At 38.6% G+C, this 144,099-nt stretch overlaps 1 protein-coding gene across 1 annotated transcript; it reads right to left on the reverse strand.

Annotated features, from left to right (window-relative positions):
• Positions 1–20,560: 20,560 nt before the first annotated feature.
• On the reverse strand, positions 20,561–84,780 carry slc8a4b (solute carrier family 8 member 4b; the record flags this gene model as incomplete). Its single annotated transcript, XM_079257701.1, has 16 exons — positions 20,561–20,940; positions 26,666–26,938; positions 27,266–27,365; positions 28,128–28,163; positions 28,827–28,951; positions 32,467–32,573; positions 74,008–74,200; positions 75,031–75,222; positions 75,907–76,003; positions 77,949–78,101; positions 78,198–78,308; positions 80,577–80,987; positions 81,112–81,339; positions 81,433–81,585; positions 81,694–81,833; positions 84,603–84,780. The coding sequence occupies 16 exons, from the start codon at positions 84,778–84,780 to the stop codon at positions 20,561–20,563; spliced, it is 2,877 nt and encodes a 958-aa protein (XP_079113827.1).
• Between the last annotated feature and the right edge of the window lie 59,319 nt (positions 84,781–144,099).

Consider the following 144,099-nt stretch of genomic DNA (forward strand, 5'->3'; position numbering starts at 1 on the left):
GTGTGTGTGTGTGTGTGTGTGTGTGTGTGTGTGTGTGTGTGTGTGTGTGTGTGTGTGTGTGTGTGTGTGTGTGTGTGTGTGTGTGTGTGTAGGTTTGCAGATGAAGGTCTGCATGACAGAAAATTCACTTTCTAAAACAAAGAGGCTCTGTCCTAACACTAAGACACACACATAAACACTGTGTGGTTTAGTTTAAAAAATCTTCATTCCATCAAGTCGATTTCGTGTAGATAGCAGGAAGCACACACACTCATTTACACACTTTGGAGAAAAACCTCAGTAATTTCAGAAATATCTGAGATTACTGAACTCCAAGAGGAGATGCATTTGTGTGCATGTGTGTGTGACCAGAAGATAATCTCTTGATGGGGCATCTGCTTTGAGGAAGAGTAATACTTCCTTCTAAATGGAAAGATCTGTTTTATACAAGTGCGTGTGTGTGCTTGTCCTACTTGTGCTGGTGCAGTTACTTTGCCACTTTGGCAGCCTTGAGGACATTTGCTAAATTAGCAAGTCATCTGATGATGACTTAAAGCTGCACTATGACATCTTAACATAAAAACTGAGAGCTAGGGAGCCGTTTGCTGCTGCTTTAACATCACTTAAGCCTCTGAATACCATTACCCTGGTGTTTCAATTTTTCTAAGTGGACATAGGAAATAGCTTTATGTGAGTTTTTTTTTTTTTTTTAAAAATCAACGTGCCCTTTTAGATATCCCACACATTTCACTCTGTTAGATACTCCTGTCCAGCTAGATATTGAATGTGGGATTGTGGCAAACATGATAAATAGTACATCAATTTGAATTCCTGCTTTGTCTCTGCCAAATCTACCTGTTTCGCCTCTATTTATTTTGCTATTTTTCTCTGTCATAGCAGCAACTTGCATCTGTCCTGTTTTGTCCACTTTGAAGAGTAAAGTTATGGTACTATGTATATATTCTATGTAGATGTTTAGTTGTACATGGATTTTACTACTGACTACTAAGGCTCATGAGTAATTGAGGTCTGAGAGGTTAAACAGGGCAGAAGGAACAAACAAAAGTCTGCATGTTAATGTTTTGTCAAAGAAACTGTTAAGACGTCCGCTCCCACCTGTCTCCTTCTGATATGCACTGGTTGCTTGTCTGTAATTACCCCAGTTATACTTCACTGTCATAGAAACAATCGTCTGTATCAGTCATATCTACCACACACATACTTTTTCTAGTATGGTCATACAAGTCCTTACTGATGGAAAAAACAGCTGAAAACTCAAAATATTTTATATCAGTTTCCCCTCCCAGATTCAGCGTGTAATTTTTTTAATCGTTTAATGATTTTCATGTGCCTGAAATCCATCCGGAGCTCTAAATTTGTCCTTCAACAGGGCATTTTTTTAAGCCGATGTCTTTTTTTAATATATTTACTGAGCTGCTTTAGAAAATCTGCAACCCCATTTCAGGGGGGAAGCACTTTCTTTAAATAAAACCTCTGACCTTGTGAGCTTTGATAGATCAACAGAAGAGGATTGTTAACCCTATCACCTCTGTGCTGGACTGCACATATGTATATAGTTTCAGAGATGAACCTTACAGTGCACTCCAGAGGTGCAACTCTCACCAGTCTTCTCAGATACTCAGCTTTACCATAAATCTTGACACACTCCTTCCCAGTAATGTGCTGTGGCAAGTGTGTCAAATTAACATCATCCTTTCCTTTAGTCTTATTTGTACAGGATTTTCAGGTAGTTTTACATTACTTTTGTGCAAAACAAACATGCCCTTTTTTAGCGCTCAAACCTTGTTAAAATGCACTTTTACCACTGTATTCGGGATGTTTGTGAAATATCTTGTACCTGTAATGTAGACATAAATACAAACACCTTTCAGTGACATTTCCTTCTTGTGTAAATCATCAGTTGTTGCGTATTAGGTCTCATGAGCAAAGGATGTATGAATCTGGGAGGGGACATTATCAGGATGTATTTTAAAGATTTTTTTTTTTCTTCCCTCTTTTTGCACTTTTAACTTGGATTTATTTGGTACTATTACATCCACATTGCACATATTTCTAAACAAAAGAAACTCTAATCAGAACTGGCAGTCAGAGTTTTGCGTGACCAGGCAAGAGCCACCTTTCTGAAGAAAAGTGAGACTGTATTTGCCCGTCTGCTATCTAACACTGTGATAAATACTTAAAAATATGGCCAATATTGTTAAATAGACAATGGATGGCTGTAGTGCAACATGTAGGTTAATATATGCATAGTAGCAACAGGTATTTTGAATAATTAAGCCATTACAACCAGGGGATTCAATTTAAATTGAGTCAAAATGTAGATGGGAAAACCAAAAGATCATTGATCGGAAAGATAAAATCAAACACGCTACAGATGCAGCTAAAAGATCAATGTCCATTTATTGTGCCTGATGCAGCTAAAAGATCAATGTTCTTTAATAGGTATTGTAAGATCCCACTGACATTAGGAAGGGTCATTTCTTGTTAGTCCAATGAAGGTTTCATGTAAAACTTTATGGACATTTTGGTAGAATTGCATGTAGTGCACGACAATAAGTAGATCTGGTGGCTTTGGATTTAGTATAAAAATGTACTTTTAAAAAAAGGTGAAGCCCTAACAAAGATAATACTTGCTGTTTGTTATTGCAGTAATTTTCAGTGCCGTATCTGAGCACAAGTCATTTTCAGTTGTTTGACTTGCACTTGAGTCAGCTAGCAGTGGTCCAGAGTTGATGAACCAACTTGTAATGAAATAGCGTGAAATGTGGCGCACCAGTCTATGTATGTTGTCTCATTCATTTTAACTCCTGTGATATGTCATCCAGTACCACTATCTTTTAATTTTACTCATTTACATGTTTACATCTGTATATAAATGGAAGTAATCTTTGTGAGATGTTGCGTAAATTGCTAAATAGCGCATATTTAACATGCTAAGTTGCTAAACTTAGCCGGCAGTAATTTAGGCATTACTTAACAAAATTGTAACTCAAAACACAAATGTCCTTAGACATTTAGTTTAGACATTTTCAGGATTTTTCAGACATTTTCAGTCCAGAAAGTGGACTAGTGCTTTTAGTTGGTTATTCTGGGGGAGCTTTATGCTAAAGGGTTAGCATATGCACTGTAGCTGCCAATTACTGACAGATTTAATATAAATGCAACACAGACTAAATCTCGAGAGCAGGGGTATTCAACTTGGTTCTACGGGGTCCTCAGTCCAGCAGGTTTCCCATGTATTTCTGCTTCAGCCCACCTGAATCAAATTAAACGTATTTAGCAGCCTATCAGGTTCTGCACTGCACAAGACTCAATTTGAATCAGCTGTGTTGGAGCGGGGATACATGGAAAACCTGCTTGAATGTCGACCTTGTAGACAGAGTTGAACACCCCTGATCTAGAATATTGTCCATTCTTAGCTTTGCGACTGTTTTGGTTAAGCAAACACGTGCAGATGAAGTGTTCTGTGCTTTTTTGGTGCATGGAAAGACCCAGTCTGTGTGCTAACACCTTTAGCTGCTTCCAACCAGAATTCAGCTTTAGGTCGTTCCACGGCAAATGTAAGCTCTGATTTCTGTCCTGTTTATGGTGAAACTCTGATGAATTCAAAACAATTCCCTGACACAAACACTGCAGTGTAGCATTAAGCACTATGCTCCCTTCAGCATCACACACAAACACTCCCTGACTTTCTTCCTTATTAGACATTTGGTGACTAGAATCCCTCAGGCTAACCCTGAGGCCTCTGGCTGTCATGTCTTCTCTCTCTCTCTCTCTCTCTCTTCCTCTCTCGGCCTCACTGTCCCAATTCCTCGCCTCTAGTTTTTACCCAGTAATGACACCATATTTTACTTCAGGACTTGTTGAACTAATTACAATCAGCAAAGTGTACACTTTACATAGCGAAAGACGGCATGCAATATATATTAGACATTTGACACTGTATATGAAGTGTATATGATTGTCAGATATAAAGGGAAGACTATACATTGATCTGGTTGTAATATTTTATTGTTCCTTCATATTAATATAAAATAGAACGAACATTCAGTAATAAACAGCTAATTTCCTGTTTCTCTGCTGTCTCCTGAATGTTTTTGTAAAGTTTGTGTGTTGATTGTAGCATAAAGTTGTAGCAACCATTGAAGATGTTTAACTGTTAATCCACAAAGGTTTCTTCAGTTCTTCATGTGAAGCTTGTCGGATGAGAGGTGAATTATCTTAAAGAATCAAGAAGAAGAAGTCCAGTTGCCTTTATTCAAGCTCATATGACCTGGATGACTGAGAATCTACACCAACTAATAGACGGTGCTATTTTTTATTGGCCCTTATGGCATTACATCTAATTAATTTATAAATGCGTTTTATCTTTATAATTTATTTTCTATTCATAAGTATCTTTTTTCATTTACTCTGCAGTCCTTTGACTGAAATAAATTAGGCTGAGACAGAAGTAATTCCACTCACACTTTTTTAACTTACAGACTGAACTATCAAGAAAAAGTTTGAAACTACCCTGTTGTCCTTCTTGATTAAATACTTAGACTACGAGAAGGAAACCTAAACTTAGGCTGGACAACAGACTGGACTAGCAAAACAACATGCAGGCCATTGAAAAGAAGGGACGGAAGAGACTCTACTTCTTAAGGAAGCTAAAATCATTTAATCTCTGCACCAATGTGTTTGATATCTTCTATCAGGGTTTTGTGGGAAGAGCAATCAGCTTTGCAGCTGATGGGGCAGCAGCATCAGAGCCAGAGACTGAACAAACGCATCAAGAAGGCCGGTTCTGTGCTGGGATAACTCTGGAGCCGATTGTTCAGACAGAATGCTGACGCTGCTGAAATAAGTGGAAGATGAATCACATCTCCAACATAACTAAGTGAAGAAACAACTAAGTGTGTTTGCTGTGAGGCTTTAAGTCCAGTGCAAAACAGAAAAGTACCAGACATCATTCCTGTTCGAAGTCATCACCTCTCAAATAAGGCAATCTTCTAATTAATTATTAGCCTTTTATTTTGATTAAATTTTTAAAAGTTCTACTACATCATTCCCTTTTCTCTTTGGAGTTAAAGCATTTTTCATATGTCTATATACACACATATATATATATATATATATATATATATATATATATATATATATATATAATAATTATTATTATTATTATTTTTTTTTATTAATATAGAAGCGGGTACTATGACTTCTAGCCTGCTTTATATATTTTGTGTATAAAAGCTGGTACCAAAAATTTGATGTAGCCTACCAAAAAATGTATTACAGTGGTCACTGAATAGACATAAACATATAGCTTCAGAAGTCAATCTACCAAACTTGACCATTTAATAAAAAAAGAAACAACTTGTTCAAAAGGATTAAATTACAATGTTAAAACCACGGTAACAATGAGATCAAAGAGCAGTAAGAGTGTTTTCTTTGGTAAAATGAGGCAGAGGAGGCCTGTCTTTCTTGGATCAGCTCGTAAAAAGCCTAGTGACAGAAAATATCGTAATAGCTACAGAAATGCCCGTTTGACTGACGGTGACACGTTTTACTGTGATGTATCATTGTGAGAGAGCCGCCCAAAGCCTCTTTTCTAATGGAAACCAATTTATGTATGAAGGAGCACATAGCAGCACCAGATTGCTCACAGGAGTCAGCAGTGTTTGTGTTGTACAGTGTGTGTGGCCTCAATCTTTACAAAAATTACATAAAGACATATGAAGGCACTGAGGATGATTCTTGCTGCTTTATTCTCATGTTCTTTTTCTCCTTTTTTCATTGACTCCTCTCTCATCCTGTGCTTTTCTTGCTGGGTAGAGTTGGGAAGGTTATATAGAAAATATAATCCATCGTTGATTACCTGCAGCAAATCCACAGTAATCAGTCACACAACCAACCATCAGTGCAGGCAATCGTTTTGTGGGATTATGTGCATTTTATCAAGAGTCTCAATTCTGATCATCATCTGTCAGTTCAACATGTCCATAAAATCATGGTCACATCATTTCATCTGTAAAATGCCTCAGAACTGGTCAGAACTAGTTCTGTCTACATCTATCTGAATCAGCTTCATTTTCTCACTGCATTGTTTTTTTTTGTTTTTTTATCTGGGATTTTTGGCCAGTGTGTTGTGGTTACAAGATTTTCTGTTCAGAGAAAAATATTAAAGAAAAAAAAAAAGTGTTTATCTAAAACACAACAATACCAAAAGTGAAATATGATGTCTTTTCTTTGTAACCCTTTATAGGACACTCAATGAAACACCTTGAAATTAGAAATTGTTACCTAAAATTGTCCTTCTGGTATGTACCAAGACCTCCATTACATTTAAAAATGTGTATATAGCCATATAACTGTGAAAATTCAAGACTGTAAATAAGGAGTAGGATTTAAATAAGCCTTGGGCTTCCTTCTGCTCCTTCTCAAACAATGTATAATGTTACACAAATGTGCATCCTTGTTTTGTGTCATACATGTGTTTGAGATAAATTAATAAATAAATAATAAAAAAAAAAGATTCATGCTGAAAATGAAAGAAAACAAAGTGATCAAAAATGGTCACTTGCCTGATAAAGGGTTAACTATTAAAATGGAAATAATAAAAACTTGAAAATAACTAATTTAATTTTTCATACTTTTCAGTACAAAGAATAAAATCCCTCCAAATACAAACATGAGAAACAACTTATATATTTTCTAGTATTTTTATCGTGCTTTCTAGTAATATCCCTGCTGAAAGTGCTGCAGACGACAGGCTGTGCAGGAAAACTGTAGGATTACAGAGACTTTCTACTAGCTATGAAACATTAGTTCTCATAAAATAATTACTTACATAAGGTGCTTTGCCTGACCCAAACCATACTGTAGAGCATGTAGAGCAGTCCTGCCAGTGTTCCCAGTTTCCCTGCTGCAACACACATGAGTCACATTCAGGTCACTGAAGAACTGTGATTGGTGGAACATATACCAGCAGTGATCTGTACTTTTGCATAAACCACTGCATGGCTCCAAACATGTTCATTTTGCTTCTACAAACTTAATTCTGTCTTTGAGTTGTTTGGAAAAATTGAGTTTTGAGAATTGGATTGACGGCGATGTCTGCATTCTTCGAGTGTTTTTTTTACCAGAGAAAACATTCAGTGGAGCTTCTACTCGTAGTGCTGCGTAGTCTAGTTGTAGTTCTAACCTGAAATGTACTAGAACTTTGTAAACTGGTGGAAATGCAGACTATACAGATTACCAGGAATTTTCATTATTCAGAAATTATTTTCCAGGAATTCATTTCCAGAAATTTCCAGAAATGTCGGAAAACCCCAACCTGTTGACTCTCTGTGGGTTACCCAAGTAAACCATCACTTCCAATCTGAAAGTACAGTAAAACAGGATTTTTTATGTTTGTATTGTCGAGAATTTATTTTTGTTCTGAGAAATGTAAAACCAAAATACCGCATTTTTTTTGTTTTTGTTTATTTCATTTTAACAGTCAAATAGAAAATGCCATCCATGTTTCTATTTTCTCAACCGCTTCGTCTAATTCAGGGAAGCTGAAGCTTCTCCCGGAAATCCCAGAAATCATTGTACAAGAGGCAGGACACACCCCGGACAGGTCAACAGAAAATGCCTTGTATTATATTTTTGATTTTTTTATTATTATTGTAAAACAAAAATGAAATAGATGCTATTTTTTATTTTTAATATGTACCTCTAGACTGAAAATCCTCGAAACATAAAATCCAATGATCAAAATATTCTCGCATCTTTATTCTTCCTCTTGCTTTCTCACTCCTCTTAAAGTCATTCAATAGTTTTCTTTTTGTACTTTTCACACCCATCTTTCTATTTCACCCTTGTTGGTCTCTTTATGTTGCTGTCAAATTTTTCCTTTCTGTTTTTCTGAAGACTCTTTATCTTTTCTCAGTTGCAGACACAACTGTCTGCTCCATTTTTTTTTTATTCTAGCTGTTTATTCTCATCCCTCCCTCTGTCATTCTCATCCTCTTCCTCCTCTTCATCCTTTTATCCCACTTTGTCTGCCTCTCTTTTTATGCTTCTCTGATTCTCAGTAAAGTTACAGTGAGATTTTATCCTTTTACAAACTGCATCAGACATCCAGTGTCTTTTGTCTAAAATATGATTGTCTCAGTGAATATATTAGTTGTGTGTTTTTTTTTCTTTTTTCTTTTTGTCCACCACCCTTTTTTCTTTTACTACAATTTAATTTTTTTTTTATCATCCTGCTATTTTATCATTCCTCCTTTTTTAAAATTTACATCACAGAAATAAATGAGTGTATATAATTTGATTAACAATTCTTTAGTTTCTTTATACACATTAACTGCATTTGAAAGGTTAGGAAATCACTTTTTGTCCAAGTCAGTCAGTCAGTCTGCATGTTCGTCCATCCATCCATATCTAAATCTAAAACATTTTTTTTTAAACATTGTTCTGGATTTATGCCAACAGTTTTAAAATGTTGCAAATAATTTGTTTTTTGTCAGCCGGACAAATACTTTCTAAATTGGAAGTATTATTTCCATTTTTAAAAAAGAAAAATTAAGCATCTTTATATGTCAACAATAAAATGATCTTGTCAGTGCACTGCCAGATTTTTTATTTGTAACTGGAAAAAACATATTTAAAAAAAAAAAAAAAAGTATAAATTTTCAGATTGAGTCCAACATTATTATTTATTGCTGATAGCAGTTGTTAGTTCTGGTAAAAAAAAAAAAAGTTCTGGTATATTATTTTTAAAAAATATCTATTTGTACTTGTTTTGCTTTATTTTACTTGAGCCTAGCCGGACAATAAATTAAAAATGAAAACATTGCACGTCTCCTTGTAAAATGAAAGTGGACCAAAAACTACAGGGGGAATTTTAAATCTTCTTTCTGAATCCAGTCACATAACTGTTAATGTTCCTGATTAATAAATAAACATTTGTCATAACTGTCACAACTATATCACACCATAATATGTCAGCATGTTTACAGCTTGTTGCACCAGGTGATTAAAAAAAAAAAAAGCATCTACATTTTAAATGATCTCCTCAGATATCTTCTGGTGACAAGTTACTGATTTACATCCAGTCTTTGATCATCACAACATGAGTAAAGTATAGCAGGTGGTTTATAGCACAATGACTTACACCTCTCAGGCATCAAGCTGCATTAACGAAACACACGAGCTGAAGCTGAAAATAGAAAGGATCTTTGACTCGACAGTAAATGTAATGGTCCTGAACTAAACTCAGTGGGGTATATTTGGATATTAACAACTTCTTTCAACAACAGTAATGTGACTTTTGCTACAGTTTGTTTATTTGTTAGTCTTTCTTTTTTTTTTTTTTTTTTTTTTTTTGCCAGATTGTTGAAAATGGATTGCTTTTAAATCAGAAATGCCTTTTTAATGCACCTTGAGTAGACGTTTGTAGTCTTGGGTTATTCTTGTTTTTACTACCATTAAAATAGCTGAAATAGAAAAGTGTAAAATGTGCAAGACCGGAAAGAAGAGTTAGTTTTGTTGTTTATCAAATCTCATATTAAAGTTTAAAAATGTGTCACTTTATTTTGTGACAGATGCATCTCACCAAAATAAGAAAAAACTTTCTGTTTTTAATCCTTTTCACCAGACTAAAGAAATTCATCAGGTAGTTTATCTGTCAGTGTTTATCCATGTTTCATCATCATCAGAGCTCATCCTCACTTCTTCCTATAGTGCCTTCTCTTCATAAATGGCTGAGACAAAGCACCTTTTTTTCCCAGCGAAAAAACTCTTTTTGAAAATATTTTGTACCAAGAAGTTGTTGTTTGCTAGCTAATTAACCAACTAAGAAGCATTAAAAACAGTTCATGCATTAAGGCAAACGTTTGGCCCCATGAGAAAAGAGACTGTAACTGCAGCGTGTCACTTCCTGTCTTCTTTCCCATCCCACAGGATACATTTATGTCAGAACCAAATCCATCACTTCTTCTCATGCTTCAGTTTGTTTTCAGGTTTTTTTCTTTGTCCCAAATTTCTCTTTTCTTTTTTTACAGTCCTGATCCTCTGTTTTATTTTGCATTGCCCCTTTCATACTTTGAGTCTCTCCATTTTATATTTTCTCTCTGTTTTTTTTGCCTCAGTTTTCACCTTTCTTCTGCTGTTCCTGCTATGTCCCCCACAGGACTTTTGTGTTTACTTTTCGTCTCGTTCTCCTCCAGCGGAGGATGGAGACGTGTCTCACCGTTGTGGTTACCGGCGGGTATCTGAGGGAATAACAGCTGCCACTTTATTCTTGATAAACTGACAGAGAAGAGCGAGAATAGGCAGAAATGCAGCAGTCACGCAAAACATATGCACAGTTTTAAGCCTCAAAGTCTGAGTATTCTCTGCTTTAATTGTCTTTTACATAAAAGGTGCAAACTTGCCTTTAATTAGGTCAGTTTCAGTGAGAGAATGGAAATGAAGCGGACATGCTCATACACAATATTGCAGACAGACTGCACTCTCATCTAGCTTTCCCCAAAGTGCCTCAGAGCAAGTCAGGGAACCACACAGTAGGCCTGTTTATTGGCCAACAGAGCAGCAAAACTGTTGTACTGGTCAGGTCCCAGGTGTCCCTGCGTGTTTATATGCGTGAATGTGTAAACTTCAAGCAAGCTGCCCCTCAAGCTGGGCTAAAAATACGCTGCTCTTTCCCAGCCGTGGCTCAAATCAGTAGATGTTTACCTGGATTTACACACACTTCTCATCCAACACAAACATTCAGGTGCTAAACCCTGACATTTACTCCATAGGGTTATTAGAATCCCAACAAACCAAAAGAAATTGTGTAAAAACATTTTTTCCAACCTAAAAAGAAAATGCCATTTGTAGATCTGTTTATTATTATTCCCATCTAATTTTTATTAATAGGATTATTATTTAAATGACTTATGGGGCTCTATAGTAGCCTGTGTTTAACAGTGAACTGAGGAAAGTGGATAGAGGGGGATGACATGCAGTAAATAGCTCAGGTTGGGACTTGAACCTGTGGCAACTGGAGCTGAAGCTTTTTGTATGTGTGCCAAATGTTCAACCAGCAAATTTTCATCTGCCTCTGGTATTTCGTCATGCAAAATTGTCATAATAATCCATATAGCCTCAATTTGCAACTTCATAATCTGATTTTTTTTGGGTCTCTACTAGAAAAGAATTTCATCCTTTATTGTTTTAAAGAAACATTATTTTTCTCACACTGCAGACTACTGCTGCATTTTATTGCCTCCTGCCTCAAACACTTGGCAAATTAGATGGCTGACTGTAGTTCTATTTGAATCTGATAATATTAGCTAAGTTACTTGTTGATAAAGTTTCATCAAAATCTTCATATACTTTTGAAATATATGACAACGTTCCTGTGAGTGGCAATAAGAGGCTATTTAAAGTGGTGCTCTGGAGTTGAAACGTTTTACTCACAATGTGCTCCCAACACAGAAAATCATTTCACATCATGCATTCATTTGTATTTCACATGATCCTTAATGTTTATGATTAGCGCCCTTATAAAAGTAAACAGAAAAAAACAACAACAAAAGTAGTTTTCAGGAGACAGTTATGTTCATGTAAACAACCTACTTAAGATGAATGAGAACATGTTATTCTGACTAATCCCAAGTCTAAATCTGAAATGGATTAGTTTTTATTAAGTGTGTGTTTGTGTTTCTCTACTTCTTTATTTGGTTTATTTTAGTGGGCTGGAACATCTTGTCACAGTTTAAAATGAAAAAAAGGATTATTATAAATCTGGCCTGCTCCTGAGATGCTTCGTAGGCTTTTCTCCTCATTCATTTGTTTGTTTTGCAAACTGTGGTGGAAACTGACAGTGTATCAAGGAAAGGCAACTATATGAATATATATATATGTGTTTGGATGGTGGGAGGAAGCCAAGGATCGAACCAGTGACCTTCTGGCTGTGAGGCCACAGTGCTAACGCTGGTTTGGTCAGTGGCCTTTCTGCATGAGTTTGCATGTTCTCCCCGTGTATGCGAGGGTTCTCTCTGGGTACTCCAGCTTCCTCCCACCATCCAAACACATGCATGATAGGTTAATTGGTTACTCTAAATTTCCCCTAGGAATGAGTGTGAGCGTACGTGGTTGTTCGTCTCTCTATATGGCCCTGCGATGGACTGGCGAGCTGTCCAGGGTGTACCCTGCCTGTTGCCCAAAGCCAGCTGGGATAGGCTCCAGCTTCCCCGCTACCCTGAATTGGAATAAGCGGTTTGGAAAATGAATGAATGAATGTGGCAAATGTATCTTAACTATTTTATTCCAGTGAAGCAATTTTCATAAAATAATCTGCTCAAGGATGAAGCAAAATAGAAAGTTTAAGAGTGACCTTGCTTTTCGTGGTCGAGAATTGACTCATTAGCAACCAGCTCCGAGCATCTTTCTGAGCTGCTCACTCTTTGCTGCTCTGTGAGCTGCTCTGCTCACAGTTTGACATACAGTCTTGGCAATTGACATACTGTTTTTAGCGCGCACTACGGCTGATTCACCAAAGACAATATTATTAGAGGAAGCAAAGAAAAAGGAGAAAGTGACTGTGCAAAAGGCAGTGGGACAACAAATTTGTTAGTGAGCACCAGAGGGTTAGTACAGCCTTACATCAGTATGCAGAAGAATGTTGTAGGAACCAATGTTGAATAAAAACACACTTATAAATACACTATTTGGGCTTTTGAAGCCAGATTTTACAACTGCATCTAAAACTGCAAGGCAGGACGTGATGAAGGAAAACATTGGTTCCTATAATAATTTCCTACATACTGATTTAAGGGAGGTTCTAATCTGCAACATGCTCTTTAAGGGGTCAAAATCAATGTTCTCAATAAAAGCTTGATGGGATATGCATTAATAACAACATTTGTGTCATGATCTTATAATCTTGTTATTTTTATTCCTTAGCGACTACAAGAAGTTATGAGCTTTAAACTGAAATAAACAACCATTTTTTTTTCTTTTCTTCCATCACTGAAGCATCTCTCATCCCTTTCTGTCAGGTTTACTTTGTTTTGTCTTCGTCTCTTTAAGTCACCCCTCCTGAAAATCCCATTCAGCTTCAATTGGTCAATAAAGATGGAAAGACACTTTGATGCTTCTTCTTTGTATGAAATGTTCCAAGCAAGTCATGAGGACCGTGTGTGTGAAAAATCCTGGACTACTGAGGAGGTGTGTTATTTATTGACTTTGTCCTGACTAGTCAAATGTGTGGGAAGTAACATTAAGCTAGTGGTTATAATGTCATGTCTGCTTGGTGTATTTTAAACAGAGACTCAACTGCTAGACACAAATATTACAATTAATACTTGAAAATACAGCCAACTGGTCACTTTGGATTAAATGTTAGCACATGTTGCAGCATCATCTCATATATATCCCTCAATCTCAATTTCTATTCAAAAAAAAAAAAAAAAAAAAGGACAGAAACGTTTGTACATTTGCCAGTCAAGTTTTATTTCACCTTTGAGAAAAAAAAAGAGAAAAGAAAAGTTTGGTCTTTGTAAACATCTATATCCTTTTTCGTATCATATCATTTTCAGCATTTAAAAATACTTTAATCTTTACTACAACATTTCCAACATCAATACTTTATGCAGAATGAATTTACTCCATGCATCAACACACTCATGGACAGTATGATGTGAATAAACACACGCATCCACACACACACACGCATCCACACACACACACACACACACACACACACACACACACACACACACACACACACACACACACACACACACACACACACACACACTCAATAAAAGGGATGACAGTACACTCATTGTTTGTGTCTATGTTAAGTTGGTGTTCTACTCGCTGAAGGTTTCTTCTCTTTTTCAAAACATATGACCAAAAACCACATAAAACTAAATAAAAGCAACAAAATGGACATTAAGATAATATTAACATAAACTGAAAAAAACATGAATTTATATTAAAAGCACTTTGTGACCTCATAAATAGGACTGCATGAATACAGAATGGAAAAAAATAAAATAAATAATATAGCAAGAGCAACAAAGTGGCTAAAAATCGAGAGAAGTTGGGGTGAAAAAAAAGAAAAGATAAGCTTTATTGTCTGAGAATCTTTAAAATGTGAAGTGACACTACAGTATGTAGGTCTGAAATCTTCATTATTAAAGTAATAAGTGAGACAATATGAAACAAACGCCAGCATGAACATTACCGCAACCATTATAAGACAGTTATCAAAGAATCCAAATAAAACGACATTCAGCTCATTAACACACGTTTCACTCCCTTGCTTTTATTCTTTTCAACCCATTTAATCTTAACTGTACCACAAGCAATGAAGATCAGCAACAGAGAGACGGGGTATGATTGGCTTCTCACCACTACAGGTGGACATAACAGCCAATCAAAACATGGTTGGAGAGTGGCAGGAGCTTTAATGATCTCAGTTGTTATCTTGATATTATACTTTAATAGTTTAGATCATGATTCACTCAGAAAGATCATTTAAATTCTAAATGAAATGTCATGTTCATAGATTATTTTATGATTTAAATATGCCTTATTCCTCTATATATTAATGTCTTCACTCTTCTGAGCAGCTTTGCATTCAGTTAAAGTAAATGTAAAATGTTCATGTAAATATCACAGCAGCTACTTGCATGAACAATACCACCATCCAGGTTTACCCAAATACAAATACTGTAATATAAATCTCCCATTTTAAACCCAGATTAAATTCCTCTCCCATTAAATCCCTGAACACAAACACACAATCGCACACACGCAGCAAACCATGTAGTGCTATCAGACTGATATTTAGTTCCAGTTAAAGTGTTACGTTTGCTGCACACATTTTAGGGCTATCACTTTTTCCAGCGGTGATGTACAAAATAATTATAAAGTAATATGCCATCTGTCATGTTAACATGTCTGATGTCCACCCTTGAACAGAGTGCAATGAGTGTGACCTGGAACATTATATAATAGTCCCTTAACCCCTCCATGGACCCTCCAAAATAAGATCCATTGCTTCACTTAGTGGAAAGTTAGCAGAGTCCACATTTGTATCTGTCGTAAAGACAATTGCATTGTATAATCTATTAACAGCTCTATTTTTGTTGTTATACAAAATCTGAAATACTTCCGAACACCGCTGTTAGCGTCACAATTACCACCTTATAATGTCTTTGCTACTCTCCTTCATTTTTGTAGCAGTGTATAAAACAATTTTTTCCTTTTTGCTCTCTTCTTTTTTTTGCCTGTATTACGTTGAGCCGATACTGGAGTGCCCTTGGCTGGATCTTAAAGCAAATTGCTCCTTTACTGTTGTAGTATCATAAAAAAAGCCTAAATAAATGTTCAGGGACCTTCTCATTACTTTGTCCATCTGGTTAAGTTTCTCTATGTGACGCTGTAGATGTCTGGCATCTTCATGGCTACATGCAAACTCAACTACATTTGACTTAAACTGCATGCAGTGTGCCGTCTACTTTACAGAGGTTCCTGTTAAAGATCCTTCTCACAATATAGTTCTAAACTTCATTTTTTATTTCTTTCACTTTGACCAGCTAATTGATGCACTGCAGCTGATGTCACAGAGGCGCTTCACCACACTAACTCTAACTGCCGCCATATTGAGTACCTGGTACCTGCATCGCCTCATTCAGGTTGTCTGAGATGCGGGCCATAAGAAGTGCAGTTGTGTGTGACAACCAGAAGGGAGACCCTGATATTTATCTCTATTGATTACCAAAAGAAGAAGCATGTTGTCGGACAGCTTTCAGCGAACAGGAGCATCTGTGCTTTTAAAAAAAAACCCTTCAGACTTTCTCCTGAGTATTAATACGAGTTATGCATTGTGTAGATGTAAATGTCATGGAGGGAAAATCTGGTCACTTGTTAGTCGATGTTAGTTGTTGGAAAACTTCTGCAGGAAATCCATACAGATCGCATCCAAAAACTGCTTTTTTTTTTTTTTTGTCTGTTGATCAGGATTAAAATGAGCCGTATCCATAAGCCTTTCATTACTTCAGCCTCACTGTAGCTGGAATAAAGCACGCATTCTGGTCAGAGAGGGTCAGTGTTCGGTACTCACAATGGCGGCAGGAAAGCAGAACGCGTAACGACGAGATGTTCCTGCAAGGCATCAATAGTTTCAGGTTTAAGCTTAAACAACCCACTCTACTCAGCATGTTACAACAGCATCAGGATACGCTGCTTGTGTTGTAGATTTGAACAAACATTTCTTTCAACTGTTTCCTGGTAGGACTAGTCCATTTCCATTAACTAACTAACCAGTCTAATTTGTGTGTGTGGCTTTTAATGTCAGATCGCACGTGCACTGCATGTGTATGCCAGCTTGTAAGCATGTCTGTCTCAAGCCATACAAAGAAGAGTCAGTGACCTCAGTGTAGGACAGCTACTGACAAATAGTTACACACACACACACACACACACACACACACACAAAAATTCAAGCCAAATGCCGGCATCAATTTCCCGTCTTGATCAAAAGCCAGATCTATTGTTAATCAAATATTATTTGACAGATTCACATGTACACACACACACACACACACACACACACACACACACACACACACACACACACACACACACACACACACAGACAGGTAATCCAATTTTTAGGCATTTTTAGAGTAGGTCAGGTTGGCAATCAAATTCATTAATCTAGCATATGGGACTCCGCCAGGGACACACAGGGCAAGCCCTTGTAAGGAGATTACAACACTAACTGACACACACTCACACACAAAGGCACAAATACACGTGGATGCATACACACAATCAAACATGCACACAAGGAGAGGCACAAGGAAAAGAAAGACATGTTGAGCATATTACGGGTCATATGCTGAGGAACTACGCAGTCATGTTTGTTAGAGAAAAAGCAAACACACAAAGTGAGACGTATTAAAAGAGAATGACACCCAAGCACAATGTCTCACATACACTGGCGTCAAGAAGACAACAGCAAGCAGATAGATGGTCGCTAAGCAACAGCCAAAAGACTAAAAATATGGTTGCATTTCTTCACACACTTCGGAAGCACGCACACGCGCGTACACGCCGAGCTGTCCTCCAGCAAAGCTTATCACCCTCTAAAAGCCGACATTTCTAAATCAGTCCCAGTATTTGTCTGTTCATGTGGCGTCAGCAGCACTATTATCTCACTCCTTCGTTCTGCAACTGGTTATGGAAGCTTAAGTCATTGAGAAAAAGAGTTTGGCCCGACAGATGTCCCGGCATCCCAGCGTGCCGTGCCAGCCAGCAAGTCATGTCGAAACTGGAGACGTTTACAGTCACAGAAAAGACTGCAGACGCAGAATAATGAAAATGATCATGTCTTTAAGCATCCAGGCTTGTTGCTATGGATTCTGTAGCTGGGGGCAACATCATTCTACTACTACAACTTCATACCCCGACAACTATATTGCTCATTTTGCTGTATTTTAGTCATGCTGGCAGTATGGCTCAGGCTCAAAGTTTGGTCCAACTAAAGACAGAAAAATGGCCATGAAGGTTTCATGCAGCAGTAAGACTCATCATTTGATTGTTTTCTCTGGTAACAATGGCTAATTACTTTAAGTTCCACTTCTTAATATCCTCAACAGCTGAATCTGCATAAATATCTATCAACCTTACTGCTGCATTAAAAAAAAACATCAGATATGGACTTAAAATGAGGACTTACGAGCGTAGTACGAGTACGGGCCAAATGCTTTATGGGATAGCCGAGCCTTGACATGACCTTGTTTATGCTTTGTTTTGTTTTAAAGCTTGCAAATGCCTAACATGTTAAAGCCTTCCAAGCCCTATAAGCTCCAGGGCGGCTTTTATGAGGCATTTACACTCACCGTGCCATTATGTGCGAAATCTAAACACAAAATGGCTCAATATTTTCATGAGTGAGATAATTCTTTGAAAAGGATAAAAAGCTACTCTGCAGATGACCAAACTCTTTGTATCAATGACCGTGCCTGACTGGTGAACAGCTGTTCACCACTGCAGCATGTGATAGAACATAAAGGGAGGCGGTGCAGTGAAAAGACTCACACATCCAGGCAAGCTTCCATTATTATAACCAAGTTTTGCAGGTTTTTGTCTAAAATGCACAGATTCTTTTTAAGCCTGAATTTCCACAGGGTTGATAGTAGTGGTTAACCAGTCCATACTTAACAACGAAGATGGCGAGCATGTAAATAGTTGCTTTCAATTCCATTTTAGTGCACAGGAGGATAACAAAAAGCTTGATTGTTGTTTTCTCTAAGAAGGGTTTTTCCTTGAAGTTTGCATTTAGCATGGCGTGGGGTTTAACTGCTCTTTCTATGAAGTTAACAAGAGGAATGTATTTAATAATAATCTACACTGACAAGCCATATGCCATCCCTTCTGTCTAGCTTGAGTCCAGCCTCGAGGCAAGACCAGAGCATTAACACACAGCATCATGTAAACCTCAGCTTCGACACTTTCTCAGACATATATTAATCACATATGTTTTGTCAAAACCTTCTTTCACATATGTAGCATACGATTCTCCTTTTCAACTTTTTTCATATCTTGGGTACACTGTGATGCATGAACCATGCCTGAGTCGACACGTTTTCACAAAAAACCAAAAGAAAATTGCACAGATTTAGCCACTGAATGTATCAAATCATTTAGCAGTACTGTGAACACTTTCAGGTGTACCAACAGCTGCCAGCTCATGAGATTTGTCATAAGCCTGCAAAATAAAACTGCACACTTCAAAATGAATGGTTAGTCATCAATGATGATGTTGGTCTATCAAATCCACCCCTTGGTGGTGCAAAACAGTCGCATGATGTTTAAGAGCTGCCACACATTTCCTTCAAAGTTTGCATTTTAAGGTTATTCTTAACAATGTGTCCTTTTTTTCTCTTTGTTGCAATGAAAAAAACAAAACAAAACGGCGTCTGGGTCTTTCTCACCAACTTCCAGGAGTTTTCTTTACAAAGAGAGTTAAATGAAAGAGCATTGATTTCTCACACACATCAAGAAAAGTTCCTTATAATATCATGTACAATTAGAAACATTGGGTGCCGTCATATTCTTGATTATTCAACAACACCGCTGTTGCCTTCATAGTCGTTGTCACGGTCACAGTCGGTACAATCCTTCGTTATGATTGGTCCTTCTTGAGATGCGTTTGCTAATGTCACTTGGCCTTCTGTAAATCCCTTCAGCTCGTTGTATTTCAAGGTGTAAACAGTGCGCCGTACCATGTGTAGCGCACAAAGTCTGTTCTTTCACATGCTCATTGACTTTACACTAGATCTGTCTCTTGAAATTTCTTGGTCTTTCAAGGCGTATCCCGTCTTGACATCCATCTTTATCCTCGTCCTACTGTTTTTAATATATCTTTTGTTGGTGTTTTTACAATTGCACGGCAACAACAACAACACATGACACCACTGAAAAGTGTAGAAAATAAGTGGGGAGTGGGGGTCGGCGTTAAAGGAGAAGGGCTTGAGACTGGCTCGATTAAAAAGAGGGTTTTGTTGTTGGTGACCACAGCAGTTCATTATCACAACTTCAAACTGTTTGTACAGGACACATAAAGTAAGGCAGGGCAGAGGGGGAGGCAGTCAGAGGAGTGTGTACCAGGTGTGGAGTGTTTCTAGAGGGGGAATGGAGAATGTGTGTGTGAAATGAAGAACAGATTAATGGTTCTGCACAGTGTAGTGGATTCAATTTTTTTTTTTTAAAAAGGACAGAAAAGATGCCTCTTATCTGCTTGCAAGATGGTTGCAGGATCACCTGAGGGCTCCAAAATGTGTGTCTGTATGTGTATATTTAGAGAGAAAGAAGTTAAATGTCATCATTTATAGTTTCTGGTAAAAGTTCAAGGGTTATGACAGGAGGGTCTACTGTTCCTATGAAAACCATGAAGAAGGAGGGTGTGAGATGAGAGATTTTGCAGTGGTCTTCCTCTTCCTACTTTGTCCTTTCCAGCAAGCATGTCCATTGCAGAGCCTTTGTTTTCTTTCTGGTTTTCTTGCGGGCAACCTTTTCTTTCTTTTGTCTCCATGTTTGTCTCTGAACCTTATCCTTTTTTCTTAGCTTTTCTCTTAGGAGACCAGATGATTATCTTCCTTGCTGCTGGTTTGGCAGTATTCTTCAACAATATCAGTCGTTTAGTAACTATCAGACTGTTTTGTCCACTATTGAGGCCAAAGACGGCACTGATTTTTAAAAATTTTTTATTTAATGCTTTACGCTGAAGAATTTGTAAATTGGTTTTGTGTGTCCCATGAGTTTCCCTATCACATGAGAGTCTTTGAAAGTAAAAGAGCTGCTCTTGCAGAGAAGAGCAATCATTGGAGACATCACTGGGGAGTTATATTTTCCGAGGATTTACTCTCATCTTTTTAGGAAAGAAATTAAGAACGTAAAATCGATTTTGGACAAAGTTTAAAGATTCATCCATATCAATCCAGATCTACACTCCATTTAACTTGCCCCCATCCCATTCATGTTGGCAGTGGGTCTCTCCCTCTGCTCTCATCTCCATTTAAAACCCCTCTATATGGCAGTAGGCCTCCATCGAAGCCAGCAGGATGTAAATCAGCCACAGCGCGATGAACAGCAGCGACGTTATCACCTTGCAAGTCCGTGGGCCGCCAAGTTCACCGCCCGCCACTGATGCCCGTCGCCGGTACAGCAGTATGATCACACACACCACAGCCAGGATGGTGAAGAGTGTGACGGAGAAGGCCAGGTTTCCGGGGTCCACCTTGAAAGGTTTGCCCTTGGAGCGCCAGGCAACAGCTGCGATGGTCCACGCCACTCCAATGCCAAGGAAGACATTAACAGCATTGGAACCGGTGACGTTGCCGATGGATGCATCAGCATACTGGTCCTGGATGGCAGCAACTTTGCTGGCAAAAGTGTCTGATGAGAAAGAGACAGATATTGAATATTTAAAGCAAACTTTGTTTCCTTAAGCGTCAGAAAACTGTAGCATTAAAGTTTTTTTTTATTTCATCTTTTAAAAGAAAACAATTGACAGTGCTTGAAAAAGAAATCAATGTACAACATAAACCAAAGGTAATGAAGTGAATCTTCGACCTCCAAATAACAAAAACAATGTCATCTTTTTTCTTATAACAGTTGCTCAAAATATAGAAACAAAGTCACAGTTAAACACAATTGTATAAGACACATTTTTGCAGAGAAAAACAAAAATACAGACAGACAGAAGTCAGAGTTAAACAAATAAAATCTGGTCATCTACGTACGGCTGACACAAACTGTATAGTATTGTATTGATCAGGGGGATCAATACAAACGTACAACAGAATCAATACCCCACAATAATGAAGAGATTAATGCACCTCAGAAAAGCAACAACTTAAGGCATTAAAATAAAAAGATATCAGACAACATACAAGAGGAAAAGAGAGACTAAACAGATCAGGTTTTTACTAGGGGTGGGAAATCAAATCCAAAAATCAAATATTGGGATTTTTGGCTTTACAATTTTAAAATAGATTTTTTTGTTACAAAACAGATTTTTTAAAAAATAAATAAAAATAATCCATTATGAAATTTTTGTCATTTTGATCGATCTTTTAACTTGTCTTCTTGGGCATTGTAGCAACAGAATGATGGTCTGGCTACTATGTGGTTTTTTACTAATTGAAATGAAGAAAAATGACTCACAAAATAAGTTTTGTACATTTTTTTGTTTGTTTTTAGTCTACAGAAATAAGCAATATCAAAGAACCATTATAATTGATATTTAAATCAGATCGGCGTCCAAAAAAATCGGAATCGAATTGGGACAAAAGCACATCGTCACAACCCCTAGTTTTTACTACTAGAGCAAAAAAAAAAAAAAACCTATCAACAAAATTCAGGCAGTTTTTAGAAATATATATGAAACACTTTTTAGAAAGAGATATGAAACACTCTAACTTTGGCTCCAGCAGTAAAGTCAGACTGGGATCAGACAGTTGTCCCAAGACAGAACCTTGGAAGTGCAGAGAAAACTCTGAATATGTGAACATTTCTAATACTATAGTTAATAGATTCAGGTGACATTACTCTATTAAATGTCTGGCTCCTTTTTGAACAGTTGATATGTTTTTTGTGTGTGTGTGTCTGTTGTGAGTGAGATAGTATAAGAGATTTGCAAATTACATTGTGTTTTTTATTATTTATGTTCTTGTTCACATTCATTCCTTTAAAGACAATATGAATAATTAGGGAGATTAATCTACACGTTTCCTTTGGGTCAACTGAAATGAGGATGCAGACAGACCTCTGTTACAAACATGGACGAATGTTGTTTCACCAAAGAGCTTGAATAGTATTTTACATGTATTACCAGCAGGAGTAGACAAAAATGATCAGCATTAGTCTTGCTGTAATCAATAGTTGTATTCTGTGCAAAACCATAGTAAAAAATGCTCCAGAATGATGTAGGCGTTTACAAGCAAGCGTTTTAGTGCTGAATATATGAACAGAAATTGGATCAAATGCGTGAGAGTCTACAACTGGGTAAGCAGGAAACACCAGGGAAGCAGCTGCCAGTTACACTATGCATGTCTCAGCTTATTTCTATTTTTAGTCAAGCCGCTGAGATAAGTCTCAGTTCTCATTTAAATATCAGCGAGATTAGTTGAAATTCATATCCCAACATGAGAAATATCCTCCAAACTATTTAATAGGGCCAAATGAATTATAATTATCTTGCTAAATTTGAAGCTGCACTATGAAACTTAACATATTTGTCTTCCAAATACACAAGGTGTACACAAACTGTACCAATGCTGCATTGCAGACAGGGATCTGGTGCTAAGAAAACCTCCTACTCCATCAAAAACTGGCCATTTAAAAAAAATGTTATTAGTCTTTATGAATGCAATCTCCATATGTAGGACATAAGCAAACACAGGTTCAATGGAAAACACTAAGTCAGAAACTATATTCTGGACTCATTCTGTTGGCAGTTCAGACATGAAGCTGGCTGTTTTCTCCTTGTCGCAGATCATGTGACTACCGGCTGTCACCACAGCAACCACCACGTGTACTCCCAAATCCAATCCAAACTTGTGTGAAGATATTTTATTTTTCTATATTGTTTTTTATTCTCTTTATTTCATATTTATTCAACAAATAAGGATATAAAATGAAGAATCTATAGTTTCCCTGTGATGGATTGATGACTTCCTTTTTTACCTCTTTTTACTTGTGTCACTTGTGCCACTTTTGAGCTTCTGCCTGAAATGCACTGTGGTCTATACTGACCCGTCTAGTGACCATCGGTGCTCACTACTTTTCAAGATGCATTGTGGGTCATTTTGAGGGCACTACTTTTTTCTCCCTGGACATTTGGACACCCCTAGAAAATGACGCTATTCCCTACTATGTAGGAAATAGTGTGGACATTTGGACACAGCCAATGTCTTTCCACCTTGGCTTAACATTGTGTTTACACAAAACCCTCCAGACCAGCAAGATGCCAAAACTTCCACTTTTATAGGTGCTCCTTCTGATAATGACCATTTTCTCAAGTGCATTTGATGAGCATCACCTGGCTGCCATCAAAACACTTATAAAGTTGATACGAACACAGGAAGTTATATATTGTACACAACACTACAGCAATATTTAAAACCTTGCTGTCACAGTAACCTCAAACCAAATTTTAAAGTTGATATCATTTAAAGTAAAAAAAATATGCTATTTGAGACCATCAAAGACTAAAAGGTTAAACTTACAATTAAAGTAAATCAATATGTTTAATTTGACACTGAATACAAATGTATGCTTCTGCAGTGACTATTTTTTTTATCACTTTGTTTTCTTTTATTTTCAGCATAAAACAAATTTATTTTTAAAAAAAAGTAACAACAGAATGGAGGTCTTGGTATATACCAGAAGAACAATTTTAGGTTCAAATTTTTCAATTTCAAAGTGTTTCATTGAGTGCCCTATAAGGGTTAACTAGTCTGTGAGATGTAGACTTTTAACCAGTGCCACTACACTGAGGATAAATTTGTGATCTCTACTCCACTTGACCATCATATATTACATATATTACATGCCACTTATAGTTTAAATGCTTCAGATGGTTTAAAATGAAGTTCAGTAGACCTCACAGAGCCGTCAAACCAAGCTCCGATCAGCATCTGCCCCCCTAATTGCCTGAATGTGCACATTGACGGTAAATTGGCCCTATAATCCTTGAGTGTGTCTCAGATGTAATAATGCAAAAATGCTTTTATGAGCCTAGAGGATGGCAGGGGGAGGGGAGGAGGGGGAGACTGGGAATGAGAGAAGATGAGTGTTTCTAATGAGAAGATTACAATTACAAAAACACACGCACATACAGCAGCAAACAAATCCCAAGGGAAGTTAGAGTCACCTGCTGAACCTGTACACATTTTCACCCAAACACACAGCTGGAGTTCACAGCACACACAAGTCAGGATGATGGATGAACCAATAGCAAAAAACACAACATTCAGTAGAAGGAGGAAAGAAAGCAGGGGCTGAGGCAACACCATGTCAGAATAATAAATTGATGGGGATGGTGTGAGAAAGAAAACAGAACAGGTAAACAAGGCAGGGATCTGGTGAAGCGAAGGAAGAAAAGATAGAAATTTAAATAAGAATTTAAGACAAAGCAAAGTGGAAAATTTGGAGATTCAGAGTGGAGCCAAGAAATTAACAGCCAAGTGTTTCGTAAGAGAAGAGACACTGTTGGTGGATATCAAATTCAAGTTTACAATGTCTAGTTTTAATCCACACAACAGTATAGTTGTTGAAGGAATTGATTCAAATATTACTTTCTAGAGACTTTGCTGCAAGCCAAGTTACCACCTGGAAGAGCAGCAAAGCAGCCATTTCTATAAATCACACAAAGAAGTAACAATAAACTCGCTGGCGAGAGGAATGGGGTAGGGAACTGAATTACATCTCGGGGACGACACGTCCTCTCCAGGCAGAGACTGAAGGCAGTGATAGAGCCCAGTTTTTACAACTCAAATGTATTTCTGGCCTGGGCATGGGGACAGCTGCTACTAAAATAAGATGTAAGAAACAGGTTCACTTCTTCTTCTATTTGTTAATATGCTGGTCTGTCACAGCTGAACTTTGGAGAAATTTATAGGTCATTACATGTTTTATTTTCTGTTTTAAGATTTTTTGTTCATAAATTTAGCTGCAAAGAAAATCCCACGTGCAGGTATTAAGTCAAAACAAATAGGAAATATCAAGTCAAAATAAACTTTAAAAACAAAACAGTAAAAAAACCTAAAGAAGAGCTGTGCAGATGAGTGAAAATGAGTATTGAAAATAAAGCAGAGTTTTGGCAAGGTGAGAATCATACATAAATCTTTGACATACGGTTTGATTAATAGAAAGAATATTTTGCTGTATGTTGTATCATCATCCATCTATCGGATGGATTTATAACTACATTATTTGCACTTCTGTACTAATTCTGTACAGCTCATTAATGTACATTACTGTGCTTATAAACTGCAAACTGTACAACGCTTTAGCTATTAGCTCTCCTTGTTTGCAGTGAACAAACACCACTGAATGGATTATCTCTGAGACCAAAGAGACCAAACATGCAGGGAACATCTGCTTTCTCTTTCTTCACAACAGACATATATATTTTATCAACGAACATCCTTTCACAAGAGTTAGGACTAAGAAAGCATTGAGTCATTTCTGTGGAACTGGAACATGTGGTGCAAATTTAAACATGTCAGGGCACATTCACATCAGCCTTTTTGATTCGAATCCTGAAAGTCTGCTTCATTTGGGGGAATGTGAATGCGCCAAACAAATTCTGATTTGGACCAAAGAAGCTGTCCAAAGACTCGATCCGTCTACAAACACAGGTTGCGGTTCATTCATTCATTTATTCATTATCCTAACCGCTTAATCCAATGAAGGGTTGCAGGAAGCTGGAGCCTATCCCAACAGTCTTTGGGCGAAAGGCAGGGTACATCCTGGACAGCTTGCCAGTCCATCGCAGGGCGGTCACAGTTCATTTATTTGTAAAAATGTATTTATTTATTATTATTATTATTATTTTTATTATTTCTTCAGTATACTTGCATATGACAAAATAAAAACAAAAAACAAAACAGCGATCGTTTAACTCCCAAATTAAACATGTAGTACAAGTTAAGTTTTCTTCTTTATGCGGGTCTTTCCCTCTCTTTTGCTAGATACTAGTGCAGCGCCACCTTTGGTGGGATTGAGAATATATTATTCAAATAGTTTGGCTCGTTTGAGCAAAATGCAGCATGAAACTCGGTCGGCATGGATACAGCTCCCTATAACTGAGCCGAGTCCCAAATTGGACCAAGTCTAGCGGACTATCCCAATATGAATGAACCTTCAGATTTTATTTGAACAATGGCAATTTGCTAAATGAGACGCTAACATCAAGTAATGATCCATCTGTTGTTGGTATTAGGAGATCAGCACCCTACTAATTGTATTCCACATTTTACTGGAAAATTTAGGCTTAAATGAGACAATGAGGCTTAAATTTAGACTTAAATGAGACTGTGGGAACCATTGTGACTTTTGAGCTAAATTCTATCAACAAAAATCAAAAATGGTCACAGACAGTACACAGCCTCACCTGGTACTGATGTTCCCAGTGCAACAAAAACCACAGCTGTCACAGAGTCCTTTAATCCTATCGTGCAGCCGAAGTGTGAGGCCAGATCGCCAGTGACTGCAGTGAGGACACCGATCAAAGATATGGATACGATGAAACAAGCCCAGCCATTCCAGTACTCCGTTGGTGGGACGAAAGCAAACAGGACCTTCCAGAAGACCGTGAGGAAGTGCATAATGTAATCAAAGCAGGAAGGCAGCCGCTCCTCACCGCTCTCCTCCTCATCATCATCTCCTACAGGTGCAGAATATTTTGGGTGAAGAGAGTGAGAGAATGAGAGTTTATGTAAATTCACAGAGATTGACAAAGGGAAGGACATGATCACCATATTTGTCTCAATGCTACAAGGCTAGCAGTTAGCTTACTTTAGCATTTTGACAACAACATGGGAAAATATTGGCTTTACAGGGCCCTAAAGTACAAACATTTATTATCAATGAATTAAAAATAATAAAAATGGCTAAATAAGCACCACTACAACGTTTAGAGAAATCTACCTTCAACTATGCTAATTTTAAAGCATGAAAACAATCCCATATGTGTTACGTGAGTGTGTCTAACCTGCGCTGACAGTAACAGCACTGACAAACTGCTCCCTCCAGCTGCTACTTCCCACGACCAAGGCCAGGTTTGTCTTCTTAATCAGCTTATCTACAGTATTCTAAACGCGCGCACACACACACACACATACAAAAGCAAGCGTGCAAATGCATACAGACCAGGCAGAGTAGGAAAGACACAACTTCAAGTTGTTGATTTACCCACAATCCAAGAGAGAGAGAAAAATACAGAAAATCAGAAAAATCCCCAGTACAGAGATATTCTTAAAGAATGAGAACCAGAAGTGTAGGATGTGCTGAGACTTTTTGTAAAATTGGCTGTAATGGCATGTTTTAGTGATGTTATTAAAAAAAAAAAAACTGCGGTAAAACCTTCAGACAGGCTGGTAGACTTCTGTTTAAAGCAGGCAGGGAGAGGAATAATTCAATATGCAAAACAGCTCAGAGCAGCTATGGAGCATCACAGCAGCAGTCATTATCTTAAGTCAGCTGACAGGGCTATAAGAAAATCCTGCATGGTTTATTGTTTACAGTATTAATGGCTGCACGAGGAGGAAAACACATTTATTGGAACAGTCTCAATAAGAGAAACCACAAATTAATCCCAGTGTGTGTGTGTTTGTGTAATTAAGGATTTATAGATTGGATTTAGGCACCAGTATTGTATAGTAATAGAGTGAAGAACAAGAATTGCATGCATAGGAAGAATAACCTTTTCAGCCCGTCTAAAAAGAGTACTTACTGCTTTCTGCACACATGCACACAAAGGACATGGCAAAAATGGATTTATAGATTGGACCTACACCCTAGTCATACATAGTAATAAAGTGAAAAACAAGAATTGCATGCATAGGAAGAATAACCTTTTCAGCCCGTCTAGCAAGAGTATCCACTGCTCTCTGCACACATGCACACAGATGACACGACAAAAATGGACAAATGAACAAATGAGCTCTGTAAAAAATGACATACACATGATTAGTTCTGTTCAAAATGAAATTAATGGATGGGGTGATGGATGGATGGAAGTACAAATTGATGGATGGATGAATGGATGGATGGAAGTACGAATGGTTGGATGGGTGGATGGATGGATGGATGGACAATGGGCTGACAATGCACAAAGTAATGAAGGCTAAACATGAAACAAACATCTTGATTTTGCTCATTTACTGTTTTGCTGCACACAGAAAATCTCAAGTAATTTTTAATGATCTGTTGCAAAATTACAAAACTAATTATCAATGGCTGAACTGATTACATCTAAAAAGGCACCTCACCCACTGTAAGACATGCAAGCATACAGAGTTTAATGACTTTAATTTTCTGAATGAAGGATCGATTGGCAACGTTTGTGTAAAGAAAAATTGGAAAAAGACAGCTTATTCTAAATAAATATTTTGTAATCTTCTACAAGACTGATCCCAGCAGAACACACCATTATACCCATTACATGCCAATAATATCAATATTTACAGGAATTAATAGGACATGTCACATGCACCTCTACTGGTCATGAGAGTATGGATACAGTTAACACACATGCACACACACTCATTTACCTTAAACTCGTAAGACTCCTCTATGACCACTTCCAGTTGTGTGTGTTCCCCCAGACTGGGGCAGCCCATCTTGGCCACCTCTTCCTCCTCTGCTCCCACCAATGGCTTGTTCTCATTGGAGTCACCTAGGCAACCATAGAGATTTACAGAGCAACAGTAAACCCCTCAAAGAAATTCAGTAAAAGGAATCTGAACGTTTTTGTTTTTTTTTTTGCTCCAGTAAAAATCATGTTTGAATCCAGTGAGCCTTTTTGTATTTGGTAACATTTTACAAAAATACAGTCAAGATGCGACCTAAAAACTCTTTGTCTGAAAATGACACAAATGAGTTTCCTACCGTGGAATAAAATATTATGTGGATATAAATTTTTCTAGTAATACAACACCATTTATGCAAAATGAGATGTGACAGCAATGAATAAGGATATAGTTAAATAATTATGCTTTTTGGAAAATTAAGGAACAAATCTCGGTTGTTTTTATAACGGTGCTCATATTTATTTGTACCCTTTCATTAAATAAAGAAAAAAAACAGCTGCCTGTAAAATAAGCTGAAGTTGACTAAAGTAATAACAAATTTTTTTTTTTTTATAAAAATCGTTACATTATTTTCTAATTCTAGTTCAATAGAAATATTTTTTTTAAAAATCAAACAAATAAGATAATTAATTACATATTACATCACTCATAAACTAACATTTTGTTGAACAATCCTTTAATGTTTCCGCTACAGTCAGGTGTTTTCTGTTCCTCCCAGTCAGACTTCTGCACCTGTTGACAGGTATTTTGTCCCCCCCCCCTTTTTGTTTTTGTTTCTTTCTTCAACTCAATTAAATGAAAAACAGTGTCTTATATTACTAAATTATATTTTTGCAAATTTATAGTTATTGTTTCTTTTTTAAGTCTCCAGTTATTTGAGTGACTGTTGTAAATTCAGCCTTTTCTTTAATGAATGGGTATGAATACATACGAGCACAACTGTATGTAAAATGTATGTGTTTACATTTTATACTGTATCGTCTTTTTTGTAAACACAAGGACACAATGACACAAATGTGTGTGTGTGTGTATGTATATATTGTCTGTATGTAGTGGCATGTTTTCCCCAGAAAGTAACCCATATAGAGCCATGTCTGTTGTAGGTGCATTTGGCAGTGGACCAAGGTGGGTATGAGCACCCTGACCAGTCTGTGACTAAACACACTCACATACAACAAACTGTGGTTAATTGGGTGATTTGTACCTCTCTATTGCAACTTTTTTTTTTTTTTTTTTTAGCTCTTCACTGTTCTCAACAATGGTAGTGTTTCTGTTTCATGAAAAAAAAAAAGCACTGGCCTTTTATCACCATACAGCCAACGAGCCTTCACAACTCATATCCCAGTTCAAGACTGGTTCCTGATTATTTCCATTTTTGGACCACTTTGGTAGGTCCAAATCACAGCAGAAGCCAAAAATCCTGCTGTTAGATGTGCTGACAACATTACCATGGACACACTGCACACTGCTAATACAACTTTGATAGTATTACAATGTCAAAACCAAGGACTTGAGGACAATGTCCTCAAGTTCATTAATATAATTATGACAAAAAATAATGTAAGCTGACAGAATTTACACACCAGCTGATTTATTTAATCATCTTTACTCAGGCCTCAGCAGCCTGAATTGTTACTGTGAAATCTCCTGTGAGAGAAAAAAAATGTTAATGCTAATATTCACATAGTCAGATGCCACATGGGAAATCTTAGCTGTCAACTATTTCTTGCTATTACAAATGTGAATACACACATGGAGAGTCTTTTTTCCTGACATTTCTATCTTCCCATTACATATGTTGCATCATCAACCTACCCATTCGTCCATAAAGTGAGTGTTTTCACTCACTCTTTATAATCATTCTTTGAACCGCTATCACTGTCGAGCTGCTGTTATTGAAAAGCGCAGCATGTGTTACAGTATGTGTGTGGCTGAGTGTGTGCAAATGTCATTCTGCTTGCTCTTTGACAGTGTTATAAAACCAATTATATTCCTCTGTAATGAAACACGCCCCAGGCTGCTGCCTCTTCATGTCTGACATCTAGACTGTGGACCCATGCTCCACCAGGAGATTCAGCGAACGTGTTGAGAGCAAGATAAAAGAGACTGAGGTTTCACTCTCTGACTGGGGTTTGTCTAATTTGGCAGCATGCTCCATGAGGCTCAAGTGTCATAAGAAGCTCATTTGGGGATTGTATCACCTGCATTTTTTGAGTCACTTATAACAAAGAGATGAGGGTAAAAGCTTGTAGCTGATGTGCTAATCGAAGTGCCCCCATTATGAAATTGTTCAAAATTACCCTTTAACTCTCAGCTCTTGTCTGACTTAAGGCCCTAAATACAGATAGAAGTCTGATCATTGAAGCTTTCAGCTAACTGTCAAGCTGGGAGAAAGGACACAAAAGTAAGATAGATCACATGCACTGCAAGAGTGATGTTGCACCTGTCATTCCTGTTATTATGCTGCAGAGCTTCAGACTAAATACCTGGAAAAACATGTTATATCCAAAGGCATGAGAATTTGCAAAGGGATGTTCATATTTCCCCATGCAAAAGCCATCTGAGTAACTTTTGCAAAAATAATAATAATTTTGGGATTAGTTACTTTTTCAAAGGCAGTGATCTTATCATCCAATTGGTCACATTTGAAATATTGATTACTAATGACATGAAAGTGAGGATTACTTGCTGGGGCAAGCTGAAAGTTTTGCTTCATAATCACACAAGACGTAATTCAGTGCATTTTTTAGGGAGCAAAAGAAAGTCTTTGAAATTTCATGATAATTTATTCAGCATGGCTGTAAACCATAGAAACATGCCAATAATAAGACAGTTTTTACGGGTATCTTACTGTATACAGATTAGATTGCACTGTATATAACTGTTCATTGAAGAAATTACTGACGTGTTGTTGAGTAAATTTGACTAAGATCAGGTTAAATGGCTTTAAAATCTGACTAAAATAGGCTAAAAAAAAAAAAAGTGCATCAAACTGAGCCTTTTTTAGCTAAAGCTTTCATTCTGTTCCCACAGAGAGTAAAATGGCTTAAAACTTTTAGATTCTTGGATTTCTGAGCTTTCTGCTACCTCTGTGGATACAGAGAGTAGGAAATGACAGGTGGGACTTAACTGCAAATGTGTGACCCCAGAGAACAAATACAGAAGCTCTTTAGCTCTTCATTTTCTGTTCCTACTAAACCTCTTTATATTTGTGGTTATGAAACAAAGCAAACGCTGATTGGGAGAAGTTATTATTTCTGCCCAGTCTGTGACATGGACGGCATTATTCTAATATCACCCTGCAGCTCCGGTGGTAGTGTTTTTTAATCCTGTCCAGGCTGCGTCCTCAGTACTTCAGTACAGTGTTTCTGCAGATAATCTGACTTTAGTCTGAAGGCTTCAGGTAATCAATGCAGGTCTCATCCTGTTTCTAAGCGGTAAATGTGCACTAGGTCTGAGAGTCAGTTAAATAAATACTTCATCACTATGACTGGCAATTCTTGCCTTGTTGCTAGTCACAGCTTCTTTCAACAGCCTTTTAACACCCAAACACATGAAGAGCAAAAACGTAGACAGATAGTCGACAGGAAAGCAGACCCACCATGTTTCTGTCCAATCTCCAGTAGAACCGGCTCCCCCAGCTCAATGGTGAAGGTCTTGTTCTTCTCATACTCTTCATCATCAATTATTTTCACCTCAATGATCTTCCTGTTGAAAAGAGACAAGAAAAATGAGGCTCTGTGAGGGCATGCCATATAAACTTATGGTTTAATTCTCTGGAGGAGTCTAGCTAAAGTTATTCACACCGTGCGAGACTGAAACCACAAAAAAAATCAGCAAAGGTGCCAACAAATCTTTTTCTAACTGCTCAGCAGGGTGATGCAACACACAGCTCAGCCACATCTGAGGCATTTTTTAGTGAGATCCACCTGGAGGGCAAACCTAAAACGCAGCTGAAGGAGTTTTGAAGATGTGTGTGCAGAAATCACACCTTAACAGGTAAATTAAAAAAAGTGGAAAGTAATAAAAAATGTGGGGAGAACAATATCAGGTAAGGTGTATATTTTATCACTTCTTTACTCACGGTAAGACAGAGGTTAAAGTTGAACTTAGGACTGTCTAGAAACACATTTGTTTTAAACTGACATTTTAATATTTGCATGAACAAAATCCATTTAGTCATAATCTATACTGCACTGTACTTCCAAAATCTCTAAAAGTGGAGGCAATTTGCACATTGTGGTTTATAATAAACAATTCTGCCTCCTTTAATTGTTTAGCTTTGCAGTTCAGAACCAATGAAAGAGGTGATTACATTTATTTATTATAACATATTGAACAGGGCTGTGGCGATAATCTTTTGTCCCGATTTGATTCCGATTTTTTGGGTGCCGATTCAATTTAAATTGCGATTCTCACAATTCATTGATATTGCTGATTTTTGTAAATAAAAACAAAATAAATGTAAAAAACTTATTTTTTTGCTCGTAATATTTCTTGATTTCAATTAGAAAAAACGACACAGTAGCCAGATCATCATTCTGCTGCTATAACGCCCCAGAAGACAAGTAAAAAGATCAATAAATACAATAAAAATGACAAAATTTTTATAATGGATTATTTTCATTAGTTTGAAAAAAAAATTGATTTTTTTTAAACAAAAAATCGATTTTAAAATTGTGAAGCAAAAAAAATCCTGATTTTGGTTTTTCGATTAGATTTTCCCACCCCTGATATTGAGCCCAATAAAACTAACTTTACTAGCTCTCTGCTGATGTCTAATAAGAGCAGAAGCACAACCTGCTTTTCTAACCAGCTAAGATGATCCAGAAGTAACGTCTCACATTTTCCACAACTAGGACACTGCGTTTTATAACTGAGTTATTTAATTATTGAGTGAATTATTAAATAAGTATATTATAATCCCCTGCCCCCTGGATGCACATTCACCCAGTAATGTTTGTAAGCAAACAAACTGTTTACAGAGATTCATTGTACAATAACAAAAGGTACCGTTGTTGTCTCTAAACCACATGAACACCAATATACAACTTATTTAACTATCTACAATATTAAGGCTCTAATGTCCTTTCACTGTTGCTGCTAAGACTAAGGCCTATAAGCTAAATAAGTATTCATTATTCTCATGTCCTTTTGAATTCGGACTGTAAAAGCTTTTATAAATGATGGTACAAGACATCTTCAATTATTTTATTCCAAAATAACTTAACAATTATGCAAGTGTCAGATGAAAATTTAAAGATTTCTGAGCTGGGATAGGTCCCAAAGTTAAAAAAAAAAATCCCCAAAACACACCTCATGCATATAGATCTCATAAATTTAAAGTGTTACATAATGATTTTGGAAAGGTGTTAAAATATAAATGTATGGTAACTTAACCCAGCGTTATTTATATAGTACTCTATAGCTTTGAAGTGCTTCTGCAACCAGCAACAAACTTTTTAAATAACTCTTGTGAGTTATTCCTGTCTATTTCTGACACACCAGCATATGACATCAGTTCTGAGTCTCCTTCCCTTTTCCGGGTGATGGAGCATAAAGGAAAGAAAGGGTAAAAAGTTGGAAAATGGGCTCAGCCTGGAAAAGAAGGCAGTGAAATCACAGAGGCCACCTTGGCTCCACTGCCACAGGCTGCCACTGCAGTCCATTTGAGTGAAAGTGTGTTTATGTCACACCAACTAAAGTAGGAACCCTCAAATAGAAAAAATTCTTCTCCCTATACGCACATTTTCTGCTTGTTCTTTGTGGTTCATATTCTAATTTATGTTGTATGCTGAGTAAGAGCTAAATCAATCTCTTGTATGTATCTTAAGTGTTTGACATGCGAGGTTTCCTTATGCGATACTGTGGTCAATTCAAATTCTAACATCTAAGCAGTGCTAAGACACTGACGCATGCGAACAGCAGTTTTAAGAGTTTCCTGAGTGAAATGTGTATTTATACTTTTATAAAATACTTATTTTTGCTACTACACCATGCTGGAAAGCTAAAGAAGGCCGGTTATTAATTTTTTTTTTGTCAGCAGAAGCAAAGAAAAAAACATTTTAATTGAAAATCTGCAACCAGTTGAAAACTGATTTTGGGGAAGAAAATTGAGAAAAAGATAAAGAAGTGGATAAAAAACAAGCTAAATATATGGGATATCCACATCGTGCAAAAGATTAGCTGGTATGCATGTACAATTTGTTACAGTCTGAGCACCTGCAGCACACATCGCTGTTTAAAATATCTTGTATTTGTGTTGCAGTTTGGTGCTTCTGGAAAAATTTCATCCATTTCTATCTGCTTGACAGACTGAGGAGAGTGTGGTCACCTCCACCTGAGGTGTTTCAGAATGTCCTTTACTGCTGCAAATAGGCTTCAGATGAACATGGGAAAAAGGAGTGACAAGGTTACGAGGAAAAAAAATCTGGAATGATGTAGAGAGGAATGTAAAGAAGTGGTAGAGGAAGTGGGAGCAACGTTTTTTCATTAGTTAGCGGTCACAGCAGCAGTGGATACAATTCGATGGATTTGCTTTTGCATCACATCAGCTTCAGAGGGCGACTTCCATCAAAAGAGGAAAAGAAATTAAAACATTTTGGGTTTATATTGTAGTGAGAAATAAATTTTAAAAGCACCAGCAACTACAGGGCTATAAGGATTAAAAGAAGGAAAGAAAAAGAACAGAGCTTTTATATTCTGTTTTACAGCTCATGTCTTATATCATTTTGAGTAATGCGGCTTTGATATGATCTCAATTCATCTCACATGACTACAAAACTATTGAAGTAACCATAAGTTTTTGCCCATAAAAGGATCTTAATCAGGAATAGCATGACTATTAACTTGGCGTTTTTAATACACTGCTGCAGTGAGAGTAACACTGGAGTTATGTGGTTTCTAGCAAAGCTTTTCTACATAAGCACTAAAGCAAAAGTAAGAGGATTAAATAAAACGCTGGGTTTATCTGCTTCAACATCTGCTGCAAACATTAGTGTGTATGGCTATATGTATAAGTTTCAATGCCAAGGAGCATTTCTTTAACTAACTGCACTGGTTCGCTGAGTTAAAGGTTAATGTTAAATATGTTCATTATTAGCACAGCCACAACATCCACCACTGTTGTACGTAAAGGTTACTTGTACTTCATGAAAGGTGAGGGAATTACACTGTATCAAGTGATAATAGTAAGATCAAGGATGAAAATACACACAAATAACTTAAAAAAACATAATAATTATTTTTAAAAAAAAAAAACTTGTTTTAAGGAAATGTCCCACATATGTGCAAGTAATTATATTCAGTGCTCTCTGTTCTGCTTTGGTAGTCTGGTTTACAATAAACAGTTTATACACTGTGAGCCACATTCATACATTTACACACCTCATTTATACAGTGTTACAGGCTATACAGTGCTAATTTTCTTCCATCACATATATTCACACTTCAGTGTTATTTCTACATGTAGTGATGGGAAGCCGGGTTCACAACTTCAACCTTCTCACAATTCCTCTTCCAGAATACAACCATCCCATAAATAGCTTTCTTGTAACATATTGCAACCAAAACATATGTTAGTAAGTATACATAATTTAACAAGACGTGTGTACAACCTCTGCTTACACAAATCTATATGACAGATTAAGACTAGCCCCACTTAATAAAACAGAAAACATCTGGTTCAAACTGGTTAAAAATGTCTTCTTTAAAGGTCAGCTCAAAAGCACCAAGTCCCTTATTTTGACAAGTGCATTTTTGGGGCTTTTAAGTACCACACATACACATACACTATACCATACTTGAGTCATGCTACGTGACTTGAAAAGGAGTAAATTCATGATCCCAAAAAGATTTAATATACTAACGGTATTTTCACCAAGCATATCACAGGTGGTCAGAATATTATGTCAGCTTGTCAAAAAGGGTATGTCTCTTTAAAAGCTATGGCTTCAGCTTGTTGTTAGCTCATTGCTAGTTAGCTGGATTGGTTTTACTCCGCTTCCAGTTGTCAAATTATCAGAGTCAACTCTGATGTTGACTGTTTCCCTTTTCAGGAAACATGAAGTCATTATTGAATGATTACCAACAATTCTGCCAATGAAACTGTGACTGTCATCACAGTGAACTCCGTGCACTAAGTGCTCGGTGAACAGGGACGAATGGCAAGCATAACAATGGTAGAAGACGCAACATGAGCCATTAAATGAAAAAGAAATCGGATGATAGACACAAAGAAGAAGAAGAATTGCAAAGAGAACAGTAAAATAAAGGGTACTTAAACAATGTAGAACCGGATGGAAGACGCAAGCCGGATGTTTCCTTCCTGTTAAAAGGGAGTTTTTTCCTTCCCACTGTCGCCAGTGTGCTTGCACAGGATGGGAGATTGAGTTGGATCATCCAACTCAATCTCTTGGTTTCCTTCTATAGGCTATTATGAATTGGCTTACATTATATTTTTTTCTCTGTCTGTAAAGCGTCTTGAGATGGCATTGCCGTGATTTGATGCTCTATATAAATAAAGTTGAATTGAATTGAAAAAAAAGAGACAAGAAGGGAAGAAAAACACAACAGCCAGAACGAAAGAGGCTGGAGGAGGAATATGAGTAATGCACAGTGTCCGTTGTGATGTTAGGGGTTACGACTCAGTACACATTCAGTTCACTTGAGGGGGAGGTAAAACATACATACATAGACACAGACACATGTTGCCTTAAGGACATTTAAGGATGTTAAGGACATTTATTGATATAAGTAAAGCTGTCACAACTTGCTGCCTAGATCCAAACCTTGACTATTACCCAAAAATGTAACCTTATACCCCCAAACTGCTCTTTGAAGGGGTGTGAGATGGCAGGAACCAGCCAAACATACCCTCCCTTTACACATCATGCAATGATCTAGCTGACCTGGTCCTCACTACAACAGCACACAGTTAAACAGGAACACACACTGACACAGTTTACTCTGCAAATACAAATAAACAGAATCACAATACATAATACAACATGCATGCACACACACACACACACACACACACACACACACACACACACATAGTGACTACACAAATTCTACATGTTTTACATGGTATGCACTGCATAGATTGTTGTTTGTATAAACAGACAGTCACCTCTGCATCACTTCATGCTTTACCAGTGATATGAAATCTACACAGGCATCTTAGCACAAGCACACAAACTATTCAGCCCAATGCACACAAGCATGATATATATGAACACATGTTCCCACTTAACACCTGGAGGGCTCGTAGAAGTGGTATGCACCACTAACTCAGCCGAATTATATATCGCGTGCAACATGCAGAAAAAGATACGGGCAAACACTCTAGCGGTAGAGTTTTCATTATTCATAATTATCAGTGACAGTTCTCACATGTGTGCCTTTGTCAGTCCATCTGTATCCTGCCACTGCTGCTTTAGCCCCTACCTAACCTCCTCCCTTCCTTTTCCCCAGTTTCTCTGTAAGGATGGAGTAAGTAGGGAGTTTCCCTGCCGCAACACACCTGATGCACATCAGACTTCTGTAAAGTTTGATGTCAAGCTCTGCACAAGTCTGCTAATTACCCAATATTTCAGTCTGGTGTGTTGCAGCACAGAAACCACTAACAAGTGCAGGATGGCGGCTCTCGAGGACCGGAGTTGACCAATTCAGGGTTGCGGGGAAGCTGAAGCCTATCACAGCAATGATTGGACAAGAGGTAGGGTACACCCTGGCCATGATGCATCATGTGCCACACAGGGGGACAAACAACCGTTCAAATTTACACCTAGGGACAATTTAGAGTAACCAATTAACCGAACATGTATGTCTTTGGACGGTAGGAGGAAGCCGGAGTAACCAGAGAGAACTCACGCATACACAGGGAGAACATGCAAACCAAACTCAGAAAGTCCGCTGTTCAAACCTCCACCTAGATAAGGCTGAAAACCAGCTCCCTATTTGCTGTGAAGCCACAGTGCCTCCCACTACGGCACCGTGCAGCCCTTTTATCCTGATTACTGAAAATATACTTTTGTCTTCTCAAGTAACCCAAACACTCCGCTTTCCTCCCACCCTCACCCCCGCCTCTCTCTCTGTCTCATCTTTTCTCTGCATTTCTACCTTCTTACTTTTTGACACCTTCTCCCCAGAAAGTTTCTCTGTCAAAAAGGCACATCAGCACCCCGGTCTGTCAATGAACTGACACAAAACACACACACACACCAACACACACACACACAAATACTGTAGCAGGTTCACTGAACACATGGCTTTGCTCTGCCAGAACTGGAGTGAAAAACAATGATGGAGTAAAAAAGGTCAAGAAAAAAGGTACTGTTGATTAAAAAGCTCCAAAGAAAATCTTTAAATCAAGTTAATGGAGAAGTTTAATATCATCACTGTGTGGGTGTGTGTTTGGGTGTTTGCATGTGGCTCTGAAGTTCTTAGAGAAATGAATGAATGAGTGACAGCTTGATTTGATTAGTTGAGACCTCACTGCATTACTTAATGGATAAAACCTCTCTTTATATATTTGTCTCCATCTCTTTCCAATCTCTCATGGCTCCAGTGCAAGTTTTGATTCGCAGCCACTGAACAAGTTGTGTTTGTGTGTGTGTGTCTCTTGCGCAAAATTGCGTGTGGTTTCAGGGAATAAAAGACAGGACAAGATATTTTAAGATAAGAACTGCAGCAGCTAACAAGTCATTGTCTTGAGTGAGGTTGTTTTATGTACACGATCCACTTTTATCCTCTTTCCTTCAGGTGGAACCTCTAAATGTGTCTTTTATGGATGCATGCACACACTTACACACACACACACACACACACACACACACACACACACACACACACACACACACACACACACACACACACACACATATGGCAAAACAGCTACAACGCTGTATAGTCAAGATGTTAGGAATATATCCTGATGTGTAAAACTTAAAAAAACAATGTAAAGGAAATAGGATCTATCTTAACTAGACCTTCAGGCAGTCAACCGGACTGTAATAAACATCAATATCAACAAACAGGATTACCAAAGAAAACTTTAGTGTGTCCCAAAAGGGAAGAAGTCTCATAAAGGCCTTCAGAGTTAACTCAGGGTATTCACACACTTAATTTTAAAGGTTTGCCATTTTATAATTTTATAATCGTACATAGGGAAACTGAGGAAATGAGCCACAATTTTATCTTCGTTTAGTTACTTCATCCTCTTTGGTAAAATAAGCTGAGTTTAAATGCATCCAAAAGGCATTTGGAAATAAAACTCCAGTTAAAAGCACCTCTGCATTCTGGCTCCCTCCCACATGGCACTAACATGCTCCGTTGCTATCATATTAATGTTATTAATTAACAGTTGCAGTTGTATGTTTACATTTACACCTTTTCAGCCACAGGTAGGGTACTTGACTCCCACAGTCCAAAAACATGTATGTTTGCGTAATTCTAGTTCCTAGGAATGAGTGTTAGCATGAGTGGTTGTCTGCCTCTCTGTGTTCACCTTGTGATGGACTGGCAGCCTGTTCAGGGTGTAACCCTGCCTATTGCCTCTCAGCTGCTGAGATGGGCTCCATAACCCCCTGTACCCTGTATCGAAACAAGTGATTGTAGACAACGGCCTGTTCGAAATGCTCAAACATGAAAGTTTTAGCTGCTTATATACAATACCAGTGTTATTTACACACATATATATATATATATATATATATATATATATATATATATATATATATATATATATATATATATATATATATATATATATATATATATATATTGCTGGAACCAACTGCATCAGTCCATTACAGGGCCAAGATATTACATTTAGGAAAAACGGCAAACACACACACACACACTGGGACTATGAGAACACTAATCATTAATTATTCAGTCTTACACAATGGTGTGTTTTTGTTTTGTGTGTGTGTGTGTGTGTGTGTGTGTGTGTTGCTTTCACTGGTTTGTCTGAATGAAGGATGAGGAAGATCATCAGTGTGTGAATGATTGAATGCTGTTCCCCTGACCGACAGACAAAGTCATTAATGTTACTTACTGTGTGTTAAAAAACCTTTAAATTATATTGAAATTAACCATACTTTCTTTTTGTCACTTTAGATTGAGAAAAATAACGTCCCTGTTGCTGTTTTACTGTAGGAAAGTAGGTTATGGCCGACAACTAAGAAGACACAGGAGAACATAAACCAATGAAGAACAAAAGGTATTTCTGTTGTTGACTAATAGTTTGCTGTTGGACATGGCACTCCAACACCATGTCATGTTAAACCTAATCTTAAAAATGTGTGAACAACAGAGATAGTAGCTTTTCAGATTTATGTAGAGACCGCAGTCACAACTGTAGAGCTGTCTGCCATCAAATTATAAGAGCATGTCTAAATATTTCCAAAGTTTTCATTCAGATTTTGTCATTTAAGTGAAAGCAGCATGAACGCAGCAGGTAAGGATGGGGGGGGCAATAGAGATATGAAAGAGATTAAAAGCCTTAAAGAGAGAAATATGCCCCTCTTAATGGTATCATAGGATACATAATGAGGACTCGAACAACACACATGCTCCGTGTCACACACATACGCATTGCTACTAAGTGGTCTCAAGCTGTGGTGAGTAATAAAGTTGCACCTGTGAAACATGTGGGAGGGCAGAGATGGATAGTTGGCCGAGATGATTTGAGGGTGAGGAAGAGAAATGAAGGAAATTATGGACACAAGAAGATTAGAAAAGGTGAGAAAGGAAGGATAAGAAGATGAGGAAGTGACCTATTTATGAAGAGAGAGGGAATAAAAACAATATAAACTTGGCAAAAACAAGAGAAATACATAAAACTGAGTTCCCACTGCTTCTCACTGGAAATTTAATACAATCTGGGAACAAGTGGCTCTCAGCAGCATGTGTTAAAATAAAAATACATGGCTGGTAAAATAATAACACAAAATGAGGTGGAATACTGTTATAAAGTATGCTGATTTCTTTAGTGATTAATTTTCAACAGTATGGTGCTTCTTTACTTGGAGAAGATCTACAGATGCTAGTTTTGGGTCAATTACAAGCTAATGGATAAGTATACTGGTGACCACCAAAATCCATGATCATAATTCATGCAGATTCATGGATATAATGCTTAAAAATCATGGACACATGAAGAGTAACCCCTTACCCCCCTTTACTGTGAAGCACATTGGCTTATACACCTCACATACAGTAGATGCTTGTAGATCTGTTTTAGATAAACCTGAAAAATGCACATGTTGTGTATGTGCATGCTAATGCAGCCCACTACCACATAAAAGACAGGATTAAACTGTGTCACAAATCACATTGTGCACACATTTCTGTTAACAAACAAGATCTCTGGCGAGTGCACTATAATCCAGTAGGAGCTAGTTCTCCTCTGTGCTCCTGTGGAAATAAAAGGAAAAAGGGGGGATGAAGAAAGATGATGGAAGAAAAGGGTGAGAGAAAATAACAAGTGCATAAAGCTTAGGCAGCAGAAAGAAGATGAGAGAGCATCATTGATCGAATTATGAAGGAAGAGGAAAGTGGAGAGAAGCGAGTACGAGGAAGAAAAATAGGGAAAGTTGAGAAGAATATAGACAAAGGAAGGATGGAAAATAAAAGGGGAGAGTGGTGAGGTTTGATCTCAAATGTCGCCCATATGAAGTTTGCAAAAGAAAGCGAACAGAGCAGACAGCATCTGGCACAAACATGCAGTAAGCATGCACACTAGTGAAGTGACAGCAGTATAGCATAAATCCTGCACACTTGAATGACATTAAACACGCTAACACTTGCATTTCTCCTCTGATCATCATCCACCCTCACACTTCCTCTCGTCTTCACTTTCAGTAAATATCATTTGCATGAATATCTTCGATATTCAGCTGCCTCAAAGGGAAGCCTGACATGTGACAGTCTGCTGGGGTTACACTAGAAGGATGCAGCTTGCAAATGTGTTTCTGTTCCAATTTAGCTAAAAAATTTAGGTGGAAAGAGAAAAGGAAAGAAATGCTGCTTGCCTGAGTGGTTATGTGTCCCTTGCACATTTTTTTCTACCTCTGTTGTGCGCAATAAGACACTTGAAGATGGGCCTATGAGGGCAAGAATGCACTAAATAGTATTCAAAGGGTAGCAACTAAAAAGAAGCGTAGAGAGAGAGAAAATGTTTAAATATTTAAAGGAAATACAGTTAAAGAGAGTGATTGAGAGGAAATTAATTGGCATTTATTTATGAGATTGCTGAGGCTCAGTCTCATGATGCCATTGATGGAAGACACAGATTCACATTCGTGCTTTTTAAACGTAACATTTTGTCCACCTTTGCATGTGCCCATTTAGAAAATAATATGACAGACCTACAGCCTCACAAAAGAAAAAAAAAAAGCGAATCACCCTTCCTCCGAGGAATGTTTGAATCAGCTAAGAGGTTTTTGATGTGACTCATTCATTGTGGGTCAGGGGGTTTGACCAAATATTTAGACTTTATATAATAGCTTACATAATGCCTTGCTTCGCTGTGAAGAAGTGGCGTGCACAGTTCAGCTCTGGGTAACCGTACATTGTGACAAAGGAACAAGGATGACTTTCCAGTTCAGCAGCAATGATGTTTAAATTATGATATTCATAAGCTGGTATGGTCTGTGCATGCAGGTTTAGAGCACTAACCCACCTGAGGGGCAAGTTAGTGATTTTTTACTTAGAAAAAACAGCCAAAAGTACAGCAAGTACCGTACATGTCAGAAGCTCAGATAATGCACGCAATCTGCAGCCAAACCTTGATAAATATTTTTAAAAAATAATATACTGCATTAAATTTGAGGGGAAGTGCCGCCTTGAGAACAAACATGAACTACTGTCACAGCTCATGGATCTAATATAGAGTCAATGATGGTTTTTTTGTAGAATAGTTACTTTCGGGTTTTAATACTAGTAAAAAATAATTCCATACAATTGACAGTAAATAATCCAAGAAGCCTAATTTAATTCAATTCATAAAGCACTTTCCATGTATTAAAACATAGCACAAAGTGGTTTAGACATTTAAAAAGATTAGCATGAATCTCGGTCCACTTCAAGTGGACCAAATAAAGGAAGCAGACTGAAAGACAAAGTGCATTGTGGGTTCAGTGCATGGCATTGTGAATATATACAGCAAAAATACATGAGTGTGGGACAATAGGCGATCCTGACTGAGAGAACAGACTTATGGTAACATGTAGAAGAAAATATAAATATATATTCAGGAGCACTGATGTCTGATGTAACGCCATCAAGTTGTACTCCATTGACTAATAGATGAGTTTTCTTCCTAATTGTGTGTCCTGCTTTCTCCTTCAGTAATTCTCGACGCAGCTGCTTGCCTGGTAGAGGGTGGAATTTGTCATTTCAAAGGTGTGATTTGTTTTAGTAGTGCAATGTGAACATAAAGGGATAATGTTGGAGCCTCCAACTGAACTGCCTCAACTGCACAGAGTCTAGCAAACTATCTTGGTGTGAAAGCCCCATTCCAGATGGTTCTTTAGTTTTTTTGGAATTCATCTAAACATTGTGTCCAGACCAGACAACAGAAAAATCTGTAATTGTAAAAATGTCAAATCTAATAAAAGATCAACAAAAACGCAAAAAGGTTTAAAAAAAAAAAAAAAAAAAAAAAAAAGGCATCTTAAAAAATGTAGAAATCAGTAGATTAAAAAAAAAAATTGGACTCAAAGCTTTGGCAATAATTCATTTATAATCATGCGTGACCTTTAATTTAGGTTACACTAAAGCTCAAGGCTGTTGTTAAGGGGTTGCCATGGTAAAATGTCAAGCTGTCTTTGTTGATGTGTTTTGGAAAATGTTTTTTAAATGTAGAGTCTGATAGTTCAATGTCATTTCTACCTCTAATGCAAAACCTTTTACTAACCATATATTATACATTGTCGTATTTTTTTCACACAGCAGAAAGATGGATGGAAACATAGATGGGTAGAAATAGAAGATGTTTGTAAAGATTATGTAGGGAAAAAGACATTTAAAACAATAAGTAATTGTAATCTAAAATGAGGAAAAAAATGATTAGCAAATGAATCTAAGAATGAAGGATATATCATTTAATAATGGCCAAAGACAAAAATGAAGGAAGTAAAATGGAAGATGTAAAATTATCTTCAAGGACAACTGAATAAACAAGAAATAATTGAAAGATCCAAAACTGTGTCAGTAAAACCAGAAAACCATTGCAATTATTTTTTTTTATTGGCTTTGCAATTTTAACCTCATTGCAAATAAAAAATTTTAAAAAAAATCACAAATGACACAAATTTGAAGAGTAAATGAGCACAATGCACTTATTTATCCTCATCTGTTGTCATCCAATTTTCTTTTATCTCCCTCCCCTTCTACGTTTCCCCTCTCGTCTGTTCTCATGTATGTTTTAATGCATCTCATTTTATATTTATGCTCTGGTCAAAAAAGGAGTTGCCTTGGAGAAGCAAGCTGTTTGAAGAATCTCAAAGCACAAAAGAAAAATCTGCTTCAAAAGCTTCTTGCTGTATGCAGCTTGCATTGAACATTTGGTTTAGTTGGTTCATTTTCGCCAATTTCCCCTGTTGGTTTTTCCTTATGTTGCTTGCAGTTGTTCACCTACTTTCCACTCTGACACCATCTTTCTGTACATATTATCTATTTGTTTGTTGCTGTGTTTCACTGTATCACATCTGAATTAAAAGTGCAAACTTTACATGAATTATTTTATAATGTTATTTAATCAGATATTATTAGTTTTTTTTTTTATATGTCTTGATAGAGACATATTATAGACGCAATTGTCCGACTGTCAGCAGGATGACAGAAAACGAACAAAAATCGTTGCTCCTTATAATTCTGCATTTTATGGAACTGTAATAAACTGGTAGTGATGACATACATAGTTAAGTAGTCTGGGAACTGCTATTGAGTAATTTGGTTAGCTTTGCAATTTTTAAAAAAAATTGTTTTAGATTAAGCAAGCATTTACCTGCATACACATATAAATGATCATTTCTGTGGCCATTGACATATGCAACTGCCTGCCTTCCTAACCCTGCAGCTCATAGCACGACCCTGGTGGTGTGGTTGTTCGCACTGCAGCCTCACAGCAAGACGGTTGCTTGTTCAAGCCTTGTCTGGGGGAACGTTCAAACAGTGGCCTTTCTGTGTGGAGTTTTCATGCTCTCCCTATGTGTGCATGGATTCTCTCTGGGTACTCTCTGTGTATGTGTGAGTTCTCTCCAGGTACTCTGGCTTCCTCCCTCCGTCCAAAACATGCTTGTCAGGTTAATGTGTCACTCTAAAGTCATATGAGTGAATGTGCCTCTTGCTTGCTAATTGCTGGGGAAGACTCCAGCTTTGATGACAACTTAGCTGTATTGTAAATGGATGGTATTGTTTGATTAAAAGTATTGGCATGTTTGATGAAATGTAACTTTCATGTAACATTTAAGCTAATTTACAGAGCTAAGATGAGGTAAGTAGCACGCTGCTTGGATTGGCGGCTATAGTAGAAAAGATTTGGTGCCCTAACACACAATATTTCAGACAGGTAAGCAGGAACATTTGAGCTAATATTCAGTAGCCATGCTAGCAGCTCTGTTAGCCAGGACAAGTGCTGTGGTGCTTTGAGCTAAATGCTAATGTTAGCATTCCTGCTTATAGCATGGAATAGTCCAACAATACGAGTATTTAGCTTTGCTATCATGAAAAAAAAAAAACTCCTATAATCACGTAACGTGTAGGTGGAAGGTCTCCTAAAGGCAAGAGGATTAACCTACAATAGAGCAATGAGCTGTTCAGACTTTACAGGGTTTACTCAGGTGGCGGAACAGCTGACCATTATGAATGTGACACTCAAAGGTAACAAACATTACATTTCTGTTCAAATAAAGGAATATATATTTTCAATATGTTTAATTGTCCTTACAATGGTAGAAAATGCCGTGTTTGGTACATGCAATGGAACATTGCATTGATTGACTGCCATTAACAGCTCAAGGTGACAACTTTTACCCACTGGGATATATAAATTACCATGCCAGCCAGTGCCAGGCCTGTATTTAGCTGCCAGCCAAAGGTTTTCACTCACAAACACTCCTCGTATTTCTCTCTCTCTTCCCCTGGCACAGGAAAATATGCCAACCCTTTCTTCTTTCCCCTCAATCTCCTTCACTCACTCCTCTTCCTCTCTTCTCATCCCTCTATTACTACCCAGGGTGCCAACAGTTGGCCTTACCAAATGTGCCCCCTCATTTTTTTTCCCTCCAGTCCTATTTGTTTTCCTCTCCACCCTCTAGCTGTTATTTGCCCCCATTTTCTCTTCTTCCCACCTGCATGTGCCCTTTCTTCTCCTTCTTGTCTTTTCTCCCAGCGACTCATCTGTCTCTTTCCTCTTCCATCCCGGCATCGCTTCAACGTTCTCGCTCTGGTCCTCTCTCCTGTGTTCCCATTTACTGCCAGGCCAAGAAACCTATTCATCTTCCTCTGACACTTCCACTCTCCTTCTGCTTCCCCTTCATCCACCTATCCAGCTTTTACGTATCACTCACAATACCTGCACAAGTGTGTTTATGACCAGGTCATAAGAGGTTCTCATCTTTGTCTATCAGGGGAAATAAGACTGAGGAAAGTGAATGAGCTGTAAAGAATATAACTGTCCATCACTGTAATATATATAAATTCTACATCTTAATGGAAATATGGTAATATTTCACAGTTGCAATATTTAATAATCCAATAACACTTTAAAACCCACACAGAAAAGCAGTATGACTCTTCACCTGATTCAGAAGACTACATTCATCCATTCATCATCATCAACATCATCACTTAAGATCACAAATTTGGCATTACCGGCTCAGGTCATTGGATATGACAGCAAAAGACTTGTGTAGTTGTGTAAATAACAACAGGCTAAACACTGAGGTGCAGAATCACTGACTCTTAACACCATGGACAAATGGCATCTTCTATGCAGAAGAAGAGGTTTAAATAGAGATGATTACAATTTTAGAAACATACGCTCTCCATTGAGGTGGCATCTGCCTGTTTTGGGAAAAAAAAAACCTTGCTATCCATAAGGTGGAATGAAAACAAATGCTTTGCCTTGTTGAGTGCCTTGTTTCATTAGTGAATCAGCATAAAAAGTAACAAGGGGAATGCATTTTCTGATGAACTAGTTCATTATAATAACCAAATCAAAAACTCAAAGGTCACTGACAAGGACTTTTTACTTTTTCTTATTTTAGTGTGTTTGTGAGCACAAAAATAACGTTACTTGTATATGAAGTACAGTATGAAGCTAAAATCAGCCTACTAAGGTTGATTCTTGTGCTGTACGATTGACTCAGTTTCTTTGTGTGTATACCAGATGTTAACTCTTCATTCTGTTATTTTCCATGAAAGATTAGCCTACATAATACACCTCTGCCAGTTTCAGCTTCAGCTTCCTCAATTATACACAAAATAGCATGGATATCCAACACTAAAGTTTCCTACAGTTCTTTATTCAGTGAATAAAATGTGGCCCTTAAACTTGCTTCATACAATGAATAATAGATGTGTGCCTTTGCTAGCAATGCTTTCTGCAGGTCTGTCCATGTTTTATCTCTTATTCTCTTTGCACCAAGTCATTGCCACCTTGTGGATATTTCTAAATGTATCTTTCCTGCTTTTAGGTTTTGGCACTTTCCTCTGCATCCAGATTTCATTCAATCCTGTTTAACCTTCATCTCTGATTCGCCATTTTCTGAGAATTGAAAACTGAAGATGGTCTCTTCACTGGGTATAACAAGCCATACATCTCTTACAGTAAAACAACAGAAACCACAAGTTTTGCAGTAATATATTGTTTAAAAAGAGAATTTAGGTGCAAAGGGGCATGTATGTGTGTCTCTATTAAAGTGTGACTCTGGATAATACACATTATTTACGCTTTACCTTTCGTTCTATTGGGACATGGAGATAAGAAAAGAAAACTTAAGGGGAGAGGCACGGAGAAATTTGATAAAAATGAAGAGCAATAAAGCTGAAGGGCAAATTTTTATGTATTAAGAAGGAGCGTATGGAAGAGAGGTGAGAGAGAACGGATGGATGAACAATAAAACGAAGGCATGGTGATATATCATCCTGTAAAATGAAGAGAGAGACAGAGAGGATGTGTGTGATGGGACAAATAAAAAATATGGGATGGCAGGGAGGGAGGATGGCTTGAGCAGAGGCTGGAGGGCAAAAAGAAAAAAAAGAAGATTAATACAAGTCAACAAAAGGACGAGTGATAGATGTACTGTTAGGCTTGGAAATAGTATCAGAGTACAACTATTTTTATGATTTGAGCTCTGCATGCCTAAAAATTGGGTTAGAAATAAAACAACTGAGATGTATGTGAAGTGCAGACTTTCAGGTTTGATTGAAAAATAAAATCTATAAAGCTTTTAGGAATATCAATAATATCAATTTTATGTGAAATCTTCTCATTTCAGGGGTTCAATATTAATTGGAGAGTCACCATCACTGTAAAAGATGTTCATTTTAAATACTCTATTGAGAATCCTTTGCAGACAGTGTGTAAAGTCTGGAACCCATGAATATCACCTAACAGTGTGATCCCTCCTTTGTATTCCTTTGCCTGACCAATACTGCAACTGCATACAGTTATTACCTGTTTGCGGGTCTTTCTGCTTTAAGTTTTGTCTTTAGCAAAATAACTTTACATTTACGTAACACTAGCATTTATGTTTCTTCTGGACATGAAGTTGGGGCGGGGGTTGGTGATGTGACCAGTTAATTCCCAGTAAAGATGGCGAAGTATGGAACAAACAACAAATTTCAGTCTTCGAAATGTAAATGAGGCAAATTCTCTGCAGCAAGTAGAAAACACCAAAATAAAGCTACATGGTTACCTTTCATAAGCTGAAATTCTCAATAAATCTCATCCGGCTGACGAGATTTTACAAAAAAAAAAAAAAAAAAAGAAGAGGCTTATGTGACAAACGCTTATCAATGGAAACACCTGCAAACTGCAGTTTTTGTTTGGTAAAATGTACAAATATGGCTTTTATTTTGTTAACATTTGTAATGGAAAGACATCTTGTGTCTAAACACTGTATATAAACACCTGACTGGATGAGTCTAGAGTTCTGGCTAAAGAAAGTTGTCAGAAAAAGAAAGAAGGAAAAGGAAGAAGGTGAAAGGGAAATGGGTGGGCATGATGATGGAGCAGACAATGAGTTAAAAGGAGTCACAAAGAGGGAAGAAGAACTGGAGAAGGAGGGTGGGAGATGTGGGTGGAGATAGAGAGCCTGTGTGAGTCACAACGTCTCCTCCACAAGCTATTAGTGATTTAATCACTCTGACATCACTCTGTGTGTGTCTGTGTGTGTGTGTATCATACCAGATAACCCTGAGGTGGTGCAGTCAGGAACTGGCTCATCACTCTTCCACAACAGCGTTCATTCATCATGTCAGAGCAGAGTTTCTCAAGCTCTGGACCGAGACCCAGAACAGGTCAGATGTTTCACCAGGTGAATGTCACCATAATCATGTATGTTGTTATTAATTTACTGTTTATCCTCAGTGAGGCTAACAATAGTTCATGCCAAGCGACAAGCTGCAAATCTGTGCATCGAACATGATTTCTTCTAAATAAGCAAGTCAGCCAGAAGTCCATTCATTTCCAATGAAGGCTCTGGGATTTCTGCTGTGCTTGTGAAACTTCTCGGGCAGTTCTTGTCATTATGTTGAGCTTCAAAATACATTAACTAAGTGAATTCCAAGCTTAAGACAAACGCTGCAAACTGAAAAATAAAAAACAAAACAAAAACAGATCACTGTGGAGCAAACTCGCCCTAAATCACAGAAGCACAGTTCTGGTGGCCCTTAAGAAGTTTTGAGTGCTTCTGGGGTTTCTGATGATCAAAACTCTGCATTTGTTTTTCTTGAATAACAATTAAAACAATATTGTATTTCAGAGTTAAGTTTACCTTTTTAAAAAAAGATCATTATCAGCTCCAATTATCTGCTGAAAGGGTTTTTGTTTGATGAACTTATTGCAGCTGTTTATGAAATATTGCTGCTAACAGCGAAGACACTGTCCCCCGAGAAACACTTATGTTGTCATCTGAGCCATTCGCAGTGTCTCTGAGCTTGCATCTTGTGTGGGTTTTCTCTGCATATTTGTGTATATGTGTAATTGAGGAAAGTATTTACTTAAGTTGGACTGTAGTTGCTTGCATGTTTTTTTCCTTTGCAGTGTGTCTGCCCACCTATGACACTCTGCAGACACACTCTGCATTTGCACTGAAGTGAAATGAATTTGTGAGCATCCAAACTAGCAATTCAGTCCCCATGCAGGTTTTATTTAAACAAACTGGTGGTCAAAAACAAGAAAAACAGAAAAATGTGAGGTTTCTCTGCATTTGCATTGAACAACAATAGGATAAGTGTATATTTATGTTGAAACATAAACAAAAGGCTCCATCTATCTGTTGAACCATCTGCATTTGGATGAGATGCATAGTCCCTGCACAGATCACCAGTCCATGACAGAAATAACGACTAACCATGCACACACACATCCAAACTCTTACGGTCAATTTAGGATGCAGCAAATATTTGCAAAATAATTGAATATAATTGGAACAATCAAAATTAGCATAATTTTGCAATGATGGATGTCTCAACTGTGTAAAAACCTCTCTTGTCTTCACTGACAAAAGGTGCAAGTCATAATGTCTGCTATGGCCACATGGCTTGTATTATTTCCCTTTCGGATTGTTTGGTCTGAGCAATAGCGTCATGTTTTGATGGTTTTTCCTTTCTTTTTGTTGTCCCTAAAGGGAATTGTGCAACATATTTATGATTTCTGCTGTGTGGAGTGTGGACAGTTGTATGTAGATATTTTTTATTGTGTTTCTACTCATTGATTTAGTTAGGGAACTAATGTAATAGCACTTAAAAGTAAGACAAATTTTTCTATAGAGACAAAAAGAAAGAGTATTACATCATATTGTATTGTTAAATAAAACTTATACTTTAAAAGCTATGAAGCATTCAAAGCACAAACGTTGCTACAAAAAACCAAATTAGAGCAGAACGTGATGATTTTTTTTTTTATCAAGCACCACTCTAAATGAAGAAAATAATTGATTTAATCAAACAACCTTGTATTATAATCCCCTTGAGAAACAAATCTCATCATTGTTGCACTTTCCAATCAGAAAATCTCTGTTCTACAATAGCATCTATTTTTGTTGCTCCCAAATAGTTTCAGGCTGATTATCATTTCTGCTCAATTCATTAACTTTTTACTGTCCCCAGAGCAGCATCCAGCCATGCACAAAACAGAGTCACTACCCACACTGAAGCCATCAGAATATCACTCACCATGAAAACAACCTGAGGGGAAACTGCTGGAAGCTTTGAGGCTACGCCTTCAGTATATCAGCAAGATGAGCAGAAAAAGAAGCAGAAAGTAAAGTTTCTTGTATTTAAACGGACTGAAGTCAAAATGTGCATACAAAACAGTTTGAAAGTCCAAAACTATTGTTCTAAGCTAGTTTTTTGCTCCATCTGTCCACTTAAAGAAATGCAAATGCCTTTTGTTAGAGATTTTTTTTTTGTAGTACACTACAATTTCCGTTTCAGATTCATACCTCTGTTTATGTTGGCCTGCGCCAAGGCATTGGGTGAGCCACTCATCCTTCTTTAAAAATCAGCAGTTCTAAAAAACAATGCAACATTTTAAAGCCCAACCCATGAAAAAAATGGTAAGAAAAAGTCCAATTTTTTTAAAAAAAAAAGGGGTCTTTATTTGGCCTAATAACAAAATGTAAGAAACAATGTTTTGCTTCTGCTTCCTGGTATCTACCATAGGGCAGAAGACCAATATCAGATTGTGTTCAACATGATTATGAGCAAAGTTTTATCCATAAAGTAATGCAAAATGTCTCAGACTGTACGTATAGAAAACTGACACATTTTATTTGTAGGGTTAAGTGTATTCTTGCCCAGCCTACAGTACTACATCCCAAACTGAAATGGGCAACTATTACTGATGTCCTTTATCTTTTTTATTCTCATTGTGACTCATGTAGCCTGGGTTGTTAAAAAAGAGAAGAAAACTGTACCACAAAACATAATGAGCAGCTTGCAGGTTTATATTCTAGTCATCACACACATAAAAACAAAGAACGGAAAATCCTCTGTCACGTGCAGTGCTGGCTGTATGAATCCTGGGCTTCACTGATGGCAGATGTTGGTATAAAAAACAAGAGTTGAAGAGAATTGACAGAAAAATCCCTGTGAAATGTTGTTAATCTGATTCATTTTATATTCCACATTTAAACCATGACATATGGGGAGTTTTAAAAACTGCAAGAAAACTTGCAGTGGACATAAATGATAAAAGTAGAACACCATCTGACACACCCTGGAGACTCGACAGCAGTGCTGAGGTCTCTGAACCTGCTATTGAGGTCTTTAATGTGGCGTCTACTGCAGGGTGGGGGCCAGTTTTAAAAGTGGGGCCTGATGCAGATGTAAAAGGGCGGCAGTGACCACGAGGGGGCAGGGAAACCAGCAGCTTGTTACCACAGCTGCCGGTAGGTCTCTGAGCCGTGATTACAGGGTGAGTGTGGTCCACAGAGGTTTGTTCTCAGGGCTTCATTGGCAGGGTTAGGGCGTATATGCACTCTTAATGTACGTGCATGTGTGCCACAGTGTGTGTTTGTGAGTACGTACATATTCCCCAGACTAAAATGCTGGGAGAGCAGGTTTGCAAAAAACAGCCACGGGAGGAATATGCAAGGTGAGGAAAAAGAGAATAAGGGATGGCAGAAAAAAAGAGTGACAGGGTTGCTAAAAGATAGTAGTAGATAAAAATAGATTGATGAGAAGAAGAGGAGGAGAAAAAAAGCACAGCAAGGTGGAAAAGTAGCCCAAACAGAGGCACCATTTTGCTTTGTTTGTATTTTGGCATCACAATATCCCACCTTTCACTGTTTGTGTCAAAAACACTAAAACCATTAACAGCAACTTTACTTGTCAAGTTTCAGCTTCAATCGATTCCTTTACTGTGTAAAAACAATACTACGACACACTGAAGGATTTGGAGGAGTAAGAAGAGCCTGAGGTGAGGATTAAAATGGGTTAAAAATGATGTTTGAAGGAAACTGCGGGTTCTTTATGTCGGTGTGTGAGTATGTGTGTGTGTGTGTGTGTGTGTGTGTGTGTGTGTGTGAAGCACTGCAAGCCATATTACAGTTGTATAGATACAAAAAATATCAAAAGGCAAACAACAGACAGTCCCTGCCACATTGATTTTTCTACAAAGCTGACACTTCATGTACGAGAACGAGTGCAAGCACGCTGAAACATACACAGAAAGCTTAAAAACTTATTAAAAATGTTGACTTAAGCTACTTAACTTTGACTGCTCTGACATTAGAGGAGATGAAGAGGAAGAGGAATATGGGAGGGAGGGTAGAAGGAGCGACTAAGAGTCAAAAGGCTTGAAGAGGAAGGAGACAAAAGAGGGAAAGGGGAGGAAAGACAGAATAAAGGCCCGTGTGCTTTTTCTATCCTCTTTTTAAATTCTTTTTCATCTTTATTTTAGCCCTGTGACTGCCACTCAGCTGTCTGTCTGGTGTCTTTCTCTTTGTGAGGCAGACCATGACAGCACCGAAATGTGATTTGCTTCATAATCCACTTGGCCAATGAATGTTTTGCTTTATTAATTAAAGACCAAACAATAGTTTGGAGACGTAATCACCGTGGCTGATGTTTTAGACTGACAAGAAATTCTCAAGGCATGGAATACGTTTTTAAAGGGGAGGAAACTAATAATTAGCGATGTAAGCACAACTTTCCATTCAGCTACGTAACAGCAGGAAAACATCCTAAAAAAACAAAGGTTCAAATAAAAAAAAATTTACAGTGGTTCCCTTTCCTGTTCTCATAATTTCTCAGCTGATTTCTTTGTCTTTCCTTTTTTTTTTTTTTTTAAATCTCATGACGTTTTGTCTTTGTTGCGCTTTCAAGGATCAAAAGTTGCTAAGGCAACAAACACAGTTGTAGAGAAAAGAAAAAAACATATTCTCATGGAGACGAAAGAAATGTCATGTTTCTCAGCAGACAGAGAAGAAGTGGGAAGGTGGAAGAGAAACAGAGGGTAGAGTGGGTGGGAGTATTTTTCTATCCATTTAGCAGGCTGTTATTTGAACCTAAGGATAAGGGATAACAGAAAGACATCAGAGGATGAAAAAACTGTGAAAAAGTACAAAAAAATTGCATACTTGCTTTAAGGTGTTTTGTAACTTTGGGAATTTTCTATCATAAAGTTGGTTTTATTGTATGAAAAAAAACATTTTATTCATCCTCTTGCTCCACATTGCAGCGGACCCCCCTTATCTCAGATGCTCAGTTTTAGTTAACGTCTCTCTAAAGCGCCCTTCTCATCTTCAGCATGTGTGATATGAATATGAGAAACTGGACATAAGTTTCTGGAAGTGAAAGTCCTTCAAGGACAAGCAACATGGATTTCTTACTGTTATTAAAACAAAAGCATGCAGGGCTTAAAATTAAAAACTCATGGCAGTGTCAAAATACTTTTTTCAATGCACAAAGCACAGTTTATATCAAGCGAAATGAAAAGAAACTGTATTTCAAACTTCTTGTTACTGCAAAATAGCTGTAAAAGGCTTTTGCTTAATGAAGGTCACAGAAAACTAGCTGAAAATGACCAAAGACCAGACGCTGGCATCTTAGCAGAAGTAGATGTAGAGCTGAGAAGGCTTGAAGGCATTGGTGCGAAAGCATACATGCAAGAGCTAATAAGGTTAAAGGTTTGTGACAAACAATCCTAAATACTGTGATTATGAAAGCCCATCACTTAAGTACAGCGGTGTTGTAAGTGAAATGACATAATAACTTGAGAAAGTAATAAGCTCTTATAATACTCAGTCAGTGAGCTCTCATGTTAGAAATAAGGAGTCTTAAACTTGTTTTTCATAACATTAGTTGGGTTTGCTTCTGAATCATTCAGCCTCAAGTCATGGTGCAACATGAGCTCTACCAATACATCATAGCTTCTAATTTTCAGTGTTTCTAACATTTTAAATAACATACCTTATAGTCTAATATGTTTAGCAGGTAGAAGTACAAAAGGTCATTGCTCTAAATGAGCTGAGACAAACAGGATAAAATAAAACAAATCAATGTGGTTCAAAAGTTTTTTTGGGAAGTGTTTGGTAAGTGAGTAGTGACACATGCACCCTCAGTCAGGTAGAACTACCAGGTATCTCATCGAGATAAGTTGATGAGCAGAGGCTGAAGTTCAGTGATGAAGTGGGTCAGGAATTCAAGTTGCAGCACGGGAACTTTGCTGAGTTGCTTTATTAATTTTAAAAGGGGGTAGTATAAATATATTTAAAGGGATAAAAGTATCACAAAAGCCCAATCTGCTTCATGGTCACCAAACACACACCCTCTCTCTATGTGAAAACAAGTCTATATATATATATATACATATATACATACATATATATATATATATATATATATATATATATATATATATATATATATATATATATATATATATATACATATATATATATACATACATATATATATATATATATATATACATATATATATTGTAGCCTCCAAGGCTCTTCCAGGAGGAATAAAACAACTTTTATTTTCCTTTCTTTTTCTCCTTGACAGGATTAAATTATGGGCTCTTGATCTCCTCTTGCAGTCAGGGGGGTGTCATCCTAGAGGACTGGAGAAAATGACCTTTTGTGACCCGAAAGAGGAGGACGGCTTTGGGTGTATTAGTTTTCTTTTCTTTTTCCCCCCAGATAAACACACAATTCACATTTACCTCCAGATTTCTCTTTCAGGACCTCCTGCAGACCCCAAACCAGATGGTCTGAACAAAACCTCTAACACAATTTACAGTCCCTTAGGTCAATAGATACAGAATGTCACATCGAACTAAGCAACTGGCTCTTGTCAAAATGACACCTTTACACCTCCAGATAAGACTCAACGGCGCCAAGAGAGAGACCCGGCAACTCTGCTTTGATCCTCCCCGAATATACATTCTGGGTGACAGATCCAGGCCCCTCTTCCCACAGGAAGAAACTCCAGATGCACTTCTTTGTGTCTTAAATCTCCTTTCACTAACTGGTTTAATGTAGCCTACATGATTTTTGTTGATAGGTTTGACTGAAGTTTCCCTTTTTACTCATTCTCATATGTGATTTAAATCCTTGAACTGATCACACATCAGAATCAATCATGAACACTTTACTACATAATGTTGGATATATCTTTCCAAGTTTGGAACCCCTGTTAAGCAAATAATAGGAATGGATAAGAATGTAACACTCTTTCAGGATTCATCGGCTGAGGAAGACAAGTCATGCCAATGGATTAATCCACACTTGATAAGAAATATGTGAAATATACAACAATTGGGTTTCATGTGTAAAAGTATTACTATTGGTAAATGTTCCCTTTTCAAGCAAACAAAACATCTGCATGAGTCCCCAGAATGTTGATTGCCATGCTTAAAGCTAAGAAACAAAGTTAATAATTTGATTATCATGATCATGTTAATGAAATGGGAGAAAGGAACCAGGGCCCGCAGTGAAATAAGACCTGAATCACTCCTACCCTCTTGGTTAACAATCAAAGCTGACCTGATTGGGTAAGACTGACCAGCCTTCTGACTATTAGTGGTTTGCGATTGGTCAGGACCTAGGAGGAAGGGTCCAGTTAAATGGACCCGCGCTCTGGACTTAGCTTCTTGCTTCTTCTTCTCTTCTTTTTGTTTTGTCCTCCCTTGTTCTTCTGTCTCGGCCCTTGACTCTCGATCGCCGTGATTCTTGTACTTTGACTTAATTTCGTTGCCCTCTCGCAACTTTCCGCTGTACGCAGCTGTTTCTTTGTTCTCATAAGTTTACTCCATCTCTCTTCTTTTGTGCGCGTAAGATCTTAACGAGATAAGTTCGAACAGAAAAGTAATATTTGTGTTGAAGGCGAAACAAGCCTTGTTTAAGCTTACCCAGCGAACATTTTTATTTTTCCTTTTTGAGATCAGTAATTCACCAGAACCGCAGTTCCACTAATTTTTGCGTCTGTACAAGTACTGCCTACCCTCAGACAGTACGCGTGGAACACACCCTTTGGAATAATTTGAGTACGAGAAACACCGCCCTTGGTTCTGGGATTCTGCTGGACAGAGATCCCAACCCGTTCATCAGAGCAGCTCCAGACCTACTTCTCCCGACGCCAGAAGGTCCATTTCCCGGAGACTTGCAGTCCAGGACAGAACCACCCGGTCCGCCGGCTCCATCAACTGACCCAGCGGGAAAAAGTAGGATCTTCATAGTGCTTTGATATCACTTGTGGTGTTCAACAGTACATCAAATTTAACCAAAGTATAAATTTGAATTCTCATCCAAACACTAAGTATAATTTTAACAAAGATTTAAGTGAAATAACGATACCGATTTAATTCAATTCCAACCAGTTCCTTTCTGCCCCATTTCATTCAATTCATTTTTACCTCTCATTATTACTATCATAAATGAAAATCCCTGTAAACAAATTCACTTGACCATCTCACCAATAACCTCTCCATCATTGCTCATTTTCACTGCTGTATGGTTACCATCATTGTAATAAATATGTATAATCAATTCATCCGTTCTTGTCATAATTTCTGAATGTACAATTTCTGGTTCATTCGTTCTGAGAATTTACTACTTTAAGTGAGACTGTGTTTATTGAATTAAGTATATTTCAGGTTTTCTCATCCTCCTGAATCTTAAGTTAAGTAAAAGTGATGAGTGGTGCTCCGAGGTAATTAAAATTTAATAAGTAGTAATTGATAGAGGCATAGTTTTACTACAATATATTCATATATATATATATATATATATATATATATATATATATATATATATATATATATATATATATATATATATATATATATATATATATATATATATATATATATATATGTATATATATATATATTTTTTTTTATATATATACACTACTCACAAAAAGTTAGGGATATTTGGCTTTCAGGTGAAATTGATGGAAAATGCAATATGTTTATGCTACAGTGATATAATATCATAAAAGTAAGACATTTAAGTAGAAGGACGCACTACTGATTTCCTCATCTAAAAAAATTCATTCAACACAAAAGGTAACAACAATGGTAGTTACACCACAACAAAAAATTTGAACGTCTCAATATCTCGTCATGTGCCCTTGAGCATCAATTACAGCTTGACAACGACGTCTCATGCTGTTCACAAGGCAACTTATTGCCTGCTGAGGCATGGCATCCCACTCTTCTTGAAGGGCAGCCCTCAGGTCATTGAGGTTCTGGGGTGCAGGGTTTCGAGCCTCTACACGACGGCTCAGCTGATCCCACAGGTTTTCAGTGGGATTCAGGTCTGGAGAGAGTGCAGGCCATTCCATTTGAGGTACACCAGTCTCCAACAGCCGTTCCCTGATGATGCGGCCTCGATGAGCAGGAGCATTGTCGTCCATGAAGATGAAATTAGGCCTGTGCTGTTCATGTAGGGGCACAATCACTGGATTAATGATGTTATTCAGGTAGTATGGGCTTGTCACTGTACCATTCACAAAGTGTAGGGCAGTTCTGTACCAAGTGGACACCCCTGCCCACACTGTGACACCGCCACCACCAAAAGCTCGCCTGGTGACAACAGTGGCTGATGCATAGCGCTCTCCCTGACGTCTCCAACGTCGTTGCCGGCCATCATTTCTGCTCAGTGTGAATCGACTTCCATCAGAGAACAGCACTGAGGCCCACTGGTTCCTCGTCCAGCGTAAATGCTCCCTGGCCCATGCAAGACGATGATGCCTGTGCCTGGTGGTGTGGTCAGGTACCCGTGCAGGTCGTCTAGCACGCAGACCACGCTGATGGAAACGGTTTCCAATGGTCTGACGTGACACTTGGGTGCCTCTCACCTCTCTTAAACGTGCCGTTAAGCTCCTTGTTAGAGAACAGCAACTTGTGCAAAATTTATTGAAACATTTAACAGTTGGACATGTGCATTTAAAAGCTTAGAGAAGATCACATTAAGTTCACCTGTACAGGTTTGAATGCATTTTAGGCTTGTTGTGAAATTTCACCCAAAAGCTGAATATCCCTAACTTTTTGTGAGTAGTGTATATATATATATATATATATATATATATATATATATATATATATATATATATATATATATATATATATATATATGTGTATATATAAAGGGATGAAGAAAACAGATAATTTCCATCAGCCACCAGTTTCTTTCTTTGCTATACCACTAATAATAATTGTAGAATAAACAACGGGCTAATCCAGCAGAAACTTCTGAGTGTTTCATCTGAGTGAATGACATGACTTTGTATTTTATCACAATTTAATCTCATTTAGTAATTTGTTGGAACTTTAAAATATTTTCAGAGGAAAATGGGAAACATAGCACAGAATCCCTGTTTGAAAGGGTTGTCTGATAACACTAATGATGTTTGGGATGCAGTTGTGAAGCTAATGGCCAGTGCATCAGTCATAATTTATTGACATATAATTTCTACTCCTGTTGCAAGAGTATGGATCAACATCCCAAATTAGGTGTTGAAGGGAAAAAACATTTATGGCTACATCAATGTGCTAATTACACATATGGCTATATTATTATAGTTATATAAACACACAGTTTACATGATCAGAACTGCAAGATATTTTATCAAAGCTGTTTTTAACCATCTTAAAGAGTTTAAGGGAGACTGTTCTCTAATACAAACGCTGTTGTATAAATACAGCCAGCAGCGGGAAGCAGTGTGCATACTGAACAGCTGAACCACATGCTGTGATAATGACAAAACTCTGCAGTCTTTACATATGAATTTGACACAAATCAGCAGGAAAACATCCCAGAAAACTCTAACAAAGAAATATGACTGTAGCTAATTAACCTATCTTTATTTATATATTCCCCTTATCTCTGATTAGATTTTATATTCAAAGTCTCTGCAAAAGTTTCATATCTGGAAAACAACAAATGCTTAAATCCTTGCAGCTGTTTAAAGGCAGTTTATTTGGCAGTATGCTGATAAGGAGGAAGGGCAAATTATGCAAATGTGCACAATGTTTGGAGAATGCTAAAGATGCTGAGGTGTGTCTGTGTGCACGAGTGTGTCGGTAAGCACTACACGGGCAGCAAAAGTGACTGTGGAGAAATATAGTGAGATGCTGACTCACACAACAGCAATCAAAAGGAAACACTTGCATAAACATGAAGGCACGAGCGTGGAAGGAAACACAGTTGTGCACACTACACACACTACATAGCTCTTGGGGGATTTGAAGTTCAAAGGAAGTTTTATTTTAGGAACAGCTTCGGGTTAGTCACCCCGCACTGGTGACAGACGGAGAAACAGGTTGCAAATATCAAACACTTTACTAGCACTGCAACATGCACAAACACCCGCTCAGTCACACACAGTAAAAAAAAAAACAACACAAGACTCACATTCCTTTTCCTCTTAATTCCAAGTAACACCTCGCCAAAGGCAGAGTGTGTTGCTTAAAAAGTGCCAGCTGACTTCCTCTTTACCAGCAGCTAATATATGATCACAGCTCTCTTGACAGCTTTGTCAAAAACACTAAGAAGTTGTGCTGTAGTAGCCTTTTTAACACACAACAGAACAAAGAAGGATTACAGAAGAAAAAGCCTAACATCAGGAAGTAGTGATTTGGGGGGTGTACTTCAAGGGTGTCCGAGTGGATCTGACTTCAGAGGTATACCACAGAGAAGTTACATGAGTTAGCAGAGGAATAAGAAAAGAGGGTAAAGACAGAGAACAGAATGCAAAATAGGTTCAAGCAACTGGAAATCTAAATGGGAAGCACAATAAACCAAAACTACACACCAGCCACAAGCTAAGACGAGGATCTGGCAACAGACTGGAATAATATGGGTAGCATGAATAAATATACAAGTCACAATAGAGGATGTTTTTCCCCACCATTGGATTCAAATCTATTTTAATGGGATCAACACACGGGGAGTGACAAACAACAAGTCGTCGCCACCTGGGTGAAACCCAAAACACAGCACGCAACAAACAGCAGCGACAGAAGCAGCGTCGCCTGTCATGCTCCTGGATTGTCTCCAAGAAATTTGATTGTTTATATTGAAGGGAATTCTGTCATTTTCACTGCAGTACCTGTCAGATAAAGCACACAGAATGAGTTGTGAGATTTAGCTCAAATTGACAGAAATCTTGCTGTTTTAATGAAGAAAAAACAACCTTCTGTTCATCCTATTTTAAAAACAATGAAACATCCTGGTGAATATCATCATTTGATGCAGACCTAAAGGCTGATCCAGAAAAATTCATGTTCTACTTGTTCAGTCAACGAAACTCTCACGAGGTGCGATTCCATTGCACCTAGAATTTTGCAAAAACTAAATATCGCAATAAAAAAGCGCTAACGGAAACACCTACATTTTGAAAAAAAAGTCTCATATAATGCTAAAACGTTTTTATTGCTCTCATGAGGTGGTTTTTCAGATGTTTTGATGTAGAAACAAATCGCAAAAATGTAACGGAAACACTTTTTTTTTTTTGCATTTACGTGTCGGTGGATTTGACATGGGAGCCATGGCTGTAGCAAATAGCAAACCCCAAACTAACGCTATGTGGATACTTTGCACAAGTCGCAATTTTCTTGAATTCTCGTTCCTTTTGTAAAATTTCACAAGAGTTAAGGCACCAGCTCAACACTGTTCAATAGAAACACCCGCAAATTGCAATTGTTTGTCAAAACTTACAGATATTACAGATATTATTATTATTTACTACAATATTGAACTTCCCTTTGGGGATTAATAAAGTATTTTTCATTCATTCATTTCATTTCATTTCTTTCATATCGCTTTTATTTTGTAAAAAAAAAAAAAAAAGTAATGGAAATGCAGCTACAGACCCTGCGACAGCGTTTTTCAACTTTCTTGTGCTGCGTTGCAAGCCCCCGTTTGCACGTCTGGATGAATAAGAGGGAACTTTCTAATGCATGACTGCTGCCTGTGGCTTGGCTGGACAAGGGCAGCGATTTTCGCCTCATCATACAACACATGGAGAATAAGCGACGTTGTCCTTGTGCGTTGGGCCCATCAGGCACATCAACTCAAAACCAGTTCTCTTTGTCCTAGGGATGTAAAACTCCTGTCCTCGAGGACTGGTATCCGGCAGGTTTTTGTGGTTTCTCTCTACCAACACACCTGATTCAAATCACATGGATCCAGCAGCTTCTTATCAACCTGTTTATTAATTTCGGCCAGCTGTGTTGGAGCATGGAGACAACAAAAACCTGCAGGATGCCGTCCCTCGAGGACTGGAGTTTGACACCTGTGGTTTTGACTGAAAGATCAGCGGTACAGCAGCACCAACTCTCCAACTAGTTTGTAGCACAGAAAGGTGAGACCCACTCACAGAGCTGGAGCTCACTGGGAATCACCCTGTCTCTCTTCACTGGAGAATGGTGCTGAGACCCTGAGAAACACTTGTAGAAGCCATCCTGAGACTGACTGCTACAACAATGTGTTAAAAAAAAAGTTGTCCAAAACGAGGTGCATGCTATTTGTCTGTCGCTAAACTTTTCTATTTCTGGACAAGATGGGGAAAATAATAGTATGAATCACAACAACAACCATAACATAAAAAACAGAAAAACATAACTGTTGTTATTGGTGAGTCAACCCACAGGACAATGCAGTGACGGCACCAGCATGCAAATTACTGAATGTGACTCCAAAAAACAAGGAATAAATACAGTTTTCCGTGATGAGTGTGATCATGCAAATGTGACCCATTTACTCCTGGAAAAAAAATTATGTGACTCCGTTGTTGCTTTGGAAGCGGCGGAAATCAAACCTGTTTCTAGCTGAATGGGCCAACCCTGAACCAGCACGGCATCTCCTGAAACTGAGACCAACTGAGATGCACAAAGAAAAACAAGTGATGTAAAATAAAACAACAATTAATGCTAACCAAAGATAAAAAATTAAAAACCAAACACCATGACACAATGTCAGGATCCAACCGTTTTTCTATTCCTCTTTCTGATGTCTGATCAGCTTCTAACTATTATACAATACTGATCAATACACCCATCTATCTGTTGTAATAGGACAATATAAATACTGATGTTCTGAGGGAACAAAACCTTTTTAACCCTAATAATTACGCTTAACATGTTGGTGACATTACACTGAATTCTTTTTGACTGGATTAGTTGCTTCACAGCAGGAAGATGTGGAGGGGGTTCAAACAGTGGCCTTTGCATGTTCTCCCTATGTATGCACTGTTTATCTGGGTACACTGGTTTCCTTCCACCATCCAAAAACTTACATGTTAAATTAACTGATTACTCTAAATTTTTGTCAGGAATGATTGTAAAAGGTTGTCTGTCTGTGGACCAATGACCTGGCCAGGATGTACCCTGCCTTCTAATACCTGGGATAGGCTCCAGCCCACCACAACTTTAAATTGGACTAAGCGGTATAGAAAATGAATGATTTAATGCTTCTGTGCCATATTGCTTATTTTGTAAATGCAAAGATAATAGCAAAAATAAAAAAAACACAGTATAACACATCATAACACTGACACTGACTTCATTGTGTTGAATTTAGCAGGAAAATACAGTGACTTCTTGAAGTGGCCATTTAACACACGGCCTTCAGAACTCATTGTGACTTTCTAAGTCATACAAAAAGCATTCACTAAATACAACAAAATGTGCAGGAATCTGAATAAATATTAGTGGCTCAAGGTCAGTTCTCCAGGCCAGAACTTATGTCATTTGTCTTATTATCAGTTTAGTTTCAGTAACATCTATTTTTATTCACCTTTTCTGTCTATTTTGTCTTTTTACAAGTTTTTACAAGCTGGTACATTCTACATATGTGCACACTGTTTTGGAAACTTTTTTTTTTCATTCGCTTACTGTAAAATAATGAACTTTTGTTGTACTTGATGCACACTAAGCATAACTTCCTTCCTACAACTTGAAATCTTAATACGTCTGAATGTCCTGTTCAGTCCACTTCAAGGAAATTTATTTAACTTCCCAAACCCAGTGGTTGATGCCACAGTCTCTATGTTTACCTTTGACAGACAGGCTAAGTTTACAGACATGTCACCGTAATTCAAAGCTCTTTATTCAAGCAAAATACACAGAGAATAAGAGAAGCCTGTTTTTGGTGGTGTCTTCTAAATCTAAATCTGCTGCCTTCATCCCTGGTGACAACGGGGGACAAAGTGAATGGTCAATGATTTTTTGGGAATACATCACCAAGTATCATCACTTAAGCATCAGAGTGACAGAGCTTGCTTTGGATTGCATCTAAATACACACATACACAACCAGGGCTGGGCAGCAACTGAACAGGCGCTAGCACAGTCTGGTGGCGACACCTGTTTCAAATTTATAATGAGCAGCCAGGGGAGAGGACCACACACACACACACACACACACACACACACACACACACACACACACACACACACACACACACACACACACACACACAGTAGCAGACACACTCATTCGCACAGTTGTCTGGTTCTTGGCTGAGAGTCTGAACCGTGTTGCAGGTCAGATGATGGCTAAGAATAAACGGGCCCTGCTGAGAGTATCTCTCTGTCTCACGACCACATAGTTCACTTCGCCTTTTACCTCTGCACACACACACGTGCCCTCTGATCAACACAAAACGGGCAGAAAAGGCATATTCAGAGCTGCAGACGGAAATCCGAGACATTTATAGGCCCCACTGGGGAAGAGGAGAGGAATAGATAAAAGAGGCACTAATTGGCTGAACACAGAGAGAATTAATTAATTCCTGATGCACATAGCGGGACCAGAAAGTGAATAAATACAGATAGAAAGGGATTTATACCTTACATGTATGTGAATTTATACAGATCGACTCTTAATAAATAGTACAGAATTGTATCTATCTCTACTAATATGACCATGCTCAGTTCAGTCTTGTACCATCCCATCCCATACAACCCCATCTCATCCCATTAAAATGCACTATAAAACAGTCACAACTGAGACAAAGCACTTCACATAACTGAATACTAAAACCAATAAGAAGCTATAAAAAATCAGAAAAAAGAAAAACTATCATATGTTTGTATAAACATGTTGTTAAGAGCAACTAAAATCCAAATAATGAGACCAATGCAAACAAATAAGATCACATAAAGGAATTAAATCTTGCTGAGATTGAAAGCAAAAGAATAAAAATGTGTTTAAAAGTGAACAGCGTTCCTTCAGGTCCTCAGGAGCAGCAGGTCAGATGACCTCAGGGACTGAGAAGGTGAATAGAGATGAAGAAGGTAAGGCGGGACAAGACAAATTAAACATTTAAAAACTGACTAAAGAAGTAATCATAATGAAGCCGAACCTGTCATATTTGATAGTTCTGAGACATTTTGCATCACTTCATGATAAAAACTTTGCTCAAAATCCTGTTAATCACAATCTGATGCTGGTCTTCTTCCCTCTAACACAGGGGTGTCCAAAGTCGGTCCTCGAGGGCCGCTGTCCTGCAGGTTTCACATGTATTCCTGTTCCAACACATCTAGCTTCCACTAAATGGATCAAACAACCAATGACGTGCACAACTGATTAAGCTCTACTCCTAATTAATTTGAATCAGGTGTGTCTGAGCAGGGATACATAGAAAACCTGCAGGATTCTGGCCCTCGAGGACCGGAGCTGGACACCTCTGCTCTAACAGATACAGGGAAGCAGAAGATTTCACTATTATAATGTTGACATATCACATACTAATATATGGGAAATATCTCATATAACTTAATGCTGGCCCTTTAACAAAATGTCAAAGGGTCAAAAAAAGACCTCATACTCAAATATTTGGACTTTTCTTAACATTTTTTTCTTTTATCAGGCTTTAAAGGGTTAAAAACGAGCTCTAACAGCACAGGCCGGGTCAAGAGTGATGTACTCTAATTTACAGGTTCCAGTTAACAGCCATGCAGTGAGCAATGATAACCAGCGACAGACTCAAGAATAAGGACTGACTTTAACATAAAGACCATTACAATAATCCAAACAGGATTAAATAAAATGGATCACTGTTTGTAAGTGCCACCTTGTACTGCAATGCCATTCAACTTGTGGTTGCGTGGAACATTTGGGGAAACTACATACGACATGAGTCATGTCTTTTGACATGTGGTGCTGAGCAGTTCTCATGGCTGTTCGCGACTGTCATATTTCTAAATGCACACCACCTTTGCACGGTAGGAGTTCATGACACCATAAGGGTCGAGCTCCTTCCTCTTTCCTCTGAGACGTACAGCAGTAGGACGTTATGGCAACTTATATTTAATGAATTATGTAAAAATTTCCCCCTGTCAACACATAAAGAAGACAGCTACCTCATCTTCCCTGAGCTTCCTGTGATGGAAGCAAGGAAAACACATTTTCTTTCAGTGATTGATGTTGCTTTGTGTTATAGTCTATAATTAAATATGTGTGAAGTTGAGCTAAAGGAACTCATCCTTCTGTTTCATCTCTCCTCTTGTCAGTTCCGTTCCAGCGCCTTTAAGACTTTCTCCAAGAATTTCCAGCAGCACTTGCACCCTCCTTCTCACAGTTAACCCTCCACATACTTCCACTCTTTCCACAAAGAAGTCCTTCCAAAAAGCAGCATGGCTATGAAATGTTGAGAGATTAATGATGGACTGCTTATATTCATAAAGAGGTAAACAAAGCTATCACATAGACTGAATGAAAGCACGCTTTATGGAGCGCGGAGGGAGTGAACGGAGGTGTGGACGCTGAGTTATGTCTGGGTTGTGATCCAGCTTAACTGCTTTGGAAATTAGTCCCTTTTCTGTGAATCAAGAGCTAGACAGCAAAGGATGGATGGAGAGGATGAAATCAGGGAAGAAGAGAGGATAAAGAAGCGATGGAGAGAGATGAGGTGAGGAGAGCAGGTGGAGAGCGGAGGTAGAAGAGGGTGCCAAGTCGAGAGAGATGAAGGTGAGGAGGGTAAGATGGGAGAAAAATCTGGGAGTGTAAATAAGTAAAGGTGAAAGGCAGAGGGGTGGAAGATGCAAATGAAGAGGAGGTACAAGATCACAGGAAGGTGAGGATGAGAGTGAAGGTGAAGAAGGAAGATGGAAATGAGAAAAGTAACATGCACAGAAGAAAATCTATATATATACTGGGATGGAAAAAAAAAGCATGGGGAAGAAAGATGGAGAGAAAAAAAAAGCTAATTGAAGATTGATGAATGACATAAATGTAATGATGCAATGAGAGAAAATTGGTGGATGGGAGGAGGACCAACTAGTGCAACAGATGAAAGCTGGTTCACATCAGTGTGGAGGAGGAATTCTGACAAGAGGTTCAAAAGCACAATGATGAAAAGAGAGGAGAGGCACACAGAGAGGGACAGCAGGGAGCGAAGATGAAAAAAACTTACAGAACAGAGTGAATTAGTGGAGGAAGAAACAGAGAGGGTGAGATGAGAATAAAACAGAGATAAATAAACAGAGTCCAAGAGCTGGAGGGATATTGATAATGAGGGAACCTGTAAGCCATCGTAAACCCAAAGTCAAGTACTGATTGGACTGAAACAGATGTAAGAAGTGACTGAGAGGAGGTACAGCGGGTATCCGACTAATGATACAGTGAGCATTTCAAAGTATGAAAACAGAAAAAAAGAATGAAGAAAAATGCAGGAGAAATGGCTTATAAAGCACTTCTGAAAAAAAGGAGTGGTTCAAAAGACAGGAGGAATAGATCGATATACCACAGGGGTTTTCACTCCAGGCATGTCCCTCGCTCAGTTTGCTCACTCCCCTTTTACATGGAAACAGCAGATTATCGATCCATCTCCTCTTTTGCTCCTCATTCAGCTCTTCCAAAGCAACAGCTTCAAAACCTCTCAGCTTGTTTTTATGTTGCAGGATTTGATGCAAAACATCCATTTCTCTGTTCACCTCTGGCTGATTTTTAAAGAACAAGTCGACATGAAGCAGAAGGGAGAGGACAGAAGGTATTAAGCTCAAGATCAACACTGAATAGGCTCACATGACACCAAACCATTAGTACTGCCAGTGATGAAGCCTTGTTGGAGATAATATTGTCAGGGTTTTGTTTTTTATGGTTTGTGTATTTGTTCCTTTGTATGTTAGTTTGACCTTTAGTTTTTCCCTAGTGTTTTTGTGAAGCTGCCCATTTTGATTTTTTGAGCAAGTAAAGGATTATTTCCCTTTTTTTGGGGGGTCTGGTTACAGCAAACATGACAAATATGTTCATATTTTTGGTTCTTTCCTATCTGTGTAAGGTATTTGTGACTTTTAGCATTTAGCATATCAAACTGTGTTGCAGCTAAATTAGGATTCTCGTGCAGAATTTAATAAACTTCACAGCAGCGTTTTAAACAAGGTGCTGCATGTTCACCTTGCTTATAACGTCTGTGCTCTAATATTTGCTTTTTGGCACCAAATTTAAAGAAGAGCAGCCCTGGAGGGAGTGCATCATCATTTTTTAGTCTTTTTTTAGCTTATCATGAGTTGCAGTAGATTATCTCCCTGCTTGTTATGAGTTATTTTTTCTCTCTGACAGCATGATGATTTAATGCAAACCAGTTTAAATAGCGACGGTTTCTCACATAGTTTTAGTTTCTTTGTAAGACACATGTACTCTTTCCCACATACTTGTCATGTTTAAATGCAACAAACTTTATGATATTAATTCTTTGTATTGTAACACAGGTGACATTATATGGTGGGAAGGGAGTAAACAAAAAAAAAAGCCTCTAGCACTTCATGCAAGGATCTGCATCCAAGTGGACAGTTCACTACCTTCTTCCTACGATGTCCTCTATTGTTTGATTTTGTGCTTGTGTTGTTCTCACTCATATGTAAGTTGCTTTGGATAAAAGTGTCTGCTAAATGACTGTAGAATAGAATAGAATAGAATAGAATAGAATAGAATAGAATAGAATAGAATAGAATAAATGGTAACTCTTCCATCTTCATCAGAAGTGCCACTATGTATACGTATGTATGACAGGTCACATGTCTTACACATAAAAAAAAAACAATAAACTAAGCATGATAACTTGTTACATGAACATTCATTTTTTACCTACGGTCTTAACTAAATACTTTTAGTGCTTATTAACCCTTAAAGGCTCATTAAAAAGAGAATGAAAAGACTGCTAACCCAGAAATATGAAGGCTACAATTAAGACCTGCACGCTCTCCAATCAAAATACTATCTCATCATAAAATTGTTTCATAAGAGGACATTCATTTGTGTCACAAACGTTTGCACAGATAAGAATGAACTAGTTAACATTTCCTGTAAACGGAATTTTAAACCTCAAACAAACATTGTCATTTCCTCCTGGTGTACTTTTACACTGCTGTTTTATTCATTTAACCACATGTTTTCTGTCCAGATATGAAACCTCAGACTGTGGAGTGGAAACTTCTGTTTCCACTCCACAGTCTGTTATTTCTGTTATTGCCAGTCTAGTTTCAGTGTCTTTGCTTGAGAATTGCTTGCCTGTTTTTCACTGAACAGATTAAGTTTTTCATGAACACACAGGCTTCGAAACCAGGAAAGACTTGATCTTATTTACTTTTTATTGTTTGAATTTGGTTTGAACTTTTTCATTACTTTCTTTCAGATGTGGCTGGGTGTTAAAATGCTTTATGAATAAATTGATGATGATCAGTGGTGTAGTGGTCCCCCAAGAAGTGGGTATACTCTTAATTTTTTTGCTCTTTTTCAAAAAACCGAAAAAAAAGGTAGCCCAAAAACGCCGTTTCAGGAAAAGTGACATGTAAGGCTATTTAGCTTTCCCAAAAAATCTGTCAGTATATTTGCTTATTGTCCCATAATTCCTACTCTTCGGTCTCAGGGAGGAAGAGTAGTGAAATGACTGGCCAATACTGGCACACAGACTAGTGAGAGACACGCTCATAGACATTTATACATATATTATATTATGTCTATGTTCAGACTAAAGTTAATGCAGCTGATGGCTAACTGCACCAGTGTAGCATGGTTAACCTTAGCTGAGCTGCTGGGTGATGTAGGTACATGTGTTGTTGTAATGTGATGTTAGTAATTGTAAAAGCAGCATCACTGGGGGTTTAGAAGTGGGTAAACTCAATGCTGACTGAAAAAAAACTTCTCGTTTCTTCTCCTTTCTCTTTCTGTCTTTCGTCTGTCCTCTCTGGTCCAGCAGTACAAACTCTACAATTCAAACAACAATACAAAATAAACATAGAAATAAAATAAAAATTCAGAAAGTCAAGGGGATCATTATATCTATAAAGCTTCCCTTGGCAGAGAAAATTTGCTCAGCAGAACACAGCACCCAGACCATCATTCTGCTTGCCTAAATGCTGGACAAGACAAAAAAAAAAAAAAAAAAGAAAAAGAAGTGGCTATACTCCGTATACCCTGGACCACACCACTGATGATGACGATTGTGTCGCAAATACATATAAAATGGACAAAAACATACAATTTTATTGTGTTCTATATCATAAAAGTATAATTTACAGTGTATCACTTGATGACCATAAAGTAAACCTGTTACTTTAGGAGAACGGTCTTGTCTCATCAACACCTCCGATCATCCATCCATCTTTAACTAATTCATCATCCTCAACCTGCCACACCCATTCACCTTATCCTTCTTCCTTCCCTCATCCACCCATCCTTCCCTTCTACCCTTCCTCGTAAATTTAGTTATCCTCCCTTGCTCTCCTGTATGCATTTATCCAGTTTCACATGCTCCTGTCTACATTATCTATTCTTTCATCATCCTTTTCAGCTCTCATTCTTTATTTTACCACCCCCCTTTATATAATTAATTTGTTTCATGTTGGTTCCAGATACCATCTGAAGGAGTCCTACATTGCCTTGAGTCACATGACATTATGACACATGACCCTTTTTTCCACTACTACCTACTAAGCTCTACCTTATTTCAGCTGAAATCGCACTACCTGGTTTGGACTGTTTCCATTACAACTGAGGTGCCCTCATTGTGGGCGCCGTCGTTGTAGTAATGCGGCTCATACGAGTATTATGAAATCATTTGTTTGTGACACACATGGCACAATAATGGAGGACATCAATGTTGTTTTACCTGCTGCTTGGTCTATGGCTTATAATCAGGAGAAGAGTCCATGAAAAGAAACAGAGAAGGCTGCTCGTCGAAAAGCCATCCAAGATCACACTCAAGACTCATCCTGTGACGTCAAATTCTGGCCAATAGTGGCCTGCAAACTGTGCATGTCACAGTTTCAACTTGACTCCACGCCAACAGAACTCCAAAAAGGTGCTAAAAATGTGTCTCCTCAACCCTGGAAGATCCTGACGGAAACAAACAAACCAGGAGGAGTGGCGTTGGCCTGGGCTGGTGGAAAAGGGCCAGAACCACCACACTGAGTTTCCTTCTCCCAGCTTTGAATCACGAGCCACTCCAGAAAAACCAGTCAGATAACTTTTAAACTCCACCATAACTGCATCCATACATTTAAATATCCATCCAGTAAACCTCTATCGTTGATACTCAGTCCTTGCTAGAGAAGCACACAGTAAAAGACTCAACAAAGTCATTTATCTGTCCCTGTAGGGATGTCCGTCACATTAGCCACAGCTGTTTGTTGATGCGGTTTGTAGATAATTATATTACACATATTTTTAGCATTGAGTGCTGCTTGTTAAACATGAATATATGTTTCCAAATCAAAAGTGAATGTGCTTCTCATACTCTTCATATGGATGGATCCACCTGTTAAGCTGGTTCCACATCCAGCAGAGAAACAGGTTCATTGCTGCTGGGTTTTTGTTCCAACACTCGACCCAAACAGTTTCTGGCTCTTAGCTCTTTAAAAACACTTTCATTTAAACTTAGAAACAGTTTTAGTTTTAATCAATCTGATCTGATGCCACCTCACTTGTATCTTCTGTGTAGCATCATTAAGTCCAAGTGCCATAAAGGAGAACTTTTTCCTGCTTTTCTTGCTCATTATATCTCTCATTCCTCACTGACCTCAGTGTTCACCAGCAGCAAGGGCTGCGTCACATAATTTCATTACACTCACACATATGCATGCACACACACACTCTTTACCCTTGTAGTGACAACCCTGTCTGGAGGTGGGCTTATTTCAGACAGAAAACTTTGTTGCAGTGTCTAGCCCAGTACACACATACTTACAGCTACAGTTTTGTAAGTTGTCATTTGAAATTGAAGCAGCTTTTTGGAAAATTTACATCAAGTTTGTTTGCATTGTCTAATTTACTGGTTATGAGAATAAATGAGGATGTGTAGCGCCTTCAGAGGGTGGTTCATAAATACATTCCTCAAGAATGATGCCAGTCTTAAAGAACAGTGCCACGCAATACACATCAAAACACAATAATTGCAATAATAATGCACAGAAATGAGGGTAAACTCCTATTTATTTGTAAACTACAACCTTTTAAATTAATCAGTGCCTTTAGAAAGGGAAATCCTTACTTATGTGTTTAAAAGTTAAATCAGTCCCTATGCACATTGATCCCACACACACTCCAGCAAACACACAAACACAGAGGGGTTGTTTTATGGATCCCATGAGGCGCTGAGGAAACTGCATTCCCAACCGCTTTATATATTGGTCAATTTAACACTGCTAGCATCAGCATATTAAAAATGCATGTACCAAGGACGCAAGGCAGTTCTGTGAATGTGTACGTGAACACACACAGACGTGCAGGTATTTAATGCAGACTCATCTACCTTGAAAAGGAGAATTATTACATTCTAATCTACTGCTCAACACTAGATTAGAAAATAAATAGGAGTCAGTCAAACAGAAAGAAAATATGAAAAGAGGAATGTGTGAGCCAAAGAAGTATCAAATATCACTTGAAGGAGTCAGTTTGCATAAAGCTGACAGACACTGAGGTGAAATATGTACTCACATAGTCTCATCATTCTGAAACTCCAGTTTTCCAGCAGCCAGTTCATAATCCTCCCCTCCTTTAGCGGTGCCGTCCACAGTTCGATAGGGAACGGCTACCAGGCCCCTCGCGCCTGATGTCCGGAGAACTTTCACCTCCATCACACCCACACTCTCGCTCACCCTCTGGCTGGCGCTCTCAAAGGTAAAAATGCCTGAGAAAAGATGAGCAACCCAAAAGGCAAGAAAGGCAGATGGTTAATAAACTCCTACGCTATCAGTAGCTTTTAACTCTCCAAGGTGTACAATGCAGTACATACAGATGGAAATAATTCCCACCCACACTCTAGATAAAAGATGATTACCATTCTGTATACATCCACTCATCCTCCCACACCCTCATTCTCTTTTGAGTCTGTCAAAGTTCTCCAACTAAATCTACGGTGACACAGCGAAGCCATGAACTTTCATTTCCCGCTAACTGCACATTATAATAGATATCCTGGGAGTGTATGCTGCAGCAAACCAGTACATACCTGAGTGTACCCATTTCTATCCAAATGGCAGCACTGTGTAAAAGTTTCTAGCTTCCTTTCAGTTGTTTGTATTTTGCGTGCTAAAAACCAGACTTTCTGTAAACCTTTGAAGTGGTCTTGAGCAATTGTTAAACAGGCTTCCTGGGGTTATTTTTTTTTAACCCTATTAATCCAAAAACCCCTGGCTGCAGCCTGGAGACTGGGGCGGGGCTTGATATTGGGTGGAGTTGGATGTCAAATGGGCATGGTTAGGGTTAGGGTTAGCAGTGGCCATTTAGAGGGAAGGAGAAACATGATCCAATCAAAATATTGAGGGGGCGGAGTTGGACATCCAGCCCCGTCCAATATCCAGCCCCGCCTCATTCTCCAATCAGCAGCCAAGACCCTATTTATATGGAAAACAATATTTCCATTTGTTTTTGTGACTTATAAGATCCTGAAATATGGTACAAACCATTTTAACATAAACAGTCAAAGTAGGCACCACAGTCTCTGGCACATTGTTTTACCTGCATGGTCATCATCGTAAATAGTCACTGTGGCTGTATGGTTGTCACCAAGCACAGCTTTTGGAGCAGTGCTGGCATCTGCTGGGGCCGTACCAATCTCAGGATAGCCAACCACACGAGGGCTACTAAGGTGTACATAGAAGTACTCGTCCTCCTCAAAGATGTCATCATCAATCACTCCAACTGTGATCTCTGGAAGAACAATGGACACGTAAAAATCTTGCTGGGAAAACAAAAGCCTCTAACCCCCCATACTAAAGAAAATTCACTTTCTAAAGGTTTTCTGACAGTCATATGTATCTTTACAGTCTGTGTATGAGGCCCAAAGAAGAGATGATTCTGTCACCTCTCTCACTTGCTCCACTTTTTAAGCAAACGTGTGCTCAAATGGTTAGTCTAAAATTTCCCTTTGTAACCTCAAGAAGGGAAATAACCACGCCCCTCATAGACGCCCCTTGGCTAGCCGAGCCTGCACTCCAAAATCACCAAGCAGACGCCACTGAAATCCTGGGGGCGTGGAAAGGGTGTGTACAAGCAACACGCATAAACATTTAAAGGTTCAGATACAGGCGGTTGTCAGTAGAAATCACAAGAGCAACTTCTGGAATGCTTGAAATTAAGGGCCAGGGTTGAATTTGGGGTAATACACTTTAAAAACAATGTTGTTGAACCTATGACAGCCATTTGAAGTTTTTAAAAAAAAAAGTATAATATAGGACCTTTAATCTTTCATTTTTAATCTAATTTAAATGCAATAGACTTTAAGTTCGGTTTGCCTTCAGCTCTACAAAAATGATCTTGGTTATTTGAGCACAAGTGAGTTGCATTGTTTATGAAAGCATTACCACAAAGCTTGCTGGCATCTATAGTTTTTACCTTTGAGGGTCTCTCCAGGCTTGAACAGCAGCGTTCCTTCAGCAAACTCATAATCAGAACCTGCATTAGCTGTACCATCCTCAGTGCGATAATCCACCTGGGGCAGATGGAAGAAGAGACATGAGAAGTGGAGTATAATGATGAGGGTGGATGTCAAAGACAATCAGAGAAGAAACCAAAAATGAAAAGGGCAGATTAGCACAAAAGGATAGCACAGAGGAGAAGAGACAGAAAGAGGAAGAGGAAGGCAAAGATGTGAAAAAGAGGCTATAGGGGAGATGTGGACAAAAGGTGAGAACAAGAAAAACAGCCTCATTAAACCAAACCCCCTGGTATGATATAGTTTGATAATAAGGACTTTGAAGCTAGCACAAGCAATTTTCCACATTTCTTCCTCTCCACTGCATATTCCTGTAGATTAACCCCCAAATCTCCTTTCAAATGCAGACAAAAGAAGAATAAAAATTATTAAAAAGGTTAAAAAAAAAAAAAATTGTGTCATGGTCATGACACAAATCATGGTGTCAGTATACTGTGGACAACCTCTCCTGCTGTATTTTTAGCTCCTGATTAAATCTCCAGGGCCTTAATTTATTTTTTAATGCATCCATCCAGCTTGCTGATATTTCTGGGACTGTCCTGGGGGTTGGTAATACTTAATATTTTCCAGACTTGTTGAGTGGGGATTTCATTCATTCTTCATGAAATATTAGAAAACATAATCATTTTTTTTCTTTTAAAGATTTAAGGAAGAGTTTTTATTCCCCCTATCAGGTTCTTTTTTTTTGTGCATGAAACCTGTGCTCATGCCTTAGCTTTAAGGCCGGCCTGTCATATTATAAACTGAATGTAATACCACTAGTGTGAATCAGAGATTGATTAATATTTTCACTTGTCCATATTCTTTAATTGAGTGAATAATACTTTAAATAGTTTCTAAGGAAACTTTCACTGTTGCAGTATGGATTATTTAGTGAAAATAACTTTAAAAGAGCAAAGTTTTTTAGCAGAAACAGAAGCAAGCCTGAAGCCTTCAGAGATCACCATAACACTGGATGCATCACATTTAGCATTAGCAGGTAACACAGGTGCATATGGATGGATAACTCACAGCTAGGAATTAAAAAACTCCTAGCCTTCAGATGTTTCTCAGTGACGTCCAGGATTATAGCAAACACTTAAGTCCCACCTCCTTTACCATTAACGTTCTGTCTGCAGTCTCTTTCTGCCTAAATATGCTGCAGCTATACCTCTGTAAAACATATAATACTGCATTCTATATATTGCCTCTGTGCCTCTTTTCATCATTCACTCTCCAGTGATTTACTCTTTCTCTGCCTTGCTTTCCATTTTACTTCTGCACTACATCTATAATATTTCCTCTTTAACTTGTCTAGATTTGGGGCCTCCATCATAGCATTACAAGAGCTTTAAATAGTTAAGTTACTCCAGCACATTACATCCTTTTTGTTAGCATAGCTACTTCCATTACAGATGTTAGCAAGAGCCAGAATTACCCACAGGCGTAAAAAGAAGCAAGTAATCCAAAACAATTTAATGTATGTAAAATACAAAAACATTTGATATTCTGGTATATCATAATTTAAATAACAGTGCTATAAATTTCCTTTGTAACAACACTTTGCAGATATCCACCACTGCCACAGACAGGAGAATCTCCAGCAGTATTATGGCAGCATTAAGACTGATACCAATGAGCCTTTGCAAGAGTACATTGTGTTTTTAGCCACAAACTAAACCTGAACCAGGAGAGGAAGATGGTCTCGCTTGTGCCTCCCAGCCTGCCTCTGTTCTTCTCTACCATCTCTCCCTCACACCATCATCCGATTAGAAAGGACGACACAGAAACTCAAAGCCACTGGAGGCGAAAATGTGTTAGGAAAAGGATCAGTGTTAGAGATGTGATTGGTGGTTTAATCTGTTTTCTGCTTTCACTTTTCTTTATATTTCTTGACTTACGCTCTCACGAACACACACTTTAATTTATAATCTGCTGTGTTTCTTTCATCTCAAAAACACACCTTGACAGTAACTCCGGGGTCTCCTCCATGTCTGGCAACGGTCAGCTTCAGAGAGCCACAGTTTTCAAAGCACTGGTACAATGAGGGTTCAAACTCCATCCTGACTGTGTAAGGATCGTCCTCCTGAGCCTGAGTCTCATTGCTGCTCACCACCTGAAAGTCAACACACACAGTCAGGCACAGTGTGACCTAACACCTTAAACACCTTAAAGCATCAGGTTAAACGTTGATGGGGGGGTTGCAGTTCACCTTGCGAGCCTGGTCGGCGGCATGTTTCTTGAGGATGTTGCCTGCTCCAATCATCATCCTGGTTGCTTGGATACGGTAGAATGCTCTGCTCTTTTGTTGCTGCATCAGGACCTAATAAGCCAAACCAATCGATTAATAAACTGATTCATGCTATGAATTTTATTTGCCGTGTTCAGATTAGTCTCACTTTTATAGAAGTTTTATTTTTGTAAGAGACATGAGTGAAATAGTAGTAAATACTTTCTTTAACTTCTTTATAATGTACCAAACTTAAGTTTCTGACAACACCACAAACTTTAGATTAATGATTGTCAATCTATAAGAAAGTATTTCAATAAAAGAGTATGGCTGAATAGTAATCCTAACGACCTACCAAATTGAAAATGAGCAAATTGGCTTCTGTAGCGGTGGAGATCATTAGATTAAATGTAGCCTCTTGGCTGAGAACAATCCAATTTATTTAAATCTAAGGAGAGCGAGACAGAAGTTTCACTGCAGAATATTAATAAAATCTGCAGATGCTTTGATGGAGGCAATCAGTAATTGTTTGATTTTGCAAACCAAGTTTGCCCAGCTCGATTTCCCTTTGCAACTTGCAATTTCTACATGGTCACAGGAACATTAATTTGCCTGCTGTTAGTCTACTGGTCAGGAGTCATTCTTATTAAGGTGCAAAGCTGAGAGAGCAGTCTGCTTTCTGCCTGCCAAGGTCAAGGTCTCTTTAGCAACACATCCTATGTTCTTCCTTCAACCTGAGACAAGCCCAAGGAAGCAGGGGAAAAGACAAAAAGGGAACTTTAAGTTATTGTTTCATTTATCAGCATTGATTTGCCAGACAATATGTTACCTGGAGAGGTAGCGGAATACGAATGATGCCTAAAGGCACCATCCAGTCTGAATATAAGTGAGTTTTTAGTAGATGAAAAAAGAAAATCTGACTATCATAGTTTGTTATGTCTGATAGAAACACCATATTTACTTCACAACAACAACAAAATCAAAAATAGGAGCCTTTCTGAAATGTTTTATCTTTAGTGGTTATCTTTAGTGGTTCTGGAAATGGCTGCATTACGGTGTGGAGGTAAGAACCTGAAGAAGGATCCTGGTTTGGACCTCTACCAAATCTTCTATCTGTGCATGTACAGCTACTCTCCAGAAGTTTTCAGTCTCAAAACATGCATGCTAGGGTTGTGTGTATTTCTAAGCTGGACTGTAAGTGAGAGATTATTATTTGTCTCTGTGTTGGCTCATTGCTGGGCTGTTGGCCAGTCCAGTGTGTCTGTTGATAGTATTGGGATAAACTCCAACTCCTCTGTGGCTCTTAGCTGGATTTAGCAGGTAGAGGAAATAGATGGATGGAAATTCTTGATGACCAAAGTGCTTTGCACAACATGATCCACCTATCACACAAGCTAAGAGCGTCATGGTGGATGATTGACATCGAGCAAATTGCGAGCTGCCTGTAGCTAAGAGCTAACCGAGCTAACTCAGAGATAACATGAGATAACCAGATAACGAAGGTAAGTGGGCTAAAGCTAAGTCTCCTTGTTAACTGGCTAAAAACCGCGGTTGTTCTACGTTCTTCTTACTTGAAGCGGGAGATTGGGTACCTGTCAATCAAAAAGGACACGCCCCTAAATGTGCCAAATTTCATGATTAAATTACTTTTAAATGGGAGAGTTAGAAAAAAATTCACTCACTCCACAGTTGTCATAAAGGTAAACCTGACCTATAAACCGAAAATGGATTTTTGAACCACGCTGCAGACATGTTTATTTCTGCCGTGAAGTTGGCCTTTTTAACATGGGAGTCTATGGGGATTCGCTCTTTTCTAAGTTTTATGCACTTCCGCATAGGCTTCACTTTTAACCGCTGGAGGTTGCTGCTTGGTCTCGATGATTGCTTTTTTCTAATTGGTGCAGTAGATTTTCTATAAAAGAAAATGGAAGTTTTGAAGATTTCTTGAATGCTGGTTGGATAAAAGTTAGCTTGAGCCAGCAGGCTCAACATTTTCATCAATGTTCCTTTGGGCTTTTTATTAATAGCATTTTTGACTAATTTACCTCCCTGTAAGGTCTGTACACACCTTCCTACAACACAACTAATTTCACCTTAAACACCTTGTTTTCATCTGAACATCTGGCAGCATTATCTCCTTCTCACTGTCACCGTCAGAGGAGAGAAAATATTTCTACGTTGAAATGTGTGACTGTTTTCCTGGAACAAAAGTGTTGGCAGCAAAGTTGAGAATCAGAGAAAATGAACTTTTCCCAGATCTTCACACTGTGTGATGCTGCTGATCCCTCACGTTGACCAAACCTGTTTTTGATTTAGTTTTAACTCATTTCACTAAAATTGTATCAACTTTGTGCCACTAACCTGATAATTAGCCATCTCAATCAGCTGCTCCATGTCTTTTTCTGGGTGCCTCTGTTTCAGCTCCTTCAGTGTCTTCGCCATGTCCCTCCTCGCCTCATCTTCCTCATCCTTTGCTCCTCCCTCCTCCATCAACCCCCCATCCATCCCGCTGTGGCAGTTGAGTGCCAACTGTCCGTCTAGCTCTAGCATGTCCATCTTGGTGAAGCCACCTGGACCCAGCGCGCCACCTCCTCCATCCATGCCACCAATCCCTCCATCAGTTCCTCCTTCTGTCTCGATGATGATGCCGCGACTTTTGTCGGCACGGTAACGCTTGCGGACATATTTGTAGAAGAGAAGTCGTCTGTCAGCCACCCAGGCTTGGACCACACAGAGGGGGAAGCAGAGGAATGTCAACACCGCCTCCCATACCTGTAAGAGTGAAGAGATCACACTTTTACCCCGCCTTCTTTTTTCATTTCTTCTTCTTCTTTGTTTCTTTTTCTCTCCGAACTTCCCTCCACTGAAAGCTCATTTAGCTCATGTGTTTCCTCACCTCCACCTCTCCAGGAGAAATGACACTAAGAATCAGAAAAAGCCAAATGTAGGCGAAGATGCTCCAAGCTGCCGTGACGAAAAATACCCGAAGGTGTTTGATTTTCCGTGTCTCTCCATCAGGAACCACATACACACACAGGGCGATGATGATAAACATGTTGAAAGCAGCGCTGCCCACGATGGTGCTGGGACCAAGCGCACCAGCCTCAAAACCGTGACCGCACACCTGCAGGTGGGATCAAAACCTGATTATTATGTCCCCATCTATCTTTATATTGGTCCATCTAGTGTGTAGCCAGCTAGTTTATGTTGTACCAACCTCAATAACTGACAGCAGTATCTCCGGGGCACTGGAACCCAAAGCCATAAGTGTGAGATTAGAGACGGTCTCATTCCAGATTCTGACCGTGGTCGTGGTGGTCTCGCCATTGGACTTTTTTATGGTAATCTCCTTCTCCTGGGATGTTATAACCTGCAGGGAAGCAAAAACACAAAAAAAAAATATATAAAAGGTTGTTTGACTGAATGATATCACAGGAAAACATGAAACCACAAGTTAAGTGTTTATTAATTGCCGTACCTCAATAGAAGACATGAACCTGTCCGCTATAATGCTCATGCCCAGGAACATGTATATGAGTGCCACAAAGTAGACAATGGCCCGTGCAACCTTGTCCCCTACGGAGGGGTTTTGGGGGTTCCACACGGGCAGCACAACTCCTGAAATTAAAACATGAGAAAAGTTTTTCCCTTAAAAGGCTCACAACAGCTGCATCTGGTTACAGCTTTTATACAGCCTGAAATAAACTCAGTGGCACAACAATCTGAATAGGCATTAATGGTGGTAACATTTTCCATATGGCTCCATTTGTCCTGATAAAACTCACTGAAGTAATAAAATCTACTGAAATGAATGAGATTAAGGTCAGTAATTTGGCACAATCAGCCCAAAACTCAGCATGTTTCTGCTCATTAGCCAATAACACTGAGTCACCTTGTTATATGATCTGCTAGATGTGTGGGGGTGTCCATTGGCATGTGGAAAATATGAGGTGTCAAAGTTGAAAAATGAGAGTAATTCTGTAATTTGTTTTAAAATCAAAAAGCTTATTCTTACAAAAGTGTTATTGAGACTTTGATTCAGCAGTTTAAGGCCATAGTTGTCAGCAAATTGTTCTTATCTTCAGTAGCACACTCAAATGTTCCCAATGAAGCAATGTATTTGTTTTTAGTCACCTGATCTATAACCACCAATTTTTTTCCTTTCTCCTGACAACAACTTGGTATTTCTGTCTCTTCCAGCAGACGAGCTTAGGAAACAGCCAATGTCTAAAGATGTGCTGCACTGCTTTACCCAACAGAGAATGGTTTTACTGCAGAGGAAAATAAAAGCTCAAAGTAAACTTTGATCCCTGAATTATTGCATTTCCATTATTATGTAATAGTCACACCTGTTATTTGCAGAGCTCCCAGTCAAAACAGGCCATGCAAAACTGGTCTGCAAAATATACCACAATGGATACTACACTGAAATACGGTGAAAATGAAAGGTGCTTTCTGGGTTCAGTTATACAAGTTTGTGGATGTACATAATGGCAACCAAGGGTATAACTGAAGATTATTGGTTTCCTGTTATTGAGTCTAAATGCTAAAGTGACATTAATGTTACAGATACCTTTAGCACAAGCAGTTTTACCCACGAGCTGTAAAAAATAAAGCAAAAAAAACTTAACATAAAGTGTCCTTTATGTATCTCCACTCCTTGAAAAATCTATTTCTTCACCAATATCTAGATGCAGACACAGCTATCAAGATCACAAATCTTGATAACGACTGCAACCTTTCTTCAGGCGAGTAATGTGACGCCAGTTACGTGCATATTGTCTGCACTCCTGCGTGTACAGTTTTCATCTGCACAATGTGTGTAGACCTTCTCACAAAATGGCGGGAGAGGGGTCATATTTTTGGGTAAGATAGCAAATAGCAATGTTTGCAAAAGCATTGTATGGAATTAAAAGTGGCATTTGTACACAACCAAATTATGTTATTTTAAACTGCTATGTTAGATTTTTTTTGTGTGTGTTAAGACTTTATTTTAATATGCAGAAATATTTTTTTATTATATAAATCACTTTGTGTTTCTGGTTGTATGAAAAGTGCAATAAAAATAAAGTTTGATTTGATTACAAAAAGTGTTAAACTATAGCCGCTGGATGTGTTTTTCTTCATTGTGTGAAATTGTCACCAAAATAATTGTATTTTTCTTTTAATTAATCATGTTTTTCAGAGTATTGTTATTTTCAAACTTAAATGTTTGGCTACTTAATACCAATCCACAGTTCCTCCTGTTCATGACAAAAATAGTAAGAAAAGTCTATTTATATATGAGGTTTTATTTGGCCCTTAAACAAAATATAATTAAAAAAATACTTTTTAATTATAACCATGTGATGTGAAAATTATCATAGATATGCTCCTTGTATGAATTAGGGCACAGAAGACAAGTATCAAATTGTGTTCAAAAATATTTTGTGCAAAGTTGTACCATGAAGGGATGCAAAAAGTCTCAGAAACTACGTTTTAAATATGATATGTTTAACTTAATAAGGTTAGGTAACAGTTCAGGCAGAGTTTAGTACCTTTGTGTTTGCCTTTTTCATAAAAATAGTAAGCAAGCATAGTAAGCAAGTAGCAAGGCTGTATACATCAAAAGTGCATTTGATTTACAGAAAAGAGTCTTCTGTGCATTTACAATAGAAAATTATATGTATGGACAAGTGAGCATAGTCGCAATAAACTGGAAAAATGCACAACAGGATGCATAGACAGCACTGTCAAAAGGCCAGTGTGCAGGCCTGCACTGCAGTCCAAACAGACCAAAATGAGTCAACACTGTGTCGCTAGACATGAAAGGACAATCCAGAGGTCATATGTCCGCGCCCCACTCTCATCTTTGTTTCTGTGTTATGTCGCTGTTCTATAAATCCTTGATGAATGATGCAACCCAGACAATGAGAGCTTAGCTATTGAACCTGCAGGATAGGAATAATGAGAGAAATATACTATAATAGTGCAGTCTTTAAAGGGTCTTTTGTGACCCTTTAAAACATAATTATAATCCTTAGATGTGACGATTCAACCAAAGAGGAAACTTCTCATTGAATAAGTCACTTTAAAAACAAATAAAATGAGATTATTTGAAATTTAGAGAAAGGTGATGTTAATATGATCTGAATCTATATCAACAGTGATATCTAAAAATAATCATGTAGTCGTTTTATTGGATTAGGGTTACGGTTAAAGGCAAGGGTATTGCTGGTATACTGGTATTACATAGCTGGTATAAAGTCAACCAACTAGAGGCTTAACGCTTTCATCTACTTAACCCTGCCACTAAGCTGGACTCCCTGAAGGGTTTCGACTCGATGTAATCATGTTAATCCCTCCCACCTGCACTAAACTGTTTTCACACAGATCACACACACTCACCTTCCTGACAGGGGTCTCCACTAGCTGAACAGTTTTTCTCTGAAGACCCTGCATGGACTGATGAAGGGTATGACAGCAGCGTAAAGAAGGACAGGAGGAGGAGAAATGAGGAGGAGAGGCGGGATGAGTGGAGGGAGGTAAAGGAGGATGGAGGTGAAGACATGGCTGCAGGAGCCATTTTCACTGATGCAGCTGGGCCTTTACTGGACTCCACTGAGTTCTACTGGGTCAACTCGGTGTGGGCTGACTCCCAAAACCTGCAAGGACAGAGAGAGAATGGGGAAGAGATTATTTCACCTTTCTAAAGCTTAACACATTTTCACATGAACTCTTAATTTAACTAATAAAATAACCCTCAGATGAATTTCTTCCAGCATTACGTGTGTTTACTTCAGGCTGAAAATGGTGCAACTTCAAGCGAATATAGAGGAAAGAAGCATTTAAGCACCACTCAGTGAAAACCCTTTATCTATGACCAACATTTGCAAGACTCAGTTTTTTATGGTAATGGTAAATGGACTGCAATCACGCAGCTCACACTGGCACTTCAATCAAACATAGGAATGTAATTTCTATGTTTATAATTTTGCCAAATGATGCTTCAACAAGCAGACGAGAGTAGCTGAGGGTTAGTCAGCTCATATTGCCTCCAAAGCCGCAGCCTTCCTTCTCAAACTGCAGCACAAACAACAACTTTCTAAACCAAGATGAAATACTGAAGCAAAAGCAACAACAGAAGTTCATTTTGAAGTCGACTGACATCCTGTATATATGGTGGTGTACTTGTAGCCAGTAACTCTGATGAAGGTAAAACTCAAAGTTTGACCTTTTAATAGATGAGGTCAGTCTGAGCTGCCATAAGCTCAGATAAAAATATATCAGTAGCTGTGTTTTTTTAACAATACGAACCATTTTAATAGGCTAGATCACCAGACAGACAACCAGGAGATGTTTATGTATACGTTACAATTACGTAGTGTAATAATGTTATATTAAATAAGAGTTAAGCTTAAATTGCACAGTAACTTTTAAGTGATCTTGCTTTTAATTAATTTAATTTTATTGTGGTTTTTGATATTTTTTTGTTAACACCATCTGTAATCCTTTTAATGTTTTAAGTAAAGCACTTTGAGTTGAAGGTGCTATACCAATAAACTTGCCTTGCCTTAGATCTATGCATCATTCATGAAAGTCTTTATGTCTTGCTTTTCTTCTGGATGACAAAAAAGAAGCATAATAAGGTTAGTGTGAGTTCTATAAAACTTCCCATTCAGCTAAGAGTTCAGAACAATACAATTTAAATCTACACACACACCTGATTTGTTCATAGGGCTCTATGGTGGTACCAATTCATGAATCTAATTTTCAACCAGTCAGCATTAAAATGCATTCAAACTGAAAAAAAAAGGTTTAAAAAAATGTGACAGATCAGATTTCAACTGGAACAAAACATAAAAAGCTCTTCTACATGAGCCAGGACATCATCAGTAGGTAAAGGCTTGCTAAAACCAAAGTTATGTAAGAAACTCCTTCGGTTGTAATACATTTTTATTATTGGGAGACCAGTTGACTTTGATGACCAAAATTTCACTCTGTTTATATTTATTTTCTTTTGTTTTCATGGTAAAATCTTTTGAAAATGGTTCTGTTTAAATTGGTGTGAATAATAGCTAGTTTGCCAGACAGGACCAAGGCTGAGACGCCGGAGCAAATGGATCATATGATCGTGCACAATATGAAAAGTCCCCTCAGCGCTTGAATTTTTTTTTTTTTGCTTTTTTGTTTGTTTTTTATATTTAACTCCAAACACAACCATTCCAAATGTTATTCAATGCTAAAAAAAAAAAAAAAAAAAAAAAAAAAAACACTTTTAGAGAGAAAGTAATGAAGAAGAAGTCAGATATTGCCCTGGAGAGGAGATGGCTGCATCGAATCAGAGCAGAATAAATACAGAAAAGCTCCAGTTTCACATGAATATTCTAAAAGATTTGCCAACAGGTTTGCCTTGCAGACTTGGTAATGTAAAGATGCGTTGGTGTATTTGAGTCTGATCTCAACCCACATTTCACATATTGCCATATATTATAGACCCCTTGGCATCAGACAGTCATGATCTAAGTAGTTGTTTTCTCTAAGCTTGTAAAAGGGTTCTTTTGAATCTAAGCATGTTTTTCTCTCTAAATAAGTAGGTTTAGTTTTCAAACCTGCAAAAACAATGACTGAGAGCAAATACAAAAAGTAAACAAGTAATTTGGTCCCTAGTGAAAGAATGGCCAATGATTTTTTTTAAGTACAGCAGGAGCCAGTTTGCCACTGCACCACCCTGAGAGCCTTTCACAGATGCTACTTTGACAAAATGCCAACGTTTGTCATCAGAGGAATGAGAAACGATGGTCACAAATATCCTGCTGAAGAATATTGAAGATTTGTTTTTTTCTTTCAGGCTAAGCTATAAAGGAAGTGCTGCCTGGAAGTGCAAACAAAATTCCTCATGCTCTTCCTGTTTATGAGCGCTTTGGTGTGAGAGCAAGTTGAAAATGTTCAAACGCTGCTGATCCGTTTGACTTGGGGCTTTTTTTCACAACTGAACAGCGGGAGCATCAAGACGGCACCTTCACAAAGAGGTTTTAAAATTGATTTAGCAGTTTTCCCACCGATCCCTGGTGGAGATAACGGCCTTGAAACAAGTCTTTCATATGTGTCTTTACACACAAGCCATTTCAGACACTGATTGTGTGTAGACGGCTGTGTTACAAATGCTGCTATTTGCTGTAGATATGATGCTGGGCAGCAAATCTGGCCAACAATGATGTTATTTCTGATGCAAACACCCATTTGGAGCTGTGAGGTTTTTTGTTTTTTTTAAAAAAAGGGAAGAGAAACTGTTTGATGAGGCAATGCTGGGTCAAATATATGGGAAATGGTGTCAGTTGGTTGTGATCTACAGAAGCTTGAGTTGCTATATTCTCAGTCACACTTAAACACCCCTCTCAGCCATGGTAAAAAAAACCAAAAAAAACCCAACAAAAACAAAATGCTGATCCTCTTCTTACACAAACACACCCATGCAAACACCACCACAGTTAGTCATCTGTGGTGACACGAGCATCGAGCCGACCCTGTCTTCATCAATCTTTGAGGGTCTCGCCGCTCTGACAACTACCTGTCACTTCGATTGTGAAGTCGCTCCTCTGCTGTGACTGCTGCGTCACTTTCTACGGGACATTCTGCCCAATTTCCTCGTCCTCTTCTAGCAGATCCCAGGTGAAGAGAAACTCATCTAGTTTATTTCCATCTTTACACTCCTGTTGGTCTCTCCTTATTCCTCCGTTTCCACGTTAATGTCCTGTCATCTGTTCTTCTCTAATGCTCTCTTTCTTTCTTTCTTTCCCATTCCCAACTATTCATTTCACCTGAATCTACTCTGCAGTATCCCTTTTTACTGACAAATATGTCTATACAAGTAAAATGAACCAAATGTGTCCATAAGAGAAGGAGCTTCTTTATGATTCGTACATTTTATTAACAGTGACAAACTATGATAATCATGCACTCCAGCGCCTACCACTCAGTAAAATGGCTCTGGCTAAATGTGCAGCTGCAGATGAATTTCTGCTTACCACCTTCGTTTTTTTTCCAGGTTTTCATAAACTGTAAGAAATCATTTGTACTCAAAAGAGCTCTTTCCTGAGCTTCAGTTTTGTAAGAGATAATTAAGTGAAGCTTCTCAAACATAATTCAAAGGTGCATTAAGAAAGAAAAATCATGTGGAAAGTGAGCAGAGAAACTCAGTTTTACTGACTTGTACATAAGGAATCTATTCATTAATCATCAGCAAATTAACTGGATCTTGGCTCTGTGATGGACTGGCGACCTGTCCAGGGTGTACAACACCTCTCACCCAATGGCAGCAGGGATAGGTTTTATAACATGTGTGTCTGTGTCTGTGTGTGTGTGTGTGTGTGTGTGTGTGTGTGTGTTCCTTATTTTCCCAGGGCTTTCCTCTTGTAAGACATGAATCATTCCGACAGATCACACACAAACCATGAACTCTTCTGACATGTTAGAGATGCTCAAGCATGATTGTAAGCTTGCATGTGGATGTGCATGAAAATGAAAATATATGCACAAACACACACACACACAACATGAAAACTGCAGTCACACTTGCACTCTTGTCAAATACCTTTATTCTGCTCGTAATCCAACCAACAAGTGTCTTTTTGCACGCAGACAGGTGCAGTTAGATAGCACTTGTCCACACTGCCATCATAAGGAGCCATGACATAAAAAAGTACCTAACAAGATGTTTTTATATCATATAACTCAGTTATAATACTATTTTTGTACATTTAGAAGTCAATCCTCATGCTGTAATGGCCTGTCCTTATTGTAGCTATACTGATAGCGACAGAGTCCAACTTTTTTCAGGCTGGACTCAGATTTCTTTAGTTAATATAAATTCTTCAAAGCCTATGTATTCCATCTCATTAAAGCCAACCTTCTGCAAACACAACATTTCCAATTGCTGCCACTTGCACTTGAAAGCCTTAGCAAACCAACTGGCAATATTTTTCTGTCCCTTATGGTCAAATTACTATCAGCCAGAAAAATCTGACAAAAAAGACGAGCCAACAGTGGATGGAGTTCAGCTCAGGCACTGCAGGATGTGGTGTTGTGTAGCTGCTGCTCAGATGACGCACTTGCTGAAAGCAAATCTTAAACATTGCCTCTTTAAATCCCTGAGAATTGAAATGAAAAAAAAAAAAAAAAAAAAAAAAAAAAAAAAAAATATATATATATATATATATATATATATATATATATATATATATATATATATATATATATATATACCAAATCACAGACAGATCTGCTTGAAGAAAGCATAGTTGGAAAAAAGTTGAAAGATATTTGCCTCAAATGTGAATGTGGGAATAGTTAGGAAGAGTACAACATCTGACAGAGGGGCTGGAAGATGAGATAAAGGCAGACAACACACATATTCACACCCACTCTGAAGCACATCACACTCACACACACACACACACACACACACACACACACACACACACATAAGCTCCAACCTGTTTATTGAAAGCAGTAAGAGCACTGACCACGGCTGTCGATTCATATCACATCTGCTCTGCCTTGCCGCTCTGTCTCGTGAAGTCATGCTGGCGCTGATGTCTCAGGGTTAAATGACATTTGATTCAACATTATTTCTTAAGCTCAGCGAGGACTCATGCCGTCATTCACCTCCCTCTTTTCTCCTTCTACTCCACGGCTCCTATCGAGTCACTGATAGTCACGAGTTCATAGTGAAAAAACCAGCCGCACAGGTGAGACTGCATCACATCTCTAAGAACAAACCAGACTCCTAAAACATCTTGAGGAAAGCTGAACAGGAAGTGCTGGGGTTTTTGTAATATTTCTTCACCCTGCACAGAAAAAAACTTTATATGACTACAATACAGTCGTCGTTAGACCCAGATTTATGCACTCAGAGTGCTGCAAGGATCTCTTTTTCATTGATTACGCCATCTCACTTTGGATCTAAGGCCATTTGTTTGATTTTACAGCACTTTCATGTGTCATGCAGCTTTTCAGGGATTACGATCAGAAAGCGTGCAGTCAGGATGTGAAATTTTATCTCAGGACTGAATTTTCTTTTTCTTCTTTTTCCAAATCGCTCTACCTTTGTCATCAGTGTGGCTGATCCGCCAGATCATCAGATTTCCCTCTCTGCTCTCATGTCTAGGTAGAGTTAGAGAAACAGGCGATTTCTTTCCAGCTTTTTCATGTGTTTGAGCAAAGAGCTCAGCTGTTAAAAGGTGTGTTTGTTTGGTTTTTTTATTTAGACGTAAAATGAACAATGCCTTGTATGTGAGAGGAAATCTCTACTAATGTAGATTTTTTTCAAATCTTCACAATGGATGACAGCTTGCTGTTGCTGTCGTATTTTAATTCTTTGAGAGGGCATTAAAGTGGACAACTGCAGTTTATTCACACCTTTTATTTCTTAGCATAAATGGAAGTGAATCCTGATTATATGTCCTTCCAGAGCAGTGAGCTTGTGAGTGCAGTTGGAGACTTCCTTGGTGGATCTCTGTTAGAAACACCAAGGACAGTAAGGATGCATGAAACTATTCATACGCCATTTGCAACACACATGCTGTTATTTATAAAATATAAATAAGTGAAAGTGAGAATGCGTGTACCTTATCATGCATACACACATTTAAGAGTATAAAAGGCAACTGCAGAGAAGACGTAATGGTAAAATCCTTTAGGCTGTAGAAGTCTGCAGAACAACACAGCCAGCATAAGATGCAAAGCAGACCAGGCTGATAATACTCTTTGTTAAATGTTTCCGTTTCCTTTAATCTGAACTTTGTTTCACTTAAAAACTGGTTGAATCTGTTAGTTTTCTTCCTCTTTCACCAACTTTTATTCCTTTTGTCATTCCACACTTAGACCACCAGATGAAACAGATTTCTTTTTTTTCCTGTTTTACATTTGGTAAAACTCCACTCCTCCTTTGCTTTCGACGTCATTTAAATGTCATCTGTATAACTGGGAGAGGAAATCAGCTTTGTGCACATGTAAGGGTTCTGAGTTATAAAGAGAGAACAACATCTATGGACAGTTTTATAAAACTGGTGAGAGCAATATGTATGGCCTTAGTGTACACAGTTTAGGCTATCTTCAGAACTTTACCATAATTCCCCTCAACTCAGTCGTTTTCAGGTCTGATTTATGTTTAGTTAACTCAAATAATATCAAAGTCTCTATTTTCAAAAGTAGTTTTTAATAGTAGGCCTACAGGGCAGTACCAGTTCATACCGAAAACTTTTATAAAAATTATTATTATATGAATTTGACTTATTCTGTTTGTGGTGGGACCTTTTTCACTGCGACACAGCTCAACGTGCACGGTGCAGCTGGGCACCGATTTCATCTAAGATGCTGGAAATGGCCTGAGAAACTCAGAAAGTGAAGCTGTGGCAAATGTTGAATTTGAACATCATGACACTAAAGAAGTTCAGCTAAAAAAAAAGAAAAAAAAAGAAAAAAAAACACATCAGTTGTCTGGAGATATTTTGGGTTTAAAAGGTTTGATGTGAACCAAACTTGTGTTTACTGAAACTGCCATTGAGTTTAAGCTGTCACGGGTGATGGCAACCTGAACAATTTGCCTCACAATCTCAGCAGCAAACATGCTTTAAGAATGTGTGAATAAGATTGGTGCCCTCCAAATCCCCAGGTAGAGCTTAAAGGTTAGAGGAGACTTTCCATGAGGAAAATAGCAAGTAGTGGAACAAGATGACCAACGCCATTACATTCGACACAAAGACATGTTTCCAAAAAGTAAAAGACTCATTCGGGTCAATGACCACGAATGCAGACATTAAAATATCTTTTCATTCTTTTTTTTTCTTATGACAAAAGGCTATTTGTAGCCAATTTCCTGCAGTATTTCTCCTGCCAGAATGTGTCTATACACCCAGACACGCACAGAAAAAAAGATACAGTTTAACATGACAAAACTGGTTTCATTTTGATGAATGCTATTATTTATGATTCTGGTCTCATTATCAAAAAATAAGTCTTAAATCTTCTCTGTTTTATGATTTTAGTACACTGTGAAAATCCAGTACACAACAGCTGCAGCTGTCTGTGATGCTGTAATTCAAGTGGCGGAGAGGTTGTCTTCCAATTAGAGGATCAGGGCTTCGATCCACTCCCCCACCATGAACCCCCCGTTGACCCTGATATGCCTGCTGGTGTGTGATTAAAGACGAAAAAGGCTCTACGTGTGTAAGGTGCAAGCATAATAAGTGTTGTTTGTGTAAATGGGTGAATGAACAAAACATAGAATTTAAAAAAAAAAAAGACATTATGTAAGCACAGACAATTTACAATATCTTCTCTAACTCTAATCTGTGTTTTTTTCCACTTTATTTTCTTTATCTGCTCGACCCTTCCTCTTCCTCTTCCTTCTTTAGTTGTTCCCTCCTCTTCAGTCACAGAAAAGGGAGTACGATTAAGTCAGCGGAACTGATCTTGTTCATATCTTTGGTGTGGGTTTGTGTGCTTTTGCTTGTGCGTGAATGGGGCCGTGTACTGGTGTAGTTCTGTGTGGGAGTTAGCCCATTGCAAGTGTACACATGTAGATGAATGTGCATGTAGGAGCGCATGGGTGACTGATCACTGACTGAACCCATGCAAGCTCCAGGCTTAGATCAGCAAGGTCTTAAGGGTGGCATGGAGGGAAGCTGGGTTGTGTGTGGAGGAGAAGCAATGAGGCAAACCCAGAGGGGGAAGAACCGTTATTGTTGGAAGAAGGAGAATTTGCATTGGCCTGTGCTGCTCTGAGGAGAAAAGAGCTCAGATACGACAAGATTAGAAGAGAGATGTGGAGGAAGACACAACAATGGGGACAGTAGGATAGATAAGTGGAAGTTAGAGAGATAAAAAAAAAAAAAAAGTCATGAAAGAAAGGGAGGAGATGCATAAAGGAGATTTAGAGGAGAAAAAAAGACAGTCTGAGCACGTGTGTGTGTCTCTGAGGTTGCTGCTATCCAGAGGCTGAAGAGCTGATGAGATGTGTAATTAGGCAGATTTAAGGGCGATAGTGAACGCGCCCCACTGGGCCGTGGATACAGCTGTCCGAGCGTGTTAGAGAGTGTTGTAAAGTGCTGCATATACTCATGAGCACAGTGCAGATTTAAGATCCACTGGAACAAAAAAGAGAGACATCAGGGATGCTGGCTATCCTCAGATAACATTATAAGTCACTGCAAAGTGTTGTACAGTGACTGACAGCTGTTCGCTGCGTGTGCGCTATGTGAGCTTCAGGGACAATCTTTATGCCAAGACACGGCTAATCCTAACTGGAGATTCTGGCAGTCGAGGCTTTTCATAGGAGCAAGTAAACGCAGCACCTTCAGCATAAACATGCAAACATATTTGCCTTCATTTTTTAAGAGAGAGGAGAGATGAGCGACAATAGTTTGTCAGAAAAGTATGACTAATTATTTTTTAAGGAATCAAAAATATAAAAGATAATAAAAAAAAAATGTAGCCAATGCAGCCAAATACCTCTCTGGTCAACAGCTGTTGGCCATGAGCAGAGCGTGCCTTTGTATTTTTTTGGTTAGCACATTGCTGTGTTGTTTAGTCAGCAGGTCCCTTGGGGACTTCATGAGGAAAATTATTTCTGCGTTCCATAGAGCTAGCGGCAAAGTGTGAACTGGGATTAAGTTATGGGACAAAAATCATATTTTAGTTTTATGTAGTGAACAGATTCCATTATAGCCCCAATAGTAACTAAATATTTTCAAATGACAATTTAATAAAATAATAAGTTAAAGTAAGAGAGTTTGGAGTCCAGTGGGTGCTTACGCAGGACTTTATTTCAGAGGGTAAAGCCCAAATGAAGTCATCCATCGGGCTTGTCTAGGGTAAGTTAATGAGGCAAACTGTTTCCAGCAGAAAAGAGTTTAAGATTAAGAAAGGTTGAGACTAAAGCAGAACGTCTTACCATATTACAATGATGTAGTTACAATTACTGAATTGAATGTAAATGAACTGAGAATGATACATTTGATAAATTTCTTCTATTTCTTAACATTTTAATTAAAAAAGGACTCTGTTAATAGCATCTTCCATTCTACTTTATAATTTATAACTATTTGTATATTAAATCTGGAAGTAAAATAATAAATTTAAGCTGAAAGTCTAAAAAGGAATACCCTTGTAGGAGAGAAATCTAAAGTTTAAGAGCTATAATATTGCTAATAATGATATTTACATTATATTTGTTCTACTGCAGATAATCTCGAAGGGGATGAAAACAGTGAACTTTGACTGTTGTCCGAAAGAGAAGAGAGAAAGAAAAAGAAATAACAGAATATTTAACTGGAATAAAATATAAGATTAGAATTATTCACGAGGGAATTACAGCTGATTTATTCATTGCAATGAATATTTTATTCATCCATAACAACCTCAAACTGAAATAACTGTCTTTTATTATTTTTCTAGTTTATTAATGAATGACAAACAACAATTTCTCCTCTCCATGTAATAAAATCTAAAAATTCCATACTATGACGCACAAAAATCCCCTTACACCTGCTACATATCTTCATATTCATACCTTGCATCAGCTACTATTCATATACATATGGTTTAGTTCATTTTAAATAATTCCCCTCATCAAATGTGCAATGATGCACAATATTGATAGTGCATCCATGAATGTTTGATAAAAAAAAAAAAAAGTAATTGTTTCCAAATACAGTAAAAATTCCCACCATTTCTCCAAACAGAATCACAGAAGCAGGTTTGTTTATTCTCTTTTAACTTCTCTAAAGGAATCAATCTCATAGATTGTGCTGTAGACAGAAAAACCAACCTATAATCCACCATGTCCTCATCCTCCAGAAGCTGAAAAGTTGCTGTTAAGAAAAAGCCTTTAAAAGTATGCTGGGAATAAACACATTTTATATGCATTAAGGACAAAATTATCCATTATAAGTTTAAGATCAGGGTTTGTGATGCTAAGGTTGTGGATTAGGGATTGTCCCAGATTTCCAAAACAGAAATCTACTACAGACATGCCATGTAATCGGCACGCAATCTCTATATGCATCTTAATATGGGTCTATGTTGGAGGCATGCACACAGCATTGCATGTAATGTATAGATGTCACCGTGGGTCAGATGATGTGAAAGAGTCAGATCAAGCCTCTGGCCTGGGTCACAAAGGGTAAGGATGAGAGATAACCACAGTGTGTAATCCCACAACTTAATTCGACAACACTGTCAGTCTGACATGAGACTGCACATGTTTTATCCAAAATAACTAGAAGAAACAGAAGTTGCATTTCCTTAAAGCTATAGTTGGTAATCTTGCTCAGAGACTTTTTTTTTTTTTTTACTCTGGGTGAAGTGGTACCTCGTCCTGATCATAGTCTATATGTTTTCTAATCATGAACAATAAGAAATATAGTTAGAACCCTCAGTTTACTGTAAATCTGTAAAAACTCTGACCAATCAAAACGATCGGGCCAAATTGGAGTTTTTAATTTCTTATATTTTGTAAGCTTCTTCTCCCGACTCCCCTCCTCCTCCTCCTCATCCTGCAGCACATACCTGATAGCCACACCCTGCATATAAATAGTGTGTTAGGATGAAAATACAAAGTAGTGAAGAAGAAACTCGGAAGGCAAACATGGCTGAGAAAAACCAGGAAGGATTTCTCCGACCCAGCTCGGTTTATTTGCCTCCTCCTGCTAAACAGCCGAGAAAGAGAAAATCGTTGGTGGAAAAAGCTGCGAACTGGAAAAGCACTTGGATCATGCAAGGAGGAAAACCAGAGGGGGAGGAGCCAAGACAGGTCACCACTTTTAAATCTTGCTAGCTCCCCAACATTATCTGCCCAAGCTTTACCATGAGCAACCCATTGCTACAGCCACCATCTCCTCTCTAATGTGTTTCCATCTTCTTCAATAGGAAACAGTCTGAGCCCTTTTGATTGTTGTGTTTTTTATGGTTTACACTTTTTAAAAGCACCCTCTGTCCTTCTGTTTGTTCTGCATGTTGCACAAACATGTGAATGTTTGTGTAGGAGAGGACATCAGTCAAATTAGAATAAAATGGTTTTGATGGGCTGTGACAGCAGTATGAGAGAAGCTGATGCATGATATGATGGCGCAAGTGAAGGTGTTCGGTACTATTACTGTCAACACCAGAAGTAGAGTGAAATCGTGAGAAATGACTGTTTCTTATAACTAAACAGCTCAGAGTTAAACCAATTCGGACCAACTAGCGTCACATGAGGTGAACATGCGTGTGTCTTTAAATCTGTGTTTGCCAGAGTCACTAAGGGTGAAAATCTTGTCATGACACGCATCTTCCTCAACCCTCAGGCATGTTTTAGCTGGATGGAGCAAGTCTCTTCTCCATTTCTTTCCCATCGGCGTCACCCATCTGTTTCTTATCTTCTAACCACCCAATGCTCAGCTTCTTCTTGTTCATTCTTCTTTCAGCTCATTTAACCTCTTTTCTCTCCCTCCCTTTTATTCCTCAGCACTTGTCTTTTACCCACTCGTTTTTTATATCCTTATTTCCTCTTCTGCGCCACATAACACCTATATTAATTTTAAAAAAGGCCAAAGTAAATCCTCTTGCCACTGAGCTTAAAGCAAAGACACATAGAGGAAAAAAAAAAAGAGTGTTTGTCAAAGGAAGGGAAGAGGGGAAGAGAGAAAAGAGAAATCTACCACATGGACAATAATTGAAAGCTGTGCTAATCCCTCCTGATCTTTTTTCATATCCATGAGTGGTGCAGTAAGTGCGCACACTCACTATGTGTCTCAGCAAATCACATGAACATGTGATCTTGCTTTCCGTGTGTATAATTTTTAACTTTCTTTTCAAACACAAACTCTTTATCTTTCCACAGTGATAGCATCATCAACTCTTCAAGCCATACAGCGCTAACAAGCTGGCTATCCTATTAGTCACTGCGGTAACTGTATAGGGTCCAACTATGTTCTTTAAGGCAGCAATTTTACACACTCTTCACGCTACTACTTGTCACTTTTCACTTTCTATAAATAGCCCATCTATTTGCACACAGTTTCGCCTCTCCTCTTTCTGTCTACTGTCTTCTGTTTGCCATCCATGAGTGAACACGGCTATCAGCTGCAAGTCCAAGGGCCAGAAGAATCAGGGGTATGTATGGCTTTCGAAAACAGACTACACTGGTACCATTTCTCGAATTGCTGATACTGAAATATTGATGAACTCCAGGGTTATTGTTATTGAGACTGATGTCCTTTAAATTTGTTCTGTCAGGCTGTTGACTGCAGGAACATGTACAGTTGTGGTAAGAGATCGACCTGGTCATTAAACTGGACCAGTATCTTTAATGTCAGTATTTACTGTTTTTATAAACAGATGTGAAACAATGAAGTCCTGGAAATGCAGATTCTTGAACATGCCTTGCCCAGTTGGGTTAATAAATGGAAGAGTTATGTGAGCTCTAGCTGCCATATATGAGCATTATAAATAGCTTTTTTTTTTTTTTTTTGGAATAACACAATAATTTAGTTGTGACTCAAAAATGAATAGATGGCAAAAGCAAAACCCCAACGCCTGATCTAATTCTGAACAAGCAAAAAGGAGTGGGGCAAAAGATCATAATGCCAAGTTTATAAATGATCAATGAAGCCATCAGCTGTCAAATGTGAAGCCAGTGCAGAAGTGTTATACCACAAATGGCCACGGGGCACTGTCTCCAAAAGAAAAGAAAAATGTTTGGCTACAGCAGACTCCCATTCAAACAAATGTCAGCTTTTCTCCTGATATGCCAAGTCACTTAATATTCCATACCAGCCATCCCAGACCTGACAGCTAGATTCCCTCCCGTTGACGAGTGTAGTGGGAGTCTATTTAAAACAATTTAATAATGTAATAGATAAAAGTCCTCATTTAACTTTTTGTCCAAACAGCTTTCTAGGATCTTTCTTAAGCTCCATCCTTTTGTCTGAAAATGGCCACTTCTGGCTCCAGAAAGGGAAAATTGGAAACAGTAATATATTCAACTCAAGCCTTTAAAATGTCAATTCACCAAAAACCAGTGATTGATGCCACAGAGGTGTCAAGTTTATTAAAGAAACTTATTTAAAAACTGATCATTGACCAAAATGCTGGGCATTTAAAAGCAGTAAAGCATGTAGATTTTGTGTGTTAAAGTATCCTCAGTCACCTGCTAACATCTTGGTAATAAATGCCTAATTCAGCTTAAGCTTGAAGTGTGAGCTGTTCTGACACTCATGAATAACTCATGTTACTAACTTCATCGCTTATAAATGATCATCTGTTAAAGGTCACTGAAAAAGATGTAGATTTATTACATGATATGTTACAGGGAAAACTTCTTAAATGGTTAATATTGGTTAAGTATTTTTTTAAAAATGCTGACGTAATGATCATTTCTACTTGCAGGGCTACATTTAAAACTGTCTGATTTAACAGGACTTCTTATTGTCTGAGAGACTCCTTGTATAAATCATGTTCAGTGATGATGCAGAAGGCCATATTGAAGACTGATGCTAATTACTTCTCTTTACTCTAGGTAAGACAGTAGGTCCAAACAAAATGCTTTATTTAACACGAGTGTCGTAAGAGTCCTGTTAGTCATCACACCCCACCACAAACCCATGCTCAATAAGCTTGATTTTCACTAAAGTTTAGCTCAGAAAAATAGAGTCCTGACTAAAATCTGTCAAACCTTTAGAAATACCCACCCATAAGAAAGAATAAGCAGTAAGCACTCTGTATGTGACAGCTCAAACTTCATAAAAAGGTCATTAAAAGCATCAATCACACACTGCTGCAAGTGGATATGTCAGGTTGTTGTTTATACAATATTTATTAGACTGTGGCTGCCCAAAGTAAATTAACGATTCATGGAGTACATTTTTGCTGCAGTGTGACACTAAAAAATTAAAAATCACTCATTTACCCATGGCAAATATTTTGTCACTGAACCGAATGCACTTTGTTTCAGCACCTGAAGACCACAGACTATCATCCCACAGCTCATTCCCACCTATATTGTGTCGAATCCTTTTCTGTCTTCTCACTGCCAGATCAATCCTAAAAAGTTAAGGGACTCTAAGTTAGACCAAGACCCATTCTCAGAAATAAAATCTCAAAAATCCACCCTGGAGTTTTTTAAATAAAAGTTCTTAACAAACGGACCGACAGACAGATAAATGCAGGTTTAAAAATAACCTACTTGGTAATAATGTGAGATTGGAAAGAGGAGACTGAACAGGCGCTGCACGGTCGAAGTGATTAATGGGTTAGGAAAGTTATTATCATTATCATTGTTGATATTAAATGAGTGGGTGATGCGCTTAGTATGTGTGTGTCAGTCAGATGGGAGTAACCGAATGCCATCACCAGATTATTCACAGAACAAGCATTAACTAAATCAATTAGATAAAAGGGGATTCCTCATAAATAACTAAATGGGAATTACAATAACAGGCTGAAATACACCACATATGCTAAAAGGATTAGTTTCAGTGTTTGGGTCATGTGGATAAAGTCAGATTTCCTAAATATCCCACAACTGTTACAGAATATTGTAGTCTATATGTTCATTCATTCATTTTCCTAACCGCTTAATCCCATTCAGGGTCGCGGGGAAGCTGGAGCCTATCCTAGCAGTCCTCGGACGAAAGGCAGGGTACACCCTGGACAGCTCACCAGTCCATCGAGTCTTTATGTTATTTCTTTAAAAAAAATTTTTTAAATAGTTTAAAAATCTTTTTCTTTTCTTTGAAATGGCTTTTTTTTTTTTTTTTTTTTTTTAATGAAATGGCTTTCTTGGGAATGGTCACTCACATCAGATTTAATCTCAATGTGGTTTTTATCTGGTTAAATAAAGGAGATAATGCTTATTATGTACGATGCTGGACTAATGTCTTGTTATGGACTTGCGAAAATAATGCCATTATCAAATGTTGTACACTAACTGAATAAGTAAAACAAAGGGTTAAAATACTTGTTACAGAGGGAGCAACATCGACAGCAACAGTATTACAAAGAAATATGAGCACAGTTTCAAAGGCGAGAAGAATCAAGTTTTGCAAGTCAAGAAAGGACAGTTCGAAGCTTGATCATCTCAAACGGCTTCTCCTACACAAGAAAATTCACCCAGATAGAGCAACCCAAACTGCTCTGTATGTGCTGCCCTGCTAATAAGACCTGGGAAATCTCTCCAGTAGTAATGAGAGAGGGTGTGGCTCTGTTTATGTGTGGGTGAGTGTGTGCGTGGTCACACGCAGTGAAGTATATTCAGAGGGGGTTGTTGTATTTGTTTCCCTTGTCACACACATAGATTCATACATCTGAATGCAAACTGCTACTGTGCACAATAAGTTGTATTCATGAAGCTTGACAGCAGGTTTAACAAAAGTAGGCACTATTACAGTATGCGTGCTCCTATTCTATACAAGTCTACAGTCATTTAGCAGATGCTTTTATCCAAAGCGACTTACATATGAGTGGGAGAACAACATAAGCATTAGATTAAAAGCTCATGTTAACAAATCACCTGCAAATGCAAATAAATGTGGATAAGCCTTTACGGCTACAGTTGTAATAATTGACACGATCAAAGATGCACCGTGCAAAACTTTGCATTCCTGTGCATTTGGTTGATGGCACAGTGACACTTGTTATATACATTTCTGGAGTTGTCACTGCCTAGCTGCATCCTGAGGCTGAGTAACTGTGCTTTGCAACTTTTGCTTCCGGGACACTGTGTGATGTTGCAGCTGAGTTTCTCTTAATGCATCACATCACTCACTAACAAGTGAATATCAATATACTGTCCGACTGATTAAGCAAAGAAATGCAAGAGGATGCCCTTCCCTGAATGCCCTTCCCTGAGCCTTATCCTTGTGGAGGAGTTTGTGTGTCCTGAAGATCTGAGCAGTTATCTTGTCGGGGGCTTTATGTCCCTAGTTGGGTCACCCAGGGCAAACAAGTGTCTAGCGGAGGGACCAGACTCAAAGACTCCTATGACAACAACAACCATAGACGGAAATGTTCCATTGCCCGGATGCGGGTCACTGGGGTCCCCCTCTGGAGCCAGGCCTGGGGTGGGGCATGAGAGCGAGCGTCTGGTGGTCGGGCCTTGGGTCTCTGAACCCAAATGGTGTTTTGTTTATTGGACTTCTGTGCTTGTCATGGATTATCCATAACAAACACCATGTCCGAACATAAGAGTGTCCATATGTACACCTGGCATCAGGACTCCCTGGGCCGAAGTTCGATGATTGATTTTGTAATCATATCATCGGACCTGCGGCCACATGCCTTGGACACTCGGGTGAAGAGGGGGGCGGAGCTGTCAACTGATCACCACCTGGTGGTGAGTTGGCTCAGATGGTGGGGGAAGAAGCCGGTCAAATCTGGCAGGCCCAAACGTGTTGTGAGGGTCTGCTGGGAACGTCTGGCTGAGTCCCCCGTCAGAGCAAGTGTCAACGCCCACCTTCAGCAGAGCTTCAACCATGTCCCAAGTGAGGCGGAGGACCTTAAGTTCGAGTGGGCTGTGTTCCGTGCCTGTATTGATGAGGCAGCCAGCCGGAGATGTGAACTCTGGGTCGAGAGTAAGGTCCTGCCTCAAGTAGAGGAGTTTAAATATCTCAGGGTCTTGTTCACAAGTGAGCGAAGGATGGAGTGTGAGATTGACAGGTGGATCGGTGAGGCGTCTGCAGTAATGCGGACTCTGCGCCGGTCTTTTGTGGTAAAGAAGGAGCTGAGCCAGAAGACGAAGTTCTCAATTTACCAGTCGATCTGCAATCCTACCCTCACCCATGGTCATGAGCTGTGGGTCGTGACTGAAAGAACGAGATCTCGTACACAGGTGGCTGTAATGAGTTTTCTCCGCAGGGTGGCCGGGCTCTCCCTTAGAGGTAGGGTGAGGAGCTCGGTCATCCGGGAGGGGCTCAGAGTAGAGCTGCTGCTCCTCCGCATCAAGAGGAACCACTTGCTCGGGTATCTGGTCAGGATCCTGGACGCCTCCCTGATGAGGTGTTCCGGACACATCCTTCTGAGAGTATACCGCAGGGAAGACCCAGGGCATGCTGGAAGGATTATATCTCTCAGCTGGCCTGGGAACGCCTTGCGATCCCCCCAGCAGTGTTGGCAAATGTGGCTGGGGAGAGGGAAGTCTGGGCTTCCCTGTTTAGGCTGCTGCCCCCACGACCCGACTCCAGATAAGCATTTAAAGATGGATGGATTGATGGATGCAAGAGAATGATATTGGAAAAGAGAGCAAAGAAAGAGAGAAAGGGCCTGACTATGAATTAAGACAAGAGTCAACATCATACGGACTTTTACCGGCATGAGAGGGCTCAGAATACGGGTAGGGTGCATGATCGATGGTGAAATATTTGTCGATGTGGCGCGCACCATATGAAAATCAGCAAAAGTTCTGCAATGCACTTTTAAGCAGCAAGGTTGGCAATACTTTTAGCTTCAGGTGCAATTACTAGAGAAACACCCAGACACAAGCACAAAAAGGTATAAACACAGAAGCACAAGCTTAGCCACAGATAAGTGAGCTTGACAATTAAATCCGGTTAGAGAGGCAAAGACAAAAAGAAAAGGCACAGAGAAGAGGAGACAAATCCAAGGGGAGTTTACATCGGAAGATGAAAATTTCTGGACCTGGCAGCCAATCAATTCACTGTGTTACCTCCAGTGTCAAGAGAGTCCCAGTAATCAGCGTCTAAATCGACCTCGTCACCACAAGGTCAAACACCTACGTTTACAAACATAAATGAAACTAGACGTCAGTGTAAAAGATCAAAAACACAGCACTGTTTGTAGAGACACGCTGTTTCAACATGCTGCATCACAGTCACCAAGAATAATTCACTCTCTTTAGATTCAGTCTTGAATGCTCATCCTGCAAATAATGTCAAGAGCCTCTCTGTGCCGTTTCTCCTATCTCTGGAGTTTCAGACTCCACTCTGAGCCCTCTTTATTTACTATCTGCACAGATCAGTAAAATAATCATCCTGTTACTTTGGAGAACTTTAATGAGAGCAAAGAGTTATTCATCCAATTTACAATTTCCAGTGCACTGCATGAGAAACTCTGATGTGATGAATTCACACTTCGTTAGCTTCATTGTAAATCTCATCTCATGTCAAGCATATGATGCAAAAGAAGCAGATCATGGAGGGACTGAGAGAGCTGAGCGCCCCGTTTCAAGTGGGCCAACAACTCATCGCAAAGAGGGGATAAAAATCTCTTTAAAGCTTCCAGCTTTTATGTTTTTACCTTTGCATGAGCTGTACTACTTCATTACTAAAGTATGACTTTTTTGCTCAAGGGTGTATGTTAAGGGGCTGGATGTATGTCTGATCTAATAACAGTGTCACGCCACAGAAACACCATGGCGAGAGTTAAATAGACAACATTTACTAAACATATGTGCTAGGGCATCGAAATCTGAGCATCTTTTGGTACGATTTGTTTAAATTCTGGCTTGAGGCCATTTCACTTGAGTATGATTTAATAATTGCTTGAGCTGTCATTAGTTTAATTTGGGGAAAATACATTATGTCCCTGCTGTGTGCTAACTGCTACTTCATAGCAAGTAGCTAAACCAGATATGTACAGTGAAAGATGTACAAAGCACACAAAACTAATGTGAACGATGTCATATCAGATATGAGGTTGTTGTAAGTTCAGAGTTGACACGAGAGAAATGAAGAGACATCTCTCTTCTGGGCAATGTGCATACAGATGAACAAGATGATGACTGCATTGCTAGATCAGCACCATGCAAACACCCATGTGTTTGCGCTTTCCTCTAAGAAATATTTCTTGCAAGACATTTTGGGAAAAGTTGACCTAATATGCACACAAATCACGCCGTAATAGTTTGTTTGCATGAAGGAAGTTTGCAGCAGAGCCAGCTACCCTTCAGCCATTTGCTGATAAACCTTTCTGTGTGCAAATACAGCTCCGATCCAAGTCAAATCAACTGTGACGCAATGACAAGGCACTGTGCTGTGAGTTCAGGGTGATAATTTATACCTCGTTTGAAACATTCAGGAGTTTTTTTTCTACAATTTAAATGAGATAATGAGTGTTTGGCTCATCAGAAATAAATTCTGTTAATTAATGGCAGTTGCGATCGATAGAGAATGAAGTTAGAAGAAGACAGAAAGGAAGAAAGTTTGAAAAGCAGGCAGACAGTTTGAGCCCCTCTGAATTTCTTTCTAATTTACTTCCAAAGATGCTTTCATCCTCGTACTTTTTCACAATGGTCAGAACAATAGTCCCCGGGCTTTTTCCATGTTTTTCTAAAGCTTTTCTTTGAGCACAGGTTACTTCTTACAGGGTAAAAAAGCAACTTAATATTGGCCTATGAATTTTTTAAAAGCAAAAAAAGCCATTTACCTTAAAGTGTTGTTGACATATACAAGATACTATTTTATTCACTAAATAAATAAAGCAAGTTAAAACAACAAAATATATATTATAATGTGGGAAGTGAACTGATGTGCAGGTATTAGAGATCAGTTTCAGTAGGACTTCTGTTTGACTGTGGTCTTCTTCGTGGTCCCATCGACTGCCTCTGTATGGGTAGGGGAGGGGGAAATTTCACCCAATTTGTCTGGCCTTTAATGCAATTGTTTCTGGCCAGCAGGCAAGCCCAGGATGTTCATTTTTAAAATGCTCTCTATCTCAGATTGCACATCAGACTGTGACAACCTGTGATCGGTTCGGTAACTGAAGGCCAAGTACAGTCTGATTACTTAAGCTCTGAAACCAGCTCATCAGAATTATTAACATTCTGTTTACAGCTTTACTCAAAAGTCCAAGGGATGCAACTTCATCCTGCCAGAGTGTAAGAGTGTACAAGCTATTAATCATCTAAATGCTCCCATGATGGCTGTGCCAAATGATGAGGGTCAGACATAAAGAATTTAATATTACCTGAAGCACATTATACTGTTTTGTTGACGAGTGCAAAAATCTTTAATATCGGCTTTTTTGGGTCGCATCATCAATCTCCAATCTTTATTTCATTGTCTTAACAAATGAAACTTAGATGATACATGGACCTGATTCATCCATTATTGCTTTTCTTTATCATGACTGAGTACAAACAGTTTGGTTTGGGTGATACATGGAGTGTCCATGAGGCAGAAAGAAATGACGCCCATTTGCTCAAGCAAACTCCCTCCACTATCAATTTCTCTATTTGCTTGTAAGCTAAAATGGTCAGACTTTGACCAAGAGAGCTGAGAATGTATAGTGCACACAAAACATAATATTACTTATGTAGTCATTTCTGTTTGCAAATATGATTCCTTTACATATATGTGTCATGTGTTTCATCATTTTATGTGTGGAGGTTCTGGAGAACTGTCCAGGGTGTACCCTGCCTTTCGCCCTAAGACTGCTGGGATAGGCTCCAGCTTCCCCACAACCCTGAATTGGATTAAACGGTTAGGATAATGAATGAATGAATGTGTGGAGGTAATGTCTCTGAGGAGATGTTTGAGAGATCAAAACTCATTTTAACATCTATCCAACCTGAAATGGTTCCTTGTCTAAAGAAACTTCTTCATGTTATTCAGGCCAAACTGTCTGATCATTTTTGGAAAATATGTTTTTTAAACTCCTGCAAGGAAAGGTAAAGTTACAGTGAATCCCCAAATTATCCTAAAAGTACCATCAGAAATGGCACCATTACCATGTTAAGTGTCTAAAATTGACTTAGTCAATGTTTTCCTGCCTGAAAAGAAGAAGTTTTCTCTTAGAAACTTGGTCATGCATACACTTCTGTAATTGGCCATTATGTAGGTGGGAGCTTCATAACCCACCTCGTTCCTGTAATGATAATAGCTTCTTGCAGTTAGCTATTAATTACTGCAGCTGCATGCAAGTGTCCGAATGTATGTGTGTTCTTTCATTATGCTGAGCACGCAAACCAGCGTGTGCAGCCGTGGGTGAAAAACCACCCCTCTACAGCAGAGAAACAAAGGGAGAAGAAGAGAAGAAAAGAGAGGTGAAGTTAACCAGAGATTCAGTGAGTCCTGGAGTCACCCTGACCTTCTGATTGATCCACCAGCACACACACACACACACACACACACATCCCTGGTATAAACATGCACACACTCATGCACAGATTGTGACCGCGGCTCGCCGTTACGAGATGATGTCAGAGTGGTTGATTTCAGAGGTCTACACTTGACACCACCATCTGGCTTTTAACTGCAGGGAAACACACACAAACACACACTACCTCATGCCCCTACATTTACCTTAATCCAGTGTTATTTTCTAATCTTTAGTTTAAAATCTCAACCATAAAAACCCCAAAAAAGTCACGCTTTGTTAATTTTTCTTCTACTTTAAGAGATTAAATGAAGGTATAGTCCAGATTGTGAATGATACACACAAACACACACATATACATTTTGATCAAGTGTCATTGTTACCATTAAAAGACAAAGAGCATGAGCACTAGAGGCAAGAAACCTCTCACACATGCATTATTCTGCTAAACTATCCATCTTCACATCATTTAAGAGGCAGACACCCTCTCACTGCTCCCAAACAAATCACCTCTGTGTCGCCCTGCCTTTGCCCAGTAATAAATTATGAGCCCTGAGAGGACTAAACCTAACCCAGCATTAAACCTATAGCACTAAAAGGTTAAATTATGGCATAAAAGAGAGTGCAAGCATCGAGGTGTCTCTGAAGATTCCCACTGCTATTGTGAAGATGTACTGGGACACCGTTTCTGCTGGTTTCCTCATGAGAAGTTCTTCTGTTGCTGCAGGATTTCTTGTTGTAGGTTCTCTGGTAAAAACGTTAATGTGACTGGAAAGCACACACTGCACTCTCCATGCTGCTAATGATAGATCACTATTTTGTCATCCATCCTCTCATTCTCTGCTAACACGGACCTCCAGATTTACCTGAAAGGAGCAGGGAGAAAGCATTTCATCTGGACTGTTGCCTTAAATGGCATAGAATTTCAAAAATGCCAAGCTTTCACAGTAAAAGGGGGAAGTAAAATTGATTTTGTTGTGCATACAAGAGCTGCTCTGCACCAGCAATATATTTCACCCCCAGATTTCTGTCTTCTTGGTCTCAGCTAAAGCCTTAACACAAGGGCAGTATGAGGATGGCTGCTGAAGGAGGCGTGTTGAATGTGTGTGTGTGACCATTTCGTTTCCTGCCTGGTCACTTCAGCCGAGATTGTAACGGACATTCTTGCAGCTGCAGCCCCACCTTATTAACCGCAAGGCCCCAGCCGTCCCTCCACCCTGCAAGAACTGCTTTATGCAATCATATTGCTGCACTGGGGTTAAATGTTTTATAAAAAGTAGTATACAAGCTGCTTCTGCTTTGCCTCCATTAAACTCCAATATTCCACTCAACAGCCCTCTAAAGGTAATGGCACTAGTAAATTTCTTTGCTTTGCACACTAGGGATAAAAACACTGACTGGCCGATATGCTGCAAGTGTATATGTACAGCATTAAGGGTCCTGTAGAGGATATGCTACAAAGTGCTGAGAGCATTGTATTCGCCGGGACACACACACACATAATACGTTGTTTAATGGCTAACAGCAAACTAAAATAGCCTGAAAGTATCTGAGTGTCAGCCACCATATTAGGCTACGTTCACACTGCAGGACTTGCTGCTCATATCAGATGTTTTTGTGAAATCCAAATTTTTTGAAAGTCCATTCACATTTCCGATCAAATGTGACTTGTGTGTGATCTCCTGCATGAACCTCATGCGCACCAGAATCGTCCCGCATGCGTAGAAGACACGGCGACGTGCAGTGAGCGTGCGTGTGATGTCTTTGTTTTTGCAGAAGTATTTTAAAAGTTTTGTCCAACCATAAAAGTTAAATAAAAGTTTTGTCCAACCGTAGCCACAACATTGCGAATGGGTTTGTTTTAAGGAGACGTTTACGGAAGAGGAAAGTAAAAGTTTTGGTCAAGGCCTTTTGTGGAGCTGTTGCAGCAACAACTGTAGAGAGAAACGTTGGGTACGGAGTCGCAGTCAGGATTGGTGGGAGTGATGTGAGCGCATTTACCGATAAAGATTTCATAAACAACAAACGCAGAATAATGACGTTTGTCGCGTGTCAATGACGCGTCGGTCGGATTAATGCGACCTGACCGTTCAGACTGAAGTCGCTTGGCAAAAGATCAGATACATATCGGATTTAGGACCACATATCCAAGCGGCCTGGGTAGCATTAAAAAATATCAGATCTGTGTCGTTCAGACTGTTAAGAAAAGATCGGTTACAGGTCGCATAGGGGCAAAAACATCGGATTTAAGTCACTTCAGCCTGTAGTGTGAACGTAGCCTTAGATGAAATTATAAATGCAAAAGAAAGACGGTAGAGCAGTTTCTTCGTTGTCAACTCTATCACACTCCGGGCCACACAGCCTACGCTCCCGTTTGGTCTGTGAGGTGAGGGCTGTGCTTTGTCAAGACAAACAGATGCACTGGCTCCGCTTTACTGGGGGAACGAACATGCTGTATTACCCGATTTTATATGTCATTAGAATAAATAATTCTATAAATTTAAAAGCACAAATGACACACAACTGAGTTTGTAGAAGAATAAAATGGCTCCATAATTCTCAAGACACTCGGCTGGTTTATCACAGCTTTATAGTCGCAGTAAGCGAGCAAAGGCAGAAGGATCCAAGATGCTCTTTTTGTACCCCATTTTAGATATTTGTCTACAGCAGAGCCATATTAACATTTTCCTACATGCATGTGTAAATGCTGACAGGCCCTCCTCCTAAGTATATTCCAGTTCGCCTTTACATCTGTCCCTCACTGTAGGTGGAGAACAAGGGAGAATCTCGTGGGAAAAACAGAATGAATTTTTTTTTTTCCATTTAACTGCAGCCAAGCAGTTCTGCAACACATGATGTGCAGCGACCACAGAGACCTGATTGCAACATCTTGGAGTCAGAGGTGAAAGATGACAGTGAAAGCACCAGAATGCAGATAAAGCTGAGTGGTTAGACTACATGCCTGTTTAAAGTTGAGAATTCCTTGTACTTATTTAGCACTACTCCCGGTTATCACTTAGCACTGCACATGGTCTCTTAGGTTACGTGAAACTATCCTTTTTAATTGCTGCTGGTTCTGAGGAAAAGTTGAGATGTCTTCATCCCGCTGATGTAGATCTTTCTTAAGTGTCATATTAGATAAGACAGCCCGTCTCGGATGGTGCTGATAAACAAAACTGAGCGCACCACAGGCAAGAGCTGAACTCCAACCACAGACAAAGACGTGACAAACATTATATTGCATCAAGCTCTACTAAAACTAATTATTTTGTTCACTATTATAATTTCTCTTTATATTTTGGTGTTCCATGTTGTTTAGTTCATTCTTCAATTTCACCGCTTAGTTTATATCAGCAGCTTTGTGTTCATTTCCATTTTTTCCTTAAATATATGTCGCGCTCCACCTCTGTCTCTAATGATAATGTTTCACCATAATATCCACTGAAATCTTCCACTTTCTTATTTCAGGCTCATTTTCTCTCTTTTTTAATTTTGGAGCTTGAAATTGGTCTTAATTCTTTCCCATATTTTGGAACAGATCTCTAAACTTTGATCTTCTTTTTGTTTTCATCTGCTGCTCACTCTCTGTTGTCTCCATGTTAATTCCTTTTGTTAAGCCCTACTTAATCCATGACGACCCAACATACGATTTCCTGGTAAAAGGCAGTGTTATTCTTCACGAATGGGCTGGTCTGTCTTCATCCTTTATCTCCCACATAACGGCTTCCACCTATTAGTCTCACCTTACAAAGTCATTATAATTTTCTAATTAGATTTAATCTCGTCTCGGAATCCATCCCCATAGCAATCATCCATCCATCCTCCACCTACTGCTGCTGCAGCCATGGACTTTACTTTCCATCACCTTTTGAATCTCTGCTTATCTCCACGCTTTGTCTCGCCTCTTCTGTAGTCACATGTTATACTACGGTTACAGTAGTTTACTCACTTCATTATTTCATTTCATTATTTATTTCTATCTTTATAAAAGAGATGCGACTTCCGCCTCATATGTTCTTCTGATATACTGTGTTCCCTTGGTGAAATAATGAACTGTGTTACAGTTTTACTCTCAGATACATATTTGATTTAGCTTTTTTTGCTTTTCCTCCCTCACATCTTCAATCAGCTCAATCCCCCACTTCTGTCTTCCTGGTGCTATCGACTTTTACATCCAGCAATGCCATAAAACAGCGCCATCTGCACAGATCAGCATCTTTTGAACATATGGCTACAAATTAGACAGTGGGTAAGTCAAGCTCAGCAAAACTAATTATGTCAACACTGGTAAAAGTTGACAGGCTAAACGATTTACTCTCAGCAAAGTGATTTGTAATTAAATATTTTATTTACAAAAATGTTTTGCTTAATGTATCTGAGCTCATCTGCTGGAAAAACATTCCTTTATTTCTCATTTCTTTTTCCACCTCTCTTCTTTGTCCATGAAGATTTATTTCCCCATTTTAATTCATCATAAATAACTCATTTATGTGATTTCTTGCTAGCTTCCCCTCTTTTCTGGCATCCTCCCAGAGTACACACACACATAGAGAATTAACTGTGTGCATGGAACCGTGTTGAAGCAATGACATGCAAAGGTCTGGGGGACCTCCAAAGGTGAAAGAGAAACAGTGAACTTTCAAATACATACACACACACACAAACACACATGCTGCTTTTAGACGCAATGCATTGGCTGGCAACACGGAGGTGCAGAGCTTTTGATGCAATGGCACAGAGATGCAAAAGAAAAACTTCCAACAAAATTGTCAAATGTGAAACGCAAACCCACAGTAAAGGCACACAACAAAGAATACACACTCACTACTCAGTATTTTGCAGTCGTGTCTAAAAGGGTTCAGTGTATTGAGCTGAAAATGAGTGACTCACTGCAGCAACTGACTGCCTATTTGACTGTCTACATTGCCAAAAGACACACGCACGGTCAATAGCTTGTTTGCACTCACAAACACACTAAAACCCCAAACAGCTGGGCTCTGAATGTTTTCAGAGGTGCGTAAGCTGACTGAGGGGGATGACTCATAGCTGTCTTCAGACACTGTTCACAACTGGGGGTTCGACTTTGCCTCCATCTGGCTGTCTGACCTGCTCAGTGTGCTCTGCTCTGGAGGAGGACATGCAATTTCTATCTGAAAATCTGGATCTTGAATATGAGGTGTAAGGAAAAAAACTAACGTTTCTATAATGCTGCTTCTGAAATGATTTATCCTGCAGATGAAATGGGCCAGCACCCACTTACCCTGAACATGCATTTTCAACTTGTACTGAGTGTATAACCGTGTTTAAGGGCACAGTCTGACATTTTGGGAAATCTGCTTATTCTCTTTCTCGTTAAAAGTTAATTCAGAAGATTGATGCTATAGTCATACTCTGGTAGGTGTAGCAGGAGCTAGGAACTAATTACAGTAGCTTGGCATGAAGACTTTCACTTGAAAGAAACAGCTAGGCTGTAATCTCCACATAAGTTCTCAGAGACGGGCAGAACTTAATTAAGCACATGAGACAAACACATTATATCTGCTCATTTATTCACTGAGGAAAATGTTTGTATTTCACATATCTGCAAGAATGGCAAGTGGGATGTACGGTACTTCCGATTTCATTGGGTTTTGATAAGCAAAGAGAAGCAAGGTATTTACGTTTTTTTTATTTGGGCTGCAGAGGGGTTTAAACATAGGAAGGAAGGTTATTATTATTAAAAATCCAGATCTTATACTGTCCAGTTCTCAACTTAGACTGCATTGTGTTACATTTTTTTCTCTAACTTGAGCTGTATACTGTGGTGTAATTCATCTCTTGAAGATACATCAGTTTGTTTTTCTTTCTTTATGCCAGTTTGTAGCTTATCTAGGGTACTGAGAAAACTTCACAACACTGGATTGCAGCCTGAGTCACTGAGAATTAAAAATATCTTGCAGATATGATCATTATCATTATCATTATTATTATCATTATTATTATTTTATTTTATTTTTATTTTACATTAAATGTTCGGTCCTCGAGACCTACTATCCTGAAACTTTTAGATGAAACCCTTGTCCAACACATCTGAATCAAACAAATGTTTTGTTTCCAGGTCTCTGCAGAGCCGAGTGACATGCAGAGGAGGGAATCCAGCTATTTGATGCAGGTGTGTTGGACAAGAGTTGCATCTAAAAGTTGCAGGATAGTAGATCAAACCTGGGCACGCCTGCAGTAGGAGCACTAAGCTATATAAAGGGAATGTGTACCAAGCATGATCTCCTGAAAACAAGTCAGTTCTTCTTGCAAGATTTCTGTAAATTCTTCCTGAAAGATGCTCCACAGCCTAATTTGGCTAAACAAATCTGACCACAACTGACAGCCAGTGTGACCAAAATGTTTCTTTATACCGTGATTTTCTCTCGCATTGATGATTTCTTCACAAACTGGTCACTCATGGGTGTCACTGAACTGAAATATATATAAAATAACAGTGCAAAAAGGCTCAAAAGCTCTGTTTTGTGAATTTAAAAAAAAACAAAACTCTTAAATATGCATGTTCCTTTACATAATATAAATGGACTGCACCACCACCAAAGGAGGAATGTGTCAACTAAAATCATTCTCTGGAAGGACCATGGCAGCCACCAGGAGAATAGACTGTGAGGGTCTCCACAGATGCAAAACTTTTGGACAGTATTACCTGTCAGTAAGTAGTAACATGTGGAGCACAATGTCACCTATAATAAGACAATGTACCAGATATACTAGTTTTAAATTCCATCTCAGAAACTGGCTTGTTACCAACCAAACCTGATCTCACAGCTTGACAGATGCAACACAGTGCACAGGTACTACACAAATGTATGTTTCTATGTTTAGTGTACACACACACATATATCTATATCTATATCTATATCCAAATCCATATCTATATCTGTATCCATATCCATACATATACATATATATATATATATATATATATATATATATATATATATATATATATATATGTATATATGTACATATATATATATATATATATGTATATATACATATACATGTATATATATACACATATACATATATATATATATATACATATACATATACATATATACATATACATATATATATGTATATATATGTATATATATATATATATATATATATATATATATGTATATATATATGTATGTATGTGTGTGTGTGTGTATATATATGTATATATATTTATGCGTATATATATATATATGTATATATACATATATATATATATATATACACACATAAATATATATACATATATATACACACACACACACTCACACACATACATACATATGTGTATATATATATATATATATATATATATATATATATTATATATACATACATATATATATATATATATATATATATATATATATATATATATATATATATATATATATATATATATATATATATATATATATATATATGTGTGTGTGTGTGTGTATGCTAATTTGCACCAATATATGCACCTACGTGTGTTGCTGTGACAATCAGATAAAAATTAACTACTAGGATACCTTTCCTGCACAATTACATTTGTGTGTTTTTACTTACAGTATGTCTCTTAATGTACAGATGAAAAAAGTAGAAATTTAGAAGGACTTCGCTTTGAAATAATATGAAAACATTCCTTGCCATTTTTTTATATTTAAGCCTCAAGAAAGTACATTACAAAGAATTACAGTTCAGTAACAGTGAGTAAGTCCGTACTTTCTAAGAGCAGTTTCCTTTCAGCACTTGCACCATTCAGTCTATTGTGCCCACAGGAGTACTAAACATCAGCAGCAAGGCGAGTCAGCAGATGACAGGTTTGACTGCAAGTCATCTAGTGTTGATGTCTTTGCTTAGACACAGCCAGGAGGCTCAACAGCCTGACTTGAGCTGCACCAATTTGTAGCAAACAATACTGCAGTGTCTCCCCAACGTTTTTGGAATTGGGACGGTGGAAGATTGGCTACGTCTGCTGTCAAATGGTGGTGGCAGAGGGGATATCGCTGTATAGACAGGAGGATAAATGAACTTCATCATCTTGGCGGTGTGAGGGTTTCCGTTGGGGAGCGGGGTGTTCAGCTAATATGATGCTCTTGAATCCTTTCTATCTGATTGAAGTCAATGTAGCTGTTAATATGTAACCAAGGACTGTCTCATTTAAGCCTCTGTTTTAAGAGCATGAACATAGATAGTTGATGTAAATTTGTTGCTGTACAGAATTTATAAGATGTCTGACTCTTGAAAATCATGGGCGCATGAAGCGCTGTGTCAAAGGTCTTTTAAGATGCACACTGCTGATGTTGCCTTGGGCACCAAATAATGCCAGCACTGTCACACTGTCAGCACTTGAGCCATAGACAAAAAGTTAATATCACAGCCTTCATACTGAAGACGCAGCACATTAGTGTGTTTTGTCAAGAGAGGGAAAAAAGCAGCAATACTGATGCAAAAGTCTGAAGATATATTGGTCTTCAATAATGGTGCTGTGTGTTATTTTCCCTAACCCTCAGAAATAATCGAAAAAGCTCAGTAAGTATCAAAGCTCTCAGGTATTTCCAAAGGTCAAATCGGAAAGCTCATCCAAGGTTGTGATTGGAAACAACAGAAAAACACCACTGATATTTCACAATAATAACACCTCTCTGGAGTTCTCATCGATTCTCCTCAAGTCTTAAATTTCCAGTCCCCACAGAGGGCAATATCCCATCACCGAGCACCCTCAAGAGCACTTTAGATTTAGTCTACCCGTGTGGTGCAGACTGCACGACAGTATATCAACTGTCTTATAATAACTGACTTTAAAAAAAAAAAAGCCAGTTACTTTGCTGCAACCTGACTTCAGCAAACAGCGACAGTGACTGATTCTGCACCCGAGAAGACAAATTGCCTTCACCGTGTATAAACATCACACTTACTGTAGGTATCTTTATGTTGTGCAAGTTACATCAGCAACAGCATCAGCAACAAACACTAATACATTTCTCTTTTAACTTGAAACAAAAAAGATGTTGGAAAGTAATTAGAGAAGCAAACCTCCCATCACATTCTCATTTCCGCACCATCACATGCTGATACTTATTCAATGACGTACTTATTCAATGCTCTTCATCTTTAGCATCAGTTTTAAGAGGAAATGGACATTTTCACCCTCCATAGGCAAAAATGTGGAGATGTCTGACATTAAATTAACAGACAGAAAAAATGCACCGTTGAACTGTGTATTTAAAAATCAAACAAACAAAACTGAATCAGTCTTTAAAAAAAATCATGAAGTGTATTCATATCATCCTCAAGCATAAGACTTCCACATATAGTCTGCAGGAACAAGCACAGATATCATGCATGACTCATGTCACATTTCACTTCCCATCTGCTTTCACTTAAACGCATTTTCAGTTCTTCACACCTGCTTTCAGTACCGACATCCATGTAAAAAAAAAAAAAAAGAAGAGGTTTCTGCATTTATAGAGCTTACACAACAAAAGATAATCCACATTACCTGCTGTGGTGACGCACAGAGAGCACACACACAGATTGGCACAACCCTGTTAACAGTATAACTAAAACTCTGCCCTTCAAGGGTCACACACACACACCTGTCACAGGTCTAAGTCACTTATTCTGTTTCCTCCATACATGCATTGCTCTCACATGAGAAAACACACCATGTATACAAGATATTAGCATCCAGCAGCACGTCCTCCAGCAGGAAAATCAATAAAAGTGCATTATGTCACATCCAGTGATGTCTTGTACAGTACTGAATACAGATAGTAGTATAGGTGAAGAGAGTGTGTGTGTGCATGTGTGTGTGTGAAAGAGTTAAACAAAAAGAGAGATTAGAAAGTAGGTCCTAAACTGTTGCTATGGTGCATAATGAGATACAAAAGACTATCATTATGGGTCTGAAAGGAGCGGGTGATCGCATGTGTGTGTCTGTGTGTCTGCATGTATGTGTAGTTGTGTGTGACTGGGAGAAAAAAAAAGAGCCGGAGTGAGACAGAGAAGAGAAAAATGAGAAATCCTCGGTGAAATGAGTTTCATCCAAGCCCCCCGGCTGCTTTTCTATCTTTGGATCGATACAGTTTTCTCACTGGTAACTGGGACGCTGTTTGGCACAGGGGCCGAAGCAGGTCAATAAAAACACACACCATGTTCGCAGATGACTTCAGAGTAAATCTGAATGAAATCACTTCTCTGGCTGCCTACCTGTCGTTTCTCTTTCAAAATATGAATTAAACTGCAGCATTTTATCCAGCGGCTACAGCCGTCGGAGCTCAGAGAGGGAAAAGACGGATCTATAAGAGGAAGGAGGTAGAGTTGAGGTTAGAGGTGTGTTTAGGGGGTTTTGTGGCTGGAAGCTCATCTATTTGGACTAGAGACAATGAATAAGTACCATTCTACTTATGCAGGATTTATAAATGTGCCTTTAAGCAAAGATTTACTCATCTAATTCCCTGAAGCATCTGCTTCCAACATGTGAAGCTACTAAACGACAATACTGACTCTTATTATTTTTCATATTATAGGGAAGGATTTTACACTCACTTCTCATCCCACAGGCAATCATTGTTTCCACTTTAAAGGTAAAGGAAATGTATCAGCTCAAAAGGGAAAAAAAGATGTTTGTGTAGGTCCTCAGCGTCCCACTGCTTCCTCCAGTGAGCCTCTCATCCTGCAGACAGATACCAACTCCACTGGCTCGCACCGCAGATGGTGACTGAAGTCATTTTTGTGCTCCAAAGCCTGAGAGAGGTTGGTGTTGCGTCATAAAAATCCAATTTTCCACCTGCTACAAATCTGGAGAGCGGAACAAGCTAACTCTGTCTGCACTGCTTGGACTGCAGCTAACGTCTGCAGTCCAAGCAGTGCAGACAGAGTTCATTCACACGAAGACAGAAGAAGACAAAGTTGTCACTGAGGACCACCACAGCAACAACCAAGCTTGCCTGCAGAAGAGCGTCGTGAAAACGAAACAGACTATCTTATTAAGATGCATATTCAGTAGCTCATATAGTAAATGATTAAAAAGGTTGTCAAAACTCAATAATAAAAATAAATAAATAAATAAAATAGGTTGTGCTTAAGCAGCAGGCACACCAACATCCTAACAGGAGACTTGCATGTGTACAGTTAACCATATGCATAAGCTGGTGGCATGAATACATAAGTTGAGGGTCTCCCCTTCCTAAATGCAGAATATGAGCTGTGCAGGAGGTGTGAAATTGCAAGAAAGGACCCTTTTTTAAGTGTAAATGTGGCACAATTATGCACACAGCAGTGTCTTATAAGGATTAGTGCAAGCCTTAAGCCATGACTCGCACTAAGTAAAACAGTTAAGTGACTTTGAGAGAGGTCTGAGATGTGATGCCTAAAACACTGCATGCATTGCTGTAATTAATGAAAATCCAAATGTGACCAATCAGCGCTCAGGGCAACGCACTACCACAAAAGATGGTGACTAAAGCCACTGAAAAGTGAGCAAAAAATGTCCTAATTTTGTCCATATGACGCATCTCTAATGCAAAAACTGTGTCCGTCAGTTTGCACCTAGAAATCTGACGATCATACGTTTTAAGGAGACCAACTCTGTTTAAATCTAGTAGAAAGATCATCAGGAGCAGTTGAAGTATATTTGCATTATTCTGATCTTTTTAAGTCTTATATTTTATTTAGTTATTCCATGATGTACCATTAAGAGCAACCTTTTTTCCGAACTCCACTTGCATGATGGATTTACTTTCTGGCTTTCCTGAATCAAGGCTGAACGTTTGCAGGCAAGGGAGGCACCGAAGCAGCACCCAGTATATTACCAGGACCATCAACCAGCAGCTCAGCCACACACTCAGCAGCACCCAGGGCGATCTGACAGCTAACATTTTTCACTTCAGAATAAAGTTCCTTTTTTAAGGAAAAAAAATCCCTTTGCCTTTAAAATATTGTGATATGACCTTTATTTGCTCACACAGAGACTTGATTGACATGCGTATCCCAACATTTTCTGTCACCTAAAGAAGACACTGTTAAAATATCTTCACCTTCTAAATGGCATATTATATAAAAGAGTTATTGTTTAGACCCAACAGTTAAGTTCATCCAAAGATCTGGACTTTTTTGTCAACGAATTATAAATAACAAGCTGATTTAAAGAAGAACCCATTAAAAGTCACCATCAGTTTAAGCTCGACCCCAAGCAGCAGCTTCCTTTCTTAAACCGTTTTATTATAAGGAAGAAATAAAACCAAAAACAAACAAAAAAAAACAAAACACAGTAACAGAAAAATCCTGGTTCTGCTAATAATTACGTTTCATTACTACTTCTCAGAGCTTAAAGACCCAGTCCATCATGATTACCGATTTCATTAAATGTATTTGACTTTGTCGGAATATGTGCCTGTGAAATCCAAACTTCAATTAGGGAACTCTTGTTTTGTCAAATGAGCCAAATTAAAGCAGGTCAATTGTTCTGCAGATCCTCAGATCGATGGGATCTGACTGAGACTGAGAGCATTTCAAGCACATCCTGCTCAGTCTGCTCATCTGGGAATCACAAGGAATCATTAAAACCGGCAATCACACAGGCAACTGCACACGCTTTCAATGTTCTCTCTCATAAACAGGTTTGTGCTGATGGTAATTACTAATTTCACTTCCAAACACTTATTTTTAATCTATTTATGTTCTGTGTGATTTCAAGAGCATGACATTTGAGTGAGTGGGTTTTGAAATGTCTGTGTTTGTGTGCATGTAAAAAATATTCACTGTTTGAAGCCAGCATTCAGGCTCATTATGAGCCTGTGTATGTGTATGTGTGTGTGTGTGTGTGTGTGTGTGTGTGAGGGTTTGTGCCTACACATGTCTTTGTATTAATGCTTAATATGTGCTTTGATTCATCTAAAAGCATGTTTGAAGTAGCGAATGGAGCAAGCAACAGATTGTAATGGTGATACTGGCAGAGCAGCGAAGGGATGAACGAAAGAGGAAATGAAGTGGAGGGTTTGTGTGGGGGAAATAACAGAAAGGACATGGATGGAGAGGGAAAAGAGCATTACAGATAATAAGAGAAAAGAGTAATGGTGGAACAATGCTGAAGAGGAAATGAGGGGCGCGTGAGACGACCCTTTAGGCTGTGAAGGCCAGAGAGGTCTGATGATGCACTGTTTTATAGGACAGATGAATGCTTAATTGCGTATTAATGTTTCATTCTACCTCTACATTAGGCCTACATTAGAAAATGGACTTAATGAGGGGTGCTCTGGGGCTTAGAGTTAATCAATAGATTCTGTTTGTCCTAAAGGATCAAGTATCAGAGGGGAAGTCACTGGATGAACTCTGGATGGACAGACCTGTATGCAAGAATGTATCAGTCAGCAATATCTCATGAGCAGTCATAATATATTAGCATCGATGACAATTGTGTCATTGAATTACATATAAATACTGCGTTGCTAACACACATGATAATATTGTGATGTGGTCTTGGCGAATAAAATCAAATAAGGACTGTTTACTGGTTTTTATACACTTTTTAAAAAGGATAATGTGAGAAAATAACTAAAGTACTTTAGGTTTTTATTGATTTTGTGGAAGATGATTACATGATAATGATATTAGTGTTGATTATGTTGTTTTCTACTTAGATATAATATGAAGTCAAAACTGTTTGCAGTGGGATCATGTTGAAGTGCACATCGTATCTACAGAACAAAGATGTCTCCCTCTTACTCAGGATGATAAAGAGCAAGGCTGCTGTGTACCAGACAGAACAATACATGTAGAGTTGATGACATAGTTACTGATAAATCCTGCATGCTCAGACCTTCATTTCTTTCTGCTGCAAATGATGACAGACCCACCTGATCAATTAGAGCCATAATCAAAGCCAGAAAGACGTTTAGTTTGACTTGACGCTCTTTCACTAAGGCTTTACTTGATAATAACAAGTAATTCCCTCAATAATATTGGAATAATGTTGTTATTGTGACTATATTTTGGCTTATACAATAGTGTGGTAAAAATGTGATTAAAAAAAAAAAAAAAAAAAAAAGCCAAATCCAGAGATAATTGTCAGTCCAATGTTAACCCTTTTCTTTTCTCTTAATCTGTCATTTTTACTTTTTTGCTTTTTTTTTTTTGCTTTCTGTAATAATATCCTTCACAAACACAGCCATGGTGAGCACATGAAATTGCCAGTTGCTGACTTTTGACAGCACCATAAAGTGAAACACGGGTCCAGGCTGGAACAAAAAGCTGTGAAGTGCAGGTTTTTAACCTTCCCACACTGAAAGGATATGACAGGTCCAATAATGTGGATAATAAATGCAATTTTACCATCAAAATGAGTCAGAACTGAGCTGATCTTTAAGCATGGAAAGTTACACGGTGTCGCTTTAATCCTATGTACATTTACTTTTACCAACATTTATTTAGAAAATGACATAAAGGGAGTTGTCAAAGAATATAAAATTCAAACTTTATCAAGTGCTTTGGCAACTCATGAGAAATAAGTGTTTGCTGTCATGATTGTAGCCTGGAATGGTCGACATCCATTCAAGGTAGAGTGAGTAAAATATATATATTTGTCACATCCAACCCACGGGATGTCTGGATTCATCTGCAGTGCAGAAACAATATCATTAGTTTGTTTCAGTTCTGAGGAAGTGAACTCTGCATGCAGTGCTCTTGTACTTGGACCTGTCTAGGCATTTTATATGTGATTACGAGTAATCCAATCTCTTCTGTCTGCATCCACAGAGAGAGAAAGATGCTCACTTCTCACACTTGCTGCCTTCATGTCTTTATGCGGCCACAGAAATGAAGCAGTATTTAACCTTAACTAATTAGACTTCCCTAAACGTGAAGTGTAATGACCCCAAACACAGAGAGGAAGCGTTGGATTGTCTCATCAGTAACTGCAGACATGCAGCAGGTATAAGCCGAGCTCTGTGGTGAACACACAGTTTAACCGAGCATCTCTTTACATATTATCATGTGATGACAAATTAATTAGCCGTGTGTTTTGTGTTGTTTGTGCTAATTAGAAATCCAGAGCTAGAAGCTAGTAGTAAGTGAACTGCAAATCCAACTCATTAATTGTGTTTATTTTCATCCAATGATCCAATCCAGTATGAGTGAACCACTGTGTCTGACCAGCATTTACAAAGACAGATCAAAACTTTTAAGTTATCATCAATAAGGATAAAAAAAAAAAAAAAATTGATGTACGGACAGACTGACAATGTTCAGGTCAGACATTACCATGTTTTAGTGAAATGAAAGTCTATTCTTTCACCCTTTATCCACTCTTTTAAATAAACCCTTTTATAATCTAGATGAGTAGCAAGACCACCACCTGGTCTGAGTTCTTTGCATCAATTTGCAAAATTACATACAGCAGAAACTGCCAGGCTCCATATTTTATCTATTTTACCTAAACAGTAATGTGAGGGCATCGTCCTCATTTTTGAACCGATTGTTGATTGTATCTTGAGTTTATATGAAGAGGTTCGAGTGCCCTTTTTTTAAAGAAATCCACATTCATTCTACTCTTTTCTTTCATGGGTGGATATGTGTGCAAACAAGCATGTCCACTGTAATATATTCAGTGTAACAGAGTTCAGGTGTTTTGTGAATCCCGATGAGCTATAAGCAAACAGAAGCTGTATGGCAGCCGCGAGCTGCATACACTGAGAGGTTAAGCCTTCCTCTAACTGGCCTTGGCAGTTTGACAGACCCCGAACTGTGGCTTTAGATAATCCAAATAATGTAATGTATGCAATCTCATAATGCACATTGCACATATAGTGTTACGCAATCCACAATCAGCATAATCTCCCTCTGCTTTCCGATAGATAGGACTTCATAGATACGTTTCACTCACATTGATAGTCTCTCAGCTTTTTCCAACCCAAGTCATGTTGCAGATGTTCATATCCAGTATCTGTCAGCCTGTGTTTGTTTGTATTGGCCTTGTGTGTGTGTGTGTGTGTGTGTGTGTGTGAGAGTGTGTGTATGCACATGACGTTGAGAGGTACTGGCAGCACAGTGCTCAGACTTCCAACCTCAGCGAATGTCACACACATACACACACAGAGGAAAGACAAGAGCCTAGGGAAGATTCCTAAAACAAATCCACACACACTTATCATGCATAAAGAAATTAATATGAACACTGAAAGTGAATAATTAAAGTCGGCAAAGTCTGAACATCCTCCCACATCTTCACAGAGACTTTTCTACAGTGTTCATTTAATGGGATGGATTTGTGTCTGCTGCTGTAACTTGGTGGCAATTACATCCGTGCATGGTGTTCATTTAGGTGTTATTTTTCCTCTGAAGGACTCTGATGACACATACACATGAATTTCACTTTATGTGACTAATATTTGACACACCTATTACATAGAAGCACTCTACAGCCACAAATCCCAGCCATGCAAGATGAACCTCAGTCTGCAATGCACTCACCATGAATAACTTTATCCCTCCATGCAAAGCTTCTCTCCATTTATATGTCACAGCCATTCGGAGATGCTGAAGAATTTAGCTCAAGTGACATGCAAATAAAACTAAAAGCCATAAAATATTTGAGAAGAGCTATCCCTTGAATAGAGTTTTGTGATGCTGGAATTTAGCCAAGTTGATTTTTTCATGAATCTGCAAGCGGAAATGCAACAGCATGCGCAAAAAAAAAAAAAAAAAAAACTGAGTCAGGATGGAGCATCCAAACAAAGTCTTTGACTGCTTACGGTAAGTCATTACAACTTAGTATTGTTTCTTGTAGCTGGTTGCAGTGATCTCAGTTTTTAGTAGATGGGCTGTTCAGTCCAGTGGTTCACCCTCCTCAATCATTTGGGGAATTTTGAGTTGGCTAATAGAGAAAAAACAGCGGTGTTGCACAAATATGCTTTGAATATTTGTGGTTTTCTCTCTCAAGGCTGTAAGTCTGTGTGTAATATGTCAATTTTTGTAAAGTTTAGAAGGAAAATGTTGTTTTGATGACAATCAGTCATCTCGCCGATCTAATTAATAAGGACTGTTTCCATGTAAACCCCAATTCAGAATTATTTACATGTCAACTTTGTTAAATTGTTAAATTGGAATTATTTAATTCTGAATTATTAATTCCAAATTAAAAACCATCATGACTGTACCCAATGTTGTGTTTAAAGGAGAAATACAAAGATCCCATCTTAAAAGTTAATTGCCTTTAAAGCAAAACCAGTGATGACTGCTTGGTGCTAAGAATAAAATCTCGATTAATAGCATAAATAGAGAATATGTAGAAAATAAATGGACAACTAGACTATAAATTTAGGCTTTTACAGGCTGTTTCGTTTCTATGTTCATCTGTCATCTACTTTCTTTATTTTACTGCATTGTCTCTGTATTACCCTTTTTCTTTCTTTCACTGTAAAATTCTTCTTCCAGATCCGCTGCTTCATCGTCTCTTTAATCAGACTAAGAAGCAAGTGCACTTTACGAGTCATCTGGCTCCTCAAGCTCGACTTTTCATATAAAGTTGGCACACATCTGCTTTCTTTCTCCTCCATTTCTTTCATTTGAAAAATAAACACCCCTAGTGCAATGAGAAATTACTGTCTTCCCAAATTAATGCCAACAAGTGGTGCACTGCACTGTGTGTGTGTGTGTGTGTGTGTGTGTGTGTGTGTGTGTGTGTGTGTGTGTGTGTGTGTGTGTGGGTGTGTGTGTGTGTGTGTGTGTGTGTGTGTTTGGGAGTGTGGCAATGCCAAGAAATTGGACAGTTTGATACCAGAGCAGATGGATAACACAAGTGCGTTTGATTTGTTTGTGTTCAGGAAATGGGAGCCACGGAGCTGTGGTAAAACTAATGAAGTTAAATGGAACCGTCTTTCATTAGCTCAATGCTTTGCTGCATGATGAAGCCTCCATGCTACCCCTCCCTTACTTTACAGGAGCAACACGGTAAGGCAGTAAAAGCACTCCATCTCTGTAATGAATTTTCAGAAGAAGCCATTATTTTCAGTGAAGAAGTGTGGAGACAAAACGACTTTCTTTTCATACTCAGGCACACACTCCTGTCCGGTGGAAGAGGTCACACTGTCATCTGAAGGGCTGAAATTGATCATGGGATGTCAATAATGGCAAAGATAAACAATCAAAACACAACCAGTTAAAAAGTGTGCAGAAGTGTATTTGAAAAGGAGAAAGGCCATCTGTGTATGAGCACTGATGAAAATAACAGATAAGAGCATGAGAACAGGGTGGATTATTGGCATCTACAATGGCCTGTCGTCCATTTCCTGTGCATTTATTTATTTTTTTTACACTTGTCCAATCTATCCCTCTTATACTTATGATCTCCATCCTTTTGTTAATCCAATCAGAAAACCCCTAGTCATGACAAATCATGCAGCACTCTCAATCCACAATCCATGCACAAGCACAGGAAACACGCAACCCAAGCAGCCAATGACACTTTGACCATCACACATGCGTGCAGTTGGAGGTGCACCATGTCAAAGCCACAACGCATGCACAACCAGCTCGCAGTGATGCGTGCAACAGGGCTGGGGAGCTTGTATATGTGTGAGTGGACTCTTATCAGATTATACAAGCCAGGTTTAGTTTTATGCTGCTGTGACAGATTACAAATGAATTAAAGAGAAAAAAAAGAGGGGGGTGGTGAAAGAATGGGAAAAATATCAGAACAGGGAAATCTAGACCAGCATGTATAGTAATGGGAATGGGAAATATGATGAAAGATAAAGGGTTATAAGGCCAGAAAGGGAAAAATCTCAGCTGATTCACTAGGGTGTTGATCTTAACAGGTAAAACAAACAAATAATGACATACTGGAACACTGGTAGGTATAAACAAAGAGGAGGGAGAAGAGAACGAAGGAAGACAGCACAGGATTAGACGGCAGGAGGCGAACCGGCTGAGAGGAGGGATGGAGCAAGCTGAGAAAAAGAGCTGAGGGACAGGAGATAAGAAACAAAGAAAATCTAACTCAGAGATGTGTATAATAAACCTGACACCTGGAATGACCAAAGAGGAGGTGGTCAGCAGAACGAATATAAGAATGGAAGAAAGTGCAGATAAGAAAAGACGAGAAAGGAAATGAACGCAGCAACCAAACGAAGGTGAAATAGAAAAAAGGATTTCTTATTTCACAATCATAGATCATATGACAGCACTGAAGACCTCATCAATGCTCTCAGCAAGCTTCACAGCATCATTTTACACCTTTTACAATGTTGAAATGTGTCTGAGGTTGCAGGGTTTGTCACTCTGAAGAAAAAAAAAAATCAAACTTTCAATGAAAATCAGGACGTTAACGCTACATTAATCAATCTTTACATTATGGGTCAAATTACTGCGTATGAAAGAGACAAGGCTAGTGGTGACAAAGTCAGAGAAAGTCACCACTCAGTTTTTTTCTTAAATTTCAGTCTCAGTTGATCAGATTTTAAGTGTTTTGGAGTCCTGAAAAATATCAAGTAGCCTCATTATGGAGTAAACAGCAGCATCAATATGAGAAGCAGATAATTTCCCTAAAGATTATCCATCCATCCATCCATCTTCTGCCGCTTATCCGGGGTCGGGTCGCGGGGGCAGCAGCCTAAGCAGGGAAGCCCAGACTTCCCTCTCCCCAGCCACATTTGCCAACTCTGCGGGGGGGATCCCGAGGCGTTCCCAGGCCAGCCGAGAGATGTAATCCCTCCAGCGTGTCCTGGGTCTTCCCCGGGGTCTCCTCCCCGAGGGACGTGCCTGGAACACCTCACCAGGGAGGCGTCCAGGAGGCATCCTGACCAGATGCCCGAGCCACCTCAACTGGTTCCTCTCGATGCGGAGGAGCAGCGGCTCTACTCTGAGCCCCTCCCGGATGACTGAGCTCCTCACCCTATCTCTAAGGGACAGCCCGGCCACCCTGCGGAGGAAACTCATTTCAGCCGCCTGTATCCCTAAAGATTACTTAAGTAAAAAAAAAGCCATATTCATGTTGGATATGTATTTCCTTTGTGGTCAGACACATGGCTCCAAATCTGGTTGCTGAGGCTCAGCAATGTTACTGCCATATTAGCCATTATTCTTAAAGTAGTGTTTTTTTTTTATTGTAGAGAAAGTCTTGACAATTAGAAGTAGTGGTCTGTTTATTTGTGCACCCCACAGCAGGAGATCAACCTAGTAGAGCCCAAAGGAAGCACCACAATATGCAAAAAGCGTGCACTTGGTTTTGTTTTCATGTAACATGCTGTAAAAAGAAGGGAGTTAAGTCTTATATGTATCCATAATGCAGCCAGTTGTTGTTAAATCCAGTACATATGAATATTTCAAGAGTTGGAGGATGAAACTGGTGCATTTTCTTACTGAAAAATATCACATCTTTATGCAAACTGTGTCAAACTAATATAAAAAGCATGGGAAATATCTGTGGGGGACTGAGAAACAAGAAATCAACAAAGTTGACATATTTTGATCCAAGTTGCAGCAGAATTTGAACAGTGACCATGAGCTGAATGAAGTAAGGGGGATTTTTACCCTTCTTCCTAGCGGTAGAAAAAAAAAGTCCGTTTTGACGGTTTACTGGAGGTCAGTTTCCCAATCACACACAAAAAAAAACATCAAACTCAGCATAACCTTGTGGAAAAGTACCAAAATGCCAATTTGTGGCTGTAAATGATACGCACTTCCTCCCTTAAAGACACATTACGTAACTTTTTAAATCCTAAAACTCTGTGTTCTGGGTTCACTTGATGGCACCATGACATCTGTTGTGTGCATTTCTGGAGCTGTCACTAAACTATGCAACATTTTCACCTGCTCCTGAGTTTCTTGTGCAGCAAAGAGACACAAGGGTTCACTGTCTGAGGTAGACAGAAAAAAAAAAAGACGGAGCAGGACGTAGCATGAGCAATACAACAAGAATCACAATAAGTCTGTTTAACTGGCTTGAGAGAGCTACCAGTACAGGAAGGACGCAAGATGGAATTAGCCATCAACAGAGGGCAACCATGAATCAGATCTGCTTCTAGACGGGCAGCAAACAACCAAACGGTCAAACATCTGAGCATCTATTATTTATACTTGCTTGTTCCAGTGCAGGGTCATTACTGGGGGTATGTAGCCAAACCCAGTGGCTCCTTAAGCAGGTTAAGTCAAGCAACCGCCCTCACACTCTCCTAGGGAGAATTTCTGAACACCAGTTAACCTAACATGGATGTTTTATGGACAATGGAAGGGACCCGGAGTGTCGGGAGAGTACCATGCATGCAAAGGGAGAATACACAAACTCTATGGCTCTACTCTACGATGATGGAACCAAAAATGTTCATGCTGTGAGGCGACCATTTTAACCATCACATCACCATGCAGTTAACTGCCATGTTTTTGTTTAACAGACCTAATTCTTACTTGTTTGCTGGTTTAAAAGGAGCATTGCAAAATGTATTATTAATTGAATACAGCAGCTTTCCACTTCTTGTGTTTTTCCACAAGAGTAAATATTCAATCATATTTATTATTGCAACACATGGTAAATTGCAAAATGTTTGAATTAACCATTTAGATATATGGAACAGTAATTTTCTATCAGACCTATATGACTTGATAAACCGCATATATTGAATCAAATCACATTTGTTGAGTTGTTAATTGGTTTGCATACTTCAGACTTGCAAACTATTGAAAACAATCTTGATCTCATTTGTGTTCCTTTTGTTTTCACCTTTTTGAAGCAGCCTGCAAAGTACCAGAGCCTCCTTGTTCTGCTTCAGAACAATCCAGCTAATAAGATTAAAGAAAAAGAAGGGCATCTACATTAATACCTAACATGACTGAAGCTAGAGAGTGAGAAAATCTGAGATTATACAGTCTTCTGCATCCTACTCTTATGCGTCTGCCTCTGCAGGGTCCCAATGTGAGGTATCACATCTATCTACATCATCTACTTGTTTACCATCTGGCACCTTGCTGTAAGCAGTTGTAGCACAACGGCTGGAGCCACTTGACTGGTCATATCCTCTGTCACGTGCAGCCAGTAACATCATAAACAGAAGACTGTTTCACGATGACCCTACCTTTCCCAGAAGGCACACAGGGCTGACACAGCATGACATCTTCTCTAAGATCATACAGTCATGAATTTGGATGTGGCAGTTCATTTCTTTGAGAGTGCCAGGAGTCATCTTTTAGCAATCGAACTCTTGCCTTTACTTCTACACGGCAGTTCTTCCCCATACTGGGAAGGAAAACGTCGCAAAGCTCTCGGTCTATACTTGCTGTTTTGGTGTAAATTTAGCCAGCCATGAAGATATTCGAGAAAAACCTTTTTTACAATGCTCACGAATGCTGCCACTCGATGTAGTGCAAAATTCCCCAACAATGGTCAATGAAAGTCGCATGAAGAAACAACAGACCTTAAGAGTTTACATAGGAACCTGGTGGTGGCGAAGAAGAAAGTATTAATGGCACTGAGCTGGCCATTTAAAAAATGAAATATTCCTCAATTATCTGCAGACCGCATCTGAATCCCCATGTTTGGTGGTTTGGATATTACCTGAGAGATGTACCATTCAAGTAAAGAGATGCCTTCAGAAATCTACGGCAGAGAAAGGCCCCACGGAATGAGCCATCTTTGTGCCAAACTATGTGGATGTCTCTTCAAAATGCATTTATTGAATTTTACTTCAAGAAAATCAGAAAGGCATTGATTTTGAGGAGTATTTTTTAGTTGTTGGAATATTTAGTGCCCTTGTAATTGAAGTTATTTGCAAGTATGTTTCTTTTATACTTTCGCAATGCACATGTATGTATGTATAAGTCTACCATAATTATATTCTATTGGCTCTGGATGTGAGTTTATTCATTTATAACTTGGGTGTGATTATGTAACCTTGGGGTACAATTTTGTTTAAAGCCACTAAAATTTTTGGTCTTGCCCTGCTTCCCATGATGAGTTATTTGTTTTATGGTTGCCAACACCCTAACTGTGTTTATATGTGTAAATCTGCTTAGAGGTGGGAGAAAGACCACACTGGGAGCTGGTGTGATCTTTAATTTCAGAGCTAAGGGGTCCTTCTCCTGCACAGCAAGCCTCATCACTCAGGACCACAAGTAATGCCTAAACCATTGGCGTATTATAAAGAAAGCCACAACAGAGACGGTACTTACAAAAGTAGAGGAAGAAGTCCAGACAAACCAAAGACTAGAACATAATAGTGCCCTGATACAAGTCCAGACATCTTTACTACCAGTCTAGATAACCTTCAGAACATTTATTTTCAAATATTTATTTCATTCAGTAAATCAAGAGCACATTTTAAAATCAAACAACTTCAATTAAATTTTGAATAAAGAAAGAGCAGCCAGTAGTAAATTTTTATGTTGTCAGTCCCTTTTTCAACCAGCCATCAATACAATGTATATACAAGATTTTGGGGGGCAGGGGGTGCATGGCTAGCAAAGATCTACAAAGAGTGAAGGCAACATAGACATGATGGATACAAATAGCAAGAAAAATAACAAGAAGGCAGGTAAAGGGACACAAGCCGTGAGGAAAAAAATAGTCTGCAAAAAAGAGGCTTCATCTGCTTAACAACCAGTTGCTGCTTGATTCAGCCAATCCCTCCTTTCAACTGTCCATTTCACATGGAGTGTCTTCAAGTATCTATTCACAATGCTTTGAAGCTTTCCACTTTTTCCACCTGAGCCATATCTCTTCATAAAACAATCTGCAGCCACCACTTCAAGAAGGTCACCCAGCTTAGCGCACTTGGCTCTCCAAAGCTCTCCAACCTAGAATGAAAAGGCTGACTAGTACTTTGACTAAGATAGATGTAGCATTCATTTCTGTTCAGCAGCATAGGGGCTGGAGTCAGTTCAGACTTTCCAAAACACATTCCATCACCTAAGTGTTGTTTTTTTTTTTTATATTAAAAAATATATATATATAAGTGGTTTGTTTTGTTTGTTTATTTAACTTTATGCTACTAGCTAGACAGATGGGACAAATTGGATTTCGTAAGCGTCCCGAGTATGCGTCATGCATTGAGGCCATACATGTTTATTTTCTCTTTGCACTTGCAGAGTGATTTAGGTTTGTTTTTATGCAGATATTCCAAAAACTGGTGTGACGCTTCAGGGATTTTAAAGGTCAGTGATTTCTTCATCTGTGCCGATTTTCACAGTTGGCTGCATAAGTGATTGTTCCCTTTTTTGCGACTTGTTTCCTACTTATGATTCAAAAAAAGCGGATTGCACTGAATTTGCATGACCTCCGGGGTGACAGAGCACAGGATAGAAATATAGTTTTCTTTCTTCTTCCTCTATCTTTCAAATATCAGACCCGCCCTAGTTGCTCTTCTCCATTTAGCACTGTCTCATGCTGCCAAGCATCAAGGCCATCCCTGAAATGTAATTTAATGCAAAAACAAGCACTGACAACAGTAACAACATCTCCGGGATAGAACCCAGTGAATCACTGCATACAAATCTCACATACACATCCACACACAGACACTGAGAGAAGGGGAAATTCACAGACACACTTACAGTCTCTCACACACGCTGTCCTCGGTGGAAGAGTGTGTCATATGCTGAGGTTACTTGAAAAGCGAATAGCTCTCCTCCACTGTGATGTTTCCTATTCTTAGTAGCAGAGGGGAGAGCCTCTCTGCATATCAATACCATGCTCATCTTTAAACATCATCTGGTGGGATGACAGTGATGTCGATGCCATCATGTGTGTCGGTTCTCTATTTTAAAATTCATTTCTCAGTTCTCTGTTGTTCAATGATAACTTTTGCTACTTAGAATGTGTGTGTCTGTGCATATTTATCATTTTTGCAGGAAGCAAGTCATTATGTACTGGTTATTTTTACTATTGCAAACACAAAAACAACCACTCAAAGATAAAACGTTGACTCAGCAGGAGTCACAAGAGGTTGTAGTGAATCCTCAAAGATCAATGAGGCAACCCGGTCAAACAGTACTGGCAAGTGTAGTTGCGTAACTACTTCTGCTAGGAATGACATAGCAACAGACGTGCATGACTGTTGACTTCGGGCACAGCCACACTACGCCTTCTGATTTAATTTCTGATTTGTTTACTTGAAAAGTCTGTTACGATTGCAGAGGTGCGAATGCACAAACAAACTCTGATGTGGATAAAAAAAAAAAGCTAGCCGGAAAATGTGGGTCTTGGTTACACTTCAAGTAAACCAAGGAAGCAGACTACAATGCAAAGGGGATGACAATGCAGAACCTGCTGGATTAGTGCAACCAAAACAAATGCATGTGTAGAATAATAGCCAGGAGAAATGTCTCGCAGTCACATGTGGAAGAACAAGATCATCCAAAAACAGCTAAGATTTGATGCAGCTCCATATTTTCAATGTCTTTATTGTCATTGAACGACCACTTCGAAAATGAATTTGCTTTTCTGTTGTGAAAACACAAGTTGTTTTACCTGAACCAATAGTCTATCTCACTATTAGATATGAAGCTCAAAAAAGGGTGAAACTATTTTTTTTAAAAAGTCATCGACAAGTAAAAGACCCTCTTTACTCTCATCAAAAATCCTGCTAATATCTGGCTTTTGAGGGCAATGTGAAAGCTTTAAAACAGTGCTCAGGCCCATGTGTTTGTGGGTTTTCTTCGGTTATAACTGCAGTCAGTATAAATGGGAACATAACACCTGGGTGCACATGCTAACTCTCAATGAGGGCGCTTCATTGGAACTAAAGGAGTGGACATAGGTTACACCTTTTTACAGAGAAAGTTTACTAACCACAACATCTCCTGTGAAAGATCTGAAATATACGGCAGCAGCTTGCAGGCAAGATTAGATCTATTCTGTCTGCTTGTAAGACAGCCGGCAGCTTATTCTTTGTACTGCTCTGTAGGCTGATAGTCAGACATGATAAACTGGCCTAATTATCTTATGAAATTGTGCTTATTGGAAAATCTTCCCAACCCTTTCATTAAAGGCTTTTTCTTCTATCTGCACCTAGAATGTAATTATTTGATTGATTAGCACTACTGTAAATTGATCTCAAAACAATGTCATCAATATTTACAACATAGTTGCGGTGAACAGTGAAATAGATCATGACCAACAAAAACGGATACCTGCATCACTTTTAAAGTATGTTGTTGCAGCAAAGCTCCAGTTTCTGCACTAGCATTCGTGCATATATATTAAATTCAGACTTTCATGATTGATACAATCCAGGAAGCTGTTAGTAGCAAGCAGACTTGTAGCAAAAATTAGTTTAAAACAGTTTTTAATACATGGTGTGAGATTAATGGAGCAATTTTGAAAGGCAAGTATAAAAACAGGTGACAGAGTTGTTATTTAGTGGTTAGTTCTTTTGCCTGCAGCATGTTCCTGTACATTCACTCACTGAGCTGCTTCATGTTGTCAGTGTAAGGACTAAACAGACTGCTGCATGCTGCATTCGATGCTTCCGACTATTAACAACTCACTTTGTCATTAGCCACTTCCCCTCTGAAGGACAGAGTGAGGTACAAAAGTGTGAGGGCCAAATCAGACTGCTGCGTGAGTGAGATCAATGCCAGTACATCTAAAACTGCTGTCCAGCTTTGGAAATTACACTATTTGGCAATAAACTTGTCAAATGAATCCCTGAAGTGATGCTCTGGGAGTGATTGGAAACAGAGTAGAATGAATTATGAGAGGGGGCTGGTCAACCTGACTGGCCCCATGAGGGACATCAAGGTGATATCAGCTCACCACCATTTATCTTTATAGGGTTCGTTTTAGCTTAAAGACGTGTTTCATGCTAAATTGAACTAGAATCTATATGAATCCTTGCCAGAAGAAGTGAATATTGATTTTTTTTTTTTTTTTTTTTTTTTTTTGTATTTAGGCTCCTTTCACATACAGTAATTTCACTATTGTTTGATTGTCATTTATTCAAGGCTTTAGACACCATTGTGTGTGTTTAACAGATTTTTCTATTCATGACACTTGTCAACTTTTAGACTATGCTTTAATTTCTTGCTCCATAGCTTTAGTCATCAAATGCCTACAGCTACTACATACCGTTGAGCTTGATAGGCTATAAATGGGTTATGTAAACCATATGCCTTTGCTAACTTTCAGTGCATTATGTTGCATTATCTGATGTTAGCTGTCTGGATCTGTCTGGATCTGCCTGGATCTGTCCTGGTCCAGAATGCTGCTGCATGACTTCTAACAGGGGCCAAAAAGCATGATCACATTACACCGATCCTTGTGTCTTTGCACTGGCTCCTTGTTAATTTTAAAATTGATTTTAATTTATTTTATTATTTGTTTTGCATGGACTTACCATACATCACGGACCTCATCAAACTTTATACTCCAGTGCAGTCGCTGAGGTCTGAGACCTAGTTCTTAGTTCTGGTACCTCGGATGAGACTTAAAACGAAGGGGTACAGGGCTTTTGCCCCAAACTGTGGAATGCCCTGTCCCCCTTCGTCAGCACAGGCCCTAGTCTGAAGGGTTTTTCAGTCTCATCCAAGATACACTGTCACTCCTTGGCTTTTAACACAGCACAAATTGGGTGGTATTCTGTGTCTTTTATTAATTTAACTAATAATTGTAGTATTTTGATTTTGTGTGCAGCACTTTGGAAACATTTTGTTGAGTAAAGTGTTTTATAAATAAAAGGGATTTGATAGATTGGATTTGAATCTGGCTCCTTTTATGGCAGAAAAATAAACACTGTAGGCAAATGAGTTTGTGTTATAAATTCAGGTAATAAAATTACTAAAACTAAATTAATCAACTTGTGGCCAAAAAAAACATGATTCAAGTTTCCAGAAGTGACCTATAGTTAGATTATAAAACCTCTTTACATTAACCTCAAACAGAATTATTAGTATTATTATATAAAGAGACGAGACTCTTTTTATAGATACTGAAAAATGGATTTTCTAAAAAAAAAAACAAAAAAAAAAAAAAAAAAACAGTATAAACTTAATTTAAAGGCTGCAAAATTGTTCCGGCAGCTGGTGATGAGAACTGGAGGTTTGATGATCCCTCTAGGTACGCACAAGGAAAAACAGGTTGTGTTTTGCTGTGTGCATTGAGCACATAAAGCGCTAAGTGTCTCGTATTTAATAAACAAAGTAATTACAATACAAATTACTGCACTAAGACATTCTCTCAAATGTAGAAATAAACCAATGTTGAAGGCAAGAGCAGCCTTCCCTGCAATTATTTATTTTTTCATTCTATTATTGTAAGATCAAGTATGAATTATTCTGTTGCCAAGGAAACAAACCTTTGTTTTTGCATAAAAACAAGTTAATTTGTCTTGTTATTTTGATAAGTCAAGTGGATTTATGGAAAGTCAAGGCATGCATGAGCAACTCTGGGTGCTGCAGTGAGTTTAGCGTCATAGTTTGACCTGCTCTGCTCTCCTTCAGCTGGAAGCTGAACTCGAGGGCATGCTGCTGTCTGCGGTGAAGGGAAAATAGACTGAACTCAATGTGATTAATAAAAGAATATTCAAAAATGATCTTAAGAAGAAAACACTTATCTGAAGATGATTACACAATTAACCTGTTATTACTACAAAGTGAGCATCATTATCTTGACATAATGAGCCGATTAACCCATGACGGCATTTAAAGATTTTTTCCCAGATCCTTGTGAATTTCCACACCAGTTGGTGAGTACTAGCATAAAAAATATTTTAGCAAATGTAATTTTGTCATTACTTATTTACTCTTAAAACTAAACTTAGCCACACTTAGCTCATCACCATCGGCCCTTCGACCAATTCCATGCCTATTTCTCTCTAAATGTGGCAGTTCAGAAGCATTATGAAAAAATGGCATAAAAGTAACAACATTGTTCAAGTTATTCGGAATCAACTAGCTAGAGACTACTGCTATAAAGAAACACAAGACTTTTTCAAACACCATATTCAAGGCGGGACTGATGCACATTTGATGCTTTTTGCCCTTCTGTTTATAAGTCGCAGGGCCAGAATGGGCCATAACAGGGGAGACAAAGTTAAATCACCTCTGAAGTAGACACAAAGCCAAGCTGGCATGCTAAGCACCACGTGCCATAACGTAGCTAGCCACTCGTAATAATGAGGCAGATGATTCTGCAAAGCACACACTGATATGATGCCAATCCACTTGGGTTTGGTTTATAGGAATTAGTAAAAAAAAAAACAAAAAAAAACAGCAGCAATATGTTGAAGATGATGTCTTGAGCTGATATGGCATGAGCACAGTGTGACAAGGGCTAACTACCCTTTGCGTCCTAACGATCCAGAAAACTTGCAGGCTATACTGGAACATCAGCTCACAAATGAGCCCAGGTTTAAAGCCATTAGCTCATCACCCCTGTCTTTGTTGGTCACCTGCGTCCTTTTCAGCCAGAGGCTGTCGGAGAAGGACACCCTTGTACTTTCTGCAAAACAAATGTGTTAGTGTCAGTGCAAAGATATGAGTGTAGCCCTGAATGATGGTCATCGCAGATTCTGTCCAGATTGCTAATTTCTATCTTGTGTGGATTTTGCACCACTAAACTCCAGCATTACACAGTCTTTTATCAGGGTGCATTCCTGAGCTTCAGATTGTCCACTAGTTCATGTTAAATCCTTATTTGACCTTTCAGAGGTAAGAATCAATAAACTTTTTGTACTAACAAAACCAAAGAACTTCACAGGTTCCAGTAGTACTATAAAAGCAAACTACTTGCATAAGTACAGACATGCTGCCGCTTGCAAAGTTTATCTAATTATTAGGCTCCCCATTACCTTCCACAAAGTGGTTGCTAGTCTTCCTGTGGTCTTCACAATAATTCAACAAAAATAAAAAGATACTAAGGTTAAAATTACAAGATAAAACAAAAAACACAAAACTGATTAAATATTAAAAGCAGCAAATAAGTAAAGTCACTCACCAACCAAGCAATAACCAATTCCTTTGCAAGTACAGAATATGAGAAAAATCTCAAAACAAAAACTTCATATGACGATAAATACAGCATTAATTAATTTATACAGGAGTCATTATTTATGTTAAAGTGATTTTTTACTGGTGTGTCTTATAATAATAGTCCATGCCAAAGAAGCTCTACAATGAACAGTCTCTTTTTTCATTTGTGGTTTTTGCACAGCCAGATGACCTCTGGTCACTTGTCAAATGTCCCTGCAAAACCATGAAAATTCGATCTGTTCATGAAAAAAAATTAGGTTTACTATTCCATACAACACATGCATGACCATCAAACGACAATATTTCAATTTATCCTCAATGGTTAACCACGATCATTGTTTATGCATCTCAATTGCACTGGCACAAAATCAAAATGGAGAACTAATTGGCTGCTCCATTCTGTGCAATAGTAGAAAAGATTTTATATTAAATTTAATCTTTTGTTTCAAATGGCACTTTTGAGCACATTTTTAGTCCAACTGTATTGGCATTACTACAGATGGTTCCCACAGTGACATTTAAGCTGTTTCTGCACCTGTTTTTGCAACATGTCAAAATTGGCATATTTGCAAAATGTACAAGTCAGAAGTGTGTGAACAGATCCGTCTCTCCAGACATCTCCAAATGAGTCAGCGGGGGAGCAGGAATTTCCACATGGTACAAAACTTGAGAAATAAATCTCCTGCAACAAATGAAAAAAAAAATAATTGTGCAATTATCAGTGGAAAAAGCCAGTTACGCTTTTGCAGGTCTTTTCATGACCTCATCCACTGCTCCTTCCCTTTCGCACAGTCATCATCATATTTTGTGCAACACACGTATGATGTGTAGGAAAAGAATGCAACAAGTGAAGTAAATCACAAGCATGACACATTTGACGTCAAAGCGATATATCCTGCATGGATGCAATTTGAGCAGGAGATACCTGAGTAAAGCCAAATGTGTGAAAACAAATAGTCATTAAATTAGAAAATCTTCTGAATTCCTCCTCCACACAGGTTATTCCTTGTCTTTCTTTCTCAGCATGGTTGGCATACTTCTGTCATACAGTAAGTACCATCACAGAAGTAGTTATGCCTGTTTTTCTGTCAAAGCTGCAAGTCAAATAGTCACCGACATTCCTTATGTCTTGTGGCCACTTCACAGTCTTTAAATTCAATATTTAATAAGTCATCTATGTCGCTGAAAATAGTCTAATCCAAGGAGGTTATACAAAGTAACTCTGACTGTATACATTTCAATCACCCAAAGTGCACCTCCTCTCCATTTTACAGTGAGGGGACTCACAACAGTGCTGCAAACTGTGTGAATATAATTACTGAATTTAAAAACCACCTGTATTTCTCCTCCCTGACACCCCCACCTCCTCCTCCACAAGTTGTTTCTCATCTTCTTATTTTGCTGCCCAACATAGTCAACATAAGCTTCTTCTGCCAGAAGTTTGCAACACAGCGTGTTTATCTCCACAGCTAACAACACCCACCTTCCCCTTCCCCCTCCCCCTCCGCTGGCACTACTGACGGCATTTAATACATGTACACTCACACACAGAAGAGGATTATGGCCTGCAGGGACTTTCCTGTCACTTAGATCCTGGACAGACATGTCTTGAGTAACAAGCACCAGTACAAGTAATCAGTGACTGGTGCCAGCAACACACATAACACCTTATTATGGACCAGAATAGAGGCTAAGATGTGGATTACCACCTTCTGAAGCGTGGAAGTCAACGTATTGTTAAGGAATTACTCAGTCACAGGTAAGAAACTGTATAAACAGCCAGAAATAGGAAGCGTGGCATTTTTTGGCACCAGCAGTCATACACACATACTTTGTAAACGTGAAGGCAGTAAAATGCAAACAAAACCCAGACAAATATAGAGCAAAAAATATAGATGTGACCAAATTACTGTCAATATTGACACATTTGGGATTAGGCTGTTTACAAGTAAGAAAAAGATGTCTGTTTTCTCAAACACCTTATTGTACATACAGGCAGTCAAATAACATACTACTTAACGTACAAAGACAGTATCTTATCAATAGACCTATTGATACAAGAACAAAAATTAACTTACTGTCTTCTTGTCGGACAGTTTTGAACCTTGTCTTATACCTTACACGTGTAGTCCATATAAACCATTAGAGGTATACTGTAGTTACTACAACACCAGTAAAGCAGCATCAAAGATGCTTAACACAAAACATTTATTGCATCTAATGTAGGATCAAAACTATTTGAGATATGCAAATTAATTTATAGCCCACATTTCCTTGGACAGCTTGGGTTCTTGAATTATTGAGAGGGTGGCATATCTTTAGGTAAATAATTCATCGTGGTTGGAAAAGTCCCCATCACCATTATAAGCATCATCATCATCATCATCATCCAGCTGTCATTAGCTTAGCTATCATCATGAAAAATATAAATACCAAAACCATCATCGTTATCATGATCATCCTCATCTCCAATTTTCACGCTCTTGTACTTCGGTGGCGCGATCACTCACCCATCACCCCCGTAACATGATTACATGTGTTGTTATCATCACCGTCCAAATCATCATAAAATCTCCAGGAATTCATTTCTGCATCACCTGCAACATGACACCATCATCCCCGCATCCAGCACATACTGGAAAATAACCATTGTCTCTTTCTATTATCATTACAAATGATCTGCTTTGTAAAAACAAACTTAAGAGAGTTCACTGATTGACTTCCAGCTGTGATATTCAGGTTGTATCCATCCCTCCTGCACCCTGACCCCCCTCCACCTGTCCTATCTGTGCTCCCTGACCCCAGTTCCTCTGTCCCTGATGGCGTAGCATCACCGGATCATACTCCGCCTGCATTTTTAGTTTTTTTCCAGTTTCCCACCGTGGCCCGGTCATCCTATGGATAAGCTGGGTCTAAATCCCGGCTTACGCACGGACGCCTTGTTTAGCAGGGAGCGCGTGCCAGTTAAAAGCTTAATTGGAGGAGCCACTGAAGGCGTCTCCTGGACGAGGCAGAGCTCTGCGGTGTCGGGCATACCTGAGGCTGACATGCTGAGCATGCCGTGAACGTCTCCTCTCTCACAGATCTCCCTTTTTACGCTTCACCACTTTTTTTTTTTTTTACACAGTCTCATTCCTCTTTATCATACATGCAAACAGCTAAAGAAAAACTGAGCAGTTACACATTAATAATAAATGTGTGTAAACGACTAGAATTGGCAGTTTAAAGAGAAGAAATAACCGGTTTATTTTTTGCTTTTCTCACCGTTTCTGCACACTGGAAGAAGCCCAGGTCTGGATCCGTTCATTGATTCACTGACTCTTCCCTTTATCTGTTCATCCTTCCCTCCGTTCGCTCCCTCATTCAGCAACTGAATTAAAGCTCTCTCCTCCTCCAAGAACGATGGCAGAGCACGCGCACTTCACCCGTTGGCTCACACGTGCGCTTTTGCGCCCTCTCTTGTTTCTCTTCCTCTTCCTCTCTCTCTCTCTCTCGCTCTCTCTCTCTCTCTGGAAACGAGCGTCTTCTTCCTTATCTGTCTTTTCTTTGCGTGCAGTAGAACAAGAGCCCTGAAAAGGAAATGAGGCAGAGAAAGAGAAAAAGGAGATGGAGCTGAGGAGGGATGATGTGATGTGAGCAGGAGGGATAAGACAGAGACAGACAGTGGCCATACTCTGTGTGCTACTGCTGGTTAGTGAACATGTGTTAGTGTGTGTTAGGAGGCACGGGATGAAAGTGAACTAAAAGAGCATGCATTCCCAGCAGCAGCATCCCCCCCTGCACTATAAACACAGACCACCAGAGATAGAAGAGAGAAGGGGAACAGAAATAGGCTGGAAATCGGTGAGAAGCAGCTGTGGTGGGAAAACAAAATTAGAAAATATGAATGGAAAGGAAAGTAGATGCTGTGTACTGTTAGTAAGCTGAAAGTAACAACTGCACATTTTATTTCGAGTGATATCAAGCTGAACTATCCAAAAAGGGGCAACATGTTAAAACCATTACAGAGATAATATCAGTGTATGGCTGAGTGTAAATTCAAGGTTGGCATTAATGGAAGCTTTTTGTCTTAACTCATATTCAAGACTCTTCTTTGGTTGTTCTTACTTTCCTTTTCAAAGGTTTATGCAGCAAGAAAAAAGGAAAGGAAAAATACCCTTTTTTTTTTTTTTTTGCAAAAAGTACTTTGTGGTAAGGTGTTGGTTTTCAGAAATAATAGGTTATGAGAAGTCATGACCTAAATGTGCAACAGAATTCAATTTATAATCAAAGTGAGGTGCATACAATGTCTAATGTTCATAGAAGTGGTTTTGTAAAAAATAGCCTGGATTGCTAATAAGCATGCTGCTTATCACAGTATTATAATGAATTTAAAACAGATATCTCCAGATAGTAACGTGTTGTTTAGAGGTTTGACCTTATTTCTGGGTCACTAGGTTGAATCGACAAATATCCTGACCAGTCAATTTCTTTTATTGTTATTCATTTTGTCTTTATAGAAATATGTATTAGTTTTGTTTTACTCCGACACAAACAAACTTGAACTCCTTAACTCAGCAGCTATGCCAAACCCAATATGAAGCACAAAGAGGTATGCTATCACTGCCCACTTTAGATTTAAACAACAACAAACCATGTCGTATGCTATGCTTGAATGCAATCTGCTGCTTGTCATCTGCCCTCTGATAGATATGTTTTGAACTACACTAATTCAGATATATCGAGTAGTAATAAACTATACAAATGTGCAAATTATTACTGTTATATTTGTTTATTTTATTTTACATTTTGTAAAAGGGCCAAATGAAGGCCAAGTTGGTCATTATTTCTTGGGGCGGGTATTAAAGAGTTAATTCTTCATGGTATGGATTCAACAAGCTGTTGGACACACGTCTTTACTGGTCCTTATTGACTCAATAGCGTTACAATTTGCTGCAGATTTATCAGCTTCAAATCCATAATAAAAATATTCTGATCAACCACAACCTAAAGTTACTTTAATCCAAGCAAACGCCAAAAGCAGACCTTCCACCATTGCTGAGGTGGCGTCTCTGTGCATGAACAGATGAGAATCAGACTATTTTCTTCAACATGTCAAGGAAATCTAGAAGAATTTGTACATTTCTTGGTTGTTTGAACAACAGTGGAAAATTTTAATTGTGGTAAAATAGAAGAAAAAAAAAGTGCTTTACTCCATGAAGATTGCTGATGTGTCTGTGTGACATGGAGGGATCTACTGATTGTGGCGTGTTCACATTGGAGAGGAACACTAAATATACAGAGTGATAAACACTATTCCCAACAACAAATTCACTGGGAATTTTGGTGAACAATTGTCAACAAAAAGTTCTACCTATATTGTCGACCAGCTTATAATGCAATAAAATGGGTAACATTTGTTATGCTAGTTAATGCTAAAAGACTGAGCGACAAGAGGCTACAGGGTTGTTGACTGTTGATGACTAAGTTGAGACTCAAAATCCCCCAAACTTGGACCGAAAAATGTAAAGTTCAATTTACAGCGGTCAGCAATGAGTAAACTGGTTCCCCAGAGAAGCATGGAGCCAAGTGCTTGATGGTTCAAAGACTAGTAGTATGCTAAGCAGGGGTCATCAACAAGAAAGCAGAAGTTCAGGACAAATCCAAGAAGCAAGGCTGAGACAGAAATCCATGAGGCAACAAAAGACCATCCACTCTGACAAAAATCCAAATAGCAACAGGCAATCTGGCACTACAGGTGTGAAAAGAGTAGAATACCATGAGAAACAGTGAAGGACCAATCAAATCAAGACAGATACTGTGAAACGTGACATAATTTGCTTAAATCAGAGCAACATTGTGACCAGATACAATAATCATTCAGTCAGTAACTTAGACACGTTCACAGTGTGTCACAGCCTAAACTAGTGTATCAATATGCCAAATGCAAGATGTTGCAACAAACAGCTGCTCCATTGGATTGAGAACTTGTGACTGTAGGGACCACTTGGCCAGCACAGGTCTTTTGAAAAATGCCAAATGCCTAATTAACATTGTCATTGAAGTGTTTAGCTAAATGAAAAAAAGACATATTTTAATGATGTAGTAAAAAAATTATATATTATATATAAATGTCCCCATTTATACAGAGGCAGAGTTGCAGAGCCTATCCAAGCAGGTACGAGGGAGAGGCCTAAGAGGAACTTCACAACCCCGTATTAACCCAGACACAACCCATACATTAGTAGAACACATGGAAACACTTAATGTGGCCAAGGTTCAAACCAACAACCCTAAGTGTGAGTTGACAGCGCCAACCACTGCACCACCCAACCCTGCTCCCTGGCAAAAAGTCAAGACATACCTAAGTCTGTTTTAGCCAATCAGTGATCACAATAATAAACATCTGACAAAACAGAGTAAATGTGGAAAATGTAAGCATTTCATAACAAGACTCATCGTGGCAAGATATATTTTTGTTTGATTTTTGAACATATTTTGCATTTGTCTGCACAGTGCTTTGGATTTTTGTTGTGTTAGATGTAAAATAAAACTAAACTTCCCCTTGATCTTGACTATTTTTTTTTTCATTTTGTTCCACATGGTGAAATTTAGCTATTAAACAAAAAGAAACAAAGCTGTGAAAAGAAGCAACAAAATATTATTTGCTTGCTACATAGTGATTGCCCTCCAGTCCATCTAGGGGCATGTTTCAGATGCCCAGCCTTGACTACTGTAATGTAATGATCTGTGGTCTTTCCATTTTCCAACTGCAACTGCACCAACAAAAGAAAAGGAATGCTTTCATATTTGTCATACCATTTTCACTGTGATTCCCCAGTATAGAATATATATTCTATACTGGGGATATTCCCCAGTACAGAATGGCTGTGGCTATTCTTCCTGGGGTCCACCAACAAAAGAGTATTCTCAAAAGTGACACTTCATTCTTTGAGATACATAAAACTTCTAAAATGACATCACAGTAATGACAGAATACAGAGAAGTTGCCCAAAATGCCCTTTCATTGCCATGACCACTCATGTCAAAGGAGGACATCAGGCTGTTGGTCATCATCCTGACAGAAATAACACAAGGCTGTCTCACAGGATGACTCTTAGTGGACAGCAGAAAGTCAAATTATGAATTATGGTTGAGCTAAAGGGTTAGGGTTAGGGTTTTACATATTTATATATTTATATATATATATATATATATACATATATATATATATATATATATATATATATATATAATACACACATAGGGGAACACCTAACCAACACAATGTAACTCCAAGTCAACCATACTTCTGTGAAATCAAACTGTCCACTTAGGAAGCAACACTGATTGACAACCAATTCCACATGCTGTTGTGCAAATAGAATAGACAACAGGTGGAAATTATAGGCAATTGGCAAAACACACCCAATAAAGGAGTGGTTCTGCAGGTGGTGACCACAGACCACATGCTTTCTGGCTGATGTTTTGCTCACTTTTGAATGCTGGCGGTGCTTTCACTCTAGTGGTAGCATGAGACAGAGTCTACAACCCACACAAGTGGCTCAGGTAGTGCAGCTCATCCAGGATGGCACATCAATGCGAGCTGTGGCAAGGTTTGCTGTGTCTGTCAGCGTAGTGTCCAGAGCATGGAGGCGCTACCAGGAGACAGGCTAGTACATCAGGAAACGTGGATGAGGCCGTGGGAGGGCAACAACCCAGCAACAGGACCGCTATCTCCTTCTTTGTACAAGGAGGAACAGGAGGAGCACTGCCAGAGCCGTGCAAAATGAGCTCCCGTAGGCTACACATGTGCATGTGTCTGCTCAAACAGTCAGAAACAGACTCCATG

This window comes from Telmatherina bonti (genome assembly GCF_933228915.1).
Source record: "Telmatherina bonti genome assembly, chromosome: 18".
Taxonomy (NCBI): domain Eukaryota; kingdom Metazoa; phylum Chordata; class Actinopteri; order Atheriniformes; family Telmatherinidae; genus Telmatherina; species Telmatherina bonti.